General features: G+C 41.9%; 4 protein-coding genes and 1 pseudogene across 4 annotated transcripts; 1 reads left to right on the forward strand and 4 right to left on the reverse strand.

Annotated features, from left to right (window-relative positions):
- Positions 1-31,849: 31,849 nt before the first annotated feature.
- Positions 31,850-46,574, reverse strand: LOC115018798 (solute carrier family 22 member 4-like; annotated as a pseudogene).
- A 463-nt stretch (positions 46,575-47,037) lies between these two features.
- On the reverse strand, positions 47,038-51,328 carry LOC115018899 (solute carrier family 22 member 5-like). The gene is made up of 6 exons (XM_029448155.1): positions 51,121-51,328; positions 50,111-50,211; positions 49,332-49,546; positions 48,269-48,451; positions 47,993-48,113; positions 47,038-47,222 (listed from the first exon to the last, which is right to left on the reverse strand). Exons 1-6 carry the CDS (start codon positions 51,184-51,186, stop codon positions 47,153-47,155), a joined length of 756 nt encoding a protein of 251 aa, XP_029304015.1. The 5' UTR covers positions 51,187-51,328; the 3' UTR covers positions 47,038-47,152.
- Positions 51,329-54,213: 2,885 nt separating this feature from the next.
- On the reverse strand, positions 54,214-62,069 carry LOC115018898 (solute carrier family 22 member 5-like). Its single transcript, XM_029448154.1, has 10 exons — positions 61,863-62,069; positions 61,294-61,476; positions 58,820-58,923; positions 58,519-58,673; positions 58,174-58,345; positions 56,650-56,782; positions 56,321-56,421; positions 55,847-56,061; positions 54,551-54,733; positions 54,214-54,364 (listed from the first exon to the last, which is right to left on the reverse strand). The coding sequence occupies exons 1-10, from the start codon at positions 62,067-62,069 to the stop codon at positions 54,216-54,218; spliced, it is 1,602 nt and encodes a 533-aa protein (XP_029304014.1). The 3' UTR covers positions 54,214-54,215.
- Positions 62,070-62,446: 377 nt separating this feature from the next.
- LOC115018677 (solute carrier family 22 member 5-like) lies at positions 62,447-76,270 on the reverse strand. Its single transcript, XM_029447812.1, has 11 exons — positions 76,067-76,270; positions 75,118-75,300; positions 73,559-73,662; positions 71,506-71,660; positions 71,213-71,384; positions 70,724-70,850; positions 69,577-69,677; positions 68,798-69,012; positions 64,308-64,490; positions 64,032-64,152; positions 62,447-63,457 (listed from the first exon to the last, which is right to left on the reverse strand). The coding sequence occupies exons 1-11, from the start codon at positions 76,268-76,270 to the stop codon at positions 63,388-63,390; spliced, it is 1,635 nt and encodes a 544-aa protein (XP_029303672.1). The 3' UTR covers positions 62,447-63,387.
- A 2,803-nt stretch (positions 76,271-79,073) lies between these two features.
- On the forward strand, positions 79,074-83,976 carry LOC115018799 (sodium-dependent phosphate transport protein 2A-like). The gene is made up of 11 exons (XM_029448015.1): positions 79,074-79,224; positions 79,358-79,501; positions 79,587-79,698; positions 79,782-79,977; positions 80,382-80,547; positions 80,991-81,158; positions 81,261-81,377; positions 82,138-82,262; positions 83,004-83,116; positions 83,237-83,520; positions 83,684-83,976. The coding sequence occupies exons 1-11, from the start codon at positions 79,074-79,076 to the stop codon at positions 83,974-83,976; spliced, it is 1,869 nt and encodes a 622-aa protein (XP_029303875.1).
- The last annotated feature ends 25,058 nt before the right edge of the window (positions 83,977-109,034 follow it).

A 109,034-nucleotide genomic window follows, 5' to 3' on the forward strand; every position in this document is an offset into this window, starting at 1 on the left:
AAACAAACAACAGATATGTTTAGATGGAAATCGTAGAAACAGCATATCGTACAGTAGCACACCAAGACCATTAGACTTGGGACTTATATACACTCTTTACTGCCATCAAGACAGATAACGTAAACTAAAGAAGGATACAACTGTATAATAACAGTGCTGTAAATGAGCAATTGTTAATAAAGCCAGAATCTAATGTTTTTTTTGTTGACGTGTTGGATGACTGAAAGGCTCAGACTGGATACTCACCAAACCAGGCTCAGAATGACGGTTGTGTTTCTGATGTTTCTTGTCCTCAACAGGTTGAAGACATTGGGGAGTTCCTTGGGTTCTGTATTTGTCTTATCATCCTGCAAGATATAAAATCTGAGTCTCACCATCAGGTTGGTGTGTGTTATCTGGTCGGTCCGCCACTTTGGTCCTGAATTAGATTACTCAACAACTGCTGGAAGAATTGTCATGAGACATTTATTCACGTTCCCCACGGGATGAATTGTACTGGGACACTTCAGCTCTTGTGTCTGACACTGCATGATTTAAGTCAAGGCAGACTTACATGTGCTCTGTAATCTTCAAAGATGACCAGTGGAGCCTCAACTCTGTTCCTCTTAGCAGCCTCTCTCACGATGGCCTCAGCCTCCTCCACTCTTCCCTGAGAGAGCAGCCACCGAGGCGACTCTGGGATGAACCTGCCTCAGCATTCAACAGAGAAACAGAAAGCTTTAGGCTGAATCACAGCGATCACAAAGAACCGTTTCTATAAGCCTCTTTGAACTTTATACAGCAGAATGCAGAAAAAATATACATACACTCCAAAGCTACAAAATTTGATAATCAAATATTGTACTATACAAACCATGTATGCTCTAAGAGAATGCTGCCAGCCACTATGACTAACCGTCTTCTTTTTCGCCCCCCCAGGAGCTGCGTTCAAAACTGATACCCCTCATCGGATGATAGCATTGCGGCCAATCTTGGGTCAGGTTAACCTTAGAACAATGGCAGTGTGTGATTTGATATCCAGTCAGAAGACACAGAGAAGGCACCAAATCATATGCATTATGCTGGCAGCAGAGCAGGAAGTGAAGACAATCTGGTGGAAACGTCACCCACTGACCCAGGAAAAGCGATGGTCTCTTCTATACTTAATCATATCTAAATCTTAACCTTTCCCTCGCACATTTTAGTCCTGCTGCAACAATACACAAACAGAATATGCCTTACTCCTCAGCTGTCAGGAAGTTACGCCCTGTACTACGTTATATCAAAAATAAAAGGTGAGGGATGTTTACAAAAAACCACACAACGTTTCGTCAAGCAATCATTTCCTATTTCACAACACAAACCTCTAGACTGTATCTCCAATAGTACAACCCATGGCAGTAATGCACATGTATAAACTGTGTCACCCTTTTACGTAGTTGTAATAGACCAACCTGCAATTGCATTTCAAGTAATCCAGTCAGGAAAGTCCTCAATGCTCAAATTGCTATTCTGTTTTTTTAATATTACCCTTGTCAAGTTAACATGTACAAAAGGTTTTACAGTGGTGTTCCACAACAACACATGTCAATCTTTCACTTTGGGTTGTAGTGAGAATTTTGTGCTGTTCACTGTCAAAATGAAAATAGCATAGTTTTTAATTACACATGTATTAATGTTCAGACTGTGAGTTTCTCCCGCCTTCTGAAACCATCACGCTTCACAGCACCACGCAACACCCACACACACAGCACACACACACACACGACACACACACACACAACGCACAAGACTACTGTCCTTGTAAAGGCAACAAAAAATCTCAAACACGTTTCCTTCCCTTTCATCATGAGCAAACACCGAACCGTACTTAGATAAATATCATCCTATAAGCAAAATGTATAACAGTGTAGACAGAGTTACAGATTGTTATGAAAAACATTTCTGAAGCAATTTTTGCACCAAAGACACTATCTCTAATATTTAGCCATAATACCTGCCAGGGATACAAACATGTGTAAACAAGTGACGCAAGTCAGATTTATGCTGAGTTGTAACTGAAAGTGTCTCAGTTTCTTTAGAAAGTGCTAGAAACATTTAATGCAAAAGCTCATTTGACTGTCACTTGGTCAGATTCCTCCACAACAATATTGCAAAGCTTGCCACTTTGTTTGTGTTTGTTTTTATTTTTTACCCCTTTAAGATTCAAACCTGAGCATCATGCATGATCGCATGAAATCAAAATACATTTTGTAACGGGTTTATTTGAGGAGTAATATTTGCACAGACACAATAAGACTGGTATCGGTACAGCTTTGGACCGATGGTAATTTGTTATTCATCGATCCCCCATTTAAGACAACACGTGTATGTGCAAATGGTCAAAGATGAGACAAAGAAATTCAGTTGAAATCGGCCACATGTAGAAATCCATGATTTAATTATCCACCTTTACATTTAATGTCTATTATTAAAATACTTAAGATATGTAAACAGGTCCTTCAATAGCAATATCAAATATCCCTGCATCATAAGGGCTAGAAATCACAAGAGGACCTGTCCAGTAGTTCCAAGGTATTGGGGGTTTCTTCTCCAGTATGCATGGAACTTGTATTCCTGTGAGTAAGGAAGAAAGATATCAAACAAACAAAGCCACTGGGTTTGCTAAAGTTTGCATTAGCAATGATATTGTATGTCATTTGTCAAATTTTAAGCGAATGGTTAGCCGAATCTTCCTAGGATCAATGAAGTCCATCCATCCATCTCGCATCCTCATCCATCCATCATCCAGATATGAGAAACAGGGGGCACTTATAAGAGACACAGTATATTGTTGGCCACTCGGGGGACAGCATACACAGACAAGTTGTGAGAACACGATCTGATACGCAAGCTTTTATTTCTCCACCAATAACCCAACCTCAAAGTGATTATTATCTATTAATAAAAACACCACATAATAATAATAGACAATAACAATTTTGTAATAGAGAAAATATTTCAAATGAAAAGCTTTGCAAATTCTCACAGGTGAATAAACTTTGGCATTTTTGCATGAAAAATCTCCCTAAGGTTATAAAAAATGCCAATTACCTTTTCGTGTAATGTCCAATTAATACTTGTGTTATTAAGTTACCATTACAGTGTCTACAAGAACTTTGGGCACGGAGAAGAGTTCATAACAAAAGGTGATTTCCTTAAGTATCCACCTGTTCTCTTTTATGTATCTCTTCATAGTTTCAGGTAGAGGTTTTCCAAAGTCCTGGAAGGAAGAAAGCAGTAAAGGCAGGACAAAACCGTCCAGAGGTCCCCAGTATACATATAAGGAAGGACCCTAATGATATGCGCCGACTGCGAAAAATGAAGAAGTGAGGTTTAGATGGATGAAAAAGTCATGATGGATTAACTAATACGTGTGAATGGCTTGCAACACTGGGTGAAATGAGATTTAATCTGCCCAGACTTTTACGCAGTGTTAAATCTAAAATCAATGTACTCACTCAGCTTTAAAACAAAGAGCAATGCAGCTGCCTATTCTGGAAGACCGTAGTGCATATCCCTGTCGCGTGGTGTTCCTGACCGCACTGTTGGGGTACACTCTGCCAGTGTAGGTCAAAACATCAGGGAGGTGGTAGTTGGTGTTAACATATTTACCAACATCTCAAGATGCAATTTCAGATGTGGTAGACCGTAAAGAATGAGGAAAGTAGTTTGTGACGGTTTTTGTTTTTGAGCTAAATAGAATAGAAACCATTACGAAGTCTACAAAACACTCTTTATAAATTGTCACGACGCTGGGATTGCGTTTCCAGTCCCGTTTCTATTTTGAAATGTTCCCTTTCCCTTGTGTCATGTCTTGTATCACTACTTCGCCTGCCCTTGTGTTTGTCTTGCCATTTCTCTCCCAGCTGTGTCTCGTTCCCCTCATGTAGTGGTTTGTTATATATCCCTCTATGTCTCATGTGTTTCTTTGTGGGTTCGTTCAGTTTTGTTATACTTTCATGTGTCGTGCTTGTGTCTATCCATGGCCTTTGCGATCATTTGGCCTTGGTGCGCTCCATGTTGCTTGGATGCGCTACATGTTGCGTCTGTGTGGCTTCCATGTTGCCTTGTGTATCCATGTTGGCCTTGTGCTCTCCATGTTGTGCCCTTGTGCTCTCACAGTTGACCTTGTGCTAATCCATGTGCCTTGTGCTACCATGTTTGCGCTTGTGGCCAACTCGTCCCTTGTGCGCATGTGTGCCTTGTGCGCCTGTGTCAACCGCTGGTTTGGTTTTTGCAGTTCTATTGTGTTACCTTGTTTTAATATTGGTAAGGTTTTGCTAAAGATAAGCTCTCTTCTATTCTTTTGTGTAACCTCATCTTGCTTTCTGCATTTGGGGGTCCGTCCTATTACAAATATGGGAACAAGGTTACAAACACATTTTAAGTAATCTGACCCATGACGTTATTGCAAGATTTACATTGACATTTATTCCTACTCTGGGAACCCATCACCCTTATTTGGGTGGAGAGGTTGTGTGTCCCTATGAACCTGAGCTGTGTTGTGCTGGAGCCTAGTGGCTCCTGGTCGGGTCAGCTCCCAAGGCAAACTTGGTCTCATGTGAGGGCCACTAGAATGGTTCAAAAACGACTTCATGAAAGAAAGGAAAGGGAAAGGAGAAACCCCTGCCCGAAGGTAGCCCGGGGGCCCCCGTCTGGAGCCAGCCCAGAGGGAGGGCCCGACAGCGCCACAGCGCCCCCACCCCTGGTGGCCGGGTTTGCCACGGTAGCCCGGGGTGAGGGCACTCCCAAATAAGACTACGGTTGGCCTCCCATCCATCCTCCTGTGGGGCCCGGTAGCCACTAATGGGAACAACCGTGGGGTCTGGGTGTGCTGTCACACGCGGTGGCAGTGATGGTCAGTGGACCTCGAGGGGCAGACCCCGGCCAGATAGCGTGTGCTCTGGGACGGGAACGGTCACTCTCTCTGTGGTGGTGAAGGAGCCGTACTAATGCGGGAGGTTGGGATCGCTACAGCGGATCTGGTGGGGGGCTTACTCCTTGCAGCAGTCTTGGCTCTGGAGTCGTACTCCTGAGGTGGGTTGGTGACCCTCTATCTTTCCGGAGTTGCCAGTAGGTGTGAGAGGAGTCGGTCCGGGTGGGGATAACTCACTATCCCCCGGCTCGGCGCCGCTGACGTTGGAGTGTTATCCCGGCGGACGAGGAGGTCGCCTCCTACGCATTCGGGTGTATGGGGGGGAAGAAAAACTACTGACTGTTTGTTGTGTGCCTAGTGCCCAAACCACGCGGTCAGTCTGAGGTATTACGGCCTCTTGGAGGCCCTGAATGGAGCCCGGTCAGTGGGCGTCCAGTAAGGGACTTTCCCTAGCTTGCTGGGAGACTTCCAACGCCACTATTGGGGATGAAGACGATGGAGACACCTGGAGAGGCGTGTGATTGTGATGGAGGGAGGGCCTCCTGAATCTAAAACCCGAAAACCGAAGGATCGTTTGTTGTTGACTTCTGTGGGTTAGTCATGGAATGGCCCTATAACAAAACACCAGTGTTCGAACATAATCGATGTCATAAGTGGCACGTGGTACCAGGAGCACCCTAGGCCAAAGGTCCATATAGATTTCGTAATCGATTTGGTAATCATCTGATCTGAGACCGCATGTTTTGGACACTCGGGTGAAGAGAGGGGCGGAGCTGTCGACTGATCACCATCTGGTGGTGAGTGGATTCAAGGGGTGGGGGAAGAACTCTGGACAGAACCTGGTAAACCCAACGGGTAGTGCGGGGAACTGGGGAACGTCTGGAGGAAGCCCTGTCCTGGGGGGATCATTAACTCAACCTCCGGCGGAGCTTTCAGCGCATCCCTGTGAGGTTGGGGTATTGAACCTAGTCGGTGGGCGATGTTCAAAACTCTATTGTCTGAGTGCTGCGTATGAGCTGTGGGTCTCAAAGGGTCTTAGGTGCCTCAAGGGGCGGTTAAACCCTCGAACACCGTGGTGGACACCGTGTGGTAGGGAAGCCTTCCGATGAAGAAGAGTCGTTCCGGGTTGTGTATGTATCCAGTGTGGGAGGACTCCTGGAAACAGTTGCAGGTGGTATCGAGGACTAGAAGGGCGGCGCTTCTGCCGTGCAGGGCCAAAGCAGGGGGTTGTGGGAGAGAAGTTAGGGACAAGCTCTGGAGAAGGCTTTCAGTCAGGCACCAAGTGCTTCTGGAAACCATCCGGCACCTGTCAGAGGGGAAGCGAGGAAACCATCCAAGCTTGTGAGCAGCAAGGTGGGACCCTGCTGACTTCAACCTGAGGAAGGGTTGATCGGGCCGCTGGAAGCGAAGCACTTTGAGGAATTCCTAATCCACGACTAACACGGCCCCTCATGGTTGAGGCAGAGCTGGAAGCTGATGTGGAACATCGTCAATCTCCCTTTGGAAGTCACTGAGGAGTCAAAAAAATCCACAGTGGCAAAGCCGAGGGGGGTTGAATGAGATCCGTCCGAAATTGCGAAGGCTTTGGGTTGTTGAGGGCTCTTGGTTGAAACCCGTCCTGTCAACATTGCGTGGAATACCTGGGACCGTCCATATGGTCGGTGAGACACCGGGGGTGGTGGTATTCCCCTATTTAAAAAGGGGGACCATAGAGTGTGTGCCACACAAGGGTATCACATTCCTCAGCCCTCCCTGGGAAGTAAATCCAAGGTACTGAAAGGAGGGTTCGGCTGGTAGTCGAACCTCTGGATTGAGAGGAAGCAATTCGGATTCCGTCCTGGTAGTGGAGACACAGACCAACTGCTTTACTTTGCAAGATCCTGGAGGGTGGCCTGGAGTACGCCCATCCGGTCTAGATTTGTTTTGTGTGATCTGGAGAAGGCGTATGACCGGTGCCCCCGTGGTTGATACTGGGAGAGGGTGCTGGGGAGTATGGGGTGAGTGGAGTCACTTTGAGCGGCCATCCAATCCTGTACGCCCAAAGACGAGAGTTGTGTCGGTATACTCGGCGAGTAAGTTCGGAACTCGTTTTCCCGTGAATGTTTGCCTCCGCAGGCTGGCGCTTTATCGTCCCAATCATGTTCGTGATTTTATGGATAGGATATCGAGGCATAGTCGTGGAGGAGAAGGGTGTGGCAGTTAGGGACCTGAGGATACTCATCATGACTCTTAGCAGTGAGTGGTCCTGTATGGCATCATCGCATCATCGTCGGGTCGGTATGGATCGGTTCGCAGCCGAGTTGGTGCCAGTGTGTGGTGTTTGCGGGTTTGGGATGAGGATCAGCACCCCAAATCTGAGGCATGGCTCTCAGCAGAAAACGGTTGGATGCATACTCCGGGGTAGGGAATGAGCCATTACCCCAAGTGAAGAGTTCAAGTACCTACCTCGGGGTCTCTTGTTCGCGAGTGAGGCGTACAATGGCGAGAGATTGGCGCGGAGGAATCGGAGCAAGGCGGGGGCGGTTGTAAGTCATTTATACGCACCGTTGTGACGAAGAGATGTGCTGAGCCAGAAGGCGAAAGTCTCCATATACCGGTCGATCTTCGTTTCCTACCCTCACCCTATGGTCATGAAGGCTTGGTCATGACGAAAGAACGAGATCACGGGTACAAAGCGCCGGAAATGGAGTTTTCTCCTATGAGGGTGGCTGGTGTCTCCCTAGAGATTAGGGTGAGAAGCTCAGCCATCTCCGTTGAGAGTGACTCGGAGTAGAGCGCCGCTGCTTCCTTTAACGTTGAAACGGAGCCAGTTGAGGTGGTGTCATCTAGTCAAGATGCCACCCTGGGGGCGCCTCCCAGGGAGGTGTTCCAGGGACGTCCAGCTGGGGAGGAGACCCCGGGAAGACCCGAATCGGGTGGAGAGATTACACTCTCCTCATGCCTGGAACGGCCTATTACGACCCCAGTCGGGCTGGAGGATGTGGCCAGCAGAAGGGAAGATTGGGGTTCCTTCTGGAGCTAGCTGCTCCCCGCGACCGATCCAGGATAAGCGGGTAGACGATGGCTGGAGAATAACATTTTTCTCTTGCTCACTGTGAAGGAAATGATGGCGTCATTGAGTTTTGATTAGTTCCCCTCCTGCTAATTGCAGCAGATCTTCAAACCCCACACTGTTAATATACGCAGGATGCCTTGGTGACGGAACGATCGTCTCTGAACTTAGACAGACAAAACCATCACTTTGCATCTCTCTTCAGAACGTCCTGCATCTTTGTTGCTTACTTTGGGGCAGTGTCACCAGTTGAATAAGGTACATTGGACCATGCTGCAAGGAGCAATGAACCGATGGACGGACAGTCGGCGTGGGAAGGTATCGCAGAGCCAGCCAGCTGGGAAATGTAAGCTGGTACTCGTACAGCTGCTGAGATGAAGCGCTCATTAAGGGATTAGCATGGAGTTGGGATTGTTGAAGAAGTGTAGTATCCAGTGATTGCAGAGGAAGCTGGGACACACACAAAGACATTAAGCAGATGTTTGAATAGAAACCTTCGCTCCTCCAAAAAGATCATCGTGTAGTAAAATTGTATGAATATATTTGGTAAATGGAGAAGAAGGAACATGCAGGACAGTTGTTATTAGGTCATTAGGGGCAATGAATTTTTTCTGAATGAATTTACAATGACTTACTCGGACCACATCTTTTTCATCCTTGTTTCATGAACATACAAAACCGACCGCTATAATATCTCCTACTTGGTGTGTTTGTAATTTGGAATAAATAGAACATATAATAAAGAAGCTTGGGAGATATTGTACAATTAAATGTGCATGAAGGGAGTCAGATAACCAGTCCCTCAAATCAACCCTTTGTCTGTGGATACTAAAACAATGACTCTATTCAGTGGAAAGCTTGGAGACTTACTTGAGCCGGTTTTCCCTGCATGTTGCATATGGGTTTTTAAAAAAGGGTGAGATCTCGATGTGTGCGAAGATGTGATTTCATAGTTTCTACATTGCGATGCTCCCTCTCAGTGACATTTTAGTAACTGTTCAATAAACCTCAAGAAAATTCTCAATGTGCCGTTTCCTCACCTCACCAAGCAGGGATGTAGTCGTTGTGACTCTGATGCTGCCGTTCTTCAGCCGGCCAACGACATTGTGTGGCGTTGGTTTTTAGAATGGGTTTGTCTTTAAAAACCTGCAAGTAAAAAAAAAAACGTAATCACACCCTCTTTTGGAGTTTGACTTTCCGCAAGCCTATATCCTTGGCTATGTTTTAAGTAAAACAGAATAGCACATAAACATGTTTTTCATCCAGACATTAAATATAAATGTGTCTCTTTGATGCTACATATGAATCAGAAAAAGCAAGCATATAGAGGAACCCTTAAAATATGGAGTTAAAATAAATCAATGGACCTCATTGCAAGCATCTTTGCATAAACCATTGCTTGTACAAGATTAAGGCAGAGATATTTCTAGAGAATGGTGATGATGCACAATAAGTTCACATCGGACTAAAAAACAATGGAGAGCCATTGTTTGATTCCTGCCAGTCACAACTCGAAAACTTCAAACTTTCCAACATGGTTTTGCAGAAACTAGTTAAGATTAAACAAGAATGTAATGGAATTAAAGGACGACAATACTTTTTCAAGACTGGAGGGAATCTTCTGATATTGGGAAAGGCAGTCTCTAAACAGAATACAATCTGCAGTTAAGCGCTCACAGCTGGTAAAGGCCCGGGGGTGGAAGATGGTTTAACTATTGAATTCATAATGTTTCTACTCGGACACACCAAACGACCCCCCCTTCCTAAAGTATTGTATAATCATATTATACTATCATGTCAATGCCTGGTGCCAGTGGGTCTCTGCGTTACCAAAACAGGAACAGACCACTACAGATGAATATCTTCCGTCCTCCTCAGCATCGACATCTGCGAAGATTCTTGCAATGCCGCCTCGGAATGGGGATTCTTTGTGTTACGTAATGACCATCCTAATAACATGAAGCAGCTTTTACCATGTTCATGTTAAGACCTGAGTAGTACGTATGAGTTGTATAAATGTGCTTACGTTTACCTGAGGTCGAAGTTGTTAAAGGTTAAGTAATAAATCTTCATAAACAGAATCAAACAAATTTATTTGGCTCTGAAATAATTTGATTATTTTGGTGCACATTTATAACCTCCAGTGTGTGTCTCGCAAATAAACATTCCTGACAGTGATAGACATATAGTATGCTTGGCCAACAACTGGAACAGCTGGTTTAACTGCCTGAATCTTTCAAAGATGACCTTCGGAGCCTGAAACTTGTGTTCCACTTAGTGCCGCCTCCTTCGTCACGATGGCCTCAGCCTCCGCCACTCTGCCCTAGAGAGAGGCCACCGAGGAGAGTCTTGGGATGAACCTCGCCTGCACAGCAGAGAGAAACACACACAGTAGGTCTCATGCTCATACAGTAGGACTTCAAAGATAAAGCTTCAAGATGGTGAATATTGTGTTAGTCATAATAAGCAATCAATGAGTCCTTTTTTCCTTTCTTTTTTTTTGCCTTTATGTATAGTACAGTCTGGAAGATACAACGGGGGACGATTCATGCAGTTAATTAGGACTTACGTTGTGACATTTTTTAGTAGGCCAACTCCTCAATAGGGAATGAAATGATTTTAAACAGTCAGACAGGCTTTGACTCTTTGGTTTAAGATTCCCATTCCAACAAATTTCTCCTCTCGTCTCCAGCCAACAAACCATTTATGGTATGCTTTGTTTTGTAGTGCAACCTAACCTCAGGTGGGAAGTAGAGCATGCAAGCACGCCAAACCACAGGAGGTGTATCGCCAGTCCCTTAAGCAAAGAGTAAGACGACGAGAGGTAGTATCATGTAGCCGCACAGCAAAGCGCTAAACATGTTCCCTAGCTGAGTAAAGGACCGTATCATCGCCAGTCCAAAGTCTCAGCGCCTCCACAGGAGATAGAAGAAAAAGGTAGGTGGATATGTTAGTACTTTTAAACAAACTTCCTGCTCTACATTTCATAACAATGGGTGTTGGCAGTATTATAAATGTGATGTCACAGGACCCGAACTAAGCAGCTACAAAGTTGGACGATCTGTCCGTTCCAACCCATTGAAGAGATAGAGGAGGACGTGAACATGAAGCCCAAGAGGTAGAGAAACTTGAATGAAGGTAAAAACTGTCTAACTGCTGAACTTGACGGCATTTGCAAAAAGAACAGGTTTTCTCCAAACCTATGGAGAGAAATGAAAAAACAAGTAAATTAAAGGGGTTGGTGAATTGGCGCCGTAGATGTGCACCACACAAACTTATTAAATGCCACTTTTTAGGATACAAATGTCCACTATGACTATAGCTAGTACCACAATGTGAACAATATCTTGTAACTTAGTGTTACTTGTTCCACTACTGTGTATCATCCTGGACAGTAGCGATTTAACAGGTTTAAAGAAGCAATGCTTTGATTGTGGTAGACAGTATCCAAAAGTGAGTACCACCTTTAGATTTTGCAAATATTCTTGTTATAAAATATGCCTGTTTCAGGGGATAACATTATCCTACTGAACCTTTGATATAACTTTAAGTAGTCGGTGTGCTTGAATAACAGTATAGTTTATTGTCCTTTGAAATTACTCAGTACAAAACAAGCTGTTAATTCTAACAGCGGCAACAAAAGTGAGTAAACAACCACACCATATGAACATGTCCTAAATTGTTCCCAATGATGTTGTTTTCCCGCCCTGGTGTCATGGATCGTAGCTAGTGTGCAAAGGATCAGGTGTTTTAAATGTTATAAGCAGGGTGTTAAGATTTGGTTTTTTGGGCAACAATTCTCTCTAGAATGCTGGAACAACCATGGCACCCTCATGGCAAGGTATCTCTGTGATGATCTGCAAAAAAAATTATTATTGCTCGTTCTTCAGCAAAGTATGGTTTTGCTATAAGAAGATGTCCAACAAAACCATGAAAATGAGTGCAGCACAGTGGCTAAAGATCATAGGACAGGGTTTCAGGACAGGTTCCACTCGGAACAGAGCCTTGCCATGTTCTACACCAAGAAGTTGACGTCCAGTGCCTCAGCCGGTATATCCAGAGGTTGGTTTCCAAAAATAGTACGTTCGAGGTGCTTCCAGCATTGATGCAGAGGTTGCAGAAGTGGGATGTCAGCCTGTCAGTGCCCGACACATACGCCGTACATTATCAGTATTTGGTTTTGTATGGCCGTCGCCCAGTACAGAGCCCTTCTGAACCGAGTGCTAGACGAAAGCCCGCAAACACGTTTGCTGAAGGACAATGAATCCAAGAACACTGCGTTACTGGAACCAGTGTGACTGTGTCTGATGAGACCAAGAATAAACCTGTTTGGGTCAGAATGGTGTTCCGGGTGTTGTGGCGGCCCCCTGGTGAGGGTACCAAGAAAATGTGTCTTGACCAGCAAGTCAGGTGTATCGGTGGGTGGCAAAGCATCATGGTCTGGGGCTTGCATGAGTGGCTGCGGCACTGGGGAGCTGCATTTTCAATTGAGGGACACATGAAAATTCACAATATATGACGTGGCATCTTGCAAAGACAGAGCTATGTCCCCTCTCTCTTCGGAAACGGGGCCTAGGGCGGTTTCCAACATGATAATGACCTACAAAACAACGACCTCCAAGATGACAACGGCCTTGCTGAAAAGAGAGCTGAAGGTTAAGTGATTGGACTGGTCCAAGTATGTCTCCCAGACCTAACCCAATTGAGCACATGGTGGGGTCATCCTCAGAGGAGGTGAGAGTGTGCAAGGTTTCCAACATCCTGCGCTCCGTGATGTCGTCGTGGAGGAGTGGAAGAAATTCCAGAAGCAGACCTGTTCAGCTCTGGTGGAATTCCATGCCCAGGATGGGTTAAAGCAGTGCTAGATAACAGTGGGGTCACAGCAAAAATTGACACTATTTGGGCACAATTTAGGACAACTGTTTACTATGGGGTGTACTCACTTTTGTTGCCAGCTTGTTTAGACATGTAACAAGCTGTGTGACTGAGTAATTTTCAAGGAAATAAATCTATACTGTAATTCAAGCAGCACCTGACTACTTTAAGTGTACTCAAAGTTTGTCAGTAGGAAATGTTATCCCCTGAAAGGATATAACGCATATTTGCAAAATTCTAAAGGTGTGGTACTCCTTTGAAGATAATGTATATCAGTCATGCAGTCGGTGTCTTTCAGTACCTGTCTGAACAGCATGTCCTGAGAAGAAGCAATCCAAAAAGAACTCCCGAGGAAATAAACATGGTGGCAGGTCAACGGCTGTTCGCCACCTGCCCACTGCAAAAACCGGTCAAAATGAATATCCACACTTAAGAGTTAAACAATGATATATCATTAACCTGGGAATGATGGATATTCCCTAGTGGTATGAGTTATCTGCCATGGGTGCTGTATTTATACAGGCCACACTGATGCTGGAATTGTTTTGTTGTTTTGAGTGTGTTGTGTGGTGTTGTGTTGTGTGCTCCGGGAGGGACACCAACTGTAAGCGGAACTTACCAAGAGGAGGTTTGGAGTAACTTTTGAAGTGTTTTTGCTACTGTGATGCAGCAATACATGCCAGATACAATCACAAAACTTGATTTGTATTTGCGCTTATCAAAATGCAGAGTTGTGAAGATGTGTGTGCTGGTCCGAGCAAGGGTGCCGGAAGTAATGGTAGTAGATTGGCCCTGGCCTGCTATGGCGTTTGCGGCGTGCTGGTGATCCAAGATGGCCCCTAATTTCGTATCGTTCTTAATGTTAAAACTCAAAATGAGATATCAAAACCAGCAATGTGGTATCGTATGGGGGACGTGCAGCTCTTGCTGAGCATGCTTCCTCCTTGTAACTGTTGATATGTTGTTATAACAAAACCACACAGTTTATACATTCACTATAGTATGATTCAATCTTTAATGCAATGTTTATTTCAAATGTACTCGTCTAATATGTTTTTTCTTAGACTGGCAGGTTGTTTATAAACTTGGGTTTACATTATGCAATATTGATATATTTGTGAAACGTGCGCACGGCGTCCACCAGAGGGGGCCTTTGAGTAATCTGAAGCAATAAGAAGCGATCCCCTTTTGGTGGGAGTTTTAATTACAGTGTTGTTAGTTAAAAAGAGAGTTACAATGGCAAAAATAAAATCAGTCAAAGTTAAACTACATTCCAGCCTTCCACCAGAGAATAAGGACTGCAACATGTGCACCAATCGCCCAGTCTGAGGTTAAAACGGGGAGGTGTAAGGAGAGAACATGGCAATACAGTATATTTTATAAAGAAATGCAAACCATTCTTTGTTTAATCCACTTGATGATCCTGAATGTGTAACGTGTGTTCCATACTGAACCAATGATGAAACAGTGTTAAACTGCCGACAGAGCGAACCAGGGTTGTATTGGTGTTTCTCTAAGCCCATGACAATGTGAAATAACATTAACGGAAACATAATACTGTCGAGATCAAAGATGTCCCGACTTGCAGGCAGATTTAAAGCATACAGATACAACCATCAATGATTTTATTGTTGCTTGTCTACTGCAGGGAAGTAGACCGCCAATTTTAGATGTTCATTATAGTTTGATGATAAAAGTCAATTATTATATAATCATGATCGTACCAACGATCCGGGGATGATGTGGTACACAATACAGAGCCTATAAATGTGACACTAGAGGGTCACAGGATGATGAAAAACAAAGCTTGCTAAACAAATGCAAAACAGACTAAGTAGATGGGAATAAGGGGGGGACTGGACGTGCAGTACACACAATACGGCAGCAAACTATTCCAGTGTTGAACCACCCTCACCCTCATGGGAACTAAGGCTAGACTGGTAGATGTTCTTTGCTGTAGCTCCACACTTCCACACAGGCCCATCTGGACTCCAGGTCAGTGAGGGTTGACGTCCATGCCAGGAAGTGATCCTGAGCAGGAGAGATTTCTGACCATCCCATGCAGCTTACCTCTGCACTCGTCTCAGCTCTGTTTGTCCTTTCACACTAACCTCACAGTCCAAGAACACAGTTAATATTACTGTTATTAGGAACATTTATTTCAGGGAACTTATCCTTTGGGACAAAATGGATTCATGGTATGCATTACTGCTACCTGGTACCCTTCCACCATGGATCATAACCTATATATGTAGCCATGACACTCAGCCTTCTGTCATGAGGAGTTTCTATTTAATTATGTTTACTTTTTATGGGCATATTTATTGTATTTAAATTTCCATTTTATAATTTGTTTCTTTCGCAGTTTGTGTCTTGATGCTTTTACTGTTGATGAAGAGCACTTGCATTTGTCCTTGAGTGACACAGTGTAGCGAAATGTGCTATAAAATAAACTTGCAGTGGAACCCAATTCCTAGTAGAGTATAACTGCTCATATGTTCATAGAATTAGCTGCTCTGTACAGAGGATTCGTTGTGTAGCCTAACGCAACACTGCAGGCTTAGTCCAAATTGTGAGGGAAGGAATTTATAGATCTAAAGACCAGGGTTTTATTTGTAACCGTGTTGTTCAAAACCTTGGCAGAGTTTTGTTTTCCCTTTTTTTTCTCATTAACCGTAATAACTATGTTAAGGCCTTTAGGTATAATCAGTTTTAAAAGACATGCATAATAGGCAATTAATGCAAATACAAATGTGTTATGTACTAGTATATCAGTTTAGTTTTCTGCTCTAACTTATAAACTTTCACATGAGGAAGTTAGTGCGAAACTCACGTAATCCAAGATGATGTTTAGCTTGTTAATCTCTGCAGTTTCACCTGTTATTGCGGATGGTTTTCGCCAGCTTCGGTAGATGTGTCAGGACTAACGCAGTGATGAATCTGCGGATATCGAGTCAGGAAAACAAGCTGAGAGCACCAAATCCATTGGCACGATGCCTGGCACCCCAGCAGGAAAGAGAGCACCTGTGGAAAACGTCCCCACTGGCCCAGAAACAGCGGATAGTGTTAGATATAATCCTTACATAGTGAAGAAGGTATATAACGTTTGATCCCTGTCTTTCCCTGCAACTGTCATACTCTACCTGATGGTGACATGGAGGTGACAAAAAGAATACATGCTGCAACATTCTCCCACAGCCAATGTTCCTGTACCATTGAGGGCAAGTATTATGCTATACAATCTGCTGCTGAAGCGATCATCATTCTCAGACGAGGGGCACGCGCTAGACATATGTGTGTTCCTTTGTCGGTTGAAATGACTGGTCGGGTATAATATAAGAGCTGTAAACACAGCATCGTACGTCGCCTTCAGGGTTCTCGGTAACTCACCACATAGAGTTCACGCTTTCATCCTCGAGAAACTCCCTATAACACCAAGAAATATGTCTACACCTTACAGTATGATTGATAGATAATAGACAGTGCATCTGGAAGTATTCATACCCCTTCACTTTTTTCCACACTTTGTTATGTACAGCTTTCATTCCAAAATGGATTTAAATTAATTTTTTTTGCTCTCACATTCTACACACAATACCGCATAATGACAGAGTGAAAAGATTTTTTTGAATTGTATTACAAATGTGATTAAAAATAAAAATAATACACATGTACTTAGTATTCACCACCTTTGCTAGTGCACTTGAAATGAAGTCAGAGGATCCAATCTCTATTTATCATCGTTGAGGATGTTCACACCCTTGTTGGAGTCCACCTGGGTAAATAAATTGATTGGACATGATATTAAAGACCACACAACCTTTCTATGTAAGCTCCCACCAGTTCACATGTATGCAGGTTACAAGTAAGCCTGATGGAGCTCGGAGACAGGAGTGTGTCGATGGCACAGAGCCAGTGAAGGCTCCACAAACCAGTTTCTTGCAAAACTGTCATCCATAAAATTGATCACATGTCCTTAAAAGAGCGGCCCCGCAAGGCCGGACTGAACCTCAACTGAACATCTCTGGAGACGACCTGAAAAAGCACATCATCGGCGGTCCCCCCAGCCACCTGACAGAGTTTGAGACAATCCGCCCACCAGAGAATGGAGAGAACTTGTCCCAAAATAGGTGTGCCAACTTGTGGCATCATACTGCAAGAAGATCAGGCGTAATGCTTTCAAAGTGCTGTCAGTATTGAGTAAAGGGTATGATTGCGTATCGTACATGTGATTTTTTAGTGGTTTTATTTTTGGTAATACATTTTGCAAACAATTCTAAAAACTTTTTTACTTTGTCATTATGCGGTATTGTGGGTGTAGACATGTTTGAGAACATTTAGGGCTGTCACCTAATTAAAATGTTGTAAACAGTGAAGGGGTTGAATACTTTCGATGCCACTGTATCAAATCTCTTATAAGCCTATACAAGTCTTTCTTCCACCAGCCCTGATACAAAACGTCAGTTGTTTTGTTTTCATGTGCGGGCGGATTTTTGTCCTCCCCATCACTTCATGGGAAGAGCATTAGAAGACAATTTACTCTTTAATAATCTGAAGAGATGGTCGGATTATAGGCCAGCCATAAGGTCGGATTTATTGCAAGATTGGTGTGTACTGTAGAGGCAACATTCAGGGCTGACTGGGCGATTCAAGATGATACTTGCAGAAACAACCAGGGCAGAAAGGGACAGACTAATTCAATAAGCAAACCATATCACAAATGAACATTGTTCTAGTGTGACTTTACAGACTGTACAGTTACGACATACTCTGGCCTACCACCCTCCCGCATGCGCACAAGGAAAAACTTCTAAAAGAACCCCTAATCTAAAGGGGGAGAAAATGTTGGAACCTCAGGATAGCAACTGAGGAGGGATCCCTCTCCCAGGACGGACACGCTGCAATAGATGTCGTGTGTGGCAGGATAAACAAACATAGTACAAATACAACATTTGACCAGAAATGATGTTATGTTGAAAAAAAAAGAGAAAGTTTGGAATAATCCAGGAACGAAATGTCAAAAGAGCTCCGGTGTCCGCAGACCAGGCAGCAGGCGAATCCCGATTCGATCTTGACGTAAACTTTATCAGTGAGAGACAGACCTCTGGGATGAGCCCCGATGGATGAGTTAGTAAACATACCTTTACATAAACGCATACGTATAGAGGAAGAAAGTAAGAGAGGGCGGATTGATGAAGACATACGGTAAGAGAGCAGGGAGGTTGTGCCCCCGGCAGTCTAAGGTATAGAAGCATAAATAGGGGCTCTGCTCAGTCCTGTTTCCCATTCACGCACACCTCACATCACAATGACACACTTTTATTAGTGCTATGTAATTAAGCTACTGCTGTGTATGGTGGCCATATTGCTATAAATGAGGTTGAAATGTGATTGCCAACAAGCATGGCATTGACACCGTGTCACCCACATTATCTGTGCTATGATATCATCACATCCTTTACAGTCCAAAGTATGACTACCTAGACTGGCAGCCCAACCGGTTTATAGCCTCTTTGAACTTTTAGCAGCAATGCGGTACAAAAAAATCATTACACTACCTCCACGCTACAAATTTGATAATCAAAATATTGTAATAAAAACCATTATGGCCTAAGAGAATGGGGTCCAGCCACACTGATGAACCTTATTCTTTTTTCGCCCCCAGTTAGCTGCGTCAAAAACTGAATACCTCATCGGGATATAGCATTGCGCCAATCTTGGGTCAGGTTAACACTCAGGAAACAGATCAGTGGTGACTTGGTATATCATCAGGAAGAGCAACGGGGAAACACCAAATCCATAGGCATTATCTGGCACAGAGCAGGAAGAAGACAATCTGACTGGAAACTCCCCACTGACCCAAGAAAAGCTAGGTCGTCTTCATAATCCTTCATATATAAACATTGGTAACTTTCCCCTCCACAGTTTTTATACCACTACAACAGAAAGCATACCTACGAAAAACCATGTGTAAACAGTGAAGCAAGTCAATTTATGCTAGTTGTAACTGAAAGTGTCTCGGTTTAGACAATGCTTAGAACATTTGAATGCAAAAGCTCATTGATGGTCAGATTTCTACAAAAAACATGCAAAGCTTGCCAATGTTTGTGTGTGGTGTTTTTACTTTTTATACTCCCTTTAAGGTATCCAAACCTGTAGCAATCATGCATGAGGCATGAAGTTCAAAATTACTTTTGTAACAGGGGTTATGAGATGGTAATATTTTGCACCACATAAAGTACCTTAATGGCAGTCTTGGACCGAGTATTTGGTATTCATCATCCCATTTCAAGACAACACAGGTATGTGCAATGTCAAAATGAGACAAAGAAATTCCTTGAAATGGCCACATGTAGAAATCCATGATTTAATTCCACCTTTCATTCTAATGTCTATATTAAAATATTAAATATGTAAACAGTATTCAATAGCCAATATCACATATCACCTGCATCGAATGGTGCTAGATAATCACAGCAGGACTGTCCATTAGTGCCACAGGTATTGGGGGTTTTCTTTTCTTCGTATTGCATGGAACACGTTATCCTGTTGATAAGTGAAAAAGATTTCAAACAAACAAAGCATTACTGGTTTTAAGTTCTGCATAGAATGATATGAATGGTCATTGTCTTTTAAGCGATTCATGGTTGCACGAAATCTTTCCTAGTCATAAAGTATCCATCCCCAGACCACATCCAGTCCATTCCATCCATCCTCCATCCATCCTCTAGAATGTAGAAAGACAGGGCACTTACTAAGAGACACAGTATATTGGTGGCCACTCGGGCGACAGCAGTAAACAAGTTGTGACACGCTTATTGATACGCAACTTGTAAAATTTCTCCACCAGTCAGTCAGTCGTCAGCAGGTCAGTCAGTTCAGTCAGTCTATCCATCCATCCATCCATCCATCCATCTAGAATTGTGAAGATAAGGGCACTTATAAGAGACAACGTATATGTTGGGCACTCGTCGGACGGCAGACAGAAGAACAGTGTGAACAACGATTGTACGCAGCTTTTATTTCTCCAAACCAATGCCCAAACCTCAAATTATTATTATCATTAATAAAAAAAAAACACCAATAATAATAATAACATCACAATAATTTTAATATGAGAAAATATGTCAAATGAAATAGCTGCAAATTCTCACATGTAGAAACTTTGGCTTTTTGCATGAAAAACTCCCATAAGGATTATAAAGAAAATTTGCCAATTCATTTTCTGTCATATCGTCAATTAGAAACTTGTGTTATTAAGTTACAGTATACATTGGCTACAAAGACTGTTGGCATCGGAGAAGGTTTCATAACAAAAGGTGTTTCCTTAAGAGTTACCCAGCCTTTGCTCTTTTATGATCTCTTTCTCTCCATAGTTTCATGTAGAGGTTTTCCAACAAAAGTCTCTGAAAGGAAGAAAGCAGTAAAGGCAGTACAAAACCGCCAGAGTCCCCAGATATTATAGAGGAAGACCTAATAGGTAATGCGCCTAAAATGAAGAAGGTGAGGTTTAGATTGGAGAAAGTCAGATGTGATTAACACGTGTGAATGGCTTGCACAACGGGTGAAATGAGATTTAACTGCCCAGAACTTACGCATGATTTCTTAAATCTAAATCAAATGTAACTACTAGCTCTTACAAAAAGGAGCATGCAAGGCTGCCTATTCCTGGAGGAACAGTAAGTGCATATCCCTGCGCTGTGTTCCTGAAATGTTGGGTAAGAAGCTTGCCATGTAGGCAACATCGGAGGGGGTGTGGTTATAGGCCATTTACCCAACATCTCAGTGCAGATACAGATGTGGTTAGACCTATAAGGATGAGGAAATATAGTTTGTGAACGGTTGGGTTTTTTATGCTAATAGAATAGATAACAATAAACAGGCTGAAGCGTTAATTACCCCTGTGTCCAGTATCATGCCGCCCCTTTCGTCTACAGAAAAACACTTAATTAATTAATAATTGTCACGACGCTGGATTTGCGTTTCCTGTTTTAACTTTGAAACTTTCCCTTTTGATCATAATCTTGTATCACTGCCTGCCCTTCGTGTTTTTCTGCCTTTCCTCCCCAAGAGCTGTGTCTCGTTCCCTCAATTAGTGAGTCTGTGTATATATCCCATGCGTGTCTCAGTGTGTCTCTTTGGTTCTGTCATTTTTTTGTTACTATCATTGTCGGCTCGTGCGCTCCATGTTGCACTTGTGACTATCCATGTTGCCTTGTGCGCTCCATTTGCCGTCTTGTTTGCTCCATTTGCCATGTTGCATTCCCTCGTTATACCCCTACATCTTCGTGCTATCCTGGTGTCAAAACCTGGTTTGGTTTGGTTTTCAGTTCGATTGTTACCTGTTTATATCTTGGTAAGCGTTGCTAAATAAAGCTCCTGCTTTTGTTTAACCTCATTTGCTTCTTGTCATTTGCGGTCCTCTTTTACAAAATGTAACAAGTTTTACAAACCACAGTTTAAGTAATGCCTGACCCATGATGATTATATGCAAATAAGTTTATTACATTATTTCTAGTGCTCACTAGTGAGGAAACTGATGGCGTTCATTGAGTTTGTGATTAGTTCCTCCCTAATTACAGCCGATCTTGCCACCCCAACACTGTTAAGATACCAGGATGGCTTGGTGACGGACGGACGTTGCTGAATTAGACAGACAAACCATCACTTTGCATTTCTTCATAAAGTCCTGACCAGTATTGTTTGCTTCACTTTCTGTGGCACCAGTTGAATAAAGTACATGGCAATTCTGCAAGGGGCAATGAACGAGACGGACAGTTCGTGCGTGAAGGTATCGCAGAGCCAGCCAGCTGGGAAATGTAAGCTGTACCATCTACAGCTGCTGAGATGTAAGCAGCTCATTAGGGATTAGCATGGAGTTTGGGGATTGTTAAAAGATAGGCTTGTAGTAATCGTGTTGCAGAGAAGCTGGACAAAGACATAAGCAGAGGTTTGAATAGAAAGACCTCGCCTCTCAAAAAATAATCGGTTATAAAATGGTATGAATACATTTTGGGTAAAGGGTAAAAGAACACATGCAGGACTGTTTTTTAGTTATGCATGTAGGGGCATGCATTTTTTCTGAATGAATTTTCAAGACTTACCTCGGCCACCATCTTTGCTCCTTGGTTCTATGAACATCCAAACACCGCACCAATATAGCTCCTACTTGTGTGTTTTCATTTTAATAATAGAAACATATGTATAACAGAAGCTGGGAGATATTGTACATTACAATATTGCCATAATAAGGGAGTCGATAACATTCCTCAAATCCACCTTTGTCTGGTGGATACTAAAAACACATGACTATGTCATGAAAGCTTGGCACTTACTTGCAGGCCGTTCTGCGTGTTGGCATATGGGTTTTTAAAAAAGTGGTGATAGATCCTCGAGTGTGCGAAAGATGTGAGTTCATGAGTCTGGGCGCATTCTCCCTCTCAGACTTTTTAGTAACTGTTAATAACTCAGAAAATCTTCAACGTGCCGTGTTTCCCCAGCCTCACCAAGCAGGTAGGATGAGGGTTGGACTCTGATGCTGCTGTTCTCTCAGCACGCCACGACATTGTGGGCGTTTTTAGAATGTGCCTGTTCTTAAAAAAAACCTGTCAAGATAAAAAAACAAACGTAAGTTCACCCTCTGTTTTGTGTTGCTTTTCCCAGAGCCTAATACGCTGTGGATGTTTTAAAGTAAAAGAAAATGACCAATAAACAATGTTTTTTTTCAATAATCATTAATGTTGTCTACTTTGATGCTAAAGATGAATCCGAAAAAGCAACCATTAGGAGGACCCTTAAAAAATAGGAGCTAAAAATAAATCAAGTTACTGCAGTTGCAGCAGCATCTTTGTGATGAAAAAGATATTTGCTTGTACAGATTAAAGCAGAGATATTTAGAGAATGGTGATGATGCAAAATGTTCACGTCGGACTCAAAAAACAAAGGAGAGCAATTGTTTGAATTCCTGGCCAGTTCACAACTCAAACTTCCACTTCAACATGGGCTTTGCAGATAACTTTAGATTAAACAAGAAGTAAATTGAATTATAAGGAACAATTACTTTTTCAGGACTGTGAGGAATTCTGAAGTGTATACGAGTAGGTTTTCCTCCAGAAGAAAAATTCCCCCCTTGAAGGTGATTGGTTGACTGGCATCAGCTGCATTTTTGTGATGGCTCTTGTGCCACATTCAATAATTAGACGCGGCGTGTCATGCTCTCATCTGACAGAGCACGTACACACAACTCCAAATAAAAATCGATGTAATGCATGACCAAACAATCGCAGAGGCCAGATTCAATATGAATACACTGTAAAGGGCCATTGTGTAGTATTCAGGGGGATCTATTAGCAGAAGAGAAAATATATATTTATAAGAAAATATAATATTTAACTATTTTTCATTCATAGGAAATATCGACCCTGAAACTTAGAATGAGTCCCTTCTTATTCTACTGGATGTCGCGTTACGTGAACTGCTCGTTTCTAACAGTAGCTCAGACGGACAAGACCATACACCTATCGACGAGAGACTGCTGTTTCGCATTTTTTTACTTACCTTCCACAGTAGTCTCCGGACACCTGTTAAAACTGCAGGAACTGCAGGCGCCGCCTGAATTTCATTGCTCCTAAAGTATGTTATGGTAAGGATGGCTGCTGAGAGTGAGGCGAAGGCACCTGGAGGAACACGGCATTACCAAGCTGTTTCCACTTGCCGGGCCGTCGTTGAAAAAGGAGGTAGGGAAGGGGGAGTATTCACGTCTAGGATTTGGCGGCATCTGGAGGTTGCAGTTACACTTCTTTACTTTTTCATTTCTCCAGAAAGCAAAATACCGAATTCTGCAGGAAGGACGGTTTCCTCAAACAGAATCGTTTAATTATATTGCAAATCAAATTAGTTTTGATTGAAAATACAAACTATTGCAACTGCAATAGAGCCTTTAGAAATAGGGCAGTTCACTAACATACTTAAAACAGACCTTGACAGCACTGTTCTGTATCTGTGACTCCTCATGTAATGAATCCGTGTTTCTTTTCCTCTAGATGTTGTCAGGAGATGAACCGTACCTCACACGCACCGAAGAAAAAGTGAAAACGCTGCTGTAAAAGAAGTCTCCAGCTTGTCCCAGCCTGACACAAGGCAGCACTAATATCGACTTGATGCCAAAAAGGATGATACACCATCATGTCTCTGGTTCTTTAGCAGGATAACTGAGATTTATTGTTATTTATTGTCCTGATTTGTGAAAGTATGTGAACTTCATACAACAGGAAACAACAACTGACGGTTATCAGACAATATGTGTGCCTTAAAAGTATCGGAGTTATGATTTTTTCTGCACAGCGTGCAAACTAAGATATCGCCTTGCTGCGTTGTTTACCCTCCGCCAAACAACAGAGATCTGGCCACAAAACAAAAATGAAACTACAAATGTATTGTAAAGTTTTAACTTATTTTACTTTTATACTTAAAAAAAGATCATGTAATGTCATTAATCCACTTGAACTGATTGAATTCTCTGTAGAATGTTATATTAAGCACAGTAAAACAGTAGGAATTGATTACAATTATAGTACAATATAATGTAAGCCATCATTTAGACATTACTACACATAACACATAATCAGAGTCGCTTTCTCAAAAGACACCCAGGTTATTGAATGTTCTTTTCTTTGTGATGCAATGGGGCACTTCAGTGCTGTTGGGATCACAGCAAATAAAGAAACCATTTATTTGTTTTTCATCGCAAACTAGGGAAAACTAAAAAAGCTGCAATTTTTTATATTATTTCCTTTCTAATCACAACTTTCATTTGTCATTGTGCACAGGTGTGTGTGTCACTACCAAAGATGGATGCCGGATGATGAGAGGATGAGGAGGGGTTTGTTGGTTATAGTTTAAAGAATACTCACCCATTTTTCTTTTGCTATTATGTCATCCAGTAACGGCTATTTCTGTGGTTGGTTTGTGGGAACAACTTGTTACTGGTTGTGTATTATATGTACATTATATTCAGTGTTCTTTGTATATTATAAATCTTGACACCCGTCAGTTTCTTAGACGTGTCCCGCTTCACCGGACCACTCACCTTACTGTGTGGAGAGGTTGTGTGTCCCTGTATGAGCTGAGAAGTTGTGCTGTACTGTTGGAGCCTTGTTGCTCCTGGTAGGGTCTCCCAGGCAAATTGTCTAGGCGAGGGGCCAGATTAAGAATTTTCAAACGACCTACATCAAAAAAAGGAAGAGAGGAGAGACCCTGCACTGGAGGAAAGCCGGGGGACCCCGTTGGAGCCAAGCCCATAGGGGAGGGCCCGACAGTCGAGCGCTGGTGGGCCGGATTTTGCCACTGGAGCCCGGTCGGCACAGCCCTAAGAAGCACGTGGGGCCTCCCATCCATCTCCTTGGGACCCACTACCTCACAGAAGAACGCTTGCGGTCGTGTGCTCTGTCAGGCAACCCGGTCTGGCAGTGATGGTCAGGACCTGCGAGAACCGATCCGAGGGCAGGCAGAGGCTGGCTCTGTGGACGGGACCTCACCTCTTGGTGGGGGAAGGAGCCGGAACTAGTGCGGGGTGTGGATGCGCTACACCATTTGGATCTGTGTGGGCTACCCATACTATTGCACAGTCTTGGCTAGGAACCGTACCCTGAAGGGGTTTATGTTAACGGAGTTTAGTCCGGATAATCTGCCAGTAAGTCGGACTCGTTTCCCAGTGAATTGTTGGGCCGTCCGCGCCAGGGCTGCGCTTAATCACCAATTATCCTGTTTGTAACACGTTTCATGACAGGATAGAGGCGCGTTAGTCATGGACGGAGAGGGGTTGTGCAGTCGTGGCCTGGGATCTCATCGCTGCTTCTTTGCAATTGATTTGGGTCCTGATGGGGTCAGATCAGTTGTGACTGTCAGCAGTCGACTGGATCAGTTTGCAGCGAGTTTGAAAGCGGTTGGGATTAGGATCAGCACCTTCAAAATTGAGGAGCCATGGCCTCAGCAGATAGAATACCGGTTGATGCCTACTCATTAGGGAATGAGCCCTACTCGGTTTAGGGAATGAGCCCTATCCCAGTGAAGGAGTTCAACGTACCTTGTGGGTCTTGTCACGAAGTGAGGCACGATGGAAGCGTGAGATTGGACCGGAAAATCGGAGTAGAGGGGGGGCGGTATATTACATTCGCTTTACCGCACGTTGTGACGAAAAAGAGAGCGAGCAGAACGGCAAAGCTCTCGAGGTCTCCCGGGCGATTCCTTGTTCCATACCCTCACCGTATGGTCATGAATGCTGGGTCATGACCGAACAGAACGGGTAGGGTGTATCAGGGGTGGACAAAGCGGCCAACATATGTTGTCTCAGACGGGTGGGTTGTCCCCTTGCGATAGGGCGTTGAGAAGCTCAGCATCCCTGAGAGAGCTCAGGTAAGCCGCTGCTTCCATTTGCAGTATGAGGAGCCAGTTGAGGTGCTTCGCCGCATGTAGTAAGGACTTCCATCTCCTTAGGTAGGCGGCCAGGCACGTCCATCTGGGAAGAGACCGCCGGGAAAGACCCGGACTCGGGCGTGGAGAGATTATAGCCCTCACTGCAGCTGAAGAACGCGCTCTGGATCACCCACGTTGGAGACTGCGGATGTGGCCCGGAAAGGAATTTGGGGTTCATTACTGGAGCTGCTACCACCTGCACCCGGACCCGACCCGATAACGTAGCGATGCGAGATAGATGCACGGATGGCTGTAATGGGATGTATTCTTTAGTACCCACCTTTCTCTCTGATGCATCTGTTGAATAGTGTGAAGGTAGAGGTTCCAAAAGTCCTGGCGAAAGGCAGCGAGAGCCGAACCAGCAGCCGAGTCCCCATGTGTAATATAAGCATATACTTATAAGTATTGACGCTTTAAAACCTGTTTAAGTTGCAGCATTGTGAATGAGTTGAAAACGATGAGACACAAGTACAGGTTGTTGTAGACGTGACGAGATAAAAAACGACCAACCTTCTCCAGATCAGGGAACGAGTAATTATAGTTCAGTTACTATAACTATGGCAACCACTATATTACGGCTCAAAGGTTCAATGTGTGTTCTGAGCCACCCGCTAACTAGAGGGCAGTATTTCACCCTACTACTGGGACAACACAATCTAAATTCAATCATAAAAAATCATCAGTTCTAAAGGGCCTACGAAATGATAAACATGACTTTCTACTGATGATAGTAAATGCTATTTGTGGTGTAAAGTATGTGTTATTTATGACACAGTGATCGCAGTATTTAATAAATCATGATTTAGTATGTCACGACACCGATGTTTACATTGCTAGCTACCACCGAAACACCCGACGCCGTGTTCTGACGTCACAAGTAGAACACAGTCCCGCAGTTGAATACACAGACAGCACGGCAGATGTAGCGATGTCGGACTCTGGCTCGGATCTTTCGGATTTCGACAGAATCCAGTGACAGTGAGTTTCAATAGACTCGTTGCACTTTCAAGAAGAGGAGTTTATTGAGGAGGATGCCGGGTCGTGGATTTAGATCATGCGGGCGAGTTTAAAGTGGTGGAACAGAGCAGCGCGAGACACATGTTCAAGATGGACACACAGACGGGAGCGAACACGGCGGATGTTGCTGACGGTGATCCTGGATTTGGCGGAGATCCTCTGCGGCAACAGAACACAGACAGGTATATACATTTGACTATAATTCATAGAACATCCCATAAATAGTAAATACATCATAATAAATCGTAACATTATCCTCGATCGTAAATAGATCACAAGCTTTCCTATATCGAGTCGATAGCTTGGTTTCCTTGAATTGTTATGAAACCCGACTAGTTGTCCGCAAATTGCTCGATCGCTAAAATAGCTAAAAGTGTAATGAGCTAAAGTTATTAATACTACAAACAATAACACATATATCGGCTAGGCCCTGGGTAAACTTGTTACATACAGTAGGCCTAGACCGATATGGCTTTATGCTTGTAACAATAAATAAATTAAACTAGTAGCACGGCTTACCTTCGCTCTCTCTCTTTTGGCGAAAGCATTTTTGTGGTCTCTTTGGTGGAGGACTCTGCATCGGGGAAGTGTTTGAATCGGTGTGTTGAGTTGTGTTGGCTTGTGCTGGCTTGTGCTGACGAAATATCATTTCGTAGGCCCTTTAAAAATAGCCAAAATAGTTGTTATATTTATTGTATTCTACATTTTAGAGTATTATAATGTATTCTTTATGTTGTGTATTGTATTCTACAGCTACTTCTCTCTCTCTTCTAGTGTTGATATATTTACTGTGTTTGTCTTCACTCTTGTGTAAGTCAGTCAGTTCATTAGACAAGACTGCTGACACTCTGAGAGTCTAAATAACTACTATTTTATAATCCTCATATGGGGATCAGATATCTGTGTGTTTACTGTGGCACTGGGGGCTGTACGGTCCGTGTAACGTTATGTTTTGATAGTTTGTATGTTGGCTTGGGTCTGGCCGGAGAAGATGCGAGAATGTCTTGTGTTTTGTTTCCTCCTCTGCGCCGTGCAGGCCGCAGTACCGGGAGAAACAGCGGACTGATGCAGTGCGGGGGTCTAACCTGTGTAACCGCAGCAACACAAAGACTATCACCTCCTAGACAGGGACGGCGGGAACTGTCAGTTAAACCTGCTGATTTCAGTAGATATCTCTGCAACACAATACATAGATATTTGACGTAAACACTCTTACCTCTTCACATTCTGTTGATAATGTAATCATTGTTTTAATGTAGGGTGGTGATGGCCTAGTGGTGTAGTGAGTTCAATACCAGGGCATTGTGCCCCTGAGCAAGGCACTTAACCCTAAATTGCTCCAGGGGGACTGTTTCTGTAGTAACTACAGGAACAGGGACACTAACTGTGTAGTTAGTTCACTGTAAGTCGCTCTGGATAAAAGCGTCTGCTAAATGACCTGTAATGTAATGTTTTAAGTTCAAATTCATCCATATTTTACACAGTGGACCTTTAAACTATAGAAACACAACCCCTCACCTCAGAGACTAAGGTAGACTGGTAGATGTCTTTGCTGTAGCTCCACCCGTCCACACAAGCCCTCCTGCTCCAGGTCAGTGAGGTTGACGTCTATGCCAGGAATGAATCCCTGAGCAGAGAGATTTCTGACCACATCCAGCCTGTACCTGCTGCATCTGCTCAGCTCCTGTTTCCCATTCACCACCTCACAATCACAATGACACACTTATTAGTGCTATTGTAATTAGCTACTTGGCTGTGTATGGTGCCATATTGCTTAAGTAAATATGTTGAAATTGTGATGCAACAATATGGCATTGACAAACGTGTCCCCACATTATCTGTGCTATATATTCACACCTTTACAGTCCAAAGTATGACTACCTTAGACTGGAGCCCAACCGTTTTATAAGCCTCTTTGAACTTTATACAGCAGATGCAGAAAAAATATACATTACCCTCCAAAGCTACAAATTTGATAATCAAAATATTGTAATAAAAACCATTATGGCTCTAAGAGAATGTGGCCAGCCACTACATGATACCTTCTTCTTTTTCCCCCCCAGGAGCTGCGTTCAAAAACTGATACCTCAATCGGGATGATAGCATTGCGCCAATCTTGGGTCAGGTTAACCTTAGGAACAATGCAGTGGTGATTTTGGATATCAGTCAGGAAGACAACAGAGAAGGCACCAAATCCATTAGGCATTATGCTGGCACAGAGCAGGAAGAAGACAATCTGCTGGAAACGTCCCCACTGACCCAGGAAAAGCGATGGTCTCTTCATAATCCTTCATATCATAAATCTTAACTTTCCCCTCCACAGTTTTTATCCTGCTGCAACAAACACAAACAGAATATGCCTTCTCCTCAGCTGTCAGGAAGTTACGCCCTGTACTAGTTATATCAAAAATAAAAAGGGAGGGAGTTTTACACACCGTTTCTCAAGCAATCATTTCCTCTATTTACAACCAAACTCTAGACTTATCTCCAATAGTACAACCATTGGCAGTGATATGCACATGTATAAACGTGTCACCCTTTTACTAGTTGTAATAGAACACTGCATTGCATTTCAAGTAATCCAGTCAGAAAGTCCTCAAGCCAAATTGCTATTCTTTTTTTTTAATTACCCTTGTCAAGTTATACATTACAAAAAGGTTACAGTAGGTTTCCACAACACACATGCAAATCTTGCAACTTTGGTTGAGTGAGAATTTTGTGCTGTTCACTGTCAAAATGAAAATAGCATAGTTTTTAATTACACATGTATTCAAGTTACATGACTGGGAGTTTCTCCGCCTCTCTAAACCATGCAGCATCACACACACACACGCCACACACACACACACACACACACACACACACACACACACACCCTACAGACTACTGCACTTGTAAAGCAACAGAAAAATTCAAACGGTTCCTTCGCCTGTCAGCATGCTACACCCAGTACTAGATAAATATGCATGCTAAAGCAAAGTTAAACAGGCAGAGTTACAGAGTTATAAAACATTTCTGAAGCAATTTTTGCACCAAGAGACACTAATCTCTTATATATTTTAGCCATAACTGCCAGGGATACAAACATGTGTAAACGTGAGCAAGTCAATTTATGCTAGTTGTAACTGAAAGTGTCTCAGTTTAGACAAATGCTAGAACATTTGAATGCAAAAGCTCATTGACTGGTCACTTGTGTCAGATTCCACAACAAATATGCAAAGCTTGCCACTTTTGTCTTGTGTGTTTTTACTTTTTACCCCTTTTAAGGATATCAAACCTGTAGCAATCATGCATGATCGCATGAAATTCAAAATACATTTTGTAACAGGGTTATTTGAGATGTAAGATTTGCCAGACACATAAAACCTTAATCGGCAGCTTGGACCGAGTATTTGTATTCATCATCCCCATTTAAGACAACACATGTATGTGCAAATGTCAAAATGAGACAAAGAAATTCCTTGAAATCGGCCACATGTAGAAATCCATGATTTAATTCCACCTTTACATTCTAATGTCTATAATTAAAATATTAAGATATGTAAACAGTACTTCAATAGCAATATCAACATATCACCTGCATCAATAAGGTGCTAGATAATCACAGAGGACTGTCCAGTAGTGCCACAGGTATTGGGGGTTTTCTTTTCCAGTGATGCATGGACACTTTATCCTGTGATAAGGAAGAAAGATTCAAACAAACAAAGCATTACTGGTTGTAAAGTTCTGCATAGAATGATATGTAATGTCATTTGTCTTTTAAGCGAATGGTTGCCGAAATCTTCCTCAGGATCAATGAAGTATCCATCCATCCATCCATCCATCCATCCATCCATCCATCCAGAATTGTAGAAGACAGGGCACTTATAAGAGACACAGTATATTGTTGGCCACTCGGGGACAGCAGAAACAAGTTGTGAACACGATTGATACGCAGCTTTTATTTCTCCAACCAATAACCCAAACCTCAAATTATTATTATCATTAATAAAAACACCAATAATAATAATAACAATAACAATAATTTTAATAGAGAAAATATTTCAAATGAAAAGCTGCAAATTCTCACATGTAAGAAACTTTGGCATTTTTGCATGAAAAATCCCATAAGGATTATAAAGAAAATTGCCAATTCATTTTCTGTCAATCTGTCAATTAGAACTTGTGTTATTAAGTTACATTATACAGTGTCTACAAATGACTTTGGCATCGGAGAAGCTTCATAACAAAAGGTGTATTCCTTAAGTTACCCACCTTTCTCTTTTATGTATCTCTTCCATAGTTTCAGGTAGAGGTTTTCCAAAAGTCTCTGGAAGGAAGAAAGCAGTAAAGGCAGACAAAACCGCCAGAGTCCCCAGTATAATATAAGGAAGACCTAATAGATATGCGCCGAAAATGAAGAAGGTGAGGTTTAGATTGGAGAAAAGTCAGATGGATTAACACGTGTGAATGGCTTGCAAACTGGGTGAAATGAGATTTAACTGCCCAGACTTTACGCATGTGCTTAAATCTAAATCAAATGTACTCACTCAGCTTTAACAAAAAGGAGCAATGCAGCTGCCTATTCTGGAAACAGTAGTGCATATCCCTGTCGCTGTGTTCCTGAGCACTGTTGGGTAAAGCTCTGCCATGTAGGCAAACATCAGGGAGGTGGTAGTGGTTATAGCATATTTACCCAACATCTCCAGTGCAATATACAGATGTGGTAGACCTAAAGAATGAGGAAATAGTTTGTGAACGGTTTTGTTTTTTTAGCTAAATAGAATAGAAACACATACAAGTCTACAGAAACACTTTATAATTGTCACGACGCTGGATTTGCGTTTCCCGTTTTATTTTGAAATGTTCCCTTTCCCTTGTGTCATGTCTTGTATCACTTCCTGCCCTTGTGTTTTCTGCCTTTCTCTCCCAGCTGTGTCTCGTTCCCTCATGTAGTGTCTGTGTATATATCCCTCTCTGTCTCAGTGTTCTTTGTGGGTTCGTCATGTTTTTGTTACTTTCATGTTCGGCTTGTGCTATCCATGTTGCCTTGTGCGCTCCATGTTGCCTTGTGCGCTCCATGTTGCCTTGTGCGCTCCATGTTGCCTTGTGGTATCCATGTTGCCTTGTGCTCTCCATGTTGCCTTGTGCGCTCCATGTTGCCTTGTGCTATCCATGTTGCCTTGTGCTATCCATGTTGCCTTGTGCACTCCATGTTGCCTTGTGCGCTCCATGTTGCCTTGTGCGCCTGTGTCAACCCTGGTTTGTGTTTGCAGTTCTATTTGTTACCTTGTTTTATATATTGGTAAGGTTTTGCTAAATAAAGCTCTCTTTTGTTTAACCTCATCTTGCTTTCTGCATTTGGGTCCTCCTTATTACAAAATGTAACAAGTTTACAAACCACATGTTTAAGTAATGCCTGACCCATGACGATTATATGCAAGATTTAATTACATTTATTTCCTCTCTGGGAACCATCACCTTATCGTGGTGGAGAGGTTTGTGTGTCCCTATGAACCTGAGAGCTGTGTTGTCTGGAGCCTAGTGCTCCTGGTAGGGTCTCCCAAGGCAAATTGGTCTCAGGTGAGGGGCCACTAAGAATGGTTCAAAAACGACTTCATGAAAGAAAGGGAAAGGAAAGGAGAGACCCTGCCCGGAGGAAGCCCGGGGCCCCCGTCTGGAGCCAGGCCCAGAGGGAGGGCCCGACAGCGAGCGCCTGGTGGCCGGGTTTGCCACGGAGCCCGGTCGGGCACTGCCCAAAGAAGCTACGTGGTGCCTCCCATCCATCCATCCTGTGGGCCCACCACTCATGGGAAAAACCGCTGGGGTCGGGTGTGCTGTCACACGGGTGGCAGTGATGGTCAGGGACCTCGATGGGCCAGACCCGGGCAGCAGAGGCTGGCTCTGGGGACGTGGAACGTCACCTCTCTGTGGTGGAAGGAGCCGGAACTAATGCGGGAGGTGGATCGCTACCAGCTGGATCTGGTGGGGCTTACCTCCATGCACAGTCTTGGCTCTGGAATCGTACTCCTGGATAGGGGTTGGACTCTATTCTTCTCCGGAGTTGCCCAAGGTGTGAGGCGTCGGGCCGGGGTGGGGATACTCACTATCCCCCGGCTGAGCGCCGCTACGTTGGAGTTTATCCCGGTGGACGAGAGGGTCGCCTCCCTACGCCTTCGGGTTATGGGGGGGAAAACTCTGACTGTTGTTTGTGCCTATGCCCCAAACCACAGTTCTGAGTATTCGGCCTTCTTGGAGACCCTGAATGGAGCCCTGCAGTGGGCTCCAGTAGGGGACTCCGTAGTCTTGCTGGGAGACTTCAACGCACACGTGGGAAACGATGGAGACACCTGGAGAGGCGTGATTGGGAGGAGGGGCCTCCCTGATCTAAACCCGAACGGTCGTTTGTTGTTGGACTTCTGTGGTAGTCATGGAATGGCCATAACAAACACCATGTTCGAACATAACGATGCTCATAAGTGCACGTGGTACCAGAGCACCCTAGGCCAAAGGTCAATGATAGATTTCGTAATCGTATCATCTGATCTGAGACCGCATGTTTTGGACACTCGGGTGAAGAGAGGGGCGGAGCTGTCGACTGATCACCATCTGGTGGTGAGTTGGATCAAGGGGTGGGGGAAGACTCTGGACAGACCTGGTAAACCCAAACGGGTAGTGCGGGTGAACTGGGAACGTCTGGAGGAAGCCCCTGTCCTGGGGATCTTTAACTCACACCTCCGGCGGAGCTTTTCAGCTATCCCTGTGGAGGTTGGGGGCATTGAACCTGAGTGGGCGATGTTCAAAACCTCTATTGCTGAAGCTGCGGTGATGAGCTGTGGTCTCAAGGTCTTAGGTGCCTCAAGGGGCGGTAACCCTCGAACACCGTGGTGGACCCCGGTGGTCAGGGAAGCCTTCCGACTGAAGAAGGAGTCCTTCCGGGTTATGTTATCCGGTAGGACTCCGGAAACAGTTGCAGGGTATCGAAGGACTAGAAGGGCGGCAGCTTCTGCCGTGTCAGAGGCAAAGCAGCGGGTGTGGGAGAAGTTCGGAGAAGCTATGGAGAAGGACTTTCGGTCGGCACCAAGGTGCTTCTGGAAAACCATCCGGCACCTCAGGAGGGGGAAGCGAGGAACCATCCAAGCTGTGTACAGCAAGGGTGGGACCCTGCTGACTTCAACTGAGAAGGTTATCGGCCGCTGGAAGGAGCACTTTGAGGAAGTCCTGAATCCGACTAACACGCCCTCTATGGTTGAGGCAGAGCTGGAAGCTGATGGGGAACATCGTCAATTTCCCTGATGGAAGTCACTGAGGTAGTCAAACAACTCCACAGTGGCAAAGCCGCAGGGGTTGATGAGATCCGTCCAGAAATGCTGAAGGCTTTGGGTGTTGAGGGGCTGTCTTGGTTGACACGCCTCGTCAACATTGCGTGGAAGTCTGGGACAGTCCCTAGGGGTCGGTAGACCGGGGTGGTGGTTCCCCTATTTAAAAAGGGGGACCAGAGAGTGTGTGCCAACTACAGGGGTATCACACTTCTCAGCCTCCCTGGTGAAGTCTACTCCAAGGTACTGGAAAGGAGGGTTCGGCCGGTAGTCGAACCTCTGATTGAAGAGGAACAATGCGGATTCCGTCCTGGTCGTGGAACAACAGACCAACTCTTTACTCTTGCAAGGATCCTGGAGGGGGCCTGGGAGTACGCCCATCCGGTCTACATGTGTTTTGTGGATCTGGAGAAGGCGTATGACCGGGTCCCCCGGGTGATACTGTGGGAGGTGCTGCGGGAGTATGGGGTGAGGGAGTCACTTTTGAGGGCCATCCAATCCCTGTACGCCCAAAGCGAGAGTTGTGTCCGTATACTCGGCAGTAAGTCGGACTCGTTTTCCCGTGAATGTTGGCCTCCGCCAGGGCTGCGCTTTATCTCCAATCCTGTTCGTGATTTTCATGGATAGGATATCGAGGCATAGTCGTGGAGGAGAGGGGTTGCAGTTCGGTGACCTGAGGATCTCATCACTGCTCTTTGCAGATGATGTGGTCCTTATGGCATCATCGGCATCATCGGTCGGTCAGTCACTGGATCGGTTCGCAGCCGAGTGTGCAGCGGTTGGGATGAGGATCAGCACCTCCAAATCTGAGGCCATGGCTCTCAGCAGGAAACCGGTGGATTGCCTACTCCGGGTAGGGAATGAGCCATTACCCCAAGTGAAGGAGTTCAAGTACCTCGGGGTCTTGTTCGCGAGTGAGGCGACAATGGAGCGAGAGATTGGCCGGAGAATCGGAGCAGCGGGGGGCGGTATTACAGTCACTTTACCGCACCGTTGTGACGAAAAGAGAGCTGAGCCAGAAGGCAAAGCTCTCAATATACCGGTCGATCTTCGTTCCTACCCTCACCTATGGTCATGAAGGCTGGGTCATGACTGAAAGAACGAGATCACGGGTACAAGCGGCCGAAATGAGTTTTCTCAGACGGGTGGCTGGTGTCTCCCTTAGAGATAGGGTGAGAAGCTCAGCCATCCGTGAGAGACTCGGAGTAGAGCCGCTGCTCCTTTACGTTGAAAGGAGCCAGTTGAGGTGGTTCATCTAGTAAGGATGCCACCTGGGCGCCTCCCTAGGGAGGTGTTCCAGGCACGTCCAGCTGGGAGGAGACCCCGGGGAAGACCCATGACTCGGTGGAGAGATTACATCTCCTCACTGGCCTGGGAACGCCTCAGGATCCCCCAGTCGGAGCTGGAGGATGTGGCCCGGAGAAGGGAAGATTGGGGTTCCTTACTGGAGCTGCTGCCCCCGCGACCCGATCCCGGATAAGCGGTAGACGATGGATGGATGGAATTACATTTATTTCTATTGCTCACTGTGAGGAAATGATGGCGTCATTGAGTTTTGATTAGTTCCTCCCTAATTGCAGCAGATCTTCAACCCAACACTGTTAAATACCAGGATGCTTGGTGACGGACGGACGTCTCTGAACTTAGACAGACAAACCATCACTTTGCATCTCTCTTCATACAGTCCTGCCATATTGTTTGCTTACTTTGGGGCACCAGTTGAATAAGGTACATTGGCAATGCTGCAAGGAGCAATGAACCGATGACGGACAGTCGGCGTGGAAGGTATCGCAGAGCCAGCCAGCTGGAAATGTAAGCTGGTACCTCTACAGCTGCTGAGATGAAGCAGCTCATGTAGGGATTAGCATGGAGTTGGGATGTGTTGAAAGATAGGCTGTAGTATCCAGTGATTGCAGAGAAGCTGGACAAAGACATTAAGCAGATGTTTGAATAGAAAGACCTTCGCTCCTCTCAAAAAATAATCGTTATAAAATTGTATGAATATATTTGGGTAAATGGAGAAAAGAACACATGCAGACAGTTTTAGTTATGCATTAGGGGCAATGAATTTTTTCTGAATGAATTTACAATGACTTACTCGGCCACATCTTTTCTCCTTGTTTCATGAACATACAAAACCGCACCATATATCTCCTACTTGTGTGTTTTAATTTTGAATAAATAGAACATATAATAAAGAAGCTTGGGAGATATTGTACATTAAATATTGCATAGAAGGGAGTCAGATAAACAGTCCCTCAAATCACCCTTTGTCTGTGGATACTAAAAACAATGACTCTATTCAGTGGAAAGCTTGGACTTACTTGCAGCGTGTTCCTGCATGTTGCATATGGGTTTTTAAAAAAGGGTGAAGATCTCGATGTGTGCGAAGATGTGATTTCATGAGTTCTAGTGCGATGCTCCCTCTCAGACATTTTAGTAACTGTTAATAACTCAGAGAAATCTCAATGTGCCGTTTCCTCACCTCACCAAGCAGAGGATGAGGGTTGTGACTCTGATGCTGCCGTTCTTCAGCACGTCCACGACATTGTGGCGTTTTTTAGAATGTGCCTTTGTCTTAAAAACCTGCAAGATAAAAAAAAAAACGTAAGTCACACCCTCTGTTTGTTGTTGCTTTTCCCAGTAGCCTAATATCCTTGGGATGTTTTAAAGTAAAAAAATACCAATAAACATGTTTTTCAGACATAAATATAAATGTGTCTCTTTTGATGCTAAATGATGAATCAGAAAAAGCAACATATAGAGGACCCTTAAAAATATGGAGCTTAAAAATAAATCAATGTTACTCATTGCAAGCATCTTTGCATGAAACATTTGCTTTGTACAGATTAATGCAGAGATATTTAGAGAATGGTGATGATGCAAAATGTTCACTCGGACTCAAAAACAAATGGAGAGCAATTGTTTGATTCCTGCCAGTCACAACTTCAAACTTCAACTTCAACATGGCTTTTGCAGATAACTATTTAAGATTAAACAAGAATGTAAATGGAATTTAAAGGAAGACAATTACTTTTCAAGACTGGAGAATTCTGAATATTTGGAAAGGGCAGTCTCTAAAACAGAATACATCTGCAGTTAAAGCGCTCACTGCTGGTAAAGCACCGGGGGAAGATGGTTTCACTATTGAATTTCATAAATGTTTCTCGGACACACCGCCCCCCCTTCCTAAATGTATTGTATAATCATATTATTACTAATCATTCAATGCCCGGTGCAGTGATCTCTGCGTTACCAAAACCAGGCAAAGACCACTTACAGATGAATATCTTCCGTCCTCTCAGTCGACATCTGCGAAGATTCTTGCAATGCGCCTCGAAATGGTGGATCTTTTTATCGTAATGCCTCCAATAACATGAAGAAGCTTTTCCATGTCATGTTAAGACTGATGAGTACTTATGAGTTGTATAAATGTGCCTACTGTTTAACCTGAGGTCGAAGTTAAAGGTTAATTAATAAATCTTCATAAACAGAATACAATTATTTGGCTCTTGAAATAACTTGATTATTTGGTGACATTTATAACCTCCAGTGTGTCCTGCAAATACAACATTCCTGACAGTGAGACATAATTATATGTGCCAACAACTGGAACAGCTGGTTAACTTGCCCTGTAATCTTCAAAGATGACCTTCGGAGCCTGAACTTTGTTCCACTTAGCCGCCTCTCTCACGATGGCCTCAGCCTCGTCCACTCTGCCCTGAGAGAGCAGCCACCGAGGAGACTCTGGGATGAACCTGCCTCACAGCAGAGAGACACACACACAGAGGCTCAGGCTGCATCAGACGGACTTCAAAGATAAAGCTTCAAAGATGGTGAATATGTTTATTCATTAATAACAATCAATGTGTCCTTTTTCCTTTTCTTTTTTTGCCTTTTATTGATAGTACAGCTGAAGATACACGGGGGACGATTACATGCAGTCAAATTAGACTTTAGTTTGACATTTGTTTTAGTAGGCATATCCTCAATAGGGAATGAAATGAATTTTAACAGTCAAGGCTTTACTCTTTGGTTTCAAGATTTCCCATTCCAACAAATTCTCCCCTCCTCCACAAAGAAACTATTTATGGTATGCTTTGTTTGTAGTGCAACCTACCTCCAGAGTGGGAAGTAGAGCAGGCAAGGCACAGCCAAAGCCAACAGGAGGTATCGCCAGTTCCCTTAAAAAGTAAGCGACGGAGAGGTAGTATCATGTAGCCGACAGCAAAGCCTAAACATGTGCCCATAGATGAGTAAAGGACTCGCACATCGCCAGTCAAAGTCTCAGCGCCTGCACACAGAGATAAAGAGAAAAGGCAGGTGGATATGTTCAGTACTTTTAACAAACTTCCTGCATCTACATTCAATAACAAATGGTGGCAGTATTTCTAGAATGTGATGTTCACATGTACCCAGAACTAAAGCAGCTACAAAGTTGGACATCTGTCCCAAACCATTGAAGAAGAGGAGGACGGTGAACATGACCCAAGAGGTAGAGAAGACTTGAATGAAGGTAAAAACTGTCTGAACTGCCATGGTTGCAAAAAGAACAGGTTTTCTTCCAAACCTATGAGAGAAGATGAAAAAACAAGTAAAATTAAGGGGTTGGTGAATTGGCCGGTAGATGTGCACAACACAAACTTATTAAATGCACTTTATTAGGATACAAATGTCCACTATACTATAGCAGTACCACAATGTGAAAATATTCTTTGTAACTTAGTTACTTTCCACTACTGTGTATCATCCTGGACAGTAGCGATTTAAACAGGTTTAAAAGCAATGCTTGTATTGTGTGTATACAGTATATCTCAAAAGTGAGTACACCCTTTAGATTTTTGCAAATATTCTGTTATATCCTTTCAGGGGATAACATTATCCTACTGAAACTTTGATATAACTTAAAGTAGTCAGTGTGCTGCTTGAATAACAGTATAGATTTATTGTCCTTTGAAAATTACTCAGTACACAGCTGTTAATGTCTAAACAGCTGGCAACAAAAGTGAGTACACCCCATAGTGAACATGTCCTAATTGTGCCCAATGATGTTGTTTTCCCGCCCTGGTGTCATGTGACTCGTTAGTGTTGCAAGGATTCAGGTGTAAATGATAAGCAGGGCTGTTAAATTTGGTGTTTTGGGCACAATTCTCTCTGAATGCTGGACAACATGGCACCTCATGGCAAGGAACTCTCTGAGCGGCTGAAAAAAAGGATTATTGCGCTTCACAAAGATGGCCTTGGCTATAAGAAGATTGCCAACACCATGAAAATGAGTTGCAGCACAGTGGCTAAGATCATACAGCGGTTTTCCAGGACAGGTTCCACTCGGAACAGGCCTTGCCAGGGTCGACCAAAGAAGTTGAGTCCACGTGCTCAGCGTCATATCCAGAGGTTGGTTTCCAAAAATAGACGTGCGAGTGCTTCCAGCATTGCTGCAGAGGTTGCAGAAGTGGGATGTCAGCCTGTCAGTGCCCAGACCATACGCCGTACACTGCATCAAATCGGTTTGTATGGCCGTCGCCCCAGACAGAAGCCCCTTCTGAAACCGATGCATAAGAAAGCCCGCAAACAGTTTGCTGAAGACAATGAATCCAAGAACATGAGTTACTGGAACCATGTCCTGTGGTCTGATGAGACCAAAATAAACCTGTTTGGGTCAGATGGTGTCCGGCGTGTGTGGCGGCACCCTGGTGAGGAGTACCAAGACAAATGTGTCTTGCCTACAGTCAAGCATGGTGGTGGCAGCATCATGGTCTGGGGCTGCATGAGTGCTGCCGGCACTGGGGAGCTGCATTTCATTGAGGGACACATGAATTCCAATATATACTGTGACATCCTGCAGCAGAGCATGATCCCCTCTCTTCGGAAACTGGGCCGTAGGGCAGTTTTCCAACATGATAATGACCCTAAACACACCTCCAAGATGACAACGGCCTTGCTGAAGAAGCTGAAGGTTAAGGTGATGGACTGGCCAAGTATGTCTCCAGACCTAAACCCAATTGAGCACATGTGGGGCATCCTCAAGAGGAAGGTGGAGGAGTGCAAGGTGTCCAACATCCGTGCGCTCCGTGATGTCGTCGTGGAGGAGTGGAAGAAGATTCCAGAAGCAACCTGTGCAGCTCTGGTGAATTCCATGCCCAGGAGGGTTAAAGCAGTGCTAGATAACAATGGTGGTCACACAAAATATTGACACTTTGGGCACAATTTAGACATGTTTACTATGGGGTGTACTCACTTTTGTTGCCAGCTGTTTAGACATTAACAGCTGTGTACTGAGTAATTTTCAAAGGACAATAAATCTATACTGTTATTCAAGCAGCACACTGACTACTTTAAGTTATATCAAAGTTTCAGTAGGATAATGTTATCCCCTGAAAGGATATAACAGAATATTTGCAAAAATCTAAAGGGTGTACTCACTTTTGAGATATACTGTATATCACATGCAGCTGGTGTCTTCAGTACCTGTCTGACAGCTGTCCTGAGAAGAAGCATCCAAAAAGAACTCCGAGGAAGTAAACTGTGGAGGTCAACGGCTGCTTCCACTGCCCACTGCAAACCAGGTCAAACTGGAATATCCACACTTTAAGAGTTAAACAATGATATACATTAACTAGGGAATATATGGATATTCCCTAGTGGTATGAGTTATCTGCAGCTGGTGCTCGTATTATTACCAGGCGCGACAGTGATGCTGGAATTGTTTTTGTTTTGAGTGTGTGTGTGTGTGTGTGTGTGTGCTCCGGGAGACACCAACTGTAGCGGGAACTACCACAGAGGAGGTTTGGAGTACTTTGAGTGTTTTTGCTACTGTGATGCAGCAACCATGCCAGATACAATCACAAAACTGATTTGTATTTGCGATCAAAATGCAGAGTTTGAAGATGGTTGTGGTCCGAGCAAGGGGGCCGGAAGTAAGGGAGTAGGATTTGGCCCTGGCCTGCTATGGCGTTGCGGCTGCTGTGATCCAAGATGGCCTCTAATTTCGTATCGTTCTTAATGTTAAAACATCAAATGAGATGATCAAAACCAGCAATGTGTGTATCGTATGTGGGACGTGCAAGCTCTTTGCTGACATGCATTCCTCCTGTAACTGTTTGATATTGTTTATAAAAGAACCACACAGTTTATACATTCTAGTATGATTCAATTTAATGCAATGTTTATATTTCAAATGTACTCGTCTAATATGTTTTTCTAGACTGCAGTGTTTATAACTTGGTACATTATGCAATATTGATATTTGTGAACGTGCTGCACGGCGTCCACCAGGAGGGGCCTTTGAGTAAGTCTAGCAATAAGAACGATCCCTTTTTGGGAGTTGTTAATTACAGTTTGTAGTAATAAGAGAAAGTACAATGCAAAAATAAAATCAGTCAAAGTTAAACTACATTCCAGCCTCCACCAGAGAATCTGACTGCAACATGTGCACCATCGCCCAGTCTGAGGTTATAAAACGGGGAAGGGTTAAAGAGAACATGGCAATAAGTATATTTTATAAAGAAATGCAAAACATTTCTTTGTTTAATCCACTTGATGATCCTGAATGTAAGTTGTGTTCCTATCTGAACCAATGAAACAGGTTAAACTGCCGACAGAGCGAGACCAGGGTTGTATTGTGTTTCTCTAAGCCCATGACAATGTAAATAACATAACGGAAACATAATCATGTCGAGACAAAGATGCCCGACTTGCCAGGCAGGATTTAAAATACAGATTACAACCAAATGATTTTATTGTGCTTGTCTCTTGCAGGGAGTAGATCCCAATTTTAGATGTTCATTATAGTTGATGATAAAAGTCAATATTATATAATCAATTGATGTACCAACGATCCGGGGATGATGTGGTACACATACAGAGACTATAAACTGTGACACCTAGAGGGTCAACAGGAAAAAAACAAAGGCTGCAAGACAAATGCACAAACAGACTAAGGAGATTGGGAATAAGGGGGGACTGAGACCGTGCAGTGACAACACAATACGGCAGCAACTCATTCAGTGTTGGACACACCCTCACCTCAGAGACTAAGGTAGACTGGTAGATGTCTTTGCTGTAGCTCCACCCGTCCACACAGCCCTCCTGCTCCAGGTCAGTGAGGTTGACGTCCTATGCCAGGAATGAATCCCTGAGCAGAGAGATTTCTGACCACATCCAGCCTGTACCTGCTGCATCGGCTCAGCTCCTGTTTCCCATTCACCACCTCACAGTCACAATGACACAGTTAATATTACTGTTATTAGGAACATTTATTTTTCAGGGAACTTATCCTTTGGACAAAATGGCATTCATGGCTATGCATTTACGATACCTGTACCCTTCCACATGATCTCATAACCATATAATGTAGCCATGACACTTCAGCCTCTGCATGAGGAGTTCTATTTTAATTATGTTTTACTTTTTATTGGCCATATTTATTTGTATTTAAATTTCATTTTATAATTTGTTTCTTTCGCATTTTGTCTTGATGCTTTTACTGTTGAATGAAGAGCACTTTGAATTGTCTTGAGTGACACATGTACTGAAATGTGCTATAAATAAACTTGCAGTGAACCCATCCTGGTAGATATAACTTTCTCATATGTTCATAGAATTAGCTGCTGTAAGAGGATTCAGTTGTGTAGCCTAAAGCAACACTGCAGGCTTTCATCCAAATTGTGACGGGAAGTGATTTATAGATCTAAAACCAGGAGTTTTAATTTGTAACAGTGTTGTTCAAAACTTGGCAGAGATTTGTTTTCCCTTTTTTTTCTCCATTAACCTGTAAATAACATATTGTTAAGCCTTTAGTATAATCAGTTTTAAAATGACATGCAAATAGGCAATTAATGCAAATACAAATGTGTTATGTACGAGTATTCATTTAGTTCTTCGCTCTATACTTATAAACTTCACATTGAGGAAAGTTAGTGCGAAACTCCAGTAATCCAAGATGATGTTTAGCTTGTTAATTCTCTGCAGTTTCACCTTTATTGGTATGATGGTTTTACGCCAGTCTTCGGTAAGGTTGTCAGGAATAACGCAGTGATGACTCGGGATATCGGTCAGGAAAACAAGGCTGAAAGCACCAAATCCATTGGGCACGATGCTGGCACACAGCAGGAAGAAGACGACCTGCTGGAAACGTCCCCACTGGCCCAGAAAAGCGATAGTGTTAGAATAATCCTTCATAGTGAAAGAAGGATAAACTTTTGATCCTCTGTCTTCCTGCAACTGTCATACATCTACCCTATGGTGTAAATGGAGGTGAACAAAAAGGTAATAATGCTGCAACATTCTTCCCACAGCCACTGTCCTGTACCAGTTGAGCAAGTATTATGCTATACATACTGTGCTGAAAGCGAATCATCATTCTCAGACGAGGGGCACGCCCTAACATATGTTTCTGTGGTTGAAATACTGGTCGGTAATATAAGAGCGTAAACACAAGTCACTACTCGCCTTCAGGGTTTCTGTAAACGTCAACATAGAGTTCACGCTTTCATCTCGAGGAACTCCCTGATACACACAAGAAATATGTCTACACCTTACAGTATGATTGATAGATAAATAGACAGTGCATCTGGAAAGTATTCATACCCCTTCACTTTTTCCACACTTTGTTATGTTACAGCTTTATTCCAAAATGGATTAAATTAATTTTTTTCTCTCAACATTCTACACACAATACCGCATAATGACAGAGTGAAAAAGATTTTTTTGAATTTATTACAAATGTATTAAAAATAAAAAATAATATCACATGTACTTAAGTATTCACACCCTTTGCTGTGACACTTGAAATGAAGCTCAGGAGGATCCAATCTCTATTTATCATCGTTGAGGTGTTCCTACACCTTGTTTGGAGTCCACCTGTGGTAAATTAAATTGATTGGACATGATATGTAAAGACACACACCTTTCTATGTAAGCTCCCACAGTTCACAATGTATGAGGTTACAGTAAGCCTGTGGAGCTCGGAGACAGGATTGTGTCGAGGCACAGAGCTAGTGAAGGCTACAAAACCAGTTCTGCAAAACTGTCACCATAAACTGTCACATGTCCTTGAGCGGCCCAGCCAGAGCCCGGACTTGAACTCAACTGAACATCTCTGGAGAGACCTGAAAAAGGCCATCCATCGGCGGTCCCCAGCCAACCTGACAGAGTTTGAGACAATCAGCAAAGAAGAATGGGAGAAACTGTCCCAAAATAGGTGTGCCAAACTTGTAGCATCATACTCAAGAAGACTTGAGGCTGTAATTGCTTTCAAAGGTGCTTCAAGTATTGAGTAAAGGGTATGATTGCTTATGTACATGTGATATTTTAGTGTTTTATTTTTAATACATTTGCAAACAATTCTAAAAAACTTTTTTCACTTTGTCATTATGCGGTATTGTGTGTAGAATGTTGAGAACATTAGGCTGTAACATAATAAAATGTGTAAAAAGTGAAGGGGTATGAATACTTTCCGGATGCACTGTATACAAATCTCTTATAAGCCTATACAAGTCTTTCTTCCACCAGCCTGATACAAAACATCAGTTGTTTTTGTTTCATGTGCTCGGGCGGATTTTTGTTCCCCATCACTATCATGGGAAGAGCATTAGAAGACAATTTAATCTTTTAATCTTGAAAGATGGTCTGAAGATTATAGCCTCCATCAAGGTAGGATTTATTGCAAGATTGTGTGTACTGTAGAGGCACATTAAGGGCTGACTGTGGCATTCAAGATGATACTTGCAGAAACAGACCAGGGCAGAAATGGGACAGACTAATTCAATAGCCCAATATCACAAATGACACATTTGTCTCAGTGTGCTTTACAGACTGTACAGGTTACGACATCCTCTGTCCTTACACCCTCGCATCGCACAAGGAAAAACTTCCTAAAAGAAACCCCATAATTAAAGGGGGAAAAATGTTGGAAACCTCAGGGAGAGCAACTGAGGAGGGATCCCTCTCCCAGGACGGACAGACGTGCAATAGATGTCGTGTGTGCAGGATAAACAACATAGTACAAATACAACATTTGACAGAAATGATGTTATGTTGAAAAAAAAAAGAGAAAGTTTGGATGAATCCAGGAAAATGTCAAAAAGGCTTCCCGGTGTCCAGCAGGACCAGGGCAGCAGGCGCAGCCACGATTCCTGATCTTGACGTAAACTTTATCAGTGAGAGACAGACACTCTGGGGATGATGCCCCGGATGATGAGTTAGTAACATACATTTACATAAACGCATACAGATAGAGAGGAAGAAGAAGAGAGGGAGGGGAGGAGAGAGGAAGAGAAGGAAGAGAGCAGGGAGGTGTCCCCCGGCAGTCTAAGCGTATAGAAGCATAAATAGGGGCTCTGCTCAGCTCCTGTTTCCCATTCACCACCTCACAATCACAATGACACACTTTATTAGTGCTATTGTAATTAAGCTACTTGGCTGTGTATGGTGCCATATTGCTTAAGTAAATATGTTGAAATTGTGATGCAACAATATGGCATTGACAACCGTGTCCCCACATTATCTGTGCTATATATTCACACCTTTACAGTCCAAAGTATGACTACCTTAGACTGGAGCCCAACCGTTTTATAAGCCTCTTTGAACTTTATACAGCAGATGCAGAAAAAATATACATTACCTCCAAAGCTACAAATTTGATAATCAAAATATTGTAATAAAAACCATTATGGCTCTAAGAGAATGTGGCCAGCCACTACATGATACCTTCTTCTTTTTCGCCCCCAGGAGCTGCGTTCAAAAACTGAATTACCTCAATCGGGATGATAGCATTGCGCCAATCTTGGGTCAGGTTAACCTCAGGAACAATGCAGTGGTGACTTTGGATATCAGTCAGGAAGACAACAGGGAAAGCACCAAATCCATTAGGCATTATGCTGGCACAGAGCAGGAAGAAGACAATCTGCTGGAAACGTCCCCACTGACCCAGAAAAGCGATGGTCTCTTCATAATCCTTCATATCATAAATCTTAACTTTCCCCTCCACAGTTTTTATCCTACTACAACAGACAGATACTACTGATACAAACATGTGTAAACAGTGAGCAAGTCAATTTATGCTAGTTGTAACTGAAAGTGTCTCGGTTTAGAAAAATGCTAGAACATTTGAATGCAAAAGCTCATTGACTGGTCAGATTTCTACAAAAAACATGCAAAGCTTGCCACTTTTGTCTTGTGTGTTTTTACTTTTTACTCCTTTAAGGATATCAAACCTGTAGCAATCATGCATGATCGCATGAAATTCAAAATACATTTTGTAACAGGGTTATTTGAGATGTAAGATTTGCCAGACACATAAAACCTTAATCGGCAGCTTGGACCGAGTATTTTGTATTCATCATCCCCATTTAAGACAACACATGTATGTGCAAATGTCAAAATGAGACAAAGAAATTCCTTGAAATTGGCCACATGTAGAAATCCATGATTTAATTCCACCTTTACATTCTAATGTCTATAATTAAAATATTAAGATATGTAAACAGTACTTCAATAGCAATATCAACATATCACCTGCATCAATAAGGTGCTAGATAATCACAGAGGACTGTCCAGTAGTGCCACAGGTATTGGGGTTTCTTTTCCAGTGATGCATGGACACTTTATCCTGTGATAAGGAAGAAAGATTCAAACAAACAAAGCATTACTGGTTGTAAAGTTCTGCATAGAATGATATGTAATGTCATTTGTCTTTTAAGCGAATGGTTGCCGAAATCTTCCTCAGGATCAATGAAGTATCCATCCATCCATCCATCCATCCATCCATCCATCCATCCATCCATCTAGAATGTAGAAGACAGGGCACTTATAAGAGACACAGTATATTGTTGGCCACTCGGGGACAGCAGAAACAAGTTGTGAACACGATTGATACGCAACTTGTATTTCTCCAACCAGTCAGTCAGTCAGTCAGTCAGTCAGTCAGTCAGTCAGTCTATCCATCCATCCATCCATCCATCCATCTAGAATGTAGAAGATAGGGCACTTATAAGAGACACAGTATATTGTTGGCCACTCGGGGACAGCAGAAACAAGTTGTGAACACGATTGATACGCAGCTTTTATTTCTCCAACCAATAGCCCAAACCTCAAAATTATTATTATCATTAATAAAAACACCAATAATAATAATAACAATAACAATAATTTTAATAGAGAAAATATTTCAAATGAAAAGCTGCAAATTCTCACATGTAAGAAACTTTGGCATTTTTGCATGAAAAATCCCATAAGGATTATAAAGAAAATTGCCAATTCATTTTCTGTCAATCTGTCAATTAGAACTTGTGTTATTAAGTTACATTATACAGTGTCTACAAATGACTTTGGCATCGGAGAAGTTTCATAACAAAAAGGTGTATTCCTTAAGTTACCCACCTTTCTCTTTTATGTATCTCTTCCATAGTTTCAGGTAGAGGTTTTCCAAAAGTCTCTGAAAGGAAGAAAGCAGTAAAGGCAGACAAAACCGCCAGAGTCCCCAGTATAATATAAGGAAGACCTAATAGATATGCGCCGAAAAATGAAGAAGGTGAGGTTTAGATTGGAGAAAAGTCAGATGGATTAACACGTGTGAATGGCTTGCAAACTGGGTGAAATGAGATTTAACTGCCCAGACTTTACGCATGTGCTTAAATCTAAATCAAATGTACTCACTCAGCTTTAACAAAAAAGGAGCAATGCAGCTGCCTATTCTGGAAACAGTAGTGCATATCCCTGTCGCTGTGTTCCTGAGCACTGTTGGGTAAAGCTCTGCCATGTAGGCAAACATCAGGGAGGAGGTAGTGGTTATAGCATATTTACCCAACATCTCCAGTGCAATATACAGATGTGGTAGACCTAAAGGATGAGGAAATAGTTTGTGAACGGTTTTGTTTTTTTAGCTAAATAGAATAGAAACACATACAAGTCTGAAGCACTTCTACCCCTGTGTCAGTATCATGCAGCCCCTTTCTTCTACAGAAACACTTTAATTAATTAATAATTGTCACGACGCTGGATTTGCGTTTCCTGTTTTATTTTGAAATGTTCCCTTTTGTCATGTCTTGTATCACTTCCTGCCCTTGTGTTTTCTGCCTTTCTCCCCCAGCTGTGTCTCGTTCCCTCATGTAGTGTCTGTGTATATATCCCTCTCTGTCTCAGTGTTCTTTGTGGGTTCGTCATTTTTTTTTGTTACTCTCATGTTCGGCTCGTGCGCTCCATGTTGCCTTGTGCTATCCATGTTGCCTTGTGCGCTCCATGTTGCCTCTTGTGTGCTCCATGTTGCATTGTGCATCCCTCGTATACCCTCATACATCTTCGTGCTATCCTGTGTCAACCCTGGTTTGTGTTTGTGTTTTCAGTTCTATTTGTTACCTTGTTTTATATATTGGTAAGCTTTTGCTAAATAAAGCTCTCTTTTGTTTAACCTCATCTTGCTTTCTGCATTTGGGTCCTCCTTATTACAAAATGTAACAAGTTTACAAACCACATGTTTAAGTAATGCCTGACCCATGATGATTATATGCAAGATTTAATTACATTTATTTCTATTGCTCACTATGAGGAAATGATGGCGTCATTGAGTTTGTGATTAGTTCCTCCCTAATTACAGCAGATCTTCAACCCAACACTGTTAAATACCAGGATGCTTGGTGACGGACGGACGTCTCTGAACTTAGACAGACAAACCATCACTTTGCATCTCTCTTCATACAGTCCTGCCATATTGTTTGCTTACTTTGGGGCACCAGTTGAATAAGGTACATTGGCAATGCTGCAAGGAGCAATGAACCGATGACGGACAGTCGGCGTGGAAGGTATCGCAGAGCCAGCCAGCTGGAAATGTAAGCTGGTACCTCTACAGCTGCTGAGATGAAGCAGCTCATGTAGGGATTAGCATGGAGTTGGGATGTGTTGAAAGATAGGCTGTAGTATCCAGTGATTGCAGAGAAGCTGGACAAAGACATTAAGCAGATGTTTGAATAGAAAGACCTTCGCTCCTCTCAAAAAATAATCGTTATAAAATGGTATGAATATATTTGGGTAAATGGAGAAAAGAACACATGCAGACAGTTTTAGTTATGCATTAGGGGCAATGCATTTTTTCTGAATGAATTTACAATGACTTACTCGGCCACATCTTTTCTCCTTGTTTCATGAACATACAAAACCGCACCATATATCTCCTACTTGTGTGTTTTCATTTTGAATAAATAGAACATATGATAAAGAAGCTTGGGAGATATTGTACATTAAATATTGCATAGAAGGGAGTCAGATAAACAGTCCCTCAAATCACCCTTTGTCTGTGGATACTAAAAACAATGACTCTATTCAGTGGAAAGCTTGGACTTACTTGCAGCGTGTTCCTGCATGTTGCATATGGGTTTTTAAAAAAGGGTGAAGATCTCGATGTGTGCGAAGATGTGATTTCATGAGTTCTAGTGCGATGCTCCCTCTCAGACATTTTAGTAACTGTTAATAACTCAGAGAAATCTCAATGTGCCGTTTCCTCACCTCACCAAGCAGAGGATGAGGGTTGTGACTCTGATGCTGCTGTTCTTCAGCACGTCCACGACATTGTGGCGTTTTTTAGAATGTGCCTTTGTCTTAAAAACCTGCAAGATAAAAAAAAAACGTAAGTCTCACCCTCTGTTTGTTGTTGCTTTTCCCAGTAGCCTAATATCCTTGGGATGTTTTAAAGTAAAAAAATACCAATAAACATGTTTTTCAGACATAAATATAAATGTGTCTCTTTTGATGCTAAATGATGAATCAGAAAAAGCAACATATAGAGGACCCTTAAAAATATGGAGCTTAAAAATAAATCAATGTTACTCATTGCAAGCATCTTTGCATGAAACATTTGCTTTGTACAGATTAATGCAGAGATATTTAGAGAATGGTGATGATGCAAAATGTTCACTCGGACTCAAAAACAAATGGAGAGCAATTGTTTGATTCCTGCCAGTCACAACTTCAAACTTCAACTTCAACATGGCTTTTGCAGATAACTATTTAAGATTAAACAAGAATGTAAATTGAATTTAAAGGAAGACAATTACTTTTTCAAGACTGGAGAATTCTGAATAACGATAGGTTTTTCCCCCCTTGAAGGTGATTGGTTCACTGCATCACTGGCATTTTTGTGATTGGCTCTTGGGCCACATCAAAATTAGACGCGCTGTCATGCTCTCATACTGACAGCACACGTACACACACACTCACAAATAAAATTCGATGTAATGCATGACAAAACAAATGCACAGAGGCCAGATTTCAAATGAATAACTTAAAGGGCCATTGTGTAGTATTCAGGGGGATCTATTAGCAGAAGTAGAAAATATATATTTATAAAATATAATATTCATAACTATGTTTTCATTAGTGAATAATCACCTGAAACTTAGAATGAGCCCTTCTTATCTACTGAGTCCGTTACGTTGAACTGCTACGTTTCTACAGTAGCTCAGAACGGACAAACCAAACACTAGCACGAGAGACGGCTTTTCGCATTTTTACGTTACCTTCCACCGTAGTTCTCCGACACACTTGTTAAACTGCGGTAACTGCAGCTGCCGCCTGAATTTCATTGCTCCTAAAGTAGTGTTATGGTAAGGATGGCCTCTGAGAGTGAGGCGAAGGACCTGGAGGATACCACGGCATTACCACTGTTTTCCACTTGCCGGCTCGTCGTGAAAAGGAGGAGTGAGCGGAGGGGTATTCAGTTCAGGATTTGGCGGCATCTGGGGTTGCAGTTACACTTCTTTACTTTCTCCAGAAAGCAAATACGCGTAATTCCTGCAGAAGACGGTTCCTCTAAACAGATATCGTTTTAATTATAGTGCAATCAAATTTAGTTTGATTGAAAAATACAAACATATTGCACTCAATAGATGCTTTAGACATAGTGGCAGTTCACTAACAGTACATTTAAAAACAGACCTTGACAGCACTGTTCTGTATCTGTGAATCCTTACTGTAACTGAATCAGTGTTTCTTTTCCTCTAGATGTTGTCAGAAGACACCTTATACACTCACACACACCGAAGAAAAGGAAAACGCTGCTGAAAAGAAGTCTCCAGTTGTCCCTTGAACAAGGAGCAGCACTAATATCTGACTTGATGCAAAAAACTGAACCACCATCATGTCTCTGTTCATTTTACAGGAATAACTAGAATTATTGTTATTTATGTCACTGGATTTGTGAAAGTATGTGACTTCAACAGAAACAAGCAACTTGACGGTTATCAGAACAATATGTGTGCCTTAAAATATCGGAGTTATGTTTTTTCTGCAACAGCGTCAAACTAGAATTATCGCCTTGCGGTTGTTTACCTCCGCCAAACACAGAGATCATGCACAAAAAAAAATGAACTCCAAAATGTATTAGTCAAGTTTTAATTATTTTAATTTTACTACTTAAAAAAAGATCATGTAATGTCATTAAATCCACTTGAACTGATTGAAATTCTCTGTTAGAAATGTTGAATATTAAGCACAGTAAACAGTAGGAATGATATACAATTAATAGTACAATATTAATGTAAGCCATCATTTAGACATTACTCACACATAAACACATAATCAGAGTCGACTTTCCAAAAGCACCCCAGGTATTGAATGTTCTTTTCTTGTGATGCATGGGCACTTCATGCTGTTGGGATCAAATGCAAATAAAGAAACCATTATTTGTTTTTCAGCAAACAGGAAAACTAAAAAAGCTGCAATTTTTTATATTATTTCCTTTCTACCAACTTCATTGTCATATGTGCACATGTGTGTTCACTACAAAGACTGATGCCGGATGATGAGGATGAGGAGGGGTTTTGTTGGTTATATTAAAGAATACTACGCCATTTTTCTTTTGCTATTATCTTGTCCATCCAGTAACGGCTAGTTCTGTGGTGGTTTGGGGAACAATAACTTGGTTGTGTATTATATTATATTATATTCAGTGTTCTTTTGTATATTATAATATTGACAGAAGTAGTTTTTAGAAGATGTACCTCTCCGGGAACCATCACCTTACTGTGGTGGAGAGGTTTGTGTGTCCCTATGAAGCTGAGAGCTGTATTGTCTGGAGCCTTGTGCTCCTGGTAGGGTCTCCCAAGGCAAATTAGTCTCAGGCGAGGGGCCAGATTAAGAATGTTTCAAAACGACCTCATCAAAAAAAGGGAAAGAGAAGGAGAGACCCTGCCCGGAGGAAGCCCGGGGACCCCGTCTGGAGCCAAGCCCAGAGGGAGGGCCCGACAGCGAGCGCCTGGTGGCCGGATTTGCCACGGAGCCCGGTCGGCACAGCCCGAAGAAGCTACGTGGTGCCTCCCATCCATCCATCCTGTGGGCCCACTACTCACAGGAAGAACCGCTGCGGTCGGGTGCGCTGTCACACGGCTGGCAGTGATGGTCAGGGACCTCGACGAACCAGATCCGGGCAGCAGAGGCTGGCTCTGGGGACGTGGAACATCACCTCTCTGTGGGGGAAGGAGCCGGAACTAGTGCGGGAGGTGGAGCGCTACCAGTTGGATCTGGTGGGGCTTACCTCTATGCACAGTCTTGGCTATGGAACCGTACTCCTGGATAGGGGTTATGTTAAACGAGAGTTATGTCCGGATACTCTGCAGTAAGTCGGACTCGTTCCCAGTGAATGTTGGCCTCCGCCAGGGCTGCGCTTAATCACCAATCCTGTTTGTAATGTTCATGGACAGGATATCGAGGCGTAGTCATGGAGGAGAGGGGTTGCAGTTCGGTGGCCTGAGGATCTCATCGCTGCTCTTTGCAAATGATGTGGTCCTGATGGGGTCATCAGTCTGTGACTTTCAGCAGTCACTGGATCAGTTTGCAGCCGAGTTTGAAGCGGTTGGGATGAGGATCAGCACCTCAAAATCTGAGGCCATGGCTCTCAGCAGGAAACCGGTGGATTGCCTACTCATTAGGGAATGAGCCCTACTCCGGGTAGGGAATGAGCCCTTATCCCAAGTGAAGGAGTTCAAGTACCTTGGGGTCTTGTTCACGAGTGAGGGCACGATGGAGCGAGAGATTGGCCGGAAAATCGGAGCAGAGGGGGCGGTATTACATTCGCTTTACCGCACCGTTGTGACGAAAAGAGAGCTGAGCCAGAAGGCAAAGCTCTCGATCTTCCGGGCGATCTTTGTTCCTACCCTCACCTATGGTCATGAATGCTGGGTCATGACCGAAAGAACGAGATCACGGGTACAAGCGGCCAACATAGGTTTTCTCAGACGGGTGGCTGGTGTCTCCCTTGGAGATAGGGTGAGAAGCTCAGCCATCCCTGAGAGACTCAGAGTAGAGCCGCTGCTCCTTTGCATTGAAAGGAGCCAGTTGAGGTGCTTCAGGCATCTAGTAAGGATGCCATCTCCTTAGGGAGGCGGCCAGGCACGTCCAGCTGGGAAGAGACCCCGGGGAAGACCCAGGACTCGGTGGAGAGATTATAGCTCCTCACTGGCCTGAGAACGCCTCGGGATCCCCCAGTTGGAGCTGGCGGATGTGGCCCGGAGAAGGGAATTTGGGGTTCCTTACTGGAGCTGCTACCCCCGCGACCCGACCCCGGATAAGCGGTAGACGATGGATAGATGCATGGATGGATGTATGGATGTATTCTTTAAGTTACCCACCTTTCTCTCTTATGCATCTGTTGAATAGTTTGAGGTAGAGGTTGTCCAAAAGTCTCTGGCAGGAAGAGAGCAGCGAAGGCCGAACCAGCAGCCAGAGTCCCCAGTGTAATATAAGGCAGATACTTATAATATTGACCTATACAAGGAGAAGGGGAAATTAGGACGATAGAAGCCCTGGGTCCTGCGTATGTGCACTGTAAACATTTACAGTATGTGAATGTATCCAAATATAAAGTTGTTGAAATGTCAATTGGGAAGATAAATCCACGTTAAACAAATGTTAGTAACTGTTATTATTAAGTCATAAGACCAGTTTACTCACTCAGCTGTAACAAAAAAGGAGCAATGCAGCTGCCTATTCTGGAAGCAGTAGAGCATACCCCTGTCGCTGTGTTCCTGAGCACTGTCGGGTAAAGCTCTGCTGTGTAGACATACATCAGTGATGTACCGGTGGTAATACCAAATTTACCCAGCATCTCCAGGGCAACAGACAGTTCTGATAAAGCTGAAACATAAGAAATGGTTTGTCTGACAACAGAATGGAACGGAAAGAAAGCCTGTCCCTGAATGATCTACTCTGTGGATTATTACATGCATTTTACTGTGTGTTTAGATGTGTTTATCTCTGATTTCACTTCATGCAGCTCTAATTAAGAAACTCAAAAGCATTTTTTTAATTTATTTTTTATCAAAAGGTTGGGAAAAAATATATAGGGCACAGTGGGGTGGGTTGAGTCAGATTTTACTTGATGCATCTTTAAAATGAAGTGAAGTTTTCAAAATATGATTCAGCCTGTCACAACATGAACACACATCCCCACAAATCTGCACACAAAAACAGATTGAGTATGATTGTACATCCGTTACTAGGCCTTTAGTAGCAATAGAAATAAAAAATAAAGAGATAGATTTATATGAGTATATCGGACTGACGCTATTTTAGCAATATTTCTAATGTACCTCACATGGTCACATAGCTTTTAGTAATTAATGTTATACAACAGCGATTGCACTGCTATGTGTTGCAAGGACAAAACATCAGATGCTACTTTTGCTAAAAAAGAAAGCTAGAAAAGATTTGCCCTAACCGGACGTTTTTCAGAAAAAAGCAGAATATCCCGTTATAAACAGTAATAATAGTAATAATCAGTCAAATGTGTGTAAAGGGCTGTATGATTATGTTGTAGCAGACGGGTGTTTCAGGCCATTTAATAATAAGGTAAACACTGTGTATGGCCGTGCGTAACGGCACTACACTCTAGTCAGTTCCGCTGCACTCAGAAGCTCCATTGATTTCATGAGCTTTTCATACTATAAAGCAGCTGTGGCTAGCAGAAACTATAATAATCATCCACATTCACTCATTGATCAGTGCAGACTGATTTAGGGCTACTGACTCTCCTGCTTTAACCAGGGTTTGATTGAAATACATTAGATTTTAAGCATCAATCCGTTGCAGCACGTCTGCAGAAAGTATTTAGCAGCCCGGAAGTCCATTGACCTCTTTTTATTTATTTTTATCTTTCTCCGCAAAACGCAAATGTTTCTCAGAGAATGCAAAGGTTTTGGTATGGAAATATTACAGTACAGCGATGCACCACATCATGACACTGCTTACTTTGAGGTACTAGTGTAATTAAAAGCAGCGACACTCCACCAAGGAGCAGGATACAGATGACGGACAGTCGGCGTGTAAGGTATTGAAGTGCCAGCCAGCTGGAAATGTAAGCTGGTACCTCTACAGCTGCTGAGATGAAGCAGCTGATATAGGGGTTAGCATGAAGTCGGGATGTGTTCAGAGAAAGACCAAAGTAGCCAGTACTCAGAATGAACCTTGGAATACAGAGAAACAAACAACAGATATGTTTAGATGGAAATCGTAGAAACAGCATATCGTACAGTAGCACACCAAGACCATTAGACTTGGGACTTATATACACTCTTTACTGCCATCAAGACAGATAACGTAAACTAAAGAAGGATACAACTGTATAATAACAGTGCTGTAAATGAGCAATTGTTAATAAAGCCAGAATCTAATGTTTTTTTGTTGACGTGTTGGATGACTGAAAGGCTCAGACTGGATACTCACCAAACCAGGCTCAGAATGACGGTTGTGTTTCTGATGTTTCTTGTCCTCAACAGGTTGAAGACATTGGGGAGTTCCTTGGGTTCTGTATTTGTCTTATCATCCTGCAAGATATAAAATCTGAGTCTCACCATCAGGTTGGTGTGTGTTATCTGGTCGGTCCGCCACTTTGGTCCTGAATTAGATTACTCAACAACTGCTGGAAGAATTGTCATGAGACATTTATTCACGTTCCCCACGGGATGAATTGTACTGGGACACTCTGGGTCCCAGTCAGCTCTGGGTCAGCTCTTGTGTCTGACACTGCATGATTTAAGTCAAGGCAGACTTACATGTGCTCTGTAATCTTCAAAGATGACCAGTGGAGCCTCAACTCTGTTCCTCTTAGCAGCCTCTCTCACGATGGCCTCAGCCTCCTCCACTCTTCCCTGAGAGAGCAGCCACCGAGGCGACTCTGGGATGAACCTGCCTCAGCATTCAACAGAGAAACAGAAAGCTTTAGGCTGAATCACAGCGATCACAAAGGCGGTCAATGCAAGTTAGGATATTTATATATTTGATATAAGAGCCAAATAAATGTTTTGGTTTCCAGACAAAAGCAAAATCAGGACATTAATAGGGCATCGTAAGGTAAACTCCCAGTGTTCCTTGTCAGTTTGTCTTTCATATTACACTCATGTTGCCATGTGCATTCCTTGTGCTTAGTTCGTGGTTCCTCGTGTCTTACCTGGTTTGGGTTTTTTTCAGTTTTACTTGTTTTCTTGTTATAATAAAGCTCTCTTCTTGTTTAAATCAATTGGCGTGCTGCATTTGGGTCCTCCCCTGTCCTGAACCGTGACAGAACGAACTGACCAGGAGACCCAGCAGATATTTTGGACAATGAACTATATGATCTCTCATACACCCTGATGTGTCTCCATGGTGAATGGAGAAGAGCCCCCTGTTCGTGGACTCAACAGGCTGCTTTAGGGTTGTCTAAAGAGGAAATGGCTAGGAGGCTCGGGCTAATGAATCTTTTGCCTGAGTGGCTTCAAGATTTTATGAATCTCCCACATCGCCCGCCTTGTCCTCAGCCAACCTCCGGGCTGCGAGAGATCCCGTCTCCTACTGCCGAGCCACGACGGACTCCCGTTCCTGCTGCAGGGCCGCAACAGACCCCCGTTCCTGCTGCCGGGCCGCAACAGACCCCACTTCCTGCTCCTGACCCATTCCTGGGTACTCGCCAGGCACTGGGAGGTCCTCTGAGTATCCAGAGGTTCAAGCCGCCGGAATTTTAGCTGCAGACTTCAGTTCTCGCAGCTGCCGAACCTCTGCAGAGCTCAGCTCCCGCTGACCACAGTGCTCCCCTCGCCTCTCGTGACCCCAGTCCCTGTTATACCCTCGCCTCTCGAGACCCCTGTGCTCCCCTCGCCTCTCAAGACCCTTCTCCCTGTGCGACTCCGCCGGCCTCCAGCCCGGCCACATGAGCAGCTCTGTCCACCTCCAGCCCGGCCTCCTGAGCAGCTCCGTTGGCCTCCATCCCTGCCTCCAGAGCGGACCTGCCCACTTCGCTGGCCTCCAGCCCCGTCCCGCTGGCCTCTCCCGACTTACTGCCCGGACTTCCCCGTTCAGTTTAGTTCCCTGGCCTTGATTGGTACCTGGGTGCACTGGGCTATAGATATAGTTGGCCTCACCTCCTCACATTGCACATCTGCCCATCCAATTTACATGTGTCTTGTGGACTTGGAGAGGGCTTACAACCATGTCTAATGGTGAGTCCTGTGGAGGTGCCTCGCTTTGGAGGAAGACTAACTTGCTTAAACTGCTATCAACGAAATCCAGCCCATGAAAATGTTCTTGTTATCAGTACAACCTACCTCCAGAGAGGGATGTAGAGCAGGCCAGGCAGAGAGATGGCAATCAGGAGAGATTTCCAGTCCCTTAAAAAGTAAGCAAAGAGAGGCAGAACCATGTAGCCAATGGCAAAACCCAGACACACACCCAGGGATGAGAACAGGACCCGTATGTTGCCAGTTAAGATCTCAGTGCCTGCACATAAAGAGAAAGAGAAAGACATGTATGACAATAGAAGATAATAGTACAGGTAATATGTGAAGATATTATTGTTCAATAATGATACAACAAGACATGTACAGTAGACACAATATACGTATATTATTCCATATCACAGACTGTATCAAATATGATATGTTCACATTTACCCAGCACAAAAGCAGCTACATAGTTGGAGATCTGTCCCAAACCGCTGATGAAGTTGAGAATGGAGAACACCGTCCAAGAAGGTGAAAATATTTGAACAAAGGTAAAAACTGTCTGAACTGCCATGGTGGCAAAGAAAACAAGCTTTCTTCCAAACCTAGAATGAGAAGTCAAACAATTAAATAAGAGTAAATAAGATCAAGGTAAAACATTTTTTTGAAATCTGCCATTTTTTCTTTTGGCAAAAGTAGAGCAAGGAAAGGTCCAGGAATAATTAAAAGATTTTAAGAGTGTTCTCAGTACCTGTCTGAGAGCTGTCCTGAGAAGAAAGATCCAACAACAACTCCCAGGAAGTAAACTGTGGCAGTAAACGGCTGCTTCCACTGATCCCTGCACACCAGGTCGAACTGGAGTATCCAATGCATGAACAGAGAAAAATAACAGCAAAGGCACAATTACTTGTCATTTTTATCCTTGACTTTGGAACAAATAACATGGTTCTGCTTGATTTTGGGTGGTGCGTTTGGTCCTAAGGGGACAGGAGCTCGGAGATATACTTTAAGGAGGTGCCAAACCAAAGTGATGAAAAAGTATTTTAAAATCAACTATAAAGGACAAGGGTAAAAAAGGTCAAATTGTTGTAACATGGTCACATTCTTTAAAAACCTGTTTAAGTTGCAGCATTGTGAATGAGTTGAAAACGATGGAGACACAAGTACAGGTTGTTGTAGACGTGACGAGATAAAAAACGACCAACCTTCTCCAGATCAGGGAACGAGTAATTATAGTTCAGTTACTATAACTATGGCAACCACTATATTACGGCTCAAAGGTTCAATGTGTAGTTCTGAGCCACCCGCTAACTAGAGGGCAGTATTTCACCTACTACTGGGACAACACAATCTAAATTCAATCATAAAAAATCATCAGTTCTTAAAGGGCCTACGAAATGATAAACATGAATTTCTACTGATGATAGTAAATGCTATTTGTGGTGTAAAAGTATGTGTTATTTATGACACAGTGATCGCAGTATTTAATAAATCATGATTTAGTATGTCGACCACCGATGTTTACATTGCTGCTACCGGAAACACCCGACGCCGTGTTCTGACGTCACAAGTAGAACACAGTCCCGCAGTTGAATACACAGACAGCACGGCAGATGTAGCGATGTCGGACTCTGGCTCGGATCTTTCGGATTTCGACAGAATCCAGTGACAGTGAGTTGTCAATAGACTCGTTGCACTTTCAAGAAGAGGAGTTTATTGAGGAGGATGCCGGTGTCGTGGATTTAGATCATGCGGGCGAGTTTAAAGTGGTGGAAACAGAGCAGCGCGAGACACAGTGTTCAAGATGGACACACAGACGGGAGCGAACAGGCGGATGTTGCTGACGGTGATCCTGGATTTGGCGGAGATCCTCTGCGGCAACAGAACACAGACAGGTATATACATTTGACTATAATTCATAGAACATCCCAATAAATAGTAAATACATCATAATAAATCGTAACATTATCCTCGATCGTAAATAGATCACAAGCTTTCCTATATCGAGTCGATAGCTTGGTTTCCTTGAATTGTTATGAAACCCGACTAGTTGTCCGCAAATTGCTCGATCGCTAAATAGCTAAAAAGTGTAATGAGCTAAAGTTATTAATACTACAAACAATAACACATATCGGCTAGGCCCTGGGGTAAACTTGTTACATACAGTAGGCCTAGACCGATTATGGCTTTATGCTTGTAACAATAAATAAATTAAACTAGTAGCACGGCTTACCTTCGCTCTCTCTCTTTTGGCGAAAGCATTTTGTTGTCTCTTTGGTGGAGGACTCTGCATCGGGGAAGTGTTTGAATCGGTGTGTTGAGTTGTGTTGGCTTGTGCTGGCTTGTGCTGACGAAATATCATTTCGTAGGCCCTTTAAAAATAGCCAAAATAGTTGTTATATTTATTGTATTCTACATTTTAGAGTATTATAATGTATTCTTTATGTTGTGTATTGTATTCTACAGCTACTTCTCTCTCTTCTAGTGTTGATATATTTACTGTGTTTGTCTTCACTCTTGTGTAAGTCAGTCAGTTCATTAGACAAGACTGCTGACACTCTGAGAGTCTAAATAACTACTATTTTATAATCCTCATATGGGGATCAGATATCTGTGTGTTTACTGTGGCACTGGGGGCTGTACGGTCCGTGTAACGTTATGTTTTGATAGTTTGTATGTTGGCTTGGGTCTGGCCGGAGAAGATGCGAGAATGTCTTGTGTTTTTGTTTCCTCCTCTGCGCCGTGCAGCCGCAGTACCGGGAGAAACAGCGGACTGATGCAGTGCGGGGTCTAACCTGTGTAACCGCAGCAACACAAAGACTATCACCTCCTAGACAGGACGGGCGGGAACTGTCAGTTAAACTGCTGATTTCAGTAGATATCTCTGCAACACAATACATAGATATTTGACGTAAACACTCTTACCTCTTCACATTCTGTTGATAATGTAATCATTGTTTTAATGTAGGGTGGTGATGGCCTAGTGGTGTAGTGAGTTCAATACCAGGGCATTGTGCCCCTGAGCAAGGCACTTAACCCTAAATTGCTCCAGGGGGACTGTTTCTGTAGTAACTACAGGAACAGGGACACTAACTGTGTAGTTAGTTCACTGTAAGTCGCTCTGGATAAAAGCGTCTGCTAAATGACCTGTAATGTAATGTTTTAAGTTCAAATTCATCCATATTTTACACAGTGGACCTTTAAACTATAGAAACACACCCTCACCTCAGAGACTAAGGTAGACTGGTAGATGTCTTTGCTGTAGCTCCACCCGTCCACACAGCCCTCCTGCTCCAGGTCAGTGAGGTTGACGTCTATGCCAGGAATGAATCCCTGAGCAGAGAGATTTCTGACCACATCCAGCCTGTACCTGCTGCATCTGCTCAGCTCCTGTTTCCCATTCACCACCTCACAATCACAATGACACACTTTATTAGTGCTATTGTAATTAAGCTACTTGGCTGTGTATGGTGCCATATTGCTTAAGTAAATATGTTGAAATTGTGATGCAACAATATGGCATTGACAACGTGTCCCCACATTATCTGTGCTATATATTCACACCTTTACAGTCCAAAGTATGACTACCTTAGACTGGAGCCCAACCGTTTTATAAGCCTCTTTGAACTTTATACAGCAGATGCAGAAAAAATATACATTACCTCCAAAGCTACAAATTTGATAATCAAAATATTGTAATAAAAACCATTATGGCTCTAAGAGAATGTGGCCAGCCACTACATGATACCTTCTTCTTTTTCCCCCCCAGGAGCTGCGTTCAAAAACTGAATTACCTCAATCGGGATGATAGCATTGCGCCAATCTTGGGTCAGGTTAACCTTAGGAACAATGCAGTGGTGATTTTGGATATCAGTCAGGAAGACAACAGAGAAAGCACCAAATCCATTAGGCATTATGCTGGCACAGAGCAGGAAGAAGACAATCTGCTGGAAACGTCCCCACTGACCCAGAAAAGCGATGGTCTCTTCATAATCCTTCATATCATAAATCTTAACTTTCCCCTCCACAGTTTTTATCCTGCTGCAACAAACACAAACAGAATATGCCTTCTCCTCAGCTGTCAGGAAGTTACGCCCTGTACTAGTTATATCAAAAATAAAAAGGGAGGGAGTTTTACACCGTTTCTCAAGCAATCATTTCCCCTATTTACAACCAAACTCTAGACTTATCTCCAATAGTACAACCATTGGCAGTGATATGCACATGTATAAACGTGTCACCCTTTTACTAGTTGTAATAGAACACTGCATTGCATTTCAAGTAAATCCAGTCAGAAAGTCCTCAAGCCAAATTGCTATTCTTTTTTTTTAATTACCCTTGTCAAGTTATACATTACAAAAAGGTTACAGTAGGTTTCCACAACACACATGCAAATCTTGCAACTTTGGTTGAGTGAGAATTTTGTGCTGTTCACTGTCAAAATGAAAATAGCATAGTTTTTAATTACACATGTATTCAAGTTACATGACTGGGAGTTTCTCCGCCTCTCTAAACCATGCAGCATCACACACACACACGCACACACACACACACACACACACACACACACACACACACACACACACACACCCTACAGACTACTGCACTTGTAAAGCAACAGAAAAATTCAAACCGGTTTCCTTCGCCTGTCAGCATGCTACACCCAGTACTAGATAAATATGCATGCTAAAGCAAAAGTTAAACAGGCAGAGTTACAGAGTTATAAAACATTTCTGAAGCAATTTTTGCACCAAGAGACACTAATCTCTAATATTTTAGCCATAACTGCCAGGGATACAAACATGTGTAAACAGTGAGCAAGTCAATTTATGCTAGTTGTAACTGAAAGTGTCTCAGTTTAGACAAATGCTAGAACATTTGAATGCAAAAGCTCATTGACTGGTCACTTGTGTCAGATTTCCACAACAAATATGCAAAGCTTGCCACTTTTGTCTTGTGTGTTTTTACTTTTTACCCCTTTAAGGATATCAAACCTGTAGCAATCATGCATGATCGCATGAAATTCAAAATACATTTTGTAACAGGGTTATTTGAGATGTAAGATTTGCCAGACACATAAAACCTTAATCGGCAGCTTGGACCGAGTATTTTGTATTCATCATCCCCATTTAAGACAACACATGTATGTGCAAATGTCAAAATGAGACAAAGAAATTCCTTGAAATCGGCCACATGTAGAAATCCATGATTTAATTCCACCTTTACATTCTAATGTCTATAATTAAAATATTAAGATATGTAAACAGTACTTCAATAGCAATATCAACATATCACCTGCATCAATAAGGTGCTAGATAATCACAGAGGACTGTCCAGTAGTGCCACAGGTATTGGGGTTTCTTTTCCAGTGATGCATGGACACTTTATCCTGTGATAAGGAAGAAAGATTCAAACAAACAAAGCATTACTGGTTGTAAAGTTCTGCATAGAATGATATGTAATGTCATTTGTCTTTTAAGCGAATGGTTGCCGAAATCTCAGGATCAGTGAAGTATCCATCCATCCATCCATCCATCCATCCATCCATCCAGAATGTAGAAGACAGGGCACTTATAAGAGACACAGTATATTGTTGGCCACTCGGGGACAGCAGAAACAAGTTGTGAACACGATTGATACGCAGCTTTTATTTCTCCAACCAATAACCCAAACCTCAAAATTATTATTATCATTAATAAAAACACCAATAATAATAATAACAATAACAATAATTTTAATAGAGAAAATATTTCAAATGAAAAGCTGCAAATTCTCACATGTAAGAAACTTTGGCATTTTTGCATGAAAAATCCCATAAGGATTATAAAGAAAATTGCCAATTCATTTTCTGTCAATCTGTCAATTAGAACTTGTGTTATTAAGTTACATTATACAGTGTCTACAAATGACTTTGGCATCGGAGAAGCTTCATAACAAAAAGGTGTATTCCTTAAGTTACCCACCTTTCTCTTTTATGTATCTCTTCCATAGTTTCAGGTAGAGGTTTTCCAAAAGTCTCTGGAAGGAAGAAAGCAGTAAAGGCAGACAAAACCGCCAGAGTCCCCAGTATAATATAAGGAAGACCTAATAGATATGCGCCGAAAAATGAAGAAGGTGAGGTTTAGATTGGAGAAAAGTCAGATGGATTAACACGTGTGAATGGCTTGCAAACTGGGTGAAATGAGATTTAACTGCCCAGACTTTACGCATGTGCTTAAATCTAAATCAAATGTACTCACTCAGCTTTAACAAAAAAGGAGCAATGCAGCTGCCTATTCTGGAAACAGTAGTGCATATCCCTGTCGCTGTGTTCCTGAGCACTGTTGGGTAAAGCTCTGCCATGTAGGCAAACATCAGGGAGGTGGTAGTGGTTATAGCATATTTACCCAACATCTCCAGTGCAATATACAGATGTGGTAGACCTAAAGAATGAGGAAATAGTTTGTGAACGGTTTTGTTTTTTTAGCTAAATAGAATAGAAACACATACAAGTCTACAGAAACACTTTATAATTGTCACGACGCTGGATTTGCGTTTCCTGTTTTATTTTGAAATGTTCCCTTTCCCTTGTGTCATGTCTTGTATCACTTCCTGCCCTTGTGTTTTCTGCCTTTCTCTCCCAGCTGTGTCTCGTTCCCTCATGTAGTGTCTGTGTATATATCCCTCTCTGTCTCAGTGTTCTTTGTGGGTTCGTCATGTTTTTGTTACTTTCATGTTCGGCTTGTGCTATCCATGTTGCCTTGTGCGCTCCATGTTGCCTTGTGCGCTCCATGTTGCCTTGTGCGCTCCATGTTGCCTTGTGGTATCCATGTTGCCTTGTGCTCTCCATGTTGCCTTGTGCGCTCCATGTTGCCTTGTGCTATCCATGTTGCCTTGTGCTATCCATGTTGCCTTGTGCACTCCATGTTGCCTTGTGCACTCCATGTTGCCTTGTGCGCTCCATGTTGCCTTGTGCGCCTGTGTCAACCCTGGTTTGTGTTTGTGTTTTCAGTTCTATTTGTTACCTTGTTTTATATATTGGTAAGGTTTTGCTAAATAAAGCTCTCTTTTGTTTAACCTCATCTTGCTTTCTGCATTTGGGTCCTCCTTATTACAAAATGTAACAAGTTTACAAACCACATGTTTAAGTAATGCCTGACCCATGACGATTATATGCAAGATTTAATTACATTTATTTCCTCTCTGGGAACCATCACCTTATCGTGGTGGAGAGGTTTGTGTGTCCCTATGAACCTGAGAGCTGTGTTGTCTGGAGCCTAGTGCTCCTGGTAGGGTCTCCCAAGGCAAATTGGTCTCAGGTGAGGGGCCACTAAGAATGGTTCAAAAACGACTTCATGAAAGAAAGGGAAAGGAAAGGAGAGACCCTGCCCGGAGGAAGCCCGGGGCCCCCGTCTGGAGCCAGGCCCAGAGGGAGGGCCCGACAGCGAGCGCCTGGTGGCCGGGTTTGCCACGGAGCCCGGTCGGGCACTGCCCAAAGAAGCTACGTGGTGCCTCCCATCCATCCATCCTGTGGGCCCACCACTCATGGGAAAAACCGCTGGGGTCGGGTGCGCTGTCACACGGGTGGCAGTGATGGTCAGGGACCTCGATGGGCCAGACCCGGGCAGCAGAGGCTGGCTCTGGGGACGTGGAACGTCACCTCTCTGTGGTGGAAGGAGCCGGAACTAATGCGGGAGGTGGATCGCTACCAGCTGGATCTGGTGGGGCTTACCTCCATGCACAGTCTTGGCTCTGGAATCGTACTCCTGGATAGGGGTTGGACTCTATTCTTCTCCGGAGTTGCCCAAGGTGTGAGGCGTCGGGCCGGGGTGGGGATACTCACTATCCCCCGGCTGAGCGCCGCTACGTTGGAAGTTTATCCCGGTGGACGAGAGGGTCGCCTCCCTACGCCTTCGGGTTATGGGGGGGAAAACTCTGACTGTTGTTTGTGCCTATGCCCCAAACCACAGTTCTGAGTATTCGGCCTTCTTGGAGACCCTGAATGGAGCCCTGCAGTGGGCTCCAGTAGGGGACTCCGTAGTCTTGCTGGGAGACTTCAACGCACACGTGGGAAACGATGGAGACACCTGGAGAGGCGTGATTGGGAGGAGGGGCCTCCCTGATCTAAACCCGAACGGTCGTTTGTTGTTGGACTTCTGTGGTAGTCATGGAATGGCCATAACAAACACCATGTTCGAACATAACGATGCTCATAAGTGCACGTGGTACCAGAGCACCCTAGGCCAAAGGTCAATGATAGATTTCGTAATCGTATCATCTGATCTGAGACCGCATGTTTTGGACACTCGGGTGAAGAGAGGGGCGGAGCTGTCGACTGATCACCATCTGGTGGTGAGTTGGATCAAGGGGTGGGGGAAGACTCTGGACAGACCTGGTAAACCCAAACGGGTAGTGCGGGTGAACTGGGAACGTCTGGAGGAAGCCCCTGTCCTGGGGATCTTTAACTCACACCTCCGGCGGAGCTTTTCAGCTATCCCTGTGGAGGTTGGGGGCATTGAACCTGAGTGGGCGATGTTCAAAACCTCTATTGCTGAAGCTGCGGTGATGAGCTGTGGTCTCAAGGTCTTAGGTGCCTCAAGGGGCGGTAACCCTCGAACACCGTGGTGGACCCCGGTGGTCAGGGAAGCCTTCCGACTGAAGAAGGAGTCCTTCCGGGTTATGTTATCCGGTAGGACTCCGGAAACAGTTGCAGGGTATCGAAGGACTAGAAGGGCGGCAGCTTCTGCCGTGTCAGAGGCAAAGCAGCGGGTGTGGGAGAAGTTCGGAGAAGCTATGGAGAAGGACTTTCGGTCGGCACCAAGGTGCTTCTGGAAAACCATCCGGCACCTCAGGAGGGGGAAACGAGGAACCATCCAAGCTGTGTACAGCAAGGGTGGGACCCTGCTGACTTCAACTGAGAAGGTTATCGGCCGCTGGAAGGAGCACTTTGAGGAAGTCCTGAATCCGACTAACACGCCCTCTATGGTTGAGGCAGAGCTGGAAGCTGATGGGGGATCATCGTCAATTTCCCTGATGGAAGTCACTGAGGTAGTCAAACAACTCCACAGTGGCAAAGCCGCAGGGGTTGATGAGATCCGTCCAGAAATGCTGAAGGCTTTGGGTGTTGAGGGGCTGTCTTGGTTGACACGCCTCGTCAACATTGCGTGGAAGTCTGGGACAGTCCCTAGGGGTCGGTAGACCGGGGTGGTGGTTCCCCTATTTAAAAAGGGGGACCAGAGAGTGTGTGCCAACTACAGGGGTATCACACTTCTCAGCCTCCCTGGTGAAGTCTACTCCAAGGTACTGGAAAGGAGGGTTCGGCCGGTAGTCGAACCTCTGATTGAAGAGGAACAATGCGGATTCCGTCCTGGTCGTGGAACAACAGACCAACTCTTTACTCTTGCAAGGATCCTGGAGGGGGCCTGGGAGTACGCCCATCCGGTCTACATGTGTTTTGTGGATCTGGAGAAGGCGTATGACCGGGTCCCCCGGGTGATACTGTGGGAGGTGCTGCGGGAGTATGGGGTGAGGGAGTCACTTTTGAGGGCCATCCAATCCCTGTACGCCCAAAGCGAGAGTTGTGTCCGTATACTCGGCAGTAAGTCGGACTCGTTTTCCCGTGAATGTTGGCCTCCGCCAGGGCTGCGCTTTATCTCCAATCCTGTTCGTGATTTTCATGGATAGGATATCGAGGCATAGTCGTGGAGGAGAGGGGTTGCAGTTCGGTGACCTGAGGATCTCATCACTGCTCTTTGCAGATGATGTGGTCCTTATGGCATCATCGGCATCATCGGTCGGTCAGTCACTGGATCGGTTCGCAGCCGAGTGTGCAGCGGTTGGGATGAGGATCAGCACCTCCAAATCTGAGGCCATGGCTCTCAGCAGGAAACCGGTGGATTGCCTACTCCGGGTAGGGAATGAGCCATTACCCCAAGTGAAGGAGTTCAAGTACCTCGGGGTCTTGTTCGCGAGTGAGGCGAGAGATTGGCCGGAGAATCGGAGCAGCGGGGGCGGTATTACAGTCACTTTACCGCACCGTTGTGACGAAAAGAGAGCTGAGCCAGAAGGCAAAGCTCTCAATATACCGGTCGATCTTCGTTCCTACCCTCACCTATGGTCATGAAGGCTGGGTCATGACTGAAAGAACGAGATCACGGGTACAAGCGGCCGAAATGAGTTTTCTCAGACGGGTGGCTGGTGTCTCCCTTAGAGATAGGGTGAGAAGCTCAGCCATCCGTGAGAGACTCGGAGTAGAGCCGCTGCTCCTTTACGTTGAAAGGAGCCAGTTGAGGTGGTTCATCTAGTAAGGATGCCACCTGGGCGCCTCCCTAGGGAGGTGTTCCAGGCACGTCCAGCTGGGAGGAGACCCCGGGGAAGACCCATGACTCGGTGGAGAGATTACATCTCCTCACTGGCCTGGGAACGCCTCAGGATCCCCCAGTCGGAGCTGGAGGATGTGGCCCGGAGAAGGGAAGATTGGGGTTCCTTACTGGAGCTGCTGCCCCCGCGACCCGATCCCGGATAAGCGGTAGACGATGGATGGATGGAATTACATTTATTTCTATTGCTCACTGTGAGGAAATGATGGCGTCATTGAGTTTGATTAGTTCCTCCCTAATTGCAGCAGATCTTCAACCCAACACTGTTAAATACCAGGATGCTTGGTGACGGACGGACGTCTCTGAACTTAGACAGACAAACCATCACTTTGCATCTCTCTTCATACAGTCCTGCCATATTGTTTGCTTACTTTGGGGCACCAGTTGAATAAGGTACATTGGCAATGCTGCAAGGAGCAATGAACCGATGACGGACAGTCGGCGTGGAAGGTATCGCAGAGCCAGCCAGCTGGAAATGTAAGCTGGTACCTCTACAGCTGCTGAGATGAAGCAGCTCATGTAGGGATTAGCATGGAGTTGGGATGTGTTGAAAGATAGGCTGTAGTATCCAGTGATTGCAGAGAAGCTGGACAAAGACATTAAGCAGATGTTTGAATAGAAAGACCTTCGCTCCTCTCAAAAAATAATCGTTATAAAATTGTATGAATATATTTGGGTAAATGGAGAAAAGAACACATGCAGACAGTTTTAGTTATGCATTAGGGGCAATGAATTTTTTCTGAATGAATTTACAATGACTTACTCGGCCACATCTTTTCTCCTTGTTTCATGAACATACAAAACCGCACCATATATCTCCTACTTGTGTGTTTTAATTTTGAATAAATAGAACATATAATAAAGAAGCTTGGGAGATATTGTACATTAAATATTGCATAGAAGGGAGTCAGATAAACAGTCCCTCAAATCACCCTTTGTCTGTGGATACTAAAAACAATGACTCTATTCAGTGGAAAGCTTGGACTTACTTGCAGCGTGTTCCTGCATGTTGCATATGGGTTTTTAAAAAAGGGTGAAGATCTCGATGTGTGCGAAGATGTGATTTCATGAGTTCTAGTGCGATGCTCCCTCTCAGACATTTTAGTAACTGTTAATAACTCAGAGAAATCTCAATGTGCCGTTTCCTCACCTCACCAAGCAGAGGATGAGGGTTGTGACTCTGATGCTGCCGTTCTTCAGCACGTCCACGACATTGTGGCGTTTTTTAGAATGTGCCTTTGTCTTAAAAACCTGCAAGATAAAAAAAAAAACGTAAGTCACACCCTCTGTTTGTTGTTGCTTTTCCCAGTAGCCTAATATCCTTGGGATGTTTTAAAGTAAAAAAATACCAATAAACATGTTTTTCAGACATAAATATAAATGTGTCTCTTTTGATGCCAAATGATGAATCAGAAAAAGCAACATATAGAGGACCCTTAAAAATATGGAGCTTAAAAATAAATCAATGTTACTCATTGCAAGCATCTTTGCATGAAACATTTGCTTTGTACAGATTAATGCAGAGATATTTAGAGAATGGTGATGATGCAAAATGTTCACTCGGACTCAAAAACAAATGGAGAGCAATTGTTTGATTCCTGCCAGTCACAACTTCAAACTTCAACTTCAACATGGCTTTTGCAGATAACTATTTAAGATTAAACAAGAATGTAAATGGAATTTAAAGGAAGACAATTACTTTTTCAAGACTGGAGAATTCTGAATATTTGGAAAGGGCAGTCTCTAAAACAGAATACATCTGCAGTTAAAGCGCTCACTGCTGGTAAAGCACCGGGGGAAGATGGTTTCACTATTGAATTTCATAAATGTTTCTCGGACACACCGCCCCCCCTTCCTAAATGTATTGTATAATCATATTATTACTAATCATTCAATGCCCGGTGCAGTGATCTCTGCGTTACCAAAACCAGGCAAAGACCACTTACAGATGAATATCTTCCGTCCTCTCAGTCGACATCTGCGAAGATTCTTGCAATGCGCCTCGAAATGGTGGATCTTTTTATCGTAATGCCTCCAATAACATGAAGAAGCTTTTCCATGTCATGTTAAGACTGATGAGTACTTATGAGTTGTATAAATGTGCTTACTGTTTAACCTGAGGTCGAAGTTAAAGGTTAATTAATAAATCTTCATAAACAGAATACAATTATTTGGCTCTTGAAATAATTTGATTATTTGGTGACATTTATAACCTCCAGTGTGTCCTGCAAATACAACATTCCTGACAGTGAGACATAATTATATGTGCCAACAACTGGAACAGCTGGTTAACTTGCCCTGTAATCTTCAAAGATGACCTTCGGAGCCTGAACTTTGTTCCACTTAGCCGCCTCTCTCACGATGGCCTCAGCCTCGTCCACTCTGCCCTGAGAGAGCAGCCACCGAGGAGACTCTGGGATGAACCTGCCTCACAGCAGAGAGACACACACACAGAGGCTCAGGCTGCATCAGACGGACTTCAAAGATAAAGCTTCAAAGATCGTGAATATGTTTAGTCATTAATAACAATCAATGTGTCCTTTTTCCTTTTCTTTTTTTGCCTTTTATTGATAGTACAGCTGAAGATACACGGGGGACGATTACATGCAGTCAAATTAGACTTTAGTTTGACATTTGTTTTAGTAGGCAAATCCTCAATAGGGAATGAAATGAATTTTAACAGTCAAGGCTTTACTCTTTGGTTTCAAGATTTCCCATTCCAACAAATTCTCCCCTCCTCCACAAACAAACCATTTATGGTATGCTTTGTTTGTAGTGCAACCTACCTCCAGAGTGGGAAGTAGAGCAGGCAAGGCACAGCCAAAGCCAACAGGAGGTATCGCCAGTCCCTTAAAAAGTAAGCGACGAGAGGTAGTATCATGTAGCCGACAGCAAAGCCTAAACATGTGCCCATAGATGAGTAAAGGACTCGTACATCGCCAGTCAAAGTCTCAGCGCCTGCACACAGAGATAAAGAGAAAAGGCAGGTGGATATGTTCAGTACTTTTAACAAACTTCCTGCATCTACATTCAATAACAAATGGTGGCAGTATTTCTAGAATGTGATGTTCACATGTACCCAGAACTAAAGCAGCTACAAAGTTGGACATCTGTCCCAAACCATTGAAGAAGAGGAGGACGGTGAACATGACCCAAGAGGTAGAGAAGACTTGAATGAAGGTAAAAACTGTCTGAACTGCCATGGTTGCAAAAAGAACAGGTTTTCTTCCAAACCTATGAGAGAAGATGAAAAAACAAGTAAAATTAAGGGGTTGGTGAATTGGCCGGTAGATGTGCACAACACAAACTTATTAAATGCACTTTATTAGGATACAAATGTCCACTATACTATAGCAGTACCACAATGTGAAAATATTCTTTGTAACTTAGTTACTTTCCACTACTGTGTATCATCCTGGACAGTAGCGATTTAAACAGGTTTAAAAGCAATGCTTGTATTGTGTGTATACAGTACATCTCAAAAGTGAGTACACCCTTTAGATTTTTGCAAATATTCTGTTATATCCTTTCAGGGGATAACATTATCCTACTGAAACTTTGATATAACTTAAAGTAGTCAGTGTGCTGCTTGAATAACAGTATAGATTTATTGTCCTTTGAAAATTACTCAGTACACAGCTGTTAATGTCTAAACAGCTGGCAACAAAAGTGAGTACACCCCATAGTGAACATGTCCTAATTGTGCCCAATGATGTTGTTTTCCCGCCCTGGTGTCATGTGACTCGTTAGTGTTGCAAGGATTCAGGTGTAAATGATAAGCAGGGCTGTTAAATTTGGTGTTTTGGGCACAATTCTCTCTGAATGCTGGACAACATGGCACCTCATGGCAAGGAACTCTCTGAGCGGCTGAAAAAAAGGATTATTGCGCTTCACAAAGATGGCCTTGGCTATAAGAAGATTGCCAACACCATGAAAATGAGTTGCAGCACAGTGGCTAAGATCATACAGCGGTTTTCCAGGACAGGTTCCACTCGGAACAGGCCTTGCCAGGGTCGACCAAAGAAGTTGAGTCCACGTGCTCAGCGTCATATCCAGAGGTTGGTTTCCAAAAATAGACGTGCGAGTGCTTCCAGCATTGCTGCAGAGGTTGCAGAAGTGGGATGTCAGCCTGTCAGTGCCCAGACCATACGCCGTACACTGCATCAAATCGGTTTGTATGGCCGTCGCCCCAGACAGAAGCCCCTTCTGAAACCGATGCATAAGAAAGCCCGCAAACAGTTTGCTGAAGACAATGAATCCAAGAACATGAGTTACTGGAACCATGTCCTGTGGTCTGATGAGACCAAAATAAACCTGTTTGGGTCAGATGGTGTCCGGCGTGTGTGGCGGCACCCTGGTGAGGAGTACCAAGACAAATGTGTCTTGCCTACAGTCAAGCATGGTGGTGGCAGCATCATGGTCTGGGGCTGCATGAGTGCTGCCGGCACTGGGGAGCTGCATTTCATTGAGGGACACATGAATTCCAATATATACTGTGACATCCTGCAGCAGAGCATGATCCCCTCTCTTCGGAAACTGGGCCGTAGGGCAGTTTTCCAACATGATAATGACCCTAAACACACCTCCAAGATGACAACGGCCTTGCTGAAGAAGCTGAAGGTTAAGGTGATGGACTGGCCAAGTATGTCTCCAGACCTAAACCCAATTGAGCACATGTGGGGCATCCTCAAGAGGAAGGTGGAGGAGTGCAAGGTGTCCAACATCCGTGCGCTCCGTGATGTCGTCGTGGAGGAGTGGAAGAAGATTCCAGAAGCAACCTGTGCAGCTCTGGTGAATTCCATGCCCAGGAGGGTTAAAGCAGTGCTAGATAACAATGGTGGTCACACAAAATATTGACACTTTGGGCACAATTTAGACATGTTTACTATGGGGTGTACTCACTTTTGTTGCCAGCTGTTTAGACATTAACAGCTGTGTACTGAGTAATTTTCAAAGGACAATAAATCTATACTGTTATTCAAGCAGCACACTGACTACTTTAAGTTATATCAAAGTTTCAGTAGGATAATGTTATCCCCTGAAAGGATATAACAGAATATTTGCAAAAATCTAAAGGGTGTACTCACTTTTGAGATATACTGTATATCACATGCAGCTGGTGTCTTCAGTACCTGTCTGACAGCTGTCCTGAGAAGAAGCATCCAAAAAGAACTCCGAGGAAGTAAACTGTGGAGGTCAACGGCTGCTTCCACTGCCCACTGCAAACCAGGTCAAACTGGAATATCCACACTTTAAGAGTTAAACAATGATATACATTAACTAGGGAATATATGGATATTCCCTAGTGGTATGAGTTATCTGCAGCTGGTGCTCGTATTATTACCAGGCGCGACAGTGATGCTGGAATTGTTTTTGTTTTGAGTGTGTGTGTGTGTGTGTGTGTGTGTGCTCCGGGAGACACCAACTGTAGCGGGAACTACCACAGAGGAGGTTTGGAGTACTTTGAGTGTTTTTGCTACTGTGATGCAGCAACCATGCCAGATACAATCACAAAACTGATTTGTATTTGCGATCAAAATGCAGAGTTTGAAGATGGTTGTGGTCCGAGCAAGGGGGCCGGAAGTAAGGGAGTAGGATTTGGCCCTGGCCTGCTATGGCGTTGCGGCTGCTGTGATCCAAGATGGCCTCTAATTTCGTATCGTTCTTAATGTTAAAACATCAAATGAGATGATCAAAACCAGCAATGTGTGTATCGTATGTGGGACGTGCAAGCTCTTTGCTGACATGCATTCCTCCTGTAACTGTTTGATATTGTTTATAAAAGAACCACACAGTTTATACATTCTAGTATGATTCAATTTAATGCAATGTTTATATTTCAAATGTACTCGTCTAATATGTTTTTCTAGACTGCAGTGTTTATAACTTGGTACATTATGCAATATTGATATTTGTGAACGTGCTGCACGGCGTCCACCAGGAGGGGCCTTTGAGTAAGTCTAGCAATAAGAACGATCCCTTTTTGGGAGTTGTTAATTACAGTTTGTAGTAATAAGAGAAAGTACAATGCAAAAATAAAATCAGTCAAAGTTAAACTACATTCCAGCCTCCACCAGAGAATCTGACTGCAACATGTGCACCATCGCCCAGTCTGAGGTTATAAAACGGGGAAGGGTTAAAGAGAACATGGCAATAAGTATATTTTATAAAGAAATGCAAAACATTTCTTTGTTTAATCCACTTGATGATCCTGAATGTAAGTTGTGTTCCTATCTGAACCAATGAAACAGGTTAAACTGCCGACAGAGCGAGACCAGGGTTGTATTGTGTTTCTCTAAGCCCATGACAATGTAAATAACATAACGGAAACATAATCATGTCGAGACAAAGATGCCCGACTTGCCAGGCAGGATTTAAAATACAGATTACAACCAAATGATTTTATTGTGCTTGTCTCTTGCAGGGAGTAGATCCCAATTTTAGATGTTCATTATAGTTGATGATAAAAGTCAATATTATATAATCAATTGATGTACCAACGATCCGGGGATGATGTGGTACACATACAGAGACTATAAACTGTGACACCTAGAGGGTCAACAGGAAAAAAACAAAGGCTGCAAGACAAATGCACAAACAGACTAAGGAGATTGGGAATAAGGGGGGACTGAGACCGTGCAGTGACAACACAATACGGCAGCAACTCATTCAGTGTTGGACACACCCTCACCTCAGAGACTAAGGTAGACTGGTAGATGTCTTTGCTGTAGCTCCACCCGTCCACACAGCCCTCCTGCTCCAGGTCAGTGAGGTTGACGTCCATGCCAGGAATGAATCCCTGAGCAGAGAGATTTCTGACCACATCCAGCCTGTACCTGCTGCATCGGCTCAGCTCCTGTTTCCCATTCACCACCTCACAGTCACAATGACACAGTTAATATTACTGTTATTAGGAACATTTATTTTTCACGGAACTTATCCTTTGGACAAAATGGCATTCATGGCTATGCATTTACGATACCTGTACCCTTCCACATGATCTCATAACCATATAATGTAGCCATGACACTTCAGCCTCTACATGAGGAGTTCTATTTTAATTATGTTTTACTTTTTATTGGCCATATTTATTTGTATTTAAATTTCATTTTATAATTTGTTTCTTTCGCATTTTGTCTTGATGCTTTTACTGTTGAATGAAGAGCACTTTGAATTGTCTTGAGTGACACATGTACTGAAATGTGCTATAAATAAACTTGCAGTGAACCCATCCTGGTAGATATAACTTTCTCATATGTTCATAGAATTAGCTGCTGTAAGAGGATTCAGTTGTGTAGCCTAAAGCAACACTGCAGGCTTTCATCCAAATTGTGACGGGAAGTGATTTATAGATCTAAAACCAGGAGTTTTAATTTGTAACATGTTGTTCAAAACTTGGCAGAGATTTGTTTTCCCTTTTTTTTCTCCATTAACCTGTAAATAACATATTGTTAAGCCTTTAGTATAATCAGTTTTAAAATGACATGCAAATAGGCAATTAATGCAAATACAAATGTGTTATGTACGAGTATTCATTTAGTTCTTCGCTCTATACTTATAAACTTCACATTGAGGAAAGTTAGTGCGAAACTCCAGTAATCCAAGATGATGTTTAGCTTGTTAATTCTCTGCAGTTTCACCTTTATTGGTATGATGGTTTTACGCCAGTCTTCGGTAAGGTTGTCAGGAATAACGCAGTGATGACTCGGGATATCGGTCAGGAAAACAAGGCTGAAAGCACCAAATCCATTGGGCACGATGCTGGCACACAGCAGGAAGAAGACGACCTGCTGGAAACGTCCCCACTGGCCCAGAAAAGCGATAGTGTTAGAATAATCCTTCATAGTGAAAGAAGGATAAACTTTTGATCCTCTGTCTTCCTGCAACTGTCATACATCTACCCTATGGTGTAAATGGAGGTGAACAAAAAGGTAATAATACTGCAACATTCTTCCCACAGCCACTGTCCTGTACCAGTTGAGCAAGTATTATGCTATACATACTGTGCTGAAAGCGAATCATCATTCTCAGACGAGGGGCACGCCCTAACATATGTTTCTGTGGTTGAAATACTGGTCGGTAATAGAGCGTAAACACAAGTCACTACTCGCCTTCAGGGTTTCTGTAAACGTCAACATAGAGTTCACGCTTTCATCTCGAGGAACTCCCTGATACACACAAGAAATATGTCTACACCTTACAGTATGATTGATAGATAAATAGACAGTGCATCTGGAAAGTATTCATACCCCTTCACTTTTTCCACATTTTGTTATGTTACAGCTTTATTCCAAAATGGATTAAATTAATTTTTTTCTCTCAACATTCTACACACAATACCGCATAATGACAGAGTGAAAAAGATTTTTTTGAATTTATTACAAATGTATTAAAAATAAAAAATAATATCACATGTACTTAAGTATTCACACCCTTTGCTGTGACACTTGAAATGAAGCTCAGGAGGATCCAATCTCTATTTATCATCGTTGAGGTGTTCCTACACCTTGTTTGGAGTCCACCTGTGGTAAATTAAATTAATTGGACATGATTTGTAAAGACACACACCTTTCTATGTAAGCTCCCACAGTTCACAATGTATGAGGTTACAGTAAGCCTGTGGAGCTCGGAGACAGGATTGTGTCGAGGCACAGAGCTAGTGAAGGCTACAAAACCAGTTCTGCAAAACTGTCACCATAAACTGTCACATGTCCTTGAGCGGCCCAGCCAGAGCCCGGACTTGAACTCAACTGAACATCTCTGGAGAGACCTGAAAAAGGCCATCCATCGGCGGTCCCCATCCAACCTGACAGAGTTTGAGACAATCAGCAAAGAAGAATGGGAGAAACTGTCCCAAAATAGGTGTGCCAAACTTGTAGCATCATACTCAAGAAGACTTGAGGCTGTAATTGCTTTCAAAGGTGCTTCAAGTGTTGAGTAAAGGGTGTGATTACTTATGTACATGTGATATTTTAGTGTTTTATTTTTAATAAATTTGCAAACAATTAAAAAAAACTTTTTTCACTTTGTCATTATGCGGTATTGTGTGTAGAATGTTGTGAAAAATTAGGCTGTAACATAATAAAATGTGTAAAAAGTGAAGGGGTATGAATACTTTCCGGATGCACTGTATACAAATCTCTTATAAGCCTATAAAAGTCTTTCATATACAAGACGCCTTTATTTGTGACGCCACATTACTTTACCTTGCGATTTATCACACGCAAGGTGACGGCGCATTATATTCAAATCAAATCAAATTTATTTGTATAGCCCAATATCACAAATTATACATTTGTGTCAGTGTGCTTTACAGACTGTACAGGATACGACACCCTCTGTCCTTACACCCTCGCATCGCACAAGGAAAAACTTCCTAAAAGAAACCCCATAATTAAAGGGGGAGAAATGGAAGAAACCTCAGGGAGAGCAACTGAGGAGGGATCCCTCTCCCAGGACGGACAGACGTGCAATAGATGTCGTGTGTACAGGATAAACAACATAGTACAAATACAACATTTGACAGAAATTATGTGTTGGAAAAGAGAAAGTTTGGATGAATCCAGGAAAATGTCAAAAAGGCTTCCTGGTGTCCAGCAGGACCAGGACAGCAGGCGCAGCCACGATTCCTGATCTTTATCAGTGGCAACCTGCCACATGAGATACAGACCCTTGCAAACTCTCATGTGAGTACACCCATTTGGGATGCAATATGAAAAGAAAGTGGTGGTGATGCTTCAAGTCTACAACCATGAATAGCTCTGGTCTACCACCAGATGTTGCTGTTTTACTTGTACTGTAGTAGTACCAGTTTGCCCTTGGACACAATCTCATATAACGCAAGATGAAAGTAGCAAAATATGTAATTCTTCCATGATTTGACACATTTTGTTGTTCCGTAGGAGCCAAGTTGGTATTAAAAAGGCAGTATCAAACCGACACCGTGTGGTGAAGGTGAAGACAAAGAGGATTTAGAAGAAAGAAAGAATGAGGTAGAGTCTTAGCTATCCATTATACCATCAGTCGTCCATGCTCGACTTATAGTTAATGGACACTAGACAGTTACACCTCCCTTTCTTTTCTTTTCACCCTCTTCCTTCTCTTCCCTTTCTCGTCTCATTCTGCGGCTCTTTTCTTCTTTCTTTAACTTTATACAAACTTATATACATTATTAACCTATACACAAGTTTTTTATTCTAAACATTGTCCTGTTTGTTTCTAAATGTCTTGCTATTTGCTGCAACTTAAGTTAGCATTCACTTTCTGAAGCAGGGACACCATTTCATCGAAACCCAAGGTATGCTGAAAGAATAACAAAACTGCGTCCGTTTGTACTTGAAGCAGCACTAAGTTCAAATATGTTGCTCTAAATGCCTGCGTGTTTGGGTCACAGTTCTGTTTAGTGATTGTAATTAGTAATGTTAAAACATATTTTTGGTCTTTGTTGCACTGACATGACGACCCTGCATTAGTTTAATGTATATTTCTTGGTAACGTTTTACTGTAATCTTTCAGGTGTATTCTGTGATGGTAGTAAACAAGAGCACTACTTCAGTTACTACTTCAGTTATAACTTCTGCTGCTGCTTATATAAAACAGTGCCATTACTACTGGCACCAACCAGTTTTAATTGTGCTTCAACTACCCATGATTGATGACCTCCAGGATCGGACCATGGACGCTCAGCGAGTGAAAACGGTGATATCTGCTCTCAGCAAAATCCCACTCCTCTTTCTGCTCCTGTACCTCTTTGTGTGCTCCCTCGACATTTTAAGCTCTGCTTTCCAACTAGCTGGTGGTAAGCAGTGTCATCATCTTTTATGTCATTTATTTGTAGGAGGTTTAGGCTTACTACGTAGTATTACAGACCTATACTTGTGAATTTTTAATCTTAATGCTGTCCTCTTGTCTGTATTTGTCTGTATTTCCAGGCAGGGTAGCAGGAGACATCTTCCAGGAAAATGCCATCCTGTCTAACCCAGTGGCAGGGCTGGTGGTGGGAATACTGGTGACTGTGTTAGTTCAGAGCTCCTCCACCTCTACCTCCATTATAGTCAGCCTTGTCTCTTCTGGCAGTGAGTATTAACTGTTACAGGTAGAAAACATGTCATGGCAGCATTAATCAATCTAAATGTATACGAATGATGTCTTTCGGTGCAGTGCTGGATGTTCAGTCAGCCATTCCTATCATCATGGGCACCAACATCGGAACATCGGTCACTAACACCATTGTTGCTCTCATGCAGGCTGCGGAGAGAGATGAGTTTGAAAGGTATTGCTGCACGTGAGTGCCGTGTATATGTTTTTTAGGTACTTTTTAATCTAAATTAACATCTGAAATTGTTTTTCTTCCAGAGCATTTGCTGGAGCTACAGTCCACGACTGTTTTAACTGGTTGTCTGTCTTGGTGCTTCTCCCTCTGGAAGCTATAAGTGGGATGTTGAGGCGACTGTCACAGGCCGTGGTCGACACACTACAGCTCAGTACTGGAGAAGAAGCCCCTGAACTTCTTAAAGTCCTCACTGAGCCACTCACTAAAATGATTATCCAGGTACTGTGTTGGCATATCTCCATAAAGTACAGGAAACTTTAGTTTTTTTAAATTCTCAAGACAGATACAAGGTAAAATTATGAGCTAAAAACCAAAATAAAAAACATTACAGCCTTCATTTTTAATTTAAAAACTTGAGAAATGGAATTTGCACACACGACCAAGTAAAGAAAACTGAGAAAAAGAGGTCTATTACGAAATGTCACCTATTAAATAGATTTTGCATAATTAGTGTAATCGTAGGAACAAACATCCAAACTGGCTAACAAAACAAAAATAACTCTCACAGAGCCAGCAGGTAATATTTCCGTCCTTATACTTATTGTGAAACCTCTCCATAGACAATTGAAAGCATCAATAAACTGTCATTCTAAAAAAAACTGTAAGAATAATTCTGTGTGTAGCTGGATCGATCGGTCATCACAGCCATCGCTGCAGGAGACCAGAGTGTGAGGAACAAGAGTCTGGTGAAGCAATGGTGTCAAAGCACAGCCGTGAAGGTAAGATACGATGAGTCCCATTTTGAATGTCACGTTTCTGCCCGTTTCTTCTTTGACTCACTAATCGTTTGCTGAAAGACACTGTGCTCATTTTACAAAAAGAAATATGAAACCAGGTTACGCACATCCTGCTCATACTGTATATTTGAAACACTAAAAGGTGTTGTTCCTGCTACACATGTTGTATTTTTAAGTTGTCCCTCCATCTCTTTGCCTCAGTCTGCGCTCTACTTATGTATCATTGCTGACAGGACAATGAAACATCCTGGGGAACACACAACCTCTCGGAACATACACAGAAATGTATGCCATTTTGACAGTTTAAGTATTTCTGTGATTTCAAGTTTGTAAGCTCTCTGTGATAGAACAACATCTCTCCTCCTGTCTCATATACATGTTCTCTTCTTCTGTGTTTTAATCGATCAATTCCTCTAGCATTCCATTTTACATCTTGATAATTACATTTAGTTTCTCACTCAATCAATCGATTGATATGTCTGTCTCTCTGCACAGGTAGGCATCTCTTTGTGGACTGCTCTTTGTCAGACTTGGCCATAGGTCTGATTCTTCTGGCTTGCTCACTGGTGCTGCTGTGCAGCTGTTTGATTCTGCTGGTTAAACTACTCAACTCCCTGCTGAAGGGCCAGGTGGCCGGTGTTATTAATAAAGTTGTTAATACAGGTAGTGCAATATATCTTGAATTGAATCTTAACTTTATAGATGTACAGAAAGAGACTTTGCTCATTTGTCCCCTCTCCTGTTCTGTCTTCTTCTGTGCTGTAGATTTCCCCTTCCCTTTGACCTGGCTGGCAGGGTATCTGGCTCTATTAGTGGGAGCAGGGATGACCTTTTTGGTTCAGAGTAGTTCTGTCTTCACCTCTGCCATCACTCCTCTTATAGGTAATACCAACACGCACACACACACACAAACTTCAAACTGAACATTGCATTGATTATTAATAATGGTTTCCTTAACGTTTCTGAAATGTAAAAATATATTTTGACTACGTTATTTACTATTTACTACTTTATTAATATACTGTATAATATATATAAATAAATAATCTAAATAATAATATAAATTATTGTTATAGAAACTCTCTTCTTTTGCAGTCCACTACTATAATAAAAAACACTTGGTAACACATTAATGGGACTGCAGCAGATTGAAGTTAAGATTGTTAAAGATTGTTAGTTAAAAATCCTCCATGAGGAAGTAATTGCTTCAGGTTCAGACAGATCTCTACAACAGGTAAAAAAGTGTTTTGTCATTTGTTGTTTTCAGTTCTTATAAGTCTTAACCAATAAATTGGGACATCAGCTGTAAATCGCTCACAATAAGCAGACTGATTACATTTAGAATCTTTCTGCAAATTAAAAAAGGTTTGCATGGACCTTTAGGTAGGTCTGATTGGTTCCATTATAACTGTGAACCTGAAGCATGACTTCGTAACAATCTCCATGAAAGCAGGGTTACCCATTAACATTTCTGCAGACCTATTTTGGCCTTTTTCTAAGGGGTGTTACCTGACTGTAGCTGGGACGGTTGATCTTGTGTTTTAAGTTGAATTTACAACAATCTAGATTTTGTCAAATGCAGAACTAGAGTTATTGTATTATAGCTGTTTTACCAGCTGTTAATCACACTATGAACTCTCAGGGATAGGCGTGATCAGTATTGAAAGAGCCTATCCTTTAACTCTGGGGTCCAACCTTGGAACCACTACAACAGCTACACTGGCAGCCCTGGCTAGTCCTGGAGATAAGCTAGCTGCTGCCACACAGGTACACACACACACACACACACACACACACACACACACACACACACACACGTACACAGAGACACACACACACACATACATAGGGACACACACAGAGACACACACTAGAGACACACACAGAGACACACACATACACACACACACATAGAGACACACACATAGAGACACACACATACACAGGTACACAGAGACACACACACATAGAGACACAGAGACACACACACACACACACATAGAGACACAGAGACACACACACACACTTCCTAGTCCCCAGTCGCCTCATGAACAGCCTCATATACTTTGGCAAGCACACAGAATAACCATAGCAACTACAGCAAACACCCTAGCAACTACAGCAAACAAACTAGTAACTACACAGAACCACATAGAAAAAAAACACTTGACATTCACTCAGTAATGTAAAAGTGGCACCTGCCAGAAACACGGCATTAACCACGTACAAAGCATTTGGCAGTCCTAGTCCAGTCAGACTCAGAACACTATAGCAACCACATACTCATGACCCGCCAAAACAAGACATCTGAAGACGTCATCTTGAGCTCTTGGAAATGACATTATTCATGTATTTAATGTAATTTGTAATCAGCTCCCATATTTAAAAGTGGCACACACTTGTGCATATGTTAGGTTTAAACTGTAACTTGTGACTTGTTGCCTCTCAATATTTATCTTTCCCGTTTGACTCGGGCATCTTTTACCATCACCTCCTCTTTCGTTTCAGGTAGCTTTGTGTCATTTTTTCTTTAACCTCTTTGGTATCCTGCTATGGTATCCCATACCAGCCACCCGCTTACCCATACGTATGGCCTGTGCCCTTGGCAAATGCACTGCCAGGTACGATTAGCAATAGTTTTTGTTTTTACTCAAAACACCACATTTGTTAAATGTGGTAGCTGAACCATCAAGGGAAATATAAATATTCCATTACTGAAGAATAAACTCACACATATACAGGTACCGCTGGTTTGCTGTTTTGTACCTCATCCTCTGCTTCCTGCTACTCCCGACCCTCGTGTTCGCCCTCTCCATGGCGGGGTGGAAGGTGATGACGGGGATTGGCGTACCACTCATTATGGTTATTATATCTGGTGCAACACTTAACATAATCCAGGCGTGCAGACCGGATTGTTTGCCACTTAGACTGCAGAACTGGGAATTTCTTCCTGTTTGGATGATCTCGCTGCAGCCCCTTGATGACCTCATTACCAGGGTGACCCTGTGGTGCAAACAGGGAAGAGGTAAATACCTGAAATGAGTTGAATGATTCAACTGTATGAATCAAATGTCTATGATACAAACTCAACAACCTCACTGTCTGTTGTTTGCATTATGACACTGATTAACCCTTTCGGATTGATGCTCCTGAGACACTGACCCTCCTCTTGGTGTATTATTAACTAGGTTGGAGTTGCAAGGGAAATGATGGCCCAGTAATATCATTGGAGGGTATTACTGTCAACCCCGAGAAAAAAGTCAGAGAGGAATGGAAGCAGAGTGGGGAAGGACAGGAAATTGATAAGGAACAACGAGAAGTGGAGACAACTGGATGTTCTGATCTGCAATACAATGAGGGAAACAGAGCAACCGACATGTCTCCAGAGAACAACATATCAAGCTTGGCTGCACCGTGGTCCGAAAAGAAAAACCCAATCCTGAACAATCAGGGCGCTCAACTTCTCAGCACTCACTTGTAGCAACTCTGTCTAATGTGTGCTGAATGTTGTATGCTATGCATAGTTAACTTTCTGGTTTCCAACCACCATACAGAGAGATACTTATTAAACAGGCTTGATTATATTTAACACAACCGATTCAAGAGGACTTTGTTCATTGTAGCTGTGGTGACTTGTTATTAATCAAGCTGTGGAGTGGCACATCTGAGACACGTAGAACTGGAAGTCTTGCAGTACCTTCCCTTGTTGATGTTTCTTTCTTAAGATTTGAGCACAGATGTTAAACATTCCAGGAAAATGCTTGAAGTTTAACATTGCTTTAAACATTATATATTTCTTAAGATAACATGTTTAAAAAAAGAAATAAATCCATGTTGGAATAGCATTAAACATAGTCTGTGTCACACACTGTGAGTAATGTATAGCATATGGTTTTTAAAAACAACATTTAGTTATACAGGAAGTGTTTATTTCCGTTGAAGAAATACAACACCTCTCAACTTAAGGCAGGTTTGCAATGTGCAAGGGCTATAATATATACTCCAGCTTTAAATACTTGCAGTTAGATGCAGTGTCCTTTAAATAATATGTATTGAAGAAAGTGCTACTATGTGCACAGGGGCGGCCAAAAGTAGGTCATCTTAAAATGTTCACACTACAGTTGTTACGCCTCAGACACAGGGAAGGAAGACTCATACGCACGACTCCGGACACAATGGTAAAGTGTAAAAAAACAATACTTTACTTCAATAAAACAAAATCTTAACTCAAAGCACTCACTAGGAGGATAAACAAAGTTCTCTGAAAAAACACACTGGTACTTGGCACATTGGAACTTACCCCTGCTATGACAAGGATAAGACAAGACAAACTGACACACGACAAGGGGAGACAGGACAATTTCTACAAGAGGTGAGTGGGAACAGGTGAAAACAATCAGGGGCGAGGCAGACACTGACGATGGAGGGACATCACACCAGGAAGTAAAGGGATCTGGGTTGAGAAACAAGAGGTAGGTACAAAATAAAACAGGAAGTGACAAGACAACATGAACAACTCAACAAATTCGACGAGACATGACAACAGTAAGGGACATCAACTGTAGTTTAGTGCCGATTTGATATTCAGTAGTTATGTCTGCAGTTACAGTAAAGACCTCTGACCTCTTAATTAGCTTTTTCTATTTCGCTGTACGGGCTCTGCAGTGGTATCAACGGTGGCTATGAAAACTAAAATATCTTCAGTAGAACAGAGTGCCAAGTCACAAACTAAAGTCTGTCTATTTAAGAACAAAACACAAGTTAGGAACAAGTGTACAAACACCTCAGCACAGCATTTACATGAGCTCTGTATTACTTTAATTAATAAGTACGAGTACAACTTGGTCATTCCTGAGGTTCACATACAGCGGTTGTTTAGCTGTATGGCATTCACAAGATCTAATTCCTTTTTGCATGAAGGTCATGACTTCTTTGATGTTTTAGGAGTTGGTGGAATAATCTTGTGTGTGTCATCCTCTGGGCTTGCCTGTCCTAATCACACTGTAGTTCCTTTGTAATAAAGAATACGGTGCTGAGAAGCAGACAATGCATGTCACCACAACCACTTCATGAAGTAGCTCAGAGGCCAAACTCAAACATAACGCACCAGAATAACCCTAAACCTTATTTATACCTTGCTTACAGTATCGCAATATATCACAGACACATTTATCATAACTCCCGTGTCATGATATGTATAGTATCGCCGGATTATTGTCAATACACAGCCCGACAGTACACGTTGGGACTTTGTTTGGAGCTTCAGAAACCATAGTTTATGCGAGCAGTGTTTGTCTGAATACTGGCAGTTATAAGACGTTCACAGGCAAGTTGTGGGAGACACCTCAACCTCTGTGCTGATTCTTATCATACAAGACAAGAGGAGCATGCACCCGCCTTCTGTCAGTGACAATTTCACAGGTCAGCGTTTGACAGCCACAAAGAAAACATCGCACCGTTGAGAAGGTGGTGAGTTTTTATTGTATTTCTTTATTCTGAATAAGCTTAAGTGAGCAGAAACATATTGATTGGGTGTTTTTGCAGGGGGTAGAACATTTGAGAGAGTTAAAATATATTATCCATATTGTTCAGACTTCCTTTTATCACGCTTTAAACAACTAATCTTAAAATGTTGTACTTGTACATGTACATTGTACATGTGAGACTCAAAATTGCATTTGATTTATGTGTTATGACAGAAAAACAATGATTTCCATCTGTGTGATCTTCACTGCTCTGGCAACAGCAGCTCTGGCAAAAGGTACATTTCAGTGTAAAAGGTTGTTGCTGCAGTTAACTGTGTGGTGTAAATGGACTGCAGTTATGTAACGCTTTTCCAATCTTTGCAATCACTCAAAGCGCTTTACAACACTTCGGCATTCACCTATTCACACACATTTATACAGAGTCAGAGGCTACCATACAAGGTGCGCATCAGCCCGTCAGTAGTGATAACCACTCACACACACTCACACACACCGTTGGCCATCGTAGCAATTTGGGGTTCAGTATCAGAAAATCAGATTGAACAGAAAAAGTATGACTATAATAATAATATAAACATATAATGATGATATAATAAAATGGTCTTTATTTTTTAGGCTCTATCGAATGTGATTTCTCTGAACCTTCTGGAGCTCAGCTGTGTTTCGGGGCAGTGGGACAGCTGTTGATTTTTCATCTGCAAAATACAGAAAATACAAATGCTCAGTTGATAAAGGATTCTAAATATTTTATTTTAAAAATAGCAAAAAATAAGATATTGAGTCAGAACAAAGAATATGTGAATCAGTCTGAACTCTTCCCCAATGGAACAATCAAACTGGGTAACGCGATGAAGAGACACTCTGGAGATTACCTGTGGGAAGAATTTAGATCTGATGGGGTTTTACTGAATAAAGTGAAAGTGCATCTTGAAATACAAGGTATGTAAAAAAAATCATAATTTTACAATAATTACATTGACATCTAAAAAAACAATATATTAAACATAGCTAACATGTATGTTAAACATGTTATCCACTTTAGCCCTTCATCTTAGACGTATGAAAATATGTGTATTTTAATGCGTCTGCTTATAATAAGCTTCAACTTCACTGATATATCTAATTTAATGAGAGATACATTTTGCTTTTATTAGACAGGGGGAGGATTACAGATCTCCACTGACTGCTTCTTAAACCAATAAACTCACATATTTAATGAATATATGAAATATAATGACTGGATTTTGCACATGCTGATGCAACATGTGATTAAAGCAAGAGATGCAAAAGGTGAACGTGTGTCATCACCATCGGGTTTAAGGCAATACATTTTATTCCACATTATTTTCAACTTTCATTCCATATCATCGGTTTTCTATTTCTTTTAGTCACAAACTTTTATTTACTTTTCTGATTGAAAAGGTTATTAAGTTATTTTATTTGTTAACAATCAAAATCGAAATTGGGATAGATAATGTCTTCACAGTTAGCAGAGTTGACATTTTGTACTGTGGATACTCTGCATGTTACTCTATGTTTGTCTTCCAGCTCCAGTGTCAAAGCCAGCTGTGTCTCAGATGTGTTTGTCACCAGAACAGATGAACGTCAGCTGCTCCTCTGAGGGAGATGAAGTGGAGTTCATTTTGACCTCGAACAGTCTCTTACAGAAACGGACCAGAGACCACAGTCAGTCCCCGAGCAAAGGAACATCAAATATGGAGCCACTGCCTGACAGTTTAGCTAAAAACAAATCCAGTATTTCAAAAGTAACCATCAGCTTCTACGTTCAGTGGACAGGAAACTTCACTTGTCATGTTTGGAACAATGTCAGCCAAGATGAAAGAGTTGTTCAATTGAAAAACGTCAAAGGTACAGTGTTTAAAGGATGCTCGCTTTCTTTTCTAATTTCACATTTAAGAATTAAAATTTTAAATGAATAAATAAAAATAATAAATTAAGTTACGTACAGCTTGGCTTATCAATAGTAGAAAACAATGTCTTGTCTTTTTAAGGTTTTAATAACGTCATATTCACTGCTACTGTAGATGTTACTGTATGTCCAATACCTGATGGAAGACAAACAAATGGACAATAAATATTTTATAAAAGTCAATGTCATTATAATATCTCATTTGGTTTGATATCCGTTTGTTTTCTAGATTGTGCTTCTTCCTTCCCTGTTGCGACTGTTGCTGTGACCGCCAGTTTTGTGCTCACTCTCCTTCTCCTTGTGACGTTTTATTGTACCATGACAAAAAGCCACAACAAACCAAGAGCCATAACCGTTAACGAGGGTAAGTGAGATGTTCCTCCAAGTCTTCATCCGTCTTATATGTTACTGAATGATTTCTTTCACCTACGTGATAGCTATTGCATTGCTTTCATGTAATACTATGAACTCAATTTGTAAAGACTTGAACACTTTTATAAAGAAGACATGTCCTCTGTGATAGGTTACCGCTACATTTCACATATGTTTTTAATTTCTTCTAGGTAACCCTGAAGATGAAATAGTCTACTCAGATGTTACGATAATAAAGAATACAAGGAAAACCAGGTCTGACACATAAGCTTCTCTTAAAACAGTCACACATATTTTGAACTGTAAAGTTAACCTTTCTGGGAGAACCTTTAGATAAATAAAATAATCACGTATTGTTGGCTTTGTGGCTTTCCAAGATTTCCAGCTGCAGACTGATGTTTATTGTGCAGTTAGGATACTTGTCTATATTGCACTATATGTTTATATATAGTTCTAATTTCTCTTGATTTCTGACTTATCTATATTAAAACTTTGGAGTTGTTTTTAAACCATTAATGCATTTACTTCTCAAAAATGAACATGTTCTTATGTAGTTTTATTTTTTGCCTTGTAATTGATCATTTTTGGAAACATCTGGAAACAAGTGTTTTGTGTTTTGCGTATTTTTCAAATAAACATATTGATAACAGTTGATTTCACCTCAGTTTTGTTTTTTAATTCAAACCATCAAACAATATGAAGAGATGATAAATCCCCTTTAAGGTTTTCACGTAATGGATACAAAACAAGTCGTCTTTTTCTTTATAATTTGTAGTCAGGCAACAATTTCCCAACAGCCAGTGTAACTCATGGGTGACACCTGGAGGATACACGCTGTTCTTGCAGTTACTAACAGAAGGAAGGAAGTACGAGCTGCAAGCAATGCAATTAAATATGTGTTTAGGACAAGACGAAGCAACACTTTAATCATGTAATGGTCATGAAACAATAGACACTTAGTTTGTCGTAATTGTTTATTTCAGTGTGGCTTTTTACTGCAAATACAGGGTTGGTGCTTAGTGCCGTTTCCACTCCAACTGTCACATCATGTCAGAGTCAACTCACAACACACTTATTCATTTCAACAGGACTACAGCTTTGCAGGATCACGGGTGCCAACAGACAGATTCGCAAAGGTTATGCTGAGAAAAGATTAGAACTGGTTAAACATTTGCTGTTATGCAAAGCAACATCATTTGACAATACAATGCATAGGGGACATAGAGTAAACTGGTCTTTCATGTTCTCTATGTTCTTTATCTGTAGCCATACCCCCCCCCCCCCCCCCCCCCCCCCCGCACCAAGCAGCCCCGGTTTTATTTCTTATTTTTTAGACACAGTAGTATTTGTCTTGTCACTTGTAACGTCGTATTTGTATGTGCTCTAAACGTTTTCGTCCAACAGTTTTACCGCTGAGCCTGCAGTTTTATATGAAACATAATTATAATTAAACCTAATGACACACATAAAAGGCATATCGAGCATCAAGTCACGGCTAAAATGAAAGCTTGATGTATTAGTCTTCACAAAGTTGAATCTCACACCATGCACATCAGATGCATGACCACATCTCTGTCCCTCTCTTTCACTGCGATCTCTTATTTTTCTCTTTGCGGTCAAACATATCCAGTACGAGACACTGGTCTGTCACAGGCAGCAGCACTGAATGGAAGAAAAGCTGTGGTTTTTAACTGACACTACCAAATGTTGTGTGTGTGTGTGTGTGTGTGTGTGTGTGTGTGTGTGTGTGTGTGTGTACCTATATTCAGGCCTACAGTAGTATACAGTCTGTGTGATTCGGATATTTGTTACCTATTTGGTACACTTAGCAGAATACTTTGTATTCTCTCACACGATATTTAAGCTACCATTTATAACAATTCTTTAAATCTTAAAACTATTCCTGTATTCTACTCACATGTGACCGTGCTTTAATATGAGCAATGTATGGATTGAGATGAAGCCAAAAGTCCTCACATGCAAACTAAGATTGTACTGCTGCGCAACACTTTTCCTGGTGATGAAGTTCTAAGTAAGAAAGAGTGCAAATATAGTTGTTAGTGTGTCTGTTTACTTTGAATATGAGGCTGGTGCACAGGCGCTGTTTCCACATGTGGTTAGGAGGCTAAATGTGTGCACCAATTCAGACTTGGGAGCTGAATGCTCAAAAGTATCCTTAGTGTTACTACCACATTCATTAATGGTTCATTTCCACACCCCTTTTCCATAGTGCCTGGCTACACAGGGTGGCAACACAATTCTAACTTTAATTTTGCATAATTATATGTATATTTTGATGTTTACACCAGAGATATAGTGAGTCACACGGTGTTGTTTGCCAGGCCGTATGACCCATCATTACTGGTGAATTTATCTCTTGGCAAACTTTAATACATTTGAGAAAAGCATTTGAGCGTCAAGCGATGGCTGAAATGACTAAAGCTTCCTCTTCACTGTGTCGATTTAGTCGACCACAGTGTGACCATCTGCCTACATCTTTTATTTCTTTGCAATGAAACGTATGTCACTGTGGCTGAGGCAGAGACGCAGAATGGAAGAAGTTGTGGTTTCACACAAGCAGTTGAAAGTGTTAAAATAAGGTTTCATTTCCTTCCCAGTAACTGCTAATAAACGTTGGCAATGCAAACGCACAATACACAAACTATGTGGTTAGATGTTGAGAGGCAGGACGTGCTTATTTCTGTAAAGTATCTTTTGCAAAACATTTAAAAATAAAAGCATCCTCAAACAGCTTTAATATACGCTCGCCTTCTAATACTGTCAGTATGGAAGATAACAGGTTACACTAAATGTTAACAATTGTTAGTTTTATCAACCTGTGAATAATACATGTATGCTTTAATAGGATTCACACTTAGATTCCTTCAATTATACAGACAGTCTTATCTTTCCCTGTCATTTACAAATGCTTCCCTGTGAGCACACTGCAGGTAGGTACTCTAGACTTTGTAGAGGAAACTGAACTCACAAACAGCTTCACTGAGCTGCGACACCACCACAGCCACATGAAGCGCTGTAGAAAAAAAGACCACATATGCAAATCGGGCTTAATGGAAAAAGATGATTGGATTAATTAGCAGGTAAATGGCCCTGTCTGCAAGCTACTGTACTTCACATGCATTTTAAACTCTGTCCCAACGACGACACATTACAGACTTTTACACATCATTCACCACTACACACACATTTCTTTCCATTTCAAACTATGTGATCAATTAAGATAATATGTGCCATAATCTGCCATAAAGTGCATTCAGTAGTGCGAGCACACAGAACAGCTCACAAAATGCATCATTCAGAAATGTGAAGAGAATAATTCTGCTAAGTTTGAGAAACCATATTATGTTTGTGAGTTCAGTCATACAAAAAAAAAGATGAGCAGCCAAATGTCTCAGTAGTGCAAATAACCTCTACCTCTAGTCACTCCACACAACAAAACGAGCAGAGAGAAAAGCCTTCCTGCACACAGTCCAGTCAATACGGCACGAAGAAGACATCGTGGTGTAAAAGCAGTGAGTGACATGTGTTTGAACTTGAGCCAGTGAGAGTTACAGTGCAATGAAAATGTGTAAAATTGTATTAGTAGTTGCATGATTGTAATAATTTCCCACATTATGCTTAGACAATATTGATGCCATGTGAGATTATTTAGAATGTTTATTATGTTACGGGTGTTTTTCTATTTAAACCATTAATAACCATAACAAAAAAACAATATGTCGATTGTTTTGCCTACAAGTGAAATTAACCATGTTTTTCTATTTATTTGCGAACAACAGAAAGATGATTTCCATCTCCCTGATCATCACAGCTCTGGTGTCAGCCGCTCTGGCAAAAGGTACAACTCAGAGTAACTGTGTACGTAGTTAATAGTATTAGTGTGTTGACCAAAATAAAGATTATTATACGTTATTTTGTCAGTTTGTAAACGACTTAAGTATTTAACTTATTCCGTTACCTACATGATCAATGTGATTATTGTACTTTAAATGTATAATTTTGTACTAATTGTTATGTTTTTGCTGTGAAGCACTTTGGGCTGCAATTCTTGTATAAAAGGTGCTATACAAATAAAGCTTATTATTATTATTATTATTATTATAATTATTATTATCTATATTATATATAGAAAATCAACGGGAATATAAAACAATCCTTCTAAAATGATCTCAAGATATTTCCATGAGTGAATAAGTAGAAATGGTCAGGTATGTTTTCACCTTTCTTTTTGTTGCATTAATTCTTTGCATTGTTTTTTGTTAGGATCTATGGAATGCAACATCTCTACATCTAATACATCTCAGATGTGTGTCGCAGCACTTGGGGAGCAGTTCACTTTTCACCTGCCTGCAAATGCAACAAAGATAACGTTGAAAAGGGATGGTAATTTGACCATTTTAAACATCAGCAACAATACGGTTGTGACTCTGAATAAGGAATACTTAAGTCACTTTGAATTCCCCAACGATGCAAAGATGGAACATCCAAAGAAGAGACACTCTGGACATTATCTGATGGAAATGTTCAATGTGTCGAAATTAATGCACAAAGTCAACATTTATCTAGAAGTAACAGGTAGGATACAAATGTAAATAATTATAGAAATGCTTTTTCCTCAAATAGATACCAATAAATACTTAGGAAGATTATTTTTAACTGACCCAGAACTGACCTGCAATCAGTCTTAGCTTTATTAAGATCACAATGTTCAGTTTATATATATATATATATATATATATATATATATATATATATATATATATATATATATATATATATATATAAACTGAACATTGTGATCTTAATAAAGCTAAGACTGATTGCAGGTCATATATATATATATATATATATATATATATATATATATATATATATATATATATAAAGCTAAGACTGATTGCAGGTCATTATATATATATATATATATATATATATATATATATATATATATATATATATATATATATATATATATATGACCTGCAATCAGTCTTAGCTTTATTAAGATCACAATGTTCAGTTTTTATATATATATATATATATATATATATATATGTATATCTATATCTATATATAGAGGTATATAGATATAAATATAGAGTATAGATAGATAGATAGAATAGTGCATCTATAGTAAATATTACATAATCATATATTTGAAATGTTTATTTAAAACATACTTTTTTAAAGTCTACACTTCGATTGCAAGTGTTGAGTTTTTTCCATTACACACACTCTCAAACATGCATTGATGATTACAGGTATCTGCAAATGATTAGCCTCTCAGTCCTTTTAATTACAAAGTAAAAAATAAAAAAGTTGCATTAAACTTAAACCTAAAATGTTTTAAGCCACAAATACATTTTGCTAGAATTAAAATAGGAATTGAAACAAGAGAGTTGGTAGTGGATGTACGTTACATTTGGTGCTGCATGTTTCTGTTACTCTTACGTTTGTCTTCCAGCTCCAGTGTCAAAGCCAGCTGTGTCTCAGATGTGTTTGTCACCAGAACAGATGAAGGTCAGCTGCTCCTCTAAGGGAGATGAAGTGGAGTTCATTTTGACCTTGGACGGTCTCTTACTGATGCAGACCGGAGGCCACTGTCAGTCCCCGAGCATCTTGAAAGCAAACAAAGCGATTGTTTCATACGTTAACTTCAGTTTACACGGCCAAGTGACTGGAAGCTTGAGCTGTAATGTTCGAAACAATGTGAGCAGTGAAGAAACAGTGATCCCCCTGACAAGCTGTAAAGGTAGTGCATTTTAAGATATGGTTAAATTCCATTTGCGTTCATTTATTTTATTTGTTTGGTTGATACAATCTCCTCACAGCTATTTTATGTCTTTGTTAATAATGTATTTTATGTTTCCTAGATTTCATTTGTCACTTCCTAGGCGTGACTGTGGCTGTGACTGTGGCAAGTGTCGCTACTCTGCTTCTGATTCTGCTTCTGATTCTGCTTCTGGTTCTGTTTCTCATAAGCAAACATTTAAATCAGAAAACAACATCTACGACTGTTAATGAAGGTAAGAGAAAGATTCTCAGACTACGTCCACCTTATGCTGCCTACATTTTAAAACATAATTTTCATGCAATGACGATTGCGTCCACATTAGTGTCGTTTACTCTACACAGTAAAAACACCTGAACATGAAAACGGCTAAATCAACAAAAGTAATTGGCAAATAAGAAAACTGTTCATCACAGCTAACATTCGTCGTCTGCCAACAGCTGTGCTGCATCATCTGCTATAATACCTTCAAAATGTGTAAAATCACAGAAAAAGTAAGAGACCATAGAAAGTAGTCTTAACTTAACGCCCTCTGCCAAAGCTACAGCAGGTAACTCTGCTGAGTGACAGCTTCCGTGCGGTCACCTACACTGTGATATAATTGACATAATTCACAATATAGTGTTCTCATTTACATGTTCTTCTGTGTCTGTTGTCAGACAACTGAACGAGTTTGAAATAGTTATTTAATCTCGGCCCGTAAACACAACATGTTGCTGTTGTGTTAACGTCCTTATTTTTTTGTATAATTAAAGCAGGTCAATGAAAACAGCTCTGCTGTGTTTTGGGATATATTGGCATTAATAAGGAACGATCCCAGAGAAAAATATGCATTTATACATCCAACCTGCTTAATGTGGACGTATTCGTGAAATGAATAGGCCTACTTGACATTGCTGAAGTTACTTTAGCACAACAATGATTCCTATAATGTTGTTTAATGTGATGGACTACCTTCTTCTTTCAGGTAACGTTGAAGATGAAGTTGTCTACTCAGATATTAGATTGAAGACGAAAGCAAGGAAAAATAATTATGCCTTCCCCTAAAAACAACGCTGAATTATTGACTTTGCGTCTTTGACAAATAAGAAAATGGAGACGTGATAATTAAGTCTGAGTTCATTTTGTTCAGTTCATGAAATCCATTGTTCTCCTATGCAGTAAGTAAACGTATAAGATTGATGTGGGATATGATTTGTTGTTTGCTGAGCTGAGTCATTGTGTGGTTGGGATATTAGTTAAAATATCTACAGTATATTGGACAATAGATTGTTTTCAGCAACACTTCCTATTTCTACTTCATTTCTGAGCCACCATTTAAAAAGTGTAACGTTTGTTTAATGTGTTTATGTACTCACTTCTTAATGTAACACTGCTTTGTAACTTTGTGAAGATTTTTAAAATAAACATATCGATATAATACTATATTATAAATAAATAATTATGTGCCTGCCTAACCTGAACCTGAATGTAACCTTGCTGAAGACTTTTTATGTAACCAAATTATTATAATGATTTTAATTTGCTGATCATATGTTACTATATCTATATTGCACTATAGCATGTTTTCCCAGTAGTTTTTATATCTTTGTTTGTTTGTGTTAAAATTGACATTAAAAATTATACTGTATACAAGTACTTTTGCTTTTGAGGCTTTATTTTGCATGACTTTCTTTGTAATTGTGTGGCATTGTAGGATATCTTAACATCTTTAATTACCATTACTCTGAAGTTAGGGTATCCATGCAGCATGAATTATTTAGTAGTCCCGGTTTGTGACACCAGAACACCCGATTAAAAATATAGTGATTGCACTCATCTTGCTTTGCTATATAGGCACAAGATGTGCTGCTTTATAATATGTCCATCTGAGTCTCTTCTGCGAGACAAATCCAGCATGGCTCAATATGACAAGTTATGGAATTGACAAAGTCTAGCTTCAATTCATAGCTTGAAAATGTTTTGTTTGTCTTCACTATGAGGATTGTCTTAAACTTAAAATCGTCATAAACTATAAGCCTGACCCAGTTTCACTGAGTGCCTAAGGTAAAGCGGGACATGAACACTGTAATATAAATTCATATATAGATATTTTCTTATTTAATTGTATGTAAAAGTTCAAGCCTTCAATAGAACAGACAAAGACAACACTCTATTGCACTATAGAACATTTTCACAGTGACCAAAATACTTTTTTAATGCTTACACGCTATGGCAGGGGTCACTAACAGGCGGACCGCGGTCCGAGTCCGGAACCAGACGCCGACCGACCCGGACCGGTAGACCTACTTCTATTTTAACAGCGCATTTCATTTTATTTGTTTAGCTTTGCCCATTCACATTTGCTCCACTTTGTATCAAGAAGGGCAGCGCTTCGCACACACCTACACACACAAACAGAGGGGAGGAAAGGAGAGGCGTGAACTAGAGAATCACCGCACTCGTTTTTATGGCACTGATTTAGCGGTTCAGGAAACTCACAGACCAATTACGTGCGAGTTATTCATCCCACGTGATGCTACGCAGCCAATCAAATCTGTGCATTCCAAGCGGCAAATGGACTCATTCATGTTCATCCTTTCCACTGGAGCACAACACCAGCGTCTCATGTGCTCAGAGACCGTGGTGCTCATTAAAGTGGTGATGTGAAACGCCACTATGAGGCAAAGCACAACGTTTTTGACCAAACAAACCCACTAAAGTCTGAACTGAGGGCACAGAAAATAACTAGTGAATAACTGACAGACTTATATTCTTATCTTGACCACAAGGTGGCAACAACATGCAACAAAAGGCTCCTGTGTGAGAATTATTTTTGACTTATCATTGTCCTGATTTTAATGTTTGATCTTTAGTTGAAAGATTGCTTGGTCCTCAATACATTTGGAGAAATTGTGCAAACCTTTGGCTTGCTCACTACACAAACTAAGATATGGATTGTGGCCATTCTTACACAACTACAGCAAAACACTCATGTTCAAACCAGTTTGCTGAACAAAGTGTCTTAGCCCGTATTCAAAGTTGTAATATTATATCTGCATGGATTACATTTCTTGAGAGACACTGTACCTTTAACAGTAATTATCTGTCAGTTTGCAGATTCTGTGTGTGATATGCTGCATATTTCCACAATACGAAAGCACAAAGGTGTGTGGTATTTTTTAGCCAACTCCTAATGTTGAGGTATATGTTCCATGTTAAGAATTGTGCATTTTAAAGCTTTTTCTTTTTTTAATTCCAAACTTTTTTTCCAGGTTTTTAGGTAATTTGCACCTTTTTATAATGGAACAAACTGCAAACGGCCTTCAAACTTGATTTGCTTTACTTGATTTTAAAGCTTTGATTCTTGTAACTGTGTTCAACTCACCACATTTGCAATGTCAAGAAATCCCTTATGCCTTCAGCTTCATGGAGGAAAGTGTCCGTCACTCTTTGGGCAGATGGAGTAACTGAGGATGAGAGAGGCAGAGGATGAGGGATGTGTGAGTGTAAAGGGTGAGGATTGTTAACTTTGGTGCCACTACTCACTCTCACATCATTAATTACTCCTCGAAACACATTGAAGTATAAACCACATCCTTCTGCTCCTCTGGAGCTGCAATGTCTCTTTCACTTGTTCATTAACATGCTCTCCTTTGCACAGTCTCACCAAATGTCCTTTTTAATATCTTACTCTTCATTACAAGTACGCTGAATGTGTGTGTGCAGGTGGGCTGCGCACAATCCACATCATCCATCAATGCTTTTACATTGACTCACCTTATAGCCTAAGTGAAAAGAGTGTTTCTAATGTTCTTGCATTCTTACATGAAATAAAAATACACAAATAAACCCATAGACGATTATCTTGAATTAACACCACACCCCATCATCTCTCTCTCTCTCTCTCTATCTCCCAGGCGGTTGCTGTCATATCTGTGGTTGCGTGTTTCCAAAGAGGGATTCCCATTGCATACTAAAGATCTACACCATCTGTGTTTCCATAAACACCACACTATAATATATGCCAAACCTCACCCACAGCCACAACATTTGAATCTGACTTAACGCTTAAGTCGTATGGAATAACACTTATGGCTTTCCCTACTTTCTATCCCTTCCGCCCTCCCTCTTCCCCCCCTCTGTGTTTTTATGGGGTGAATGCAGGAGAAAGCAGTAGGGCTTCCCCCTCTGCCTGACACCCCTGCTTTGAGAACATGTGGCCTGGGAATAATTGGGTTACAACTGCAGCAGTCCAATGAGTTGGCCTTGATTTGGAGAATGACTCCATTTACTTTTGTCTGACTGCCTGCTGCTTCCACAGCTGCAGCTTTTATCCTCCATTCAGTCTCATGATTGTACTGTATAGGCCTGGCAGACAGCCAGATGGCAGAGTGGAACACAATCCAAGCATTAATATACTAACCCGCATTCAGCTGGTAGGACAACAAAACAGAATAATCCCCTTTCTTATAGTAGGATGCCCTTTAGCTTAAAGCAAACATTTTATTATTTAATTAACTAAAAGACACTAGAGGAGATGTTTTCACTTTAACAGCTGTTGTGGTAGGGGCCATATCCTGAGTCTCAATTCCATTATACAAACAAAAGAGTGTACAAGTGCAATAGTTTGACAGGTTCTGGCTCTGATGTATAAGTAACATGCAAGATTGTGCATCGTCAACTGTCTGGTGTGTATATGTGGGAGCACAAGTATTTCAAACGTATGTATGAAAATGCACTGGTGGCATTTTAATGCACATGAATGCTCTGTTCTTTATCCTTGTAATAAGAAGAAAACTGTACAGTGTAGCATTAGTAATCAGTCCTACAGTAACTCTGGAACACTACAGCTGATTTGAAATTGTACCAATTCAAACAAGTCTCGATTACTTTTTCATTTTCTGAGCTTTAGCAGCAGACTACTCTTTTTTTCATTGTGAGTAGCACCTTGTTTTTCATTGTGAGAAAGTCCTTTTAAAAACACATTTTGACTTATAGCCAGAAACACACAGGTGTATCCAATAGGGTTAATGATGCTCAGTAAATGAAACCAGTGAATGTGCACAATACATAATCAATGTAATGAATTACACTTGTGCGTTCCCAGCTGGGTCAAAAGTATGAAAGCAGTAGCATGCTAAGTTACTTAGCGTTAAGTTTGTAACATGTAATTAGTGTTTTAACAGCAACAAGTACAAGTAAAATACTCCTTACAGTTAATCCAAATAACGGTCAGTTACTTCAACATGAGGACGGAGCTTGCGTTGGCGTCTGCCAAGAGTAACTCCACAATTCTCGTATTAAATTATACATGTTGTGTCTTCTTAGCTAGTTACTCTTACATCTTTAAATCGCCTCGTTTTAGTTCCAAGATAGAGCATAGTGTTAGGCTGTGAGGACGTTAACGTTACTTCAATTGTGCTACTTGCAGTCACCTGGGCTAAACTAGCCGTTTGTGGATTAGCCCCAAAGATTAAACACCAAATACATCATTCGACTATTTTTCGGCAGCACACCACCAATAAACTATTTTAGTTTTGATAAACAGAAAGGAGAACATAACACAGGACTGAACGACTGAGTAAATACAGAACACACACCTGAGGACACGTGAACTTCAGAGGTGCCTCGCATGCTATGCTAGCAGGGCTATCCTTGAAATCTCGCAAGATTTAAATATCGCTTGTGACTGTTCCACCACAAAACACCTTTAACTTGCTAATATAATACTGCAGTATTATTATTATTATTATTATTATTATTATTATTATCATCACTATTTTTACCATCATTTGTTCAGACATGTCATTGTTGTATTTTTAGTATGTTCGGCCTGGAAAGATAAAACATATTGTAGGCCTACTGAACTCATAACAGAGCCTACAACGTTGATAGAGGGAGAAATGTTCACCAACAGCATATTTTCAGGCTGGTTTTGAAACACTAGTGGATGCACTGATTAACCTTCCTTCAAAGCTGTTACTTTTCAGGGTCATCCTTGTTGTTTTGTTTTCATGGCAACCTTTCAACGATCCCTGCCTGTTGATTGCCACATCCCAAATGAATGACATCAGAGGTCAAGGCGAAGCAATTGGTCAAAAGATACCATCAGATTCTTTCTGCACAAGTCTCTTCCAACAATGTGAACTTCATCAGACAAGGTTGGGGCACACGGTCTATCTTCCTTAACGGAAAAAACCTCTCCACCAATCTAAACAGCCAAAACCTCTCCCAAACCTCCTCCTGCTTTCCACTTGGAACACAGAAGCTATTAGTTTCTTCTCAGCTGAACAAAAGATAAAGGAGGGTCAAGGTCTGTGAACATTATTATTAATGTGGCCTTATTCACTTTTGGACTGAGCAGTAGCCGGCTTGGTCTAAGTCAAATTCTCAGGGTCAGTCGGACAATGAAGGCTCTTATCTCTCAACAAAGGATCCTTCATCAGTGAAGAACACCCTGACAGGCCCAGCTAAGAGGCACATAGAGGTGGAAATGCCTGTAAGTACACCATTTAATATAAATGCATAAGCCTTGGAGTCACCACTACCCTTGAATGAATGAAACAGAAATGAATCCTGAATGTACACATCTATTTAGTTTGTCAAAAACACTGCTTCAGTCTCAAAGCTTTGCCACCCATAAGAACCTTGTTACGGTCATTACCCATCCTGAATTGCAAAAGAATAAAATGGTCAAGTAAACATTCATGTCAGTGCAGAACACAATAGGTCCAGTGTATTCTCCATCCCAAAAGGGAACCACTTTGATTCACAAACAGAACCTGCCGGAAAGTATTGTGTCATTGGGATTTCAGAGTAACGAGTCAGTGAATGGATTCACGTCCCCGAATGGTGTTGTGGTGCACAACAGGAATGAGACATTATGTAGCTTAGCAGGCCAAATGGGATAGTCATTTGGATAAGCCCGCACACGTTTAAAAATTGCATGCATAAACACCCATGCACTTGCCAAAACATATGCATGTCCATGTAAGTAAACCGAAACATGTGCATGCACAGAATTCTTTAGGAAAAACTCTTACATGCAATCATGCTCTCACTCACACACACGATCACACACACAAGCCTCTTTTAATCCCCGGCCCATTGAAACCATGGAAATGCCAAGCAAACAAATGCTCTCATTTGGCAGGCAGGCAGCTCGCTGGCGTCGGTCTATGGGAACTACTTTACCAAGCTGCTGTGTCAGATGTATGATGGGACGCCATAAAGGCCTGACTCAAGGGTGGTGAGGTAACTGACATGGATATATTTGTCCTAGATTTATTTCTTTATGTGCCTTTTTTTTCTAAAAGTAGAAGATGAATGCCATACAGATAAAAGCATAAGTGAAACAAATTGCCAACAGTAGCTCACTTGTGAATCATAAATTACACTTGTGATTCATGAAAAGTTATACTTTTGTTTGAGCTGTAGTAGGGATCTGTTTCTTCTTTATTTGACCATGATAAGCTGATAAATAAAGTCAAGAATAGAATTTAGGGATTTTATGGCTGTAACTTGGAGGAGCTACATTGTCATTATCCTAGAAACCATTTTGAATACTGGCCATTGATGTCACATGGAAAAGTTTGAGCCTAACATTAGAGGCGAGCAGCATTTCTGTAGTGGATCAATTTGATCGCTCAAATCCAACAGCCACAGCTATTTGTATGCTGTATTTTAGATAACAATGTGCTCACTCACTTAGATAATTGGCCATTCTAAAAAGAAAAAATAGAAGCATGCATTTTTTGGGCGATATGAAGCATTTTTCTGCTCGATTATGAGCCTCAAGTTGTTGTCCTGATCGTCAGATTTTGGCTTTTTCGATGGCCAAACCAACACTGAGGACCATTTTTATCTTCCTGTTTGACTTATTTTCTCATGATTGAGTGCAAAAAATAGATACTATAACAATTACACATAATTGGACCAATGTCAGTGCTTTTTTTAGTAACTTCCATGGTCTCTCAGTACTTTTGGGTTTTTGTTTTTGTGTCTTTCTTTCAGTGTTTTAAGGGGAAAAATTGATCTTCTGGAATATGCGACTCCTATTAATCCAATTTATTCTTACCTATGTATTTTAGTTGTTAACATTTAATTTAAATGTTACTTTCAGGAACAGTTTACGGTCACATCATCATCATCATCATGTCTCGATCATGACAAAGATGTGGATTGGTGACAGATACTGTCTGTCAAAGGGGTGGAGCACCTCATCAACCTTCACTGTCCCTGAGGAGAGTTAAACACCTCTACCAGCAGGTAATCCTCTTTCGGGTCCAACACCAAATCTTGAATCAGTTTATTTCCATGCATGTGAAAATGCAAGGAGGGTTTCAGTGGCATTGGACATGTTACATTTATCTGCTTACGTTGCAACACTGCTCGTCTGCTAGCCCGGTCCCACACGTCACATCTCAGATGTGTTCTCATCTGCGTGCTTTAATGGATAGCACTTTATTCATTTAAATAAGTAGATTCAAGAAATCCCATGCATATCAGCTTCCCATTGGTATTGTAAAGTGCTGTGATTTACAGATAAATCAGCGTTTGAAGTGAATATGACTTGAGGGAGAAAGACAGGAACACACTGAGATTTTCTGTTCTTCCTCTGCAGGGCATCAATCATGCACTGAGTCGGTGCATCTGGACCACAGATTCATCTGCATGTATTGCCAACGATCTGACTATTTGAAAGTTCACACAAGCGTGATGTGCACAACACAGTATATTGTGTAATTATTAACATGTGAATTGTTATATTATGTCCACTTTACTACACCTGGAGCAATTTCACCTTCACACACATACACTCTTTATGTCCCTGTGTGAGGTTTCTTTAGTGTTTTTTTAAAGGTATTTTATGTAAAGTTGAATAGACTAATAATCCCATTACTTGTGAGCTTTTGTCTTGTACCTTAATCAACTCCTAACCTCTTACACCTTTCTGTATCTGATCCTTTAACTGAGACCCACAGTTTGACATTTGAAGTCACTTCTCATCATTATGATCGTCCCTTTGACCTGATTTAAAAAAATGAAACCGATCAGTAACTTTGAGCAATTTAGAAACAAGAGACAACTGTGAAATAAAACTGTTCTTCCTGTAAGACATTTGTCTTGGTGGGATGAGATGGCCTCTGAAATAACATTAAGATGAGGTAACATTAAACCTCTGCCCTGAAGGTAATCAATATTAATACAATGATGATGGCTGCCAGCTCATCGGCGTACGACCTACCATGCAACACAATGATAGTTGTAAAAAGAAATGTTGAGCTTTATTGACTCTAAGGTAAAGTACATTAAATAGCATATCCAAATAAAAATAAAAACATGACGGGAAAGTGCGTTCTTCTTCATGTTTTACAACCTTTGTGACAGTTTGTGCAGTTTGTCTTAAACGAATGTGGTGAATTGGAAGAAGAACACAAACTCTTCACTCTTGAATGCACATTAATCATCTTTTAAGCTCCAAGTTTGAGTCATGAGTCTGAATGTGGAGATGAGCTCATATTTGACATGACGTAGCTGCGTGCTTTCATCGGGGCAGTCTGTAGAAAACCCCCGCACATCTGTGGGTGGATCGAACATTATGTCATATTAACACAACTGTAATTACACAAGCCCTATCATTTACACAGGGTTGGATTACTGGTTGCTCAGTGTGTGTGTGAGCGGATGGTTTTGGTGTTCTCACTTTGCTTCTTTGTGACTTTGAAAACCACGATTATCATCAGGTTTTATGGACTTTTTGGATTTTGATTTGTTGAATATTGTCAGTAAACCCGATAGAAAGAAATGACAACCCTGCTCTAAATATACTTTTGGCCACAAGTTGTGACTACAGCAATGATAACATTCACTTTTTAAGCTTTGTTGTGGTATTTAACTTTAGAAATTGGCCAAAGCCAACACAAATATCTCCAGTAGACATGCTGGACCCACCTCTCTCTGTCTCTCTGGTAGAATTATGACTCTCTTTGCTCTATACTTAGACTCTCAGACGATTTTATCTGCAGCTCGTCTGCTTCATGAGGTCCAGACTGAGCTGTTTAGAGAAATAAAGGCCTTTTTCACTCAGTTAAACATGTCGGAGAAGGATGAAAGACACAAAAGAGGCAGAGAAAGCGGACCAAAGAGAAAGAAAGAGCTGGCACTTGTAGCTTGCAGTGTTTGTCCGATTGTGCCAACCGCTGTGGAACTTTTCATACAGTCACTATGGTATCCGCTGGAACTCGGAGCTACTTCTTGTCGTCAGGGTAGAGAACAGTGTGTGAATGTGTGTCATTAAAAAGAGAGTTAAACGTGTAGAGAGGAAGAAACGAGGTGAAGCTATGAAAGGGAAATAGAGAAACACACACACACACACACACACACACACACACACACACACACACACACACACACACACAAGATAAGAGAAGTTGATGATATCTGTGTCTGTTAAGGAAATAAAAATACTATTGTTGTGTAGTTTATTTAAAAATCCATCCATCGCTTCGATGCGTCATCACTTTCTCATCATCATCTCATCCAGACGGAGGTTTTGGTGAAAGCAGACGAGCCTCTCAAACATGAACCATCTGTTAGATTTTTAGTCTGAAAACGAACAGATCCTGCAGCACGCTCTCTCCGCTGGATGATGATGGACACTTTTACACTCTTTACAGTAAACACAAGAGCTCAGAGGGTATTCCTTCTCTGTATTACATATAATTTATGTTCTGTACATCTTTAACGATGTCACTATGACTAAATATTGACTGTAAAATGAATTAGTCTTCTGACTTTGTAACTCCTTTGCAACACCAGCTTACATCACGCCAGCTCTTGTTTGTGCATCTTTAGCCATGAAGCTTTCGTCACCGTCTTATCCAATTGGCACAAACTTTGAAACACAAATTGCATGTTGTCAAAACAATTTCCAAGCATATTCTATTTCTTCACAGCGTAATAGACCTTTGACATTTATGTCACAGTTTAATGTAGGTAGTTCAGGGTGAGGCAGATAATCTAAACTTGAAATGACTCACAGAGCAGATAACTCGCCGGGCTGCACAAACACCATAAATGTGCCGTTGTTGTATTTTAATAGTAGAAAATATTTTGATATGTTTAATCTTAAATAGTGATTGTTTTCCATTCAAGTTAGTTCTTGAGAAAATAACAAAAGTGTTCAAAGTTAATAAACTTGTTGTTTATTGAAAGATGTCTACACAATTTTAAGATATCCTGTTGAATCTGTTTAATTGCGACTGAAAATATAACGTCCTCCGTAAACATAAGAACAGCTGATGATGTTATGATGTGCCATAAAGACTTTCACGTAAAAACAACAATGAATTCACAGCTGGACATTTGTTGGCAAATATATCGCGGCAGTCAGACCCCTTGTTGGATCCACATGTCTTCTTCACATTATCTATTTTGGGAAAGCTATATTTCTTGCACATTGTACTGATTGTGCAGACTCCGACACGACCTCAGAGAGAACCCCTCATTGTGGCAGCATCAGAACCATTCCCTTTCAACCGACCGATTCCGGATCACCATCAAGAATGCATTAGTCCTTTGAGAGCTGAGCGACTGAGGTCATACTGTGGGTGTCTGAAGATCAGCGACTGTCTCTTTCTAAATCCCCTTTTAATGAGAATCAAAGCGAAGCTCAATCAAAGCTTAATCCCTTCACAAGGCCAAACAAAACATTAGGCCGATCAAGAGGCTTCCAGTGATATACATACAAAACCCTTGCAAACAAACCGTGAGGGCACTGTATATACACAAACCGTGCACCTTCTCATCCTTGTGCGTAGACTTTGTCCTCATAAAAGAAATACACACAGATGTATGTACAAAAATAAAGACAAGACCCAACCCCTGCCAGACTTTAGTTCCTACGAGCTCTGCCAAATTTAATTGAAAGAACCTGGAGTCATTTTTCCATAAAAGTCGCTCTTGCAATCTGCTTCGAACCTGGTAACATTTCTACAACATTTTCTACATGCTTCATGGTGTCAGTAAAAGCAGCACATTCCATCGACCTTACAAGGTTGTTAAATGTGATGACTTTGCATGTAGTGTGCAAGCCGATCCAACCAATCACAGACAAGGAAACGATGCTTCAGATGCTGCTTTTTCATCCCCAAAATCATTTTGAAGCAGTTCGATTTCACTCTGAAGAAAACCACAAGCTACACAAATACACTAAAAATGCAAGAACGCCATGACTTTGATCCATCATTGAAATAAGACAAATGTCCTGATGAGTCGCCTGGTCTTGTGGCTCCATCTGAAAAAGTCTTGTCATATTTAAAGGGACTCCACATTGACCGTTTTAACAACAGTATAGAAACTTTAATAAAAGATAGACAAACTTACAATGTTACACATTCTGTATCTGAGAGGAGCTACACTCACAGACTCTCTCATAGTAAGGCGTCACGAACCACGGAACGAAAAAACATAGGATCCAAAATACACGACTCAAACAGCAACGTTCAAACAAAAAGATCTTTTAATCCAAAATCCCATTAACACGAAACATGCACTTGATTAAGTTTAGAAGACGAACTGGCACATGACAAGGGGAGACAGGACTGTTTATACATGAGGTAAGGGCACACAGGTGACAACAATCAGGCAGACGATCACAGAAGCGGGAAAACACACAAAGGCAGGAAGTTAAGTGACCTGGAACGAGAGGGACAGGAAAGTTTCAAAACAAAACAGGAAGTGCAAGACGACACTAGACAAGAGTGACGGTAACTTAACATAACGTGACCTGAGAGACATTACACACTGAACATGACATAAATACATTACATAACATTAAATAATCTGACGGGACATGACATAAGGTTATACTGCTGCTGTACACTGCATGCAAAATAAGTTTTTGTGAGGTCGTCAAAACAAAACAGCTTCTGTTACACCACAGCCTTTAGAATGGAACTAGGTTACAAAGCTGCCAGTCTTTAATATACAGCTGTAATAAATGAAATGTGTGTGTGTTGCTTATATAGTTCTCACACTATGGGTCTTTGGAGTTATGTCTTCCATTCACATCTGAGCAGGAATGGTTAGACTGCTGCTCTGCTGTACATAAAGTCTCTGATCTCGTCCAGTAAAACTCTACAAATCATGTCTGTGACAGACAACAGGTTGGTACCGTATGGGCCCCCAGATCAGGAATGAACAGCATGCTCCATAAAGATAAGAGGTGCGCATATAAAACAGAAAAAATAGAGGGATCAGGTTTGGTTTGGAGGTAAGGCGAACAGAAAAGTCTGTCCGTGAGTATCAGTGAGGTATAAATCCATTGTTCATTTCAAGAATATATTTTCTTACTGACAACAACAGGGGGAAAGAATGTGCAGTAGTTCGTGTGTGTGTGTGTGTGCGGTGATAAATCAGAGAAAGAGCCTGTGATGCAGTTAACCATTCATTCCTCCATACAGGCCAATGTGCAGAACTTGACCCTGGTTAGTTTGGTTGCTGGATTTGAAAGTAAACTGAAGGAAATGTGATGGACAATAGTGCTGCAGTCTGGCGAGCAAAGCAAGCTCTGTTTCTGAGCAACTTGAAGTGTTTATCTTTAAAGTGCACTAAATGTTTATAGATGAGAGAAGCAGAATTCTTTCCGTGCAGCAAAGCATCGGTTTGTCTCTCTCTGTGTCGCTCGCTGCCCGTGTTCTGCTTACACTGTGAGGGATTGTTGAGTGAAGTTCTTCCACAGCAGAATTTTAGGTAATTTCATATTTACTTCACAAACGGTAAAGGAGGAATGCAGACTAAAGTTTCTCACGAGGACATATTAATAAAAACTCTTTCCGCAGTAACATATTCCAAACACTAGAACAGATACAAATAAATGCACTTCTTGTCTAGATTAAATTCACTCAGTCAAGTGTCCTCGGGCGAGTTACTGAACCCAAAGTTGCTCCCGAAGGGACGGCACTCGGAGTGTGAATGAGCATTAGATTAAATCCCGACGAGCTGTTTGGCACCTTGTATGGCAGCGCTGCCATCAGTGTGTGAATAACTAAATTGTCACATGTACATATGGGACTGACAGCACCATGCGAGTGTCATGCACATGGGACACATTAGTAAATTACTGATTACACAAAACACTTGAGAGGCCCCCAGACACCAGCCATTTGTTTACCTTCTTTTCTTAATAACTCGTCTATTTCTCTCACTCCGATATCTCTCATAGCTCACTTAAAATCTGCAGGCATTCACTACGCTGGTCCAATGAGTTATTACTGAAGGTGCAAAGTCATTTAATGGGGTATGAGGCGGCCTCTCGCCTCCTGGTTTTGATTACAAGAGTTCCCTTGAATCTGTGCCATGTTCTGCAGCAGCATGTATCACAGATTTGACATTGTGCTCTGGTGCTGATGCACATACAGCAACATGAGAAGCCACAGACGTGATGAAATTCAACACATTTTCAGTGCCATAAAGCATCACTGCAAAGTATAAGAATACTTGAGCACCACTGGCTCATTTCCCAGACCGACATTAAGCCTACTTCTTTGTTAAAGTGCCCTTTTAAACCACATGGGCTCAAATTGGCTTTTTCTGATATGGCATGTAATAGAATCACATTAAAAAGAGTCTTATATATAAATATAAGTTAATGTTTTGAAGAAAGACTAGAATTACTACAGGACCTAATGAGGGCTTAATAAAATCACCAACAATGCAGGTTTAATTTGGGATCAAGATTTACAAAAAACCCTAATTGCACGAGTAAAATCCACTTAATTCAGATTTAAACTTTGCATTCAAAGAAAATGCAGTGGTTAGGGTTAGGGCCAGACATGCACTGTGAACCTAAAAAGCCACACTCTTTCCTGCAACTCCAGATCCCTAAAAGGATTTTAAGAGTTCTGTTTTTAAACATTCTCTTAATCCCACTTTTATTGTTGGGCCAATTTTGA

The sequence above is a fragment of the Cottoperca gobio genome, chromosome 14 (genome assembly GCF_900634415.1).
Source record: "Cottoperca gobio chromosome 14, fCotGob3.1, whole genome shotgun sequence".
Classification (NCBI taxonomy): Eukaryota; Metazoa; Chordata; class Actinopteri; order Perciformes; family Bovichtidae; genus Cottoperca; species Cottoperca gobio.

What these genes read in the sequence shown, in the direction of transcription:
- LOC115018899 (XM_029448155.1), bottom strand. Translation starts at nt 51,186, where the DNA reads ATGAAATTCAGGCGGCAGCTGCAGTTACCGCAGTTTAACAAGTGTGTC. An exon ending in TATTCAACTGGTGCCCCAAA is followed by an intron (nt 48,452 to 49,331) that starts GTAAGCAAACAA and finishes CTCATCCTTTAG; the next exon opens with GTCTACCACATCTGTATATT. An exon ending in TCCTTTTTTGTTAAAGCTGA is followed by an intron (nt 48,114 to 48,268) that starts GTGAGTACATTT and finishes CATATCTATTAG; the next exon opens with GTCTTCCTTATATTATACTG.
- LOC115018898 (XM_029448154.1), bottom strand. Translation starts at nt 62,069, where the DNA reads ATGAAGGATTATGAAGAGACCATCGCTTTTCTGGGTCAGTGGGGACGT. An exon ending in TGTAGCTGCTTTTGTGCTGG is followed by an intron (nt 58,346 to 58,518) that starts GTAAATGTGAAC and finishes CTTTATGTGCAG; the next exon opens with GCACTGAGATCTTAACTGGC. An exon ending in AATTACACTAGTACCTCAAA is followed by an intron (nt 54,734 to 55,846) that starts GTAAGCAGTGTC and finishes CTTATGTTTCAG; the next exon opens with CTTTATCAGAACTGTCTGTT.
- LOC115018677 (XM_029447812.1), bottom strand. Translation starts at nt 76,270, where the DNA reads ATGAAGGATTATTCTAACACTATCGCTTTTCTGGGCCAGTGGGGACGT. An exon ending in AAACCATCATACCAATAAAG is followed by an intron (nt 75,301 to 76,066) that starts GTGAAACTGCAG and finishes TGTGACTGTGAG; the next exon opens with GTGGTGAATGGGAAACAGGA. An exon ending in TGTAGCTGCTTTAGTTCTGG is followed by an intron (nt 71,385 to 71,505) that starts GTACATGTGAAC and finishes CTCTGTGTGCAG; the next exon opens with GCGCTGAGACTTTGACTGGC.
- LOC115018799 (XM_029448015.1), top strand. Translation starts at nt 79,074, where the DNA reads ATGATTGATGACCTCCAGGATCGGACCATGGACGCTCAGCGAGTGAAA. An exon ending in TCACTAAAATGATTATCCAG is followed by an intron (nt 79,978 to 80,381) that starts GTACTGTGTTGG and finishes TTCTGTGTGTAG; the next exon opens with CTGGATCGATCGGTCATCAC. An exon ending in AGCTAGCTGCTGCCACACAG is followed by an intron (nt 82,263 to 83,003) that starts GTACACACACAC and finishes CTTTCGTTTCAG; the next exon opens with GTAGCTTTGTGTCATTTTTT.